The 111,947-nt window shown below is 40.0% G+C and overlaps 4 protein-coding genes and 1 pseudogene across 8 annotated transcripts; 3 read left to right on the top strand and 2 right to left on the bottom strand.

Moving 5' to 3' along the window:
* The first annotated feature begins 26,330 nt into the window (after window positions 1-26,330).
* On the top strand, window positions 26,331-44,257 carry LOC117550190 (SH3 and cysteine-rich domain-containing protein-like). Its single transcript, XM_034222547.1, has 7 exons — window positions 26,331-26,348; window positions 26,723-26,804; window positions 27,578-27,645; window positions 30,157-30,254; window positions 39,137-39,188; window positions 39,735-39,872; window positions 43,041-44,257. The coding sequence occupies exons 4-7, from the start codon at window positions 30,250-30,252 to the stop codon at window positions 43,137-43,139; spliced, it is 294 nt and encodes a 97-aa protein (XP_034078438.1). The 5' UTR covers window positions 26,331-26,348; window positions 26,723-26,804; window positions 27,578-27,645; window positions 30,157-30,249; the 3' UTR covers window positions 43,140-44,257.
* Window positions 44,258-52,926: 8,669 nt separating this feature from the next.
* Window positions 52,927-54,895, top strand: LOC117550168 (annotated as a pseudogene).
* A 578-nt stretch (window positions 54,896-55,473) lies between these two features.
* Window positions 55,474-75,462, bottom strand: tonsl (tonsoku-like, DNA repair protein). 3 transcript variants are annotated; one of them, XM_034221885.1, is made up of 28 exons: window positions 75,158-75,462; window positions 74,959-75,054; window positions 74,281-74,423; window positions 73,911-74,094; window positions 73,675-73,804; window positions 73,411-73,582; window positions 73,205-73,319; window positions 72,954-73,105; window positions 72,678-72,830; window positions 71,869-71,994; window positions 70,293-70,491; window positions 70,149-70,204; window positions 69,957-70,046; window positions 68,889-68,961; window positions 68,631-68,794; window positions 66,793-66,916; window positions 66,449-66,708; window positions 65,204-65,681; window positions 64,163-64,371; window positions 63,588-63,694; window positions 63,311-63,467; window positions 61,227-61,305; window positions 60,830-61,137; window positions 60,030-60,201; window positions 59,554-59,729; window positions 59,336-59,409; window positions 58,944-59,077; window positions 55,474-56,001 (listed from the first exon to the last, which is right to left on the bottom strand). In XM_034221885.1, the coding sequence occupies exons 1-28, from the start codon at window positions 75,180-75,182 to the stop codon at window positions 55,802-55,804; spliced, it is 4,356 nt and encodes a 1,451-aa protein (XP_034077776.1). In that variant the 5' UTR covers window positions 75,183-75,462; the 3' UTR covers window positions 55,474-55,801. The 3 variants fall into 3 exon arrangements, with proteins under 3 accessions (XP_034077776.1, XP_034077777.1, XP_034077778.1); XM_034221886.1 differs by having other exon boundaries at window positions 66,449-66,612; XM_034221887.1 differs by lacking the exons at window positions 63,311-63,467; window positions 63,588-63,694.
* Window positions 75,463-75,769: 307 nt separating this feature from the next.
* LOC117549947 (gamma-aminobutyric acid receptor subunit rho-1-like) lies at window positions 75,770-92,815 on the top strand. 3 transcript variants are annotated; one of them, XM_034222137.1, is made up of 12 exons: window positions 75,770-75,822; window positions 75,931-76,028; window positions 78,492-78,709; window positions 82,965-83,006; window positions 83,139-83,245; window positions 84,045-84,112; window positions 84,567-84,790; window positions 87,591-87,673; window positions 88,267-88,407; window positions 88,803-88,955; window positions 90,328-90,524; window positions 92,513-92,815. In XM_034222137.1, the coding sequence occupies exons 3-12, from the start codon at window positions 78,600-78,602 to the stop codon at window positions 92,813-92,815; spliced, it is 1,428 nt and encodes a 475-aa protein (XP_034078028.1). In that variant the 5' UTR covers window positions 75,770-75,822; window positions 75,931-76,028; window positions 78,492-78,599. The 3 variants fall into 3 exon arrangements, with proteins under 3 accessions (XP_034078028.1, XP_034078027.1, XP_034078026.1); XM_034222136.1 differs by having other exon boundaries at window positions 78,079-78,709; XM_034222135.1 differs by having other exon boundaries at window positions 75,931-78,709.
* Window positions 92,816-93,279: 464 nt separating this feature from the next.
* On the bottom strand, window positions 93,280-102,687 carry LOC117549948 (peptidase M20 domain-containing protein 2-like). Its single transcript, XM_034222138.1, has 7 exons — window positions 102,234-102,687; window positions 97,565-97,713; window positions 97,321-97,463; window positions 96,636-96,790; window positions 96,159-96,285; window positions 95,898-96,005; window positions 93,280-95,782 (listed from the first exon to the last, which is right to left on the bottom strand). The coding sequence occupies exons 1-7, from the start codon at window positions 102,624-102,626 to the stop codon at window positions 95,607-95,609; spliced, it is 1,251 nt and encodes a 416-aa protein (XP_034078029.1). The 5' UTR covers window positions 102,627-102,687; the 3' UTR covers window positions 93,280-95,606.
* Between the last annotated feature and the right edge of the window lie 9,260 nt (window positions 102,688-111,947).

The following is a 111,947-nucleotide window of genomic DNA, read 5'->3' as shown; positions in this document are numbered from 1 at the left end:
AGCGCCACTAGAAAAGAGTAGTGGTGTCGCATGAGGATAAGCTAGTTATCGCTCTTGGACGGCTTTCAGGCACCGATCTATGACTTGTATACAAGGGTGGGGCGTGAGTCAAGGCGCCCCACTAGAGATAATTCTCCACCCCCTCTGAGACCTCTTAATTCGGACTAAATTGAGCTGGATGAGCTTTGCTGTCACGCTGGTGTTTATTACGAGTTCATGTTTTGTTTGTCTGATTGTTTGTATGGGGGGTCTATATTGGTTTGTCCCGCCGTCTTGTGTATGTTTTGTAACAACTAATAATGAATCAGTCCATAAACAGGGTAAAATGAACTAAACTTTAGTTATCTCACCAAAAGTAAATGACTTGAGAAAAATAAATAATATAAAGATGTAAAGCAAAATTCTGGTAGTATAAATGTGCTGCAAAATGAAAATAAATAGCAAAAGAGTGTTTTTTTATGTCCTGCATCTGAGTGTGCTGGGGAAAATGTAAACAAGAAGCCCACTGTTCAGGGTGTGCGCTAGCTGTAAGAAGAAAAGAAGATTATATTGCTTTAAGAATCCATTCTTAAATGGTATTGCTGGTATGTTAAGATAGGTTTGTGACCCCGTCCTGCGCCCCGAGACCCTCAGAGACCTGCCTGAGGAGATCAGGGTTGCAAAAATCTGTTTTTGTAGGTCAATGTTGTATTATTTGTTTCATTAATTGTTGTTGAAACCTTTTGTGCTGTTGCTGCTAAATGGAAACTTTGTTGATTATCTGTTCCAACTGGCCCCTGGAGTCAGATAATTAATATAAGTTTAAGTTCAATTACAGTTTTAAAAATAGTTTAACATTCTTTATTAAACTGCTTCAAATTATTTCTCGTATCAACCAATTGGTCTCCATAGACATTACTAAAATTAAAATAGTTGTTTAACTACTGACAAGTTTTCTGAAACCGAGCTTATGAACAACAGAGTAAAGGTCGCTGGTTAAGCCAGGATCAATATATTTGTTGAAGTTTTTTTATTGTGTGCATAATAAAATGTGTTGAATTAATTGAGCAATTCTTTAAAAAGTATAATGTTGCAATCTCTTTAAAATAAGTAATTACAGTTAAAAAAAATAGATGTTGTTTTCCAAGGACCTCTCTTTCACAGGCCCACACTTTGAATCATCACACTTCCAAGTCCTACAGAGATCAGTATCACTTTGTGTTGCAAGCCAAATCCAGGGGTTCTACTCGAGCCCAATTTTAAATTCCATAAAGAAAAGTATTGAACCCAGCTCCAGCTAAATGTCAAATGTATTTAATTAATGTGCAAGTGTTTTGATTTATTTAAAATGTTCCAGTCTAGCTTCCTTCGAGTTTAGTGTAAACAACATATTGGTTCTCATAACATTCTCACTGCTGTGCTGTCCCAAATGTTTTGTCCTTGGGCAGACAAGCACACACACACACCAACACACCTCACACCACCACACACACACACACACACCACACACACACACACACACCCACACAACACACACACACACACACACACCCACACACACACACACACACCACACACCACACACACACACCACACACTTTGGATGAGTATTCACTTTATCCAAATTGTAAATTGTGCCTTCTTTAAAGTTATTAGTAATTCAAGATTAATTATTAAATTAAATGTGGTACATAACATAGAATAAACAAAATAACTTTGACTTGATAATTTTGTTCACAACATTAGACCTTGTCCTCTAATCTCTACTAGAATAAGATAAGTGTGCATGTTTGGGTATTTTAACACTCCTATAATGTACCTAATCTTGTTATCCTTTTCATTACAGAGCTGGGAAAATGGTGTATTGCTTAGATTCTGATCCGTGCAAGTCCAATTTTGACTGACTTTTAGTTCTAATGTTAATGTTAATTTGATTTCAACCCATAAGTAATTATTTAGATTAACTCAACATTTCACAATGATGGATTAGTGATCCCCACATTTATTTTCCCCACTCATTTGTTGTGCAATTAGGCCAATGGTTAAAGAGAGACATTGATGACCTTGTGTTCCTTTTGTTAGTAACGTGGTTCCATTTTGTCTATGGCCTTGGACGGCTTCACTAAGAGTCACCCCGTTCTACCCTGCTACAGTCCAGGCTGAGTGCAGTCACAGAGATGCTATGGCTGCTCTACATGAAATGACATTAATGGTCTGGTCCGAGAATGGCCACATTCCCTGCCTCCCAGAGAGAATGACGCTCCTCAAAACTGAACATTACAGCCATTGATACTGTCTCACGTGGGTCTGCTCCCCCCCACCGAGCCATTGAACTAAAAGCTTGACATCTGCTTTGAACACCTGGAAGCCTCCCCGCCACACCAGCACCAACCCCTTGGGTCAGTCAGATGAGACTAACGGCTTCACTTGGGGCATTTGGGTCAGACACATGACTCTCGTTACCGCAGAGTGGGTTGTTTTTTTTAAGGCTATTCATAATGCTATGCAGAGGATGCCTGTAGGTTGGCAAGCTGTTAAAAGCCCCTACTATTTTTAAAATAGGCCTAATGCCAGGGGCCTCTTAGTTCTACATGTATTCACATTATATGGACCATGTTTCCACCTAGTAAAACTAGAGGCTGCACGGTACTGCAGGCTACAATACTGACCATTCTGTTCTGCTCTAACGATTCAATTGATAGATTCTACATCAAAACAATTAGCTTTTATTGTTTCCAATGATAACGTCACTTTACAGTGGAGGAATGCAAACCTGTTTTCAACTGTCAGGTTTTGAATGTGTTTGACATTTCTCAGTAGTGACAACCCTCAGACACCCAATATCATTTATGCTATGCCTTCAGTGATAACACAGATGTTAAGGGGTATGACGTTTTTACTCCCAATCAGATATGCTTTGTTCTTCAACAAAAGTATCCATTTCCTGCATAATCTATGTTTCTCACAATAGTTTTTGTAAGCTGCACACAGGTGATACTGAGTCTTCTCGATTAATAGATTATAAACTACACCATGCTTAAATAGACTCCTAAGTTATTATTTCATATGTGACATATTGTAAGAAAGGGAGGGAATAGTCAATTATATTGAGTAATTGATTTTATATTGGAACATTTATTTCTCAAACCTGTTTTATGGAAGAGGAAAATATTTCTGATAAACTAATATGTTATCAAAACGGTAAATGGTGAATTAATATAACATTTAGAATCATTGAGAAGGGGTGATATCCACAGGGACTAGCTCACCTTTAACTTAAAATAACATTTCTCTGCTTTGGACTGATGAGTATATGATTCTTGCATGTTAAATGACTAACACAAACCTTACATTTATGCATGTGCATGTGTCAGGAAGGCTCCCAAATAATTCTGAGGGCCTGTCCTATTTTTGTAATTAAATGATAATGTGCTAATCCATTACTTTGAGTTGTCTGCACTCAGGAAAACATCCCTATCAAGTGTTAACCCAATACTAGGACAGCTCTGAAGGCCAAGGGTCAGAGAGAGAGGGTCACACTCTCCGGCTGCAGAGGGCACCCCCAGCACGGGCAAGGAGGCACGAGGTCGTTCGAGATGAGAGGATTCTAATCTTCAACTATCTGAGGGAGATGGGATGCTTCTTCACCATTCTGTGCGGTGGGCTACAGGCAGACAACCCTGCGGGACGAGCGAGGACTTCAGAGGCTTCATACAAGGTTCCTTGTTTCTGGGAGGAGCAGATGTCTTCCTAACCTCTCCCATCACGGGGGGAGACCTGGATGCGCCACTTGGAATATGCAGTTTTGTCTGCACTGCTCTCAAGCAGATAGCAGAAGGAATGCAGGCAGATGAGCCTCCGTTTCACTGGGGGGATCAACTACAGTGCTCACTGAATGAGCCACAAAAGCAGAGCAATTGGGGGGTTGAAATATGGCGGCTCTGATGACGAAGAGTTTGAGCCAATCAGCACCTCAGTGCTAATCCACAGTATTAGGATGCCTTTACACACACCAGACACTCTTTGTCATAAAGAGAGGAGGAGAACGAGTCAGAAAGACTGAAGGACACGTTCTTCCAGCTCTCGTACAAAGATGAACTTTACATTGATTGTATATCTTGGATGTTTACAGATGTACAATTAATGACTGTCTTTATATTTCCAATGACCAGACATGTGTTGAATAGTGGTGATTAATATATTTTTGCCGGATCAGATTACACTTTCGCACTAAACAAAATTAATTAATTAATATTTTCAGATTGAATAATAAGATATTTCTACTATTATCACAGATAATGTTAATATCCTTAATCGTCCAGCAATCAGGCTTAACAACACTACTCTTTAATGTATTATCCATGCATAGAAAGACCTACAATGATGTTTCAAGTACTGGATTAATTTCAGTTTTGGCCCAAAACAAATATTTATAATATTTCATATAACAATTATGTAGCATATTTGATCCTCAAATTAGAGAAGTATAATTTAAAGAAATTGATATTATACATTCAACATTAGATAAACACAGAAGAATCCTTTCCAAGTACCATAAGTAGATGCTCAGGTAAGTATGGCTAATAGGAATAATTGATAGACTTAATTTGGTACAAATCAGTGTTAGCATTCACAAATGTAATAATTCAAGTTTTAAGAATGTTTAATCCTTCCTTTCCAGGTTTTTACAAAAGTCTTTGAATATTTGCCTAACTTTTCCTTTTCAGATTTTGAACAATGTACTTGACTAAAATGAATGTATTGATTTGACTAAGTGCCTTACTCTTGACTAAAGCATATTTAAGTAACGTAAAAGTAATCCTAAATTGAGGACACTGCAATTTTGCAGATTACAGATTGATCAAATCACCATTGTGAATTTTATACCCTAACTGTGAATTTTTAGCTGGATCTCTTACGATCCTAAGTTATAAAATGCTTTTGACTAGTGATTGCCTTGAAGTAAATCTTTAAAGCGGCAAGCTGGTTTTGATTTATAGTTGATGAGTTGAATTAACTAATGGTAAATGATAAAATATATTAGTTTAAAACAAATATTTATCTATTATGGCATCTGTGTTTTATGTGTGTTCATTATTGTGCTTTTGACGAAAGATGATCAAACACTGATGAGAGATGATTTTTCCTATTATGATTGGCTTGTATCAATCATTGTGATTGAATGTTTCAATCTTATTCTACTTTGTGATGTAATTAATGTAAGTGAGACACACACTCAATCTGGAGACGCCTATTGAGTTAATTATTGACCAAATTATTATTAGGACTAATGTTTTTAGGTTATCATAAATGATAAAAAGAGAAGACTGTTAGGGAAATTATTGACCTAGTACGCCTAGATATTGACGTACAGGACCCAACCCTGACGTCTGTTTATCTCCTTAAGGACATAGGCTTGCTCAGCCATAATGTTATTGTTCCCATTCTGTGACCGGTCAACACGAGGTCACAGATGGTCTGGTTGTTGTGGGTGCACTGGGACACTTCATTCTTTGTTGTTTGTGGACTCCAAGGTATGACATCTTCAAGGCCATAAATGACGGACGCAAGTACTCAGTGTGCTCAACTGTTTAAACTATCTTATCAAAATATGTTGATTACTCTCTGTGAAACCAGTTAAATGGGCTAAGAGAGAGAGGCGCTCCAGAATTGACGTGGCAATCCACCCGTTGCAGTCAGACCGTGACTGCTGTGATTTGTGATGTGAACTCTCCGGCCGAAACTCCAAATAAATCATCAGTGTTTGACATCAAAAGCTCCTGCTCCACCGTGTCTCCTTCCTGCGTCGGTGACTCCCACTGCATTGCTACACAGAAGTTTCCTCTACAATACCAAGGACCACTCACCAATAAAAAAACACTCGCGGACCACCTAACTCCACAAATATCCAAAAACACATCGTTTTTACAAATCGCCTGAAAATGAATACAAACAAGTGGCTACATGTGTGATGAAGGTGTTGTGCTGGGCTATATCATGCAATCGAAAGTGAAACTTAAGGCTCGCTCCATTGCGGAGATATTCCTGCGAGAGTGCGGGAAAACTTAAATATATATTATTTATTTCAAATGGGAAATGTTACCAATATACTCACGGACCACTAGGGGGCGCTCACGGACCACCAGTGGTCCGCGGACCACACTTTGAGAAGCACTGACCTATGACAACACTCCTTGAAACATGCGCGCTACGGGAGAATCTGCCTTGGTACAAAGTAGCAGTGAAAACATGGTACGGAGTTTCATTGATTTGGGCATTCTCTCAATAAGCAAGTGGAATGGATTTGATAGTGAAGCACTGACACAGAGCGCTCTACAAAGTGCGGCGAGTGGATAGACGGATTCACGGACTTTCCACATGGTAGAAGTAGGGGGGTCTAAACTAATCATTTGAAAAAGTGGGGGGGACTTGTCCCACCCTCATATAATGGCTGCGACGCCCATGCCTATTACTCTCCTTATTTCTTAGTGATACCAAGCTATTGGGTGTTTCTCAATGTCGAGGAAGGCTGCTCCACAGCCTCTATTTCAAGGGATGCCTAACCTCATCGAGTTCCCGCCGAAGGACTGTTCCAATGTCCAGGATGCTTGGAATTATACCGAAGCCGGCGTCGTTGTGGGAAATTTCGAGGCTGCACATGTGTATCCTCCGCGGTCTTAAAATCCCCACAATGCTTTGCGCACAGGACCAATTTCCAAATCTCTGGCGGGAAATCACGCTCCATTTAAGGCGGGGCCTCGCATATGACGCCACACCTGTTAGCCTGTTCCACCATTCTTCGATTTCCGAGGCTAGGATCCGGATTCTTGCCTCACTTCTGAAGGACCTGACTCGGAGGGACATGTCCTACCAAGGAAGCGTCCTTGACATTGAGACACACCCATTGTGTTTGTGGAAAAAAAAAGAAAAAAGATTGATTTGGAGATATTTTATCCTGCAGTTATTTCATGACCTTGGCGTTTCCTGTTTTATTTGTAAAAATCACTAACCTTGTTCCACAAACTTCCTGTTTATGTGGTTTCCCACTTTATGTGATTGTTGGCCTCGTCCTGATTGGATCCACCTGTGTGTGTGATCACCCTGCTGCTCCTGTGTTTTAGCCTGCATATAGCAGCTGTGTCTTGTTGTGGTGATTAGTTCTGAGTGCATCTATACCTGTCTGTTTTCAACTGTTCTCCTTCAGTGCGTCGTTAATGTTCCCTGGTGTGGTTCGCCACAGTGCTCGGCATTACTTTAATCCTCTTATACCCCGTTGATGTTTTCCCTGTTTTTTCTAAGTTTAGTTTATTCTTGCTTTTGTTTTTGTAAGCTCCCTTTTTTTGTTATCTTTACCTGCTTGCCTACCTGTGACATGTTATTGTTGTTTTACTTTTATGTCATTTTCTTTAAAGCTACAGTAAAGACAGACCTCTTATTTAAAGTTTTGTGTTAGGGCCCACTGTTTTCCACAACAGGACTATTTGGGCTGTCACAGTCTTACAGGTGGTTTGGTACAGTGTGGAGATGTTTTATTTGTATTTCATGCTTTTTCGCTGTTTTAGCTCCGGTGTGCTTCTGTCTTGCAGTATGAGTGTCGGCTTTCTACATGATATTTGTGCTGGTTTTAGAGCCTTCCCGATATTTTACTCCGACTCCGGGTTTCCTGGACATGCTCTCCTGTACTGGTAGGCCTGTTTTTGTCCCCCTATTTGTGGATAAGACTTGGTAACAGTAAGTGAGCTTTAGTTTGCATTGATCTAACGAGTAAAGACCAACAGTTTGTTGTGGACATTCTCGACACAATGCCACTGAAAACCTTTCTTTGAAATCGGACAACAAACTAAGAAACCACAGAAAACCAGCAGATACAGGTTTGAACATTTATGTTCTCACGGTTATGCTGCAATGATTTAGTTAGTAGGCCTCGTTGCAGGAGGAGAACAACACAGATCTAGTTAGGCCATTAATTACCTTGTTTCTCATATAACATTATATATTATAAACTCACATGTTTTGTTTTGAAAGAACTTTGATGAAAGGATTCGACTGATTATTACATTATTCTGAAAAGGAATCTAGCTTCGATACAACAATTGTTAATACCTAGGCCGTCTCCGATACCGAACTCCGGTGCTGATAAGGCTCCGGTGAACGGCCGTCCAATCTTTTTAGGACTTCAAACCCCCCCCACAATCTACACGCAAGATCAACGTAATCTGCTTAGGGGGGAGTTTACAACGTGGCCTCTAACACCACGCTGCCCGTCGTATCCCTATTTTAGGCACTCCAGCCTCGGATGTCCGACCCCTAGGATAGCAAAACGGTGTGTATGGTGTAGTAGGTGTTGGTGGGCTGGTAGAACCCCAGAGCAGTATCAAAACTGCCCCTGGAGGAGAATCCCTCTGTTAATGGGAGACTCCCTGATAATTAGGGCAGCTTCAGAACCCACAGACCCCTAACCCCACCCTCTCTTGATCCCCAAATATATCAATCAAAAAAATACAAATGTAATATCAAACACAGCCAGAGTCAAACATCAATGTCACAGCAGTGACATCACCAGCCAGAGTCAAATATTCAATATCACAGCAGTGATATTACCACATCAGCAGAGCATATGTCATATTCCCCTTAAACAATTTAAATCCAAATTATCAACTAATGTCAGCCTTTTCCAAGGAAGGGTGTTCTTACCTCACTCTAAGACCAAGCAGATACCTTCACGATAGAGACCAGGAGTTTGGGTCGAAGTGTACAAAGTACAAACCGGATTTATTAAGGTTTTAACAAAAATTGAGGATTAAAAAGAATCCTTTTAAAAATGATAAAGACAACAAGTCAAAATACAATAGCAACAGGTTCACAAGTCAAATGTTCTCCAGCCGCCTAAAAGAGCCCAAGCCCAGGCCCGGGGCTTGGGCCTCAGAAAACTTCCCCCAAGAAGCCTCCAAGAAGCCTCCAAGAAACCCCCAAGACCTCCTTGTTTCTTCTTCTCCACTCTTCTTTATAGTCTTCTTCCTCCTTTCTCTCTTCCAGTCAGGAGGAGGTCACAACTGTTCAACTTCTAATTATTGAACATTAAAAAATGTAAGGTTTAAAAATTAAACAAATACAAACTTATAGTACTGATATGTAGTTTTAAAGAGAGGGAATATGAAAATGTTTCATGAAAGCAGAACACATTGTCAATGTCATGACTTTAGAATCAAATTATTTTCTTTAAACATTTCAATTTCAAATATGCAAACTTTAAACTTTAATTCATTAACAGAGACTTCATTTATTAACAGAGACAAATATGGGCAGCTTGTCTCTACGATTCGTTGGCCCAGGAAGTTGATTCGACCCTTTGCGTAGGCCGTCTGCATCCTGTGCCTCATTGTCTTCATACCCGCTGTAACCGCTCTCAAGGTGTCAAAAACCACAAGCGCCTTCTCTGAATGCTAGCTGGAACTTTTATTGCACCATCTAAAATGTTTTAGTGTGTATAGGTCAAAAGTTGAGAATGTTCTATCTAGTTTCACATGCCTGGTTTCATATGCCTGAAACAACAAAGAAGGAAACATACATCCTTTCCATTCACAAGGCAAGGCAAGGCAAGGCAAGTTTATTTATATAGCACTTTTCAACACAAGGCAATTCAAAGTGCTTTACAAAAAATGAAAGAGATTAAGAAAATGGCATTTAAAATCAGTCATTAAAAAGAAAAGCTAATAAAAGAAACATTAAAAGAAAAAATACATGGATAAAAGTTACAGTGCAGTTTAAGATATGAATAGTTCAATTAAAAGCAGCGACAAAAAGAAAAGTCTTCAGCCTGGATTTAAAAGTAGTCAGAGTTGCAGCGGACCTGCAGGTTTCTGGGAGTTTGTTCCAGATATTTGGAGCATAATAACTGAATGCTGCTTTACCATGTTTAGTTCTGACTCTGGGGACAGAAAGCTGACCAGTCCCTGAAGACCTGAGAGACCTGGATGGTTCATAATTTAGCAGGAGGTCAGAAATGTATTTTGGGCCTAAACCATTCAGTGCTTTATAAACCAGCAGCAGTATTTTGAAATCTATTCTTTGACACACAGGAAGCCAGTGTAAAGACTTCAGAACAGGAGTGATGTGATCCACTTTCTTAGTGTTAGTGAGGACTCGAGCAGCAGCGTTCTGAATTAGCTGCAGCTTTCTAATAGATTTTTTAGTGAGACCTGTGAAGACACCATTGCAGTAGTCGAGTCTACTGAAGATAAAAGCATGGACAAGTTTTTCCAAATCCTGCTGTGACATTAGTCTTTTAATCCTAGATATATTCTTTAGGTGATAGTAGGCTGATTTAGTAATTGTTTTAATGTGACTGTTGAAACTCAGGTCAGAGTCCATGACTACACCTAGATTTCTGGCTTTATCTGTTGTTTTGAACATTGCACACTGAAGCTCAGTGCTAACTTTTATACGTTCTGACTTGGCTCCAAAAACCATTACCTCAGTTTTATCTTTGTTTAATTGGAGAAAGTTCTGACACATCCAGTCATTGATTTGTTCAATGCACTTACTCAGTGTTTGAATTGGAGCATAGTCTCCTGGTGAAATTGTTACGTAAATTTGTGTGTCATCTGCATAGCTATGGTAACTTATTTTGTTGTTCATTATCTGAGCCAGTGGTAGCATGTAGATGTTAAAGAGAAGAGGCCCCAAGATGGAGCCTTGAGGAACCCCACATGTCATATTTGTCAACTCAGATGTGTATTTACCTATAGAAACAAAGTTGTTTCTGTCCTTTAAGTAGGATTCAAACCAATTCAGAACTGTTTCCGAAAGTCCCACCCAGTTTTCCAGTCGGTCTAGTAATATGCTGTGGTCAACAGTGTCAAACGCAGCACTGAGATCTAATAATACTAACACTGAAGTTCTGCCACTGTCTGTGTTTAAGTGGATGTCATTAAAGACCTTTACAAGAGCAGTCTCAGTGCTGTGGTTTGGACGAAAGCCTGATTGGAACACATCGAAACAGTTATTTAAATGCAAGAAATTACTCAACTGTTGAAAAACAACTTTTTCAATGATTTTACCTAGAAATGGGAGGTTTGATATGGGCCTGTAATTGTTCATTACTGAAGCATCTAGATTATTCTTTTTTAAGAGCGGTTTAATGACTGCAGTTTTCAGGGCCTGTGGAAAAATACCTGAGTGAAGAGATTTGTTTACTATATGAAGTAGATCTGAGGCCATGCAAGGCAAAACATCTTTGAAAAATCCTGTTGGAATAATATCAAGGCAGCAGGAGGAGGATTTCAGAAGTTGAATAATGTCCTCTAGGTTTTTATCATTAATCTGATGGAATTGTGTCATGGTGTTTGAATTGATGTTAAGTGGACACAGAGACAACACATTTGCTGTTCCTGATGCAGAGGCACTGACTGCTTGTCTGATTTTCTGAATTTTGTCAGTGAAAAAGGAGGCAAAATCATTGCACGCCCTGGTGGATAGAAATTCAGAGGCTACTGACACTGGGGGGTTAGTTAGTCTGTCGACGGTAGCAAACAAGGCACGTGCGTTGTTTTTGTTTTTGGTAATGATGTCAGAGAAGAACGATTGTCGTGCGTTTTTCAATTCCAAATTATAAAGGCCAAGTCTCTCTTTATGGATTTCAAAGTGAACCTGGAGATTTGTTTTTCGCCACCTGCGTTCAGCTTTTCGACATTCTCTTTTTTCTGTTTTCACGGTCATGGCCTTTCTCCATGGAGATATTTTCTTGCCAGACACTTCCTTTACCTTAGTTGGAGCAATGGCATCTATAACATTTTTAATTTTTGAATTAAAATGATCTACTAGCTCATTTACTGAGATGTTAGCAGGGGCAAGTGTGGAAGAGAAATTCTGAGTAAACATTTCCCTAGTATTTTCAGTTAAATATCGCTTTGTGGTTACCTCTTTTTGAACATTTTTGTGAACAGAAATAGAGCTCTCAAAGAAAACACAGGAATGATCAGAGAGTGCAACATCAGTCACCACAACCTTAGAGATATTCACACCCTTTGAGATAATTAAGTCCAGAGTGTGCCCCTTATTGTGCGTGGGCTCCGTCACATGCTGAGTCAGTCCATAGCTATCAAGAACACAAAACAGTTCTTTAGCCCCTCTGTCCTGGGGGTTGTCAACATGGATGTTAAAATCACCAACAATGACTAGACGGTCAAAGTCAATACACACTATAGACAGCAGTTCAGTAAAGTCATCAAAAAAGCTTGCACAGTATTTGGGTGGTCTATAGATATTTAGTAACAGAGCTCGAGAGGAGCATTTCAGCCGAAGGGCCACATATTCAAAAGAATCAAAGTTTCCATACGATGTCTTCCTGCATTGAAGGGAATCATTGAACAGAATAGCAACTCCACCCCCTTTCTTATGCATTCTTTCCTGACTCATAAAACTAAAGTTGGGAGGGGTTGATTCGATAAGAACAGCTGCACTGTTATTTTGTTCAATCCAAGTTTCTGTTAAAAACATAAAATCGAGATTGTGCTCAGTGATAAAATCATTGATTAAAAATGTTTTTCCTACCAAAGACCTGACATTTAATAAAGCTAGTTTAAGTTTGTTAAACACACTATCAGTCATGTTTTTTGTAACAAGCTGTGGCTGACATGGAATCACTGCTAAATTAGATACACTCACACAAACGTTTGAGCGCTTCCTGTATCTAAGATGATTCACCGCTCTTAATCTATTACCTATCAACACAGATCTCGGCAAAGCTACTGGCAGGCAGGGCCCCGACATGTCCTGGAAAGAGTTGAGAGTGCCATACGCCCTTGAGCCTGGACCCATCACATATCAGTAAGAGTTTGTTGTGTTTTGTACACACACATCCTTATCAGGCTTCGGAGACTGCAGATGCCCCCTCGAAGGGAGGGGAGGTGGTCGACGTAGGCACGGTGATGGAGACGGGCGAGATGGTGCGGGGGTAGAGGACATGCTGCCAGGGGGGGGGAGGTGGTTGACGTAGGCGCGGTGATGAGGACGGGGGAGATGGTGCGCGTCTCCGCGGTGATTTTGGTGGGCGTCGTTGAGGAGCGGGGGTAAAGGACATGGTGCCAGCCCTGCGTATCGCCTTCGTTTGGTCTTTGAACTCCAGGAAGGAATCGGTGCCAACCCTCTGTATCTCCTTTGTGTGTTCATCGATCTCCAGGAGGGTGGGCGAGGGTGAAAGGGTGAACGGAGTATCCTCAAAGGCGTTGACAGGGGGGGGGGGGGGTGACGGGTAGTGGAGACTCCTCCATTTGTCTCATAGGTCTCCCATAATCAGAACATTCCTCAGGCGGGTGCAGTGATAATTCTTCAGGGTTTTCTGTGTGATGTGTTGTGTCTTTCTCCTGTTTTGATTCCTCTTGCCGCTTGTCCTTGGCAGAGGGAACAGATTGATGACGCAGGCAGTTGAATATGTTAGAGATAAACAATTTCACTCCTGACTTGTTCAGGCAAACTCCATTTGCCTTGAAAAGATGTCTGCGATCCCAGAAAAAGTTAAAATTGTCAATAAAATGAACAGAATGGTCAGTACAGGCCGTTGAAAGCCAGGTGTTCAGTGCAAACAATCTGCTGAATCTCTCCACTCCTCTTCTGACTGGCGGTAGAGGGCCACTGATGAACACCTCTGCATTTAGAGAGCTGGCAGTTTCCAACAAACATTTAAAGTCTTCTTTCAGCACTTCTGACTGTTGTTTCACAACATCATTTGTTCCAATGTGCAGTACCACATTCTTCACAGTCGGATGTTCAGCCCCAATATGCAGGATCTTCTCAGCCAAGTCAGAGACCACATCCTTGGGAAAACAGAGTACTTTGGTGTTGTTCTTATTACACAGACCTTTTACATCTCTTACAGCAGAGTCACCCACAATTAGAGTTTCAGGCCCAGTCGTTAGCTTTCCCTCTAGCCTTTTACTTTTAGAGTAGCTATTGGTCCTTACCCTGCTGCGTGAAGAGGACAGGTTATCCAGGTCATCAGATCTCCGGTTCTCGGTCAGCGGAGCGTATCTGCTCTGGATTGGCACACTTGGTGGTTTAGGAGGATTGTTTGTAATTCTCCCTTTAGCAGCTGTCCACTGCTGTTTCCTAGTATGAATAGGGATTGAAGAGGCGCTCTTCCTGGGTGATAACAATGCAGGCCAGCCGGTCGCATCACAGATTTCGGAGCTCTGGGCTCTGCCTGTTATCCGTCCTCCCAAATCCCATGGAAATGATTTACTCTTAGGCTTTGCACCCAGAGAGTTCCAGGGAGGACTACCACTTGTAGATTTATTACCCGGTACACAGCCCTCCTGTTCCTTGGAATCCTTGTAGCTGCTAACTAGCTGTGAGTTAGCATACCCTTCTCCATTATTTTTGCAACACTGGTAAAGTCGTGTCATTCCCACGACATAGTCCATTCACTTCCACGTTAACTTCCAACCGTTGCATTTTCATTTCCAACACAGCCATCTTCTGTATAAGTTTCTGGAAGTCATCTGTAGAGAACGGAGGCATTTTGCTACCGACTAGCTAAATAGCAGTAGCCTACCAGGCTTTAGCTGTTGCTAGGCCACGCTATTGTAAGACTGACGTCGTCGTAAAAATATTGAAATATGGCTGAAACCCTCCGTCTATTTACGAAGATGAACTGTCCCAGTGATAAGTTAATGTCCAGGAGCCGCTGCTCGAAGTTTTCAGAGAATAAGAATAGGAAAATCAGCATAAAAAGTAAGCAGAGGCAAGAGCAAGCAGAAAAGCGTCTGCACTGTAAGAAAGATAAGCAAGATTCACAGCCAATTTAGCATATTTGTATCAATGGTAAGCTTAATAGAGGTAGGTGAGGCAAATGTCAGGTCTGACACGGCCACTTACACAGCAGAACTGTCAACAATTCATTAAACACATCTGACTACAGTATTCACTGTTTTTCTCACCACAAATCCATATTCAATACACTACCAACACATGTAATATTTGATAAACATATTGCAAGCTGTTGCTCTCATTATAACATCATTCTACTCAGTAGAGAAGGCCTGTGTTGGACCACAGAGCTGCAGAGTTTCTCTGCTTTTTAACCGTTAGTGGGCGCCACTCAAGTAAATAATTGGACAGCCTTCTGGGGAAAACCTGGTCTGATTAAGAGAGACGGCATTCATCCTACTTTGGATGGTGCAGATCTCATTTCGGCAAACATTTCAGGGCTTTGTGGACTTAATCCATGACAAACTGGAGTTGAGACCAGGAGGCGGAGTCGCAGTCTTACACGCTTCTCTGCGCTCTCTCCTAGGCAGTCATCCATAGGAATCCCGAACCCAATAAAATACCCAATATTAACGGTGTGTGTCTGCCCAAGGACAATTTAAGGTAAAACCTAATAGAGGTGTCATACATAATAACCTAATAAAAGTAAATGTAACAACTACTACAGTGCAACAAAACAGGAAGATTAAATGTGGTCTCTTAAACATAAGATCTATAGCATCTAAAGCAATATTGGTAAATGATTTAATATCAGATTATAATATTGATATATGCTGTCTCACTGAAACTTGGTTGAAAACTTATACAAAATGTACACCACCCCAAATTGATCATGTTGTTGATAGTGCTACAGATGCGCTGCGAATAAAATTAGACTCTGTTGCTCCTTTGAAAAAGAAGAAAATAAAACAACATAGATTAGCTCCATGGCATAATGCCGAAACCCGCAAAATAAAGCAAAAGTTGAGACAACTTGAAAGGATATGGCGTTCCACTAAACTTGAAGAATCTCATTTAATTTGGCATATTACTCTCAATGAATATAAGAAAGCACTGTGTAAAGCGAGAGCAGCCTACTACTCTTCCTTAATAGATGAGAATAAGAATAATGCAAGATTTCTTTTCAGCACTATAGCCAGGCTGACAGAGAGCCATAGCTCGATTGAGCCTTCTATTCCCATAGCACTCAGCAGTAATGATTTGATGTGCTTTTTTAACGATAAAATTGTTACTCTTAGAAACAAAATGAATGACCTCTTGCCTTTGACCAGTATAGTGTTATCAACAGCTCCCGGAAACGTAAGTTCTAATATTACACTAGATAGTAAACTAGAATGCTTTTCAGCCATAAACCTTGAACAATTAAATTCAATGATTCTCTCTTCTAAACCATCAACGTGCATGTTAGACCCAATTCCAACTAAGCTGTTGAAGGAAGTTTTTCCATTAATTAGCACGTCTTTATTAAATATTATGAATATGTCTTTATTATCAGGCTATGTTCCACAATCATTCAAAGTAGCAGTGATAAAACCACTTCTTAAAAAGCACAACCTCGATCCAGAGGTTTTAGCCAACTATAGACCTATTTCTAATCTTCCGTTCCTCTAAAAAATTCTTGACAAAGCGGTCGTAAAACAGCTGTGTGATTACTTAAAAAACAATGATTTATTTGAAGATGTTCAGTCTGGCTTTAGAACACATCATAGCACAGAGACAGCTCTGGTTAAAGTCACAAATGACATTATAATAGCCTCAGACAAGGGACTTGTCTCTATTCTTGTTTTGCTCGATCTCAGTGCTGCATTTGATACTATCGACCATGATATCCTATTGCAAAGACTAGAGCACTTAGTTGGCATACAGGGAACTGTTTTAGGCTGGTTTAGGATCTATCCATCTGAACGCTCTCAGTTTGTACGTGTTAACGATGAATCTTCCACGCAAACCAAAGTTAGCCATGGAGTGCCACAGGGTTCAGTGCTCGGACCTATTTTGTTCACATTATATATGCTTCCGTTAGGCAATATTATAAGGAATCATTGTGTAAACTTTCATTGTTATGCGGATGATACTCAACTATATTTATCAATCAAGCCTGATGAAATTAATCATCTAAATAAAATTCAAGACTGCCTCAAGGACTTAAAAACGTGGATGACCTTAAACTTTTTGATGTTAAAAACGACCAAAAGTTATTGTGCTTGGCCCGAAGAATCTACGAAACAAATTATATAAAGATATACTAACTATGGATGGCATTAATTTGGCCTCCAGTAAGACTGTAAGGAATCTTGGTGTTATATTTGATCAGGATTTATCCTTTAACGCCGACATAAAATCAATTTCAAGGACCGCCTACTTCCATCTACGTAACATTGCAAAAATCAGGCATATCTTGCCTCAAAACGCAACATATGTAGAGATAATGTGCAGCGAGGCGGTCATTATTGGTAAAAGAACATCCGACAGGCTGATCAGGGGCCGTTGCGTTACATTTAAAAATCCTTCATCATCTTCACATATCAAGATATCAAAGTACCACGGCAAACTGCACCAGAGACAGGACAATAACTGACAAGACGGACAAAACGGACAAAGGGAACATCACAGAGGTAGAGCATCATACATGGCATACACGATATACATGTTACGCGGTATGTAACAATTGTGAAGTAAAAACTTCTTTGCAGCAATGTTGAGCGCATCATGAAATGAGGGAAACTGGATTCACCCGTCAATACACTGATATTTATTGAGAGACAGACAATTACATACGGCCGGGGATCATCCTAGTTTCACACTGTCCTTGTGCTCCACCAAGGTAATCTCTGCCCCAAAAGACACAAAACATCTAACCAACACGAGGAGAGGCGGGCTTCCAGAAAGCCCGCGTATACCTAATTAGTAGCAGATGTGAGACAATGGTCTGCTTGTCTCAAAGAGATCCAGACAAGCCTCAACCTACACAGGGGTCTTTGCCTGACTACAAGCAGATGTTTGCAGTATCACAGATTCTATAAAACAATAAGAAACTCTATAAACAGATCAGTTGAAAATATTCTCTTACAGATTCACCCTTTTATCAATCTATTGATAACCAATTAACATTAGTCTAAGAATATTTCAGTCAATACTTAAAATCAATAGGCGTCCTCAGAGTTGGGTGGGCTCAGATACATTCATTACATTAAAAATAGAACAAGATTGAAAAACACTTCAATCACCATGATTGAACACAGTCAATCATAATAAAAATCATCTCTCTTCAGTGCTTGGCATTTTTGTCAAAAGGTACAATAATAAACACATGGGGTACAAAATATTATAGCAAAATATATGTTTCAAAAATAAGATCTTTTATCATTTATCACTCAGTTAATCTCATTCATCAAACACAGATTCTAAATCATCTTACATCTCAAAGATTTACTTTAAGGCAATTACTTATTAAAACACAATTAGAATTTAGGATTTCTAATAAATCCAATTGAGGTATAAATCAGAATCATGAGAGATCCAGCTAAGGTTCCTAGTTAAGGTATAAATTCACAGTGATGAATCGATCAATCTGTAATCTGTAAAGTTACAGTGTCCTCAATCTTTAACATTACTTTACGTTTACTTCATTACGCTTTATTCAAGAGTAAGGCATGATATTTAATTAATTACATTACTTCAACTATCAATCATTATGTCATTTCAAAATCTGAAGGGAAAGCTAAACAATTCTCAAGATGTTTAACAATCTGAAAAGGAAAAATCAAACATTTTATTGTATAACAACCTGAAAAGGAACAAATCAAAACATCTGTTCTTTATTCAGAGCATCAACTGTAATCAATATCAAAACATCTGTTCTTACCTGGTAATGATTAAGGATAGTAACATTGTCTGTTATAATATTAGAAATATCTTATTGTTCAATACCTTATAAATCTGAAAATATCAATTAATTAATTAGTTTAGTGTGAAAGTGTAATCTGATCAAATATATTTATCACCACTATTTAACACATATCTGTTCATTGGGAATACAAAAACAATCATTAATTGTACATCTGTAATCATCTGGTCATTCAATTCAAATGTTATCTTTGTACGAGAGCTAGAAGACATGTTTTCCTCCTCTCTTTATGACACAGAATGTCTGGTGTGTAAAGGCATCCTGATACTGTAGATTAGCACTGAGGTGCTGATTGGCTCAAAACTCTTCTTCATCAGAGCGCCATAACTCAATTATCTGTAGATTAGCACTGAGGTGCTGATTGGCTCAAAACTCTTCTTCATCAGAGCGCCATATCTCAATCCCCCCCAATTGCTCTGCTTTTGTGGCTCAATTCAGTGAGCGCTTTATGATCTCCCAGTGAAACAGAGGCTCATCTGCCTGCATTCCTTCTGCTATCTGCTTGAGAGCAGTGCACCTGCCTATTCCAAGTGGCACATCCAGATGCCCCCCCCGTGATGGGAGAGGTTATGAAAACATCTGCTCCTCCAATGAAACATGGAAACCTTGTATGAAGCCATCGCTCGTCCTGCGAGCGAAAATGAAGAAGCATCCCATCTCATCAGAAAGTTGAAGATTAGAATCCTCTCATCTCGAACGACCTCCTTGCCCGTGGATAAGTTGCTCTCTGCAGCCGCAGAGTGTGATCCTCTCTCTCTGACCCTTGGCCTTCAGAGCTGTCCTAGTTATTGGGTTAACACTTGATAGGGATGTTTTCCTGAGTGCAGACAACTCAAGGTAATGGATTAGCACATTATCATTCAATTACAAAAATAGGATATGCCCCCTCAGAATTATTTGGGAGCCTTCCTGAGACATGCACATTATAAATGTAAGGTTTGTGTTAGTCATTTAACATGCAATAATCATATACTCATCAGTCCAAAGCAGATAAATGTTATTTTAAGTTAAATGTGAGCTAGTCCCTGTGGAATAACCCTTTCTCAATGATTCTAGATGTTATATTAATTCACCATTTACCGTTTGATCAAGGATTAGTTTATCAGAAGTACATTTCCTCTTCCATAAAACATAGGTTTGAGAAATTAATGTTCCAATATGAAATCAATTGCTCAATTTCTCAATATAATTTGACTCTTCCCCTCTTTTCTTACATATTGTCACATATGAAATAATAACTTAGGAGTCTATCTAAGCATGGTATTGTCTATATAAGCTATTAATCGAGAAAACTCAGAGTCAGTATGCAACTCGCAAATATCTCTCCTCCTTCCTATCCCTCTTTACTCACTTTCCCATCTCTTTCTCTCTTATTTCTGTTAGATATGAAGAAAAAAAACATACAAGTCCATGTAAGCATCTGAGTTACCACCGTTACCAAACGGTGTGCCGCGGCACACTGGTGTGCCGTGGGATTTTGTGACAACCATACATTATTTTTTCAATATACAACTACACAAAAATAATCATTTATTTTTTTAATTTACTATATCAGTACTTTGTAGGTTTATGTACGTAATCTGCGCGACTTGCGCGTCCACATCTCCACGTGCAGTGCTGCATAAACATGGCTGAGTCAGCGATAACTATCGAGGGGTGGAGGTATGCCCATTATTTTTTATATCACGCAGTCTATTCTTCTTCTCTGTCTTCCGGTTGTTGCCTGTATTAAATGACAAATACACACTACCGCCATGGATTTGATATGAACGAGGCGGCAGTTAGCAGCTAGCGGCTAGCTAGTAATGATCTAGTGATATCGGTAATATTAACTCCATTTAATACAACATTTACGGTACAAGATTCAATCATACAGCCCATGTAGTATGACAATGAATTACAGCAAACATGTGCAATATATCCATTATTACAGCTCCGTGGGATGGCAGTAAGACGATATGGATCCGTTCCCATTGTGCAGATAAATGCAACTCACATTGGTTCCTCATACAGCATCTCTGTAAACTACGTGTATTCACTGAATTTCACTCTCTGCCTTTAACGCTCGTTGTAGCTCCAAAAGCTCCATCCAGAGCCTGGCTCCAGCACCCTCCCTGTGAGCACAGTGTGCTCTGATTGGTCGGGACACGTAACATGAACGTGCCGGGCTGCGCGGTCCCGTGGATTAGATGCGCGTTCATAATGCAGAGGGAAATAACTCTCAGAATAACGTTATTAGCAAATGTTTTACAACTTGAGGAACGAATGTTTTTTAATAAGGGCTATACAAGTGTTCAAACTGGGTAGTTTATTTAGTTAAAAATTATCCAACGAGTTACAGACCACTCTTTCCCCATGTAAGTCAATGGGAAAAGTGTTTTCGGGCCTGGCAACCAAACCGGAAGTGTAGTACCGCCGTTTGGCCAGCACGAATATTTTCATCTGAGTCCGGCGCACTACCTGGGGGCTTGACTACCGCCGCCTGCTGGTAAGGACAGTTATTGCCACTCACGCATGCGCAGTTTGTACGTGCTCGGCGAGGAAAGTAACGAGTAAAGTACCGAGTTACTTTATGTAGATAGTAACGAAGTAGTGTAATATATTACATTTTTTAAAGTAATACATTTATAATTTGTAGTTCCGGACCATGGACAATGCAGCTTCCTTGCATTGACAGTTGTCTGTGCTGAATTTCTGCTGAGTTTCCTTTGCCTCATTTTCTATTTTGTGACCTGTCTGGTGTAAATGAGTGTGTTGCTGCTTTGATGAAGCCTAATTTGATAAAGTTTCAAATTAATTTCGGAAATATTTCGTAATATAGTTGTCTTTGTCACATTTTATTTGGCATTAGTAAATAATTATGCACATTTACAGATACTTTACATAATATGAGTGATAACACGTGTTATAAGGGCTATCTTTTCACAATAGGTGTGCCTTGAGATTTTTACTTGTCCTTTGGTGTGCCTTGGGCACAACAAAGTTTGGGAACCACTGGCATAAATGATAGTGGGCGTCTGAGGGTGTCATTACTGAGAAATGTCAAAGAAATTCAAAACCTTACATTTTAAAACAGGTTTGCATTCCTCCACTTAAGGTGACGTTATCATTGGAAACAATAAAAACGAACTATTTTGATGTAGAATTTATAAATTGAATCGTTAGAGCAGAACAAAATGGTTGTATTGTAGCCTGAGTTCCGTGCAGCCCTAGTTTCAACAGGTGGAAACATGGTCCATATAATGTGAATACATGCAGAAGTAGACAGTAAGAGGCCCCTGACATCAGGTCTATTTGTTAAAATAGTAGGGGCTCTTCACTCTGCATAGCAGTATGAATAGCCTTAAAAAAACAAACAACCCACTCCGTGGTAACGAGAGTCATATTTCTGACCCATATGCCCTAAGTGAAGCCGTTAGTCTCATCTAACTGACCCAAGGGTTGGTGCTGGTGTGACAGTTCCAAGTGTTCCAGCTTCCAGTTCATGGCTCGGTGGGGGGGGAGCAGACCCACGTGAGACAGTGTCAATGGCTGTATTGTTCAGTGTGAGGAGCGTCATTCTCTCTGGGAGCAGGAAATGGTGTCCATTCTCGGACCAAACCATTAATGTCATGTAGAGCAGCCATAGCATCTCTGTGACTGCACTCAGCCGGACTGTAGCAGGGTAGAACTGGGTGACTCTTAGTGAAGCTGTCCAACGCCATTAGACAAAATGGAACCACGTGCTAACAAAAAGGACACAGGGTCATAAATGTCTCTCTTTACCATTGGCCTAATCTTATGGGTTGAAATCAAATTAACATTAACATTAGAACCAAAGTCAGTTAACAAATTTGACTTGCACAGATCAGTAATCAATACACCATTTTTTTTAGCTCCGTGATGAAAACGATAACAGGCAGGGATGCAAACTTGTCATCAATAAAATATAATTGGGGTATGGACAGGGTTGCTAACTTTGGGTACCTGGCTGGAGTGAGATTTTGATATCATGGGTTTAATTACACACATGCGCACGAAGCGACTGCTATCGTGTCCGTAGCGGGACCTTAGCATATACTTAGGATATATATATATATATAATATATATATACAAATACACAATATTGGACACAGACTATAAAGGGCACACAGTTTCATTAAATAATGAAAGTCAAACACATGTTTGTTTCCACTGTTTTATTGTGTGCCTGTCGCGATAAGCAACTTATTGACTTATCGGCTCCCGAGTATTTGTGTTAGATAATCTATGGTAGGGCTAACCCATACAGTGGTGGGGCTCAAATCAGTATTTGAAATGTAATTACATACACGCTATATCGCCCCCTTGTCAGTGAAACGCCACGCGTGAGGTTTAGAATATTTCCCTGTCTCAATCCAAATTGAACTGTATGAAATTAAAATAAAATAAAAACATTTGTCTTGTAGTAAATAAAAAGGCGACCTGGAGCCAATCCTGCCATTTCCTCACAAGTGAAAGAGTTCACATGCTGAAAACCCAACCCCCGCAGGGGGTCTGGGGGGATTCTCCCCCAGGAGATTTTTTTGAAATACTAACATAAAATACACATTCTCTCTTTTAGAGGAAAAAATAAATCCATCTATAACTACGCGACATATTTAAATGAAGCTGAAACTGCTGCTCCTCCCATAGGGAAGAGGCTGTGTGAATTACTTCGAATTACTTTGAAATTACCCCATTGTTCTTTGTGTCAAAATGGAAGGTTTCTGGCTAACGTTAGCTTAGGTACTCAGATCTTGTTCTTGAGTACAAGTAGAAGTACCAGAGTGTAGGAATACTAAGTTACAGTAAAAGTACTGCATTCAAAATGTTACTCAAGTAAAAGTATAAAAGTATTGTCATTAAAATATAGTGAAAATAGCGACAGTAAAAGTAGTCGTTGTGCAGATTGGTTTATTTCAGAATAATATATATGATATGTTTTATAATGATTGATCATGAAAGTGTTCTCAAAGCTGGTAAAGGTGCAGCTAGTTTAAATGACTTTGTATACTGCAGGGTAGCTGGTGGATTTACTCCAGGTGGAACTAAAATCTGATTCAACACTTGGTTATATTTCACATCATTCATCCACATCTGTGAAGTAACTAAAGGTATTAAATACATGTAGTGGAGTAAAAGTACACCATGTACCACTGAACTGTAGTGGAGTAGAAAAATAAAGCAGCAAAACATTTTAGATACTCAAATAAAGTACCAGTATCTCAAAATTGTGCCCAAGTATAGGACTTGTTAAGTTTATGAACTTAGTTACTTTACACCAGTGGCAATACAGATAGAAAGACTAAGCCTTGCACAGAGGCAAGAAAAGACATTTGAAAAATGCTCAAAAGTTCTGCCAAAAAAAAACTGACTGCTGAAATGAGATCTTCCTTTGTGCTGTGGTCATAAAACCCCCAATGGGTCGCGCCGTGATCTGCTTCAGATTATCTTCTCCTTCCAGAGGTCACGCCTGTCTCTGACCCCGTGTCTTGCGTTTTATTTTATTTTTTCTTCTTCTGCAGCACCAAGCAGAGTATAGAAAAGGAGGGGATTTTGACTAGAAATAATTTCAAACAGTTAAATAAAGAATGTTGAACTATATTTAAAACTGTAATTGAACTTCAACTCATATCCATTATCTGATTCCAGTGGCCAGTTGGAAACAGATAATGACAAAGTTTTCATTTTGCATCAATCGTGCAAAAAGGTTCAATCACCATTGTGTCTAAGTCTTGTCTTATCTGCTTTGTTTCGGAATGTGTTCAATACATTAGGTTATTTTATTTTCATTATTACCATACAATACATAGATTAAGAATAAATGAAACAAATAATACAACATTGACCTATTTGAGCAGACAGATGACCCGCAGTTATGCCTCTGAGGTTCCCGGGTGTAAAACAGAGGCTTTTTTGCTATTTATTTTCCTTTTGCGGAAATTTAGATTCATTTTACCTTGGCTGTGGACTGATTAATTTATTAGTTGTTACAAAAACATGCACAAGACGGCAGGTATACAAACAAACACGAAACAATTATACAAACAAACATGAACCCGCAACAAATATCAGGTGACAGCTAAACTCATCCAGTTTAATTTTAATCCGAATTAGGGAAACTTCAGCGGGGGTAGGGAAAATATCAGTACTTATTTTTACTTATTGTTTTTTTTTAAATTATTTTAATTTTTAATTTTTTTTAAACAAAATCCAATTCAATAATCCGTAAGTTTATTAAACACAGTGTGAATGTAATATTCTGCCACCACCCTTCCCATTTAATAGCTCAATTTAGTTCTTGAGCTTATGGTGTGATTAACAGAAAATACAAATCTGTGTTGTTAAACATTAATTCAGTTGATGAGCAATAAACGACCTTATTCTCAATCAAAACCACTATGCAAATGTAGTGGTAAAACTGCTCAACCGACCGAGAGCAGAGATATTAATTAATTTAATTAATTCTAAGAACGGAATCTGCTGAAGAGTAATAACCACATTATTCTCAATCAACAACCACTATGCTAATTTAGTGGTGCTCTGCCCTCCCCGATCCGGAGAGCAGAGACTTTTAATGAATTCAGTACCCTTTATTTTAACAACAGCCAAATTCAACAACCCCTCAGTTTATGAAACACAGCGTGACGTAATATTTCGTATCACGTTTCCCGTTAATAAGAGTTCTGTTTAGTTCCAAAACTCATAATGGTGCGATTTAAGAAGATACGACACTGTGCTTTGTTTATCCCCGTGTGTGCTGCTCCCCACAGGGGGGGGGGGGAGGGGAATTACCCACACCCTGCACCCCACAGCAGCAACAGGAACATTTCGAGGCGAGTTGATTTAACTAGTTAAACCGTTGAAATCTCCAGAATTCGGCGATTCGTTTCAGTACAAATCTTTACATTGCTTTTAAACCGAAGTTCCACATTACTGATGCCCTCTTTAAGGTCTCTCCGAATATTTGCCGTGCACACACACACAGAGGAAACCAAAAATATTGCATCTATCTGTTCCACAGGTAATTTTATACCGTCAATCACAGAGTCTGGCGAGGCAATGTCAAAATATAGATTTGAAATTACACTCACCAGCTCGACGATTTGTTGGTAACCGTTCGCGACGCCAATTGTGAAGTAAAAACTTCTTTGCAGCAATGTTGAGCGCATCATGAAATGAGGGAAACTGGATTCACCCGTCAATACACTGATATTTATTGAGAGACAGACAATTACATACGGCCGGGGATCATCCTAGTTTCACACTGTCCTTGTGCTCCACCAAGGTAATCTCTGCCCCAAAAGACACAAAACATCTAACCAACACGAGGAGAGGCGGGCTCCCAGAAAGCCCGCGTATACCTAATTAGTAGCAGATGTGAGACAATGGTCTACTTGTCTCAAAGAGATCCAGACAAGCCTCAACCTACACAGGGGTCTTTGACTGACTACAAGCAGATGTTTGCAGTATCACAGATTCTATAAAACAATAAGAAACTCTATAAACAGATCAGTTGAAAATATTCTCTTACAGGTGCAAAGGCTCATGTTACAGCTCTGAAGATGGCCGGGATGATTGTAGTGTACGGCTACACTCTCCAGCCTCCTCTCATCTCTGTAATACACAAGGAACTCTGTTTTTCATTGCTTATCACTTTTTAGTGTAAGCTAACATGTCTGGATACGTGCCTCCGTAAGATGACATCTGAAAGCTGTTGGCCATCCTGTCCTGTCCACTGCAGCTGTTAGTGAATGTGTGTGTGTGTGTGTGTGTGTGTGTGTGTGTGTGTGTGTGTGTGTGTGTGTGTGTGTGTGTGTGTGTGTGTGTGTGTGTGTGTGTGTGTGTGTGTGTGTGTGTGTGTGTGTGTGTGTGTGTAGGCTCTCAGAGACAATGTGATCTCCACAGGGGTTATGATAATAGTTTCCAAATGCGGACTAGGAAACAGTTTTCTCGCAGTTAGCGGGTTACACAGTGAAAGTGGATTCATTTTTAGCTAGTTTTCTCCTCAGAGTCTTCTGTTAATATATCTCCCTATCTCTAATCTGTTTTATCTTTTCTTTCTGCAGACCAATGACTTGGATAATGTTCCAGAGGAAGTGGTGGCTCACAGCAGCAGGCAGGAGCTGTCGAGAAAACACAGCGATGATGGTGAGTATCTGTTGCGGTACATTGATTACATCTGAATTACAGCCATGCAGTGACACAGGGTAAACACACGCTCACCCACCAAGAGAGTCTGAGAAGGTTGCGACATCAAATTGTCCTCCGTTGAACCATTAAATAAGCTTTTCTTTGCTCCTTTTGTTGTGTTTCCTAACTCTGACCCGGCTATAGAGTATCCTGTAGAAAAACATTAGGACCTCTCTTTTTCTTGGTCTGCATTGTGTGTAGCTCTTTATTTAAAAGCTGCACAATAGTCTATGCAGTGAAGGTCAAGGCACTGACCCGTTATAATCTGGAGCGTTCACTAGGCAGGGAAGGAAAGGACGACAAGGTAAATGCTCAAGCCAACCAAGGTAGTACCTACCTGGCCCTTTCCTTTAGAGATTACCACCTGACCCTACTAAAGAATACATTATGTTCTGAGCCAGGGTCACCTTTGGGCCATGACACTGCTCTGCTTTCTTGAACGTGCTTTAGTTCATTGAAAAATAAAACTATAAACTATCTTTAAATAGATAGTTTGAAAATGTGTGAACCACAGAAGAAAACACAAGGCAGACACAGTCACAATTTCTCATAATTAAACTTAATGTATAATATCTTCCATGTTTCTGGTAAGGTTTTAAACTATTCCTAGTGTGTCTTTTTGGTGTCCAACATATCATCTTTTAGACATTGCAGCCTTTACTAGCATTGTAGAATTCAATCTAACTTCTTGGATTCATTTGATTTCATTTAGTCTTTATTTTTGTATACAGTTTTCACAGTAATCGAGAACGGAAATGAGCATTACCTCCAGCCAGAGAGAAGTCCTGACGACTTGCCGGTAAGAAACACATCCATTTTAATCTTTGTACATACTGTATTACAGATTTAATGCACAATACGTGTTTAGAGGAATTGCAAGCGAAGCAGTCTGGTCATCACAGTGATTGCTATTCTGGGACTCACAGTCAGTACAGTAATGAGTATTATTGGTGCAGTCTGACAACCTCTGAGAACAGACTTTGTTACTGACCAGTGCCTGAACTCTTCATGGTCACTCTGAGAACTAATACCCAGCCAGTCGGTTCTGCCTCCAATAAGCTCGCTGCTCTTTGCCCCTCGCCTCAATCGTCACTGCTCGATTTCCCAGGACTCTGAGGGAAAACTTATCTTCCTGCTGTAACAAATCAAACCGGAGCTGACAAGAGCACTGGCCTGAACTGATAGAGAGAAGCTTTGAAGTCATGTAACGTCTCAATCTGCAGCTCTGTGTTTCTGGTATTATTTTCTACACCGTAGATGCAGTGATAATGTTGCACAATTCATGCTGGTGGTGGGAGAAAAAGGTTAAACCTCTCTGAATATCTTGGCACCTCCTGCAGGGTAACCATGAATATTTCATGGGCAGATTTCTAAGCGGCTCTTTTCCTGTCTATCTTTCAAAGTGTTTTGGAGAGGTGCTTTCAGTATCAATGTTCTTTGTGCACTTTGTGCAGCAATCTATCATGTTTACTTTTATAGTTTAACATGTTTATCTCTGTTGTCAACAATGGAAAAAGCCACACAGATATTTGGACAAACACAAAAATGAACAAATAACCATACATGGGAAATAAAACTACACATGCAGACACCTATCCTCTCTGCAATACAATATGCCATCCGTCCATTTTCGGGGAAGAGACTTGAAGTACATTGTGCTGTGTTATCAGACTGGACCGAGCACAGCTGGCAGCCGGCTGTGTGTCCGTCCGCAGACCGCTCCATTAGCTCGGGCTGGAGGACGGACAGATGGAGGCTCTGCAGGGTAATGAGCAGGGGAAAACGCTCAAACTGCCTCTCTGCCAGCGATGAAACCTCCAATTTGAGATGAGAGACACACACAGGATCCCCATCTGTTCACACTTTCCAGGTTTTGTGTTAAACTACACAAGATCTATTGACATTCAAATTGCCATGGTTCATTTTTGCGTGGATTCTTTGCTTGGGAAGTTTGCTTGTGTTGTAGGTGGAGCTTTTTCTGTTTATTTGAGGCAGCTTTTGTTCATTAAAGTGTAAAACGTTTTACCTCCAATAGCCAAACGTATCTTTACCCTTAAAGCTGTGCCTATCGATATTTTTATAAAACAATGGATCAAATAAACATCTGTAGCAACTAGTAAGTACATCATGGAGCATTTAGGTGCTATACTGTATAGCAACATGTTCGAGCAAAACAGTGCAAGATGGAGAGTAAATGTTGCTGTGTTTGCTAGACATGTAAACAGGCAGCTGTTGGCTGACATGTGCAACATAAAAAGTTTATAAGGTGATAATATGTTAAAGTTGTATCCACAGGTTGTTAAACTACACCCAATTGGCTAAAAAACAATCAGTAACTGTGGATCTAAAGAAATTCCTGCTGTTCTTCCATTTCATTGTTTTACTTTTTCCTAAATGCAGCCTTTCTGTCTATAACTCAGTTTCAAAGGAGGCTGTTATTTCAACCTGCTCAACCCGATGCACTGTTCCCGGCTCCCATAGCATCGAGAGCCTTTCAAGGCCAGTGAGCGGCTCTTATTTAGCTGTAATGGATTGCCACTACTTGACGCTGTTGTTTTCACCCAGAGGCCACAGAGGCAATTTGCCTTGTGGCTGCAGTCAACTCGACTCATCCATCACACACATTGCCAGTCCTCATGGACGATGCTCGAGGAGCCCCAAAAGACCAGGAACACTTCTCCTCATAAAAGACACAGTGCCACAAAGATGGCAAATTCTTCCACTGTCTTTCAAAAACAGCCATTAGTGTGTCTTAAAAAGTAATTCTCATTTATCTTGGCTAAGTTTCCCTGTGGAAATTATGCAGTAGCTAGTTATCATTTGGAAGGATTTCAGGGACACAGCACGCCGGATAGGTATTGGTGATGAATCAAGAAGACGCCCACCAGGAGCAGGTGTGAAGGGCACCAGTGTGGCGCCGCGTCTCCTCGCTAATTGTGCTAACACTTCTCTGACAACTTCCTCTCCACCCACAACCCTCTCCTGTTTTAACTTCCTGAGTGTTCATGGAAACGTGATCCTGCTTCTCCCACTCGTGTTGACGGTGGATTAAAGGAACAGATTGCAGAACAACATAAGCCCAGTCTATCAGTGTTCAGTAAACAAGGGCTTCTCCTGCCTATGTGAATGCCAACATACTATTTTAAGAAGCGAGAAAAGTGACAATAGAAAATATGGTGTTGCATTGTATTTTTGTGACTATGAGCTTTGTTTAACTTGTCAGCTATGTTTTCCTTTTTCTTCAGACTTCTTGACAACCAAATCTGTTTGTGTTCATGTGTTTTTCTGTGTGTGTGTCTGTGTTATTTAGTTGGAGCAGATCCACCTACAACAAGATGTCCTTAAGCTCAACACCTATGTGGCCTTGTTCAGCTTTACTCCCCAAGACAGCCATGACCTGGAGATGAGGTTAGTTTACTAAATCACTCGCTGTCAGTAGATGAAATATAGCTGACTTACTGTACTCTGACATGCTCACAGTGATATTTTTTAAAACATGTTTTGCTCTTCAAAATGTCCTTAACTAAGGAGAAAACAAAGTATACAGAAAGGCTGAGACATTTCCTGTGTTATCAAATCATACATTTGATGAAACCTTCTGAAGGAGAAAGATTAAATCTACCTCCGTTTCATTCATACACACGCGTATATCCTGATGATTCATTAGGATGTACAACACTACAAGATTAAGCTCCTCATTTCACCTTTAAGCAAACACATCTGTGCAAATTACAAAATATAGATATAATGTAATCTTGTATATATCTTTTTCGATTTTACAACAGTATAACCATATTTTATTATGTGTATGTATGCCATACTGTATACACACTTCATCAATGAAAGAGATCTCTTTCAGATTGATTTATTGACTACTGTTGCCTTTTGTATGTTGAGAAACATAATTGTGGCACACATACTGCCATGTGAGTCTGCAAAACAAACAAAAAACAGTGACATGCAATCGTAGCGTACGGTATGCCTGAGGGCAGTCGTACAGTGCAAGGACTTGGCACACGATCACAAACACAAAGTACACTGTTGTCTGCTGCATGTCAATATTCATCAGTCTTTTCATGCCAGGACATTCAATGTTCTGTCTATTAGTGTGTCTGTGTTTCTTCCCTGTATCTTATATAATCACTCCATTGAGAACAATATGAGTGAAAAAACACAAGAATAGATTTAGAAAATAAACTGATTAGCTTCCTTTTTGAAGGTAAGGATCCTCAAAGATTTCTTTCTCTGGAGTGGCCTCATTAATAAAACATGTGTTTTTGCCATGAGGGTCTATTAATATCAGTCAATCTCATGTCTTCATGGATTTATCCTGAGAGTCTTTTGAAATGTCATTTTTATTATATTATACACCAAGAAGTTCACCCAGATTTTCCCCAGAACTGTAGTTCAAACCGGAGAGACGTGATGTAAGAATTACATATTTATTGTTTACACGTCATATGAATGAAATGATTGCCATGATAATACAACAGGAGAATGTAATGGTGTTTGGCGATTAGGCCCCGGTTTGCAGGATAATCATTCAGGAGGGAAAGCACCGCTCCGATGAAATCCCCGGGGTCTAGACACTGGTGGTGGTGATGAGTAGGTGAGACCGGTCTGAAGGAGGAAGGTTTAGCTTTGTCCTGAAGGAGACAGGAGGCGAGAGGGGTGGAGGCGGGTTGCGTGTGATCATCTGCAATGACAACTGACAGGGAGGAAGAGCAGGCATTTAAGGCATTTAGCATGTGCAGCGATTGGCTGCTGAGGGGTGACGCCCTCGTATTTAATGAGGGGGGAAGGGAGCCATAGAGTGACGTGTGAGTGACTCGAGTTAGGTCTTCCTTATTGAACTTGCGCTAAAGCTTTCATTAGTCAAAACCAATACTATTAGTTGAAATCAGTCCTATTCCATACCAAGGTAAAACACAGAAAAACAAATATATGATTTGAAAGAAATGCTTTGGTAATTTCATTTTTGTATTATAAGCTGTTTTACATTGCTGTGAAAACATATATTTTAAACATCTTTATTTTCAGTATGATCTACTTTACCATGACTTGTTCATGACATACTACACTATCACTTGTTGTTACATCATAATTTGTTCCTCAATTCTCAAGACAAATATTGAATCATATATTTACATTTTAAATTTTTGAATTTTTATTGATTGCAGTAACAGATTAAATAAAAACACTAGGGTCAAATAAAACCCATATCAATGTTACAGGGCTGACGCATACTAAAACATTAACATTCACAAGGACAAGGACAATTTCACATCACCAATTGTTTTTTTTTGCATAATCATTATATAGCGGGAGTAAACCGGAGTACCCGGAGAAAACCCTGGTTGCACAGGCTGAAGTATTTAAAGGTCATCCTGCACACTTGGTGGTTGTTTCTGAAGACTGCTGATTTTATGTGACCCCAATATCAGTCTCACCATTCTCAGATGGGTCGCTGAGAGGATCACACATTGCACCTGAAAGATCCAGGGTGCAGATGTCCATCATCTCAAATGCCTCTGATGCATGAGGGTTAGAATACATGTTATCTTCTAGGTGAACCATTGTTACAAAACTGTGTTCTAGGGCTTGTCCGGGCGTAATCCTAGTCTGACCATCCAGATTGAACAACGCATTTAAGAGGTCTGAGAATGCCATCTTGTCTTCACGCATAACCTCTGACAATGTAATCTTGTCTTCAAACGTATCATAGTCATGTTCCTCTGGCTTCTCCATTACTGCACCTGTCAAATTTTTAACATCATCAAAATACCAACTTGGAAATTCTGGCTGGACACCAGACACCATCTTGTACTGAGATGGCGTCATTAGCTCCCATCCTGGAGTCAAGCCCCTTCCCTTGATAAAATACTGCCCTGTGTTTATCCCAGCATCTAGCAGGTGTTTTTTTGGCTGACCAAGGAGCTGGCAAATAGCTCTCATCTGGTCGTATGTAGATTCTCCAGGGAAAAACCAGATTCCAAAATACAATGAACCCAGGAGACATCCCAATGACCACATGTCGATGGCTTCAGTTATAGGGAGACCCAAGGTCACCTCTGGAGCGCTATAAGAAATAGGTTGCATTTCCATACCAACCACTGCTTCGGAAGCTGGGAGGGCCAAACCGAAGTCAATTAATTTAATCCTGAAGGGCTGAGACTTGTGGTTTACAAGCATGACATTGTCCGGTTTCAGGTCTGTATGAATAATGCCAATTCCCTTCAGGGCTTCAAAAGCTACAAGTAGCTGTTGTGTGATAGGGCGGATTTCGTTCAGGGAAAATGGTTCCTGCTTTTGCAAATAAAGGTCCCAAATGCTCATGTCCAGCATTTCAAAGGCTAGGCAATACTTGTTTTGGAACATGAAATTATCCATGTATCTCACTAAGTTATTCTTATCTGGGTCAAGTCCCTTGATTTTTAGAAGCATTCTCAATTCATTATTTGCATCTCTTCCGTCTTCGAGGATCTTGATTGCCGTAGTTTCAGATGTTTTCAAATTAACACACTTGGCAACTTTTCCAAAACACCCTTCTCCTACAAAGTCCAATAAAATGAAGCGTGTGGAACTGCTGTAAAGTATTGTGGGATTTTGTGCCTGAAGTGGTGCGGGTGCTGACTCGTTGTTGTGGGGTTCAGGATTGCAGGGGTCTGCCTGAGAGGTTGTGTCATTGGTAGGTCTCTCAGTGTTTGAATTGGCAGCACATCGAGAACTCTCAGGGGGTGAGTCACCGTCAGTTGCCTTCATGTCAGTTTCAGGGTCGCTGAGAGGATCACACATTGCATCTGAAAGATCCAGGGTGCAGATGTCCATCATCTCAAAGGCCTCTGATGCATGAGGGTTAGAATACATGTTATCTTCTAGGTGAACCATTGTTACAAAACTGTGTTCTAGGGCTTGTCCGGGCGTAATCCTAGTCTGACCATCCAGATTGAACAACGCATTTAAGAGGTCTGAGAATGCCATCTTGTCTTCACGCATAACCTCTGACAATGTAATCTTGTCTTCAGACGTATCATAGTTATGTTCCTCTGGCTTCTCCATTACTGCACCTGTCAAATCTTTAAAATCATCAAAATACCAACTTGGAAATTCTGGCTGGACACCAGACACCATCTTGTACTGAGATGGCGTCATTAGCTCCCATCCTGGAGTCAAGCCCCTTCCCTTGATAAAATACTGCCAAGTGTTTATCCCAGCATCTAGCAGGTGTTTTTTTGGCTGACCAAGGAGCTGGCAAATAGCTCTCATCTGGTCGTATGTAGATTCTCCAGGGAAAAAGTTGGTATTAAAATACAATGAACCCAGGAGACATCCCAATGACCACATGTCGATGGCTTCAGTTATAGGGAGACCCAAGGTCACCTCTGGAGCTCTATAAGAAATAGGTTGCATTTCCATACCAACCACTGCTTCGGAAGCTGGGAGGGCCAAACCGAAGTCAATTAATTTAATCCTGAAGGGCTGAGACTTGTGGTTTACAAGCATGACATTGTCCGGTTTCAGGTCTGTATGAATAATGCCAATTCCCTTCAGGGCTTCAAAAGCTACAAGTAGCTGTTGTGTGATAGGGCGGATTTCGTTCAGGGAAAATGGTTCCTGCTTTTGCAAATAAAGGTCCCAAATGCTCATGTCCAGCATTTCAAAGGCTAAGCAATACTTGTTTTGGAACATGAAATTATCCATGTATCTCACTAAGTTATTCTTATCTGGGTCAAGTCCCTTGATTTGTAGAAGCATTCTCAATTCATTATTTGCATCTCTTCCGTCTTCGAGGATCTTGATTGCCGTTGTTTCAGATGTTTTCAAATTAACACACTTGGCAACTTTTCCAAAACACCCTTCTCCTACAAAGTCCAATAAAATGAAGCGTGTGGAACTGCTGTGGAGTATTGTGGGATCAGGCCCATCCTTATCTGATTTTGAGCAACTCATTTTTCCTGTAAGATGTCCTAGCAGAGCAGATTTAAAGTTGGACTGTCTTCTTCCTGAGGTTATAACGATATGAAAGTGTCTGAATCCCTGAGTTCTTACTAAGGTTTGATGATGTCATCTTCAAAGCGAATGATGACATCATACAGTTCAATAATCGAGTCACAAGTTGATGGTGTCATCATGCTTTGCTGATGTCATCATTCTAAATTCTAAATTCTAAATCGTTCACTTGTTTTTGCTCCAAGCTTTTGGTTTTTTCCATTCATCTCTTTCACTGTGATGTTATCAATGACTAATTCTGATATCTGCTTGTTCGACTTCCTATGGCGCTAGCAACTTATTAACCAATTAGCTTCATGACAGTCCATACTATAACGTTATGACTAGGGTTGGGAACCGAAACTCGGTTCCAGAGGAGAACCGATAAGAAAATGCCGGGTACATACAAAATACACAATTTCGGTTCTGCTTAACGGTTCCTAAACGCGGTAGACCCTGTATTCCACCGGGTCAGTCTGCACCGCGGCGCTGCGGTGACCCGGTGGAATACATAGCGGACTGGCCATCTGTGTGTTCTGGAGAATCACAGAACGGCCGGTCGTCAGCGGGCCGTTGACGGCCGGCTCGGTACGCTGACGGCCGGCACCGCCCTTAATGGCATCATGTTGCGCTGACAGGCGACAGAGGTCCACAGTTGCCCCGCAGCGAGGCTCCCCCGCCCTCCCGTATACAGTTCACGAGCTCAGTCACTTCATAACACCAAAGATGGGTCGCGGTAAACGCTCTGAAGTGAGGCTCCACTACACTAAAAAATAAAAAGACAAGGCACAGTGTAATGCCTGTTAATAGCTTGCCAAAGGCATAGCTCAGTTAAAATAAAGCACAGCTATTGTGCAATACATTTGTATTGCATGTATATTTTTGTATTTGTAAAAATGTCAGTTAAAGCTTAAAAGAGTAAAGATATTTTTGTTATCTAAACTTTTGACCTCTTTCTTTTACAATTTTTCATGAATTTCATGATATATGCCTATGACATTCTTTACTATGAAATTGTTATTGTGACATACAATGACAATTTGTATGACATCATATTACTTGTTACACTATATGGCTTTTTATATAAGATACTATGCTGTGGTGTTTTTTTTAATAAAATATTATACTATGAGGTTTTTTATAACAAACTATGCCCTTTTATGCCTTTGTACTTTAGTATGAAGTTTGCCATATGCTCTGACATTTTTTACGACATACTGATATACTGTATGGTTCGTCATATTATGGTATGCCATGAAAGAAACCTTATCAAAATGAAAAAGCATATGTTAAGGAAAGTTTCACAACCTGCGATGCACGTCCACGGTCTAATGTTGCAGATCAGCCTTACATCTCTCTCTCGTCACAACAAAACAAACACAAGATAATGAACCGAGAATTTGGAAAATCGTTACACCGCACGAACAATATTTGATCTTGTACAAGGACTTAATTTATTCCATTATAGTACGTATACACATACTAGTGCGTATTTCAATTCATACTATTGCAATATTTACATTCATATTAATGCAAGTAAGTACTCAAGTAAGCACAATTACATTTATTCATTAATTTCACTCATATTCACACAGAAGAACCCATGTGTGTGCAATGACAATAAAGGCTTTCAGTTTTCTTCAAAAATGATGACATTTGAAATGGCCAAAATGTATAATTTAACACATATATTGGAGAGAAAACAACACAAATTGCTTTTCAGACAAACCAATGAAAAGGATAGACCTTTCAAATAAAAATGTTGAATTTCATCAACCAGGCTCCTGAGAGCCACTGACCTGCATGTAATATCTCCCGACTATAACACACCTGATTGGAATGACCTGCTCGTTATCAAGCAGCTGAAGCTTGTCAAGGTGTTTGATAATGAGCAGATCATTCATATCAGGTTTGCTTCATGATCACAGTTTGTGTCCACTTTACAAGTAGACAGCTAATCAAAAAAATACAGCTGGCAAAATGGCTGCAAACCTCTCTGGCACATCACTGGCAGTTACATTTAATATCATGAGCTATATACACGCTAATTTCGACTATTTAGTAGTCTGGTGTCCAGAGAAATATTGCATACACTTTGTTTGTAGCATGAACTTGGGAAACTGTCAAAAAGTTGATGTGTGTTCCAACATTTAACCACATTTAACTGCTGAACACACCATTAGGAGCGTTTATAACAGCAGACATTATAACTTGTGACAGTAGGAAAAGCACAGGTGTTAGGAACAATACTGACAATGCCCCTGCTTTGTTCACGTCGCAGTGAAAGTTGAGTCAAAGCAGCTAAGTTTAGCCTTCAATTGCATTATTCACAGTTGTGAATTATTCTACTGTGACAAGTCAAAATGTCTGCTGGCCTATTTAAAAGTCACATTGGGTGTTTTGGTTGGCAGTTAATTGAAAACACCTGATCATTGTCAGTGAAGTGTTTTAAGCTGTTGAAAGCTGTGCAGCTGCAGTTCTCCATCCTCCGTGATTCAGTCGAATTACTCTGAATGACAATAACATCAAATCATAAATGTGAAAGGAGTCGCTCATAGTGACAAACCTACACAGAATTATAAGCTGGATCTGCAGCTGCTCTTGGCTTTACAGAGCTTTATAGTGACTTTTTAACTTGTTGTTTAACTCTCCGCTCCTCAACTTAACTTTTTGTCCACAAACTCACAACCATTATGTGAACATAAACATGACTCCAAAATAAATTAAAATGTTGCTCTGAAACTGCGGGATGTGTAAATTAAAAACCTTGCTAACAATTTAGTCGTAACTTGTTTTCATTGCCCACGAGTGGCTAAGGAACTGTTGATGCAGGTTTAAAGTAGAAACAGCTGAATACCGGTATGTGGCGTCTGTCTAATTATCTCGAATACAATCTGAAACGCAGGCTCCAGATTGTATCTCATTTCTTAACCATGATTGATAGGGCCTCGTCAGTGACATACTTTGTAAAGACCCTCAGGAAGAGAGCATTTATCATGAGCAGTCCTTCAGCCTAAGTATCCATTTGCTCTTGATCCCCACAGGTATTCTGTTAGGATTCAAGAGGTGCACTTGTTCTCTCTCACACACGTTGAGAAAATACTTCAATCAATACTTCAATTCAAAAAATTCATTGGAAATAAAATGATCTTGCACTCCCTGTCCCCCATTGGCAAGCTTTGCTTTGAATGTATTCTCTTATGAGAGCCTATTTCTCCTCTGGGTTTTGCTGCAGACAGTAATCAATACATAAAAGTTCAAATGGAGGAAAAAGTGGAATATTTTAAGTGAGAAAATCAGGTTTGTGACTATTTTCAGTTGGCCCCACATGCTCTGATTACATGATTACCTTCCACTGTGTGGTGATTGTAATCATGAACATTTATACATTGCTAGAATACAGAATTAGATAACCCACTCGTCAGTCTTTATATTATTTAAAGGACAATGATCTCAGCAAACCTTTATTTTAAGTGGTTTTGAAGCACAGCACTCAAAAGAGATGCTCACAAGGTATTTCCTGTTATTCTTTAAGAAACAACAGGTGTACTTTGTTTTCACCCTAGAAGGTTTAATAACACCGGGTGCTATGCTGTTTCTCACCTGCAATAAACTGTGTTTTTCTGAGTCATGGCGAGCATTACAGAGCACAGCCAGTGTTGTAACCGAACCACAAAGAGAAGAAAATGGGGAAATTACGTAAGCCAACATTTGGCTCAACTGCGCTGGCCCTTTTGATTTTTATTGATCAAATTTAGCCAACGGCTTGGAACAGATGTTTGTAATTATGGCACATGCGGTAAAATGATTCATGTGTTTACTGGACAAAGAACAATTACTTAAAGCAAACAGGATCTAAGGTGCATCCGGAAAAACCCCACAAACACCTTCATCTGCTTGGCTATACAAGAGGGCCTGTCAGAGAGATCAAGTGAAGAGGTGCAGCTTCTCTTATTGTTGACAGATACAATAACTTGTAGGTGCTATCTGATTCACCCTGTTGCACTGTACAGCAGATATGAAGTGTGCCATGACAACAGTGGAAGATTCACTTCTAAACAATCACAAAACTTATTATACAAAGAGTCAACAATTTCTCATAGAAATCAAATAGAACAGGATTCTCGTTTCTAGCCAATGAACTTTTATACTGTTAGCTAAATGACTACTGATGTGGTTATTATTACTTACTTTGTAAAGGGGATTTCTGTCACTATACATAGATTCATCAAACCATGAAGATAAGAGGAGGAAAACGTTCCCTTTTTCAGTATCTTTGTCTTTTGTGCTCTATATTGCAGCGCAGGAGACAGAATCTTAGTGGCTGACGACTCGAATGATGACTGGTGGAAGGTAGGTTCAAAACCAACTCATAACACCATTATGAATAGTGACAAGTCATCTTAAACATTTTCTGTTTATATTATAATTAACCTTCAAAGATGAAAAGTTACAAGATAACGGAAGCAGTTTTGAACGGTTTACATGAAATGTGGATTTTCCACAAAGCACCAAAATGCCCAAATAAGAAGTGGAGCTCTAAATTATATGAGCGAGGCAACAGGCTGACACAACTGCACGACAGATACATTGGGTAGACAAAAGGGTGAAAACGTGACTGTCCAGAGGCAGCCTGCTACCACCAGACCATGAAGAAACTCATCACGCATTTTAACACTGCTGCTGTTTTCTACCGGCTGTAGATAAACAGAGACATCTGGTCAGTTTGATATGGATACTGTTGTTACACATGCACAGTACAATGTTTAGGTACTGAAGGTGAGCGTAGCGTATCCTCTTTATATCTATGAACCAGGTGTATAGGTAGAAAGTAATGTACTGTACTGTGTTTTAAGGATTTTATCTAACCACTGGTTTATTTTCCATATATTTCTTCAGGGGGTTTTTGAGGACAGGATCGGTTACTTCCCGGCGGCCTATGTTCATCAGGCTGGGATTGAGGACCAAGTGTTCAGGTGTAACAGGACATTCATCGGCTGTAAGGAACAAGGACAGATCACCTTAAAGGAGGGACAGGTACTGTACACACCTACTGTATAAACCTTATGATGATGATGATGAGTATAGGCTGATGATAGGCTGATTATCGACATGTTAAGTGTAAAGTCTTAACATAAATACAGGCTGTAGGATGTCCCTTCTAAAATAGTGTTTATTTATATCCTTCATTATCCTGCCCTGTAATTATGGCCTGCTTTATCTTCTGCATCTGCAACTCTCCGTGTTATATTTCTTCTGTTTTCCTGTTCTGGGTTTTGACATAGTAGTAGATAGTGCTTCACGACAGCAAAATACAACAAAATGCAAGTATGATAGTAAAAATATGATAATTATAAATAAACATCTTGCAAAAGGAATAAGATAATAAATGAATAGCATTGATTATAAGCCAAACACAAATGTTTTATTATGTAGAGGTACATTCTTAAAACTGCCAGATAAATACCCATCAATCAAACGTATAACAGGCTAGATAGCTCAGTTTATGTGTATTTTTTTGGGGAAAAAACCCATTTACAAACTGTAACAGTGGGATTGTTGTTAAAGTCAATTGCCTGCCTTTAGAGCCACAACAACACAAAACACATTATTAATTAACGAAACATCAGCAGTCTTGTCGGATACAAGCGGCCGAGATGGGTTTTCTCCGCAGGGTGGCTGGTGTCTCCCTTAGGGATAAGGTGAGAAGTTCGGTCATCAGGGAGGGACTCGGAGTTGAGCCGCTCCTCCTTCGCGTCGAAAGGAGCCAGTTGAGGTGGTTCGGGCACCTAGTTAGGATGCCACCTGGGCGCCTCCCTAGGGAGGTATTCCAGGCACGTCCAGCTGGGAACAGACCAAGGGGTAGACCTAGGACCAGGTGGAGGGATTATATCTCTTCGCTGGCCTGGGAGCGCCTTGGGATCCCCCAGTCAGAGCTGGTTGATGTCGCCAGGGAAAAGAAAGTTTGGGGCTCTCTGCTGGAACTGCTACCCCCGCGACCCGACCACGGATAAGCGGGAGAAGATGGATGGATGGATCAGCAGTCTTGATCACATGAACGTCCTTGTCATTATGGGTTAGGGGAGCAATGACCTTCAGAGTGAATATTTAAACTTCCACATTCTACCTGGGTGTAATTCATGATCACACTCTTGTCATTAGAGCTCATCAGATTCACATCATCCAGCAGCTCTTTAGCCATCTTATTACCCTCCTGCAGCCCCCACGTTGCCCCTTACTCTTCCCTCGCATTCACCTATAACCTGAAAAGATTGACTGGAGTTTGCTGAAAGGATCCTTCGCCGGAGTAACCATTAGATTACCATTTTGGTATAATGGCTCTACTTAGGTCATGCCCCTTTTTTCCCACAATGCTTTCCAGGACATGTTGGGATTTTAAGTAAAGAACCCCCAGTGGAGATGAAACCGCTGATAAAACGAACCGCTGCCTGTCTTTTCCGTTGACACAAAACCCAGGGGAAGGTTTTGGAGCGTACTAAAAGCCAGTATGCAGATACAATGTGTTCTAATCTATCAAGAGGGTCATTCAGGGCATCTAATAATCATAGCAATATTATAAACAAGCACAACTACATCATCATCATCATCTTTAAAAATAGGTTGCGTTTGTAAATTGTCCCTTTGAGCTGGACCATAAAAACAGAGATGAGAGAGACAAAGATAACATTTAAATTGAAGTTTTGTTGATTATGTTTAGACTAGACGACATGTGGGCGCTTTATAGTTCATACATACAAATCTTTATTGACTATTAGATTTGCAAAATACCATAAAGCATGTAGTTGTAGAACAGTTCAACATGAAAACTGACAGGTTATCAAAGTAGATGCATGCCTAATAGGGGTGTAACGGTTCACAGAAGTCACGGTTTGGTTCATACCTCGGTTTGGGGGTCACGGTTCAGTACGGGTTCGGTACAACAAGGAAAAGCAAAAAAAGTCCCAAATGCATAATTTTTTTTTGCTGTTATTTATTTTCACCAGTAGTGCAAGTTTTGGTATGAAAATAAGGAACTCTAATATTTGGAATCATTAACTGTATTACACAGTCAGCTAACAACAAACCACAAACAGTAACACACACACTCAGATCATGGCCATATTATTTATATTGGCTGATGTCAAACAAAAAGGTTAAATAAGCTGTACAACTAAAAAGAATGTCTTGAAAATATTTAAATAAATAATAAAGTGTTTCAATCACAATCAATAAAAGGCAATACAGAACTGTATAACATCTCCTGATGTCTAAATATAAAATAAATACAATGATAAATAAAACACTAAATAAAATCTGTACCTTTAGGAGCAATGTCTAACATGTGTAATTAACTTGTGAATGTGTGAGGCCATTATGCCTAAATAAAGGTACTCAAGCTTTACTCTATTTTCAAGTTGTTCTTCAAAAAGATGAGTTTGTCTACGTTGTCAGTAGTGAGGGCAGATCTGTTGGCGGTAACTATGTCACCTGCCGTCGAGAAAACCCTCTCGCTGGGGACTGAGACTGACTCGGATGTGATTGAGCATGTTTGACGTGTTACCACTAGCTGTCGAACAACGCCGACACACCGTCCTCGTCCGATCCACCGCTCGCACCCCATCATTGTTGTAGTCCACAGGGAACCCGAAATGTTCCCACACACCTGATTTAAAAGAAGCAGGTGGGTCTTCTAGCTCCTGTGTGTTGTGTGAACTCGCCATAGCTACTAACTGTTCTTCTTAATGTATTGTGTTCGTTTTGTTGTGTTTTGTTCTTGTTCTTCATTTGTTATTTACGGCCGGCTGGCTTTTAGGCGCAATACCGCCCCCTGGATTATATATAGTATATATAGTATATATATACTGTATATATACTGCCCTGAGTGACAGACTTTTTTCCCACTCGTAAAAAAAGGCGTATTCGCCGTGTGACTGCATGTGCCGAACCGTGACGTCCGAACCGTGACGGTACGGGACGAATACGGATACAGTTACACCCCTAATGCCTAACCTAAAACATGAGAAACAGCCTAGGAGCCAAAAAAGACAACAGGGCTACTTTAAAGTATATATATCGACCTCACATCAGTATCAGATATTGTGTCCTTCCATCTGTTACTAACATTGATCAAATGTTTTATTGTATGTTTGACTGCACTGGTTATTTTCAATTTCTATTAAAGTACATTTTCATTATTTGCCTCAGATCTGTGTGAGCAGTGAGGGCGAACACAGCGGCTTCATCAGAGTGGCGAGTGGAAAGAAGAGAGGCTTCGTGCCCTGCGATGTTCTGGAAATCATATGAGACAAGCACTCAGAGACAGAAAGAGAGAGACTGAGACAACCAAGAGGAGGAGGAAACTAAAACTGCAAAATGGCTCAGAGAAACCAGGGAGAGACTTTGCCTCGTCAGAAGTGTTGATGTTAAAGTGATACTGGTTTTGTGAATGAAGACTCTGCTTTGTTGTGGGTCCGAGTCTCCGTACCTTCTTCCCTCTAACACAGGGCTAAATGCTAAAGTAGACATTATAGTGTGTTTGCTAAACAGAAGCCCTCTGTTTAACTGGATTTGATTGAATTTATAAAGCTGATCTAAGTGTTTCTGTTCCCCTTAGTTTGATTTAGCCACAAACTGTTTGTTTTTAAAAATGGAAACTCTCGTCTGGCTGTTTAAACTAAAGAAAAGGAAACAAACACAAAGCACATCCAATGCCATTCCTCTTACAAATAGTTTAGTTTCTCATGCTTTGACATCATGTTGCCGGCAAAAGTGTAGCTTTTAATCCAAGGATTTGAAGTTTGGAATAAATGGGTGATTATTTTGGATGACAAAATGCCAGATCTCAGAAGGCAATGGAAAATTGTATCACAGTAAACCTACTTTCTAGTTAGAACATTTTTTTAAACTTGCCATAACTTCCAAACTACAGTGACAGTCCTAAAGTAGAAGGTGATTCACAACAAAGAGATTTGAGGGAGTATTTTCAGAGGAATTTTTCACAATCAAAGACTTCAGAAATGCTCAGTGGTCTTTTCAAAATATCGCCCTCATATTCCCCAGATTTCAAATCTGACTCATTGCATTTCCTGAATTACTCAATGGTGACGGTAATATGCATTTTTCTTTATCGTTAAAATCAGAACCCTTATTTAAAATCTGTGTTCCACTAGAAAACAAACTTGTTATTTACGAATGTTTACCTTTTAAATTGTTTCCATGCTTTGGGATCCATTTGACTGATCTTTTAAGGTTTGTCTTTAATTAAATTATTTCTCTTTTTGGTGATTCTGAGAGGTTTTACATCATAGTAGATATAGTATATCTCTTAAAGGTTGTTCTGCACTAAAACGTGGCTTTATTGAATGTCCTGTAAATACTGTACATACAAAATAAAAAAATATTCTTTATCACAACAAACCTGATAATGTTGTGGTGTCTTACACGTATGACTTATTTCTGTACCCAAGAGTTGTTACATTGAATTCCCTATAAAAACATAAGCCTAATATTTAAAAAAATTCCGTCATGCTTCAAATATCTCTCTTGTCCATGAATAAGAATCGGTAAAAGGCTAATTTGCTCAAGTGGGCCCAAAGAAATTATGCAGCATGCAAATATGTATTTTATGATGTGATCTTTGTCAGTGAAAACAACTGGATTGTGACTCAGTTATTCACAGAGTGCAAAGAACCAAATTCATTTTCACAGCGCGAGAAGCAGTAGACTAGATTATTAAAAATCGTTTAATTCTAACTAATAACTTTCATGCCAACATTGATGAAAAGTCAACCGTGTTAGTCATAGTAATATGTTTTATATTTTTCTATTTATATTTTTCTATATTTGTATTGGTTAAGTTCAATTGTGAGTCCACATTTCAAAGAAAAAAATTATATAACAATTCTAATTCCCTCCGCTGCTAAATAGTGTGATAAGGCTACAAGTGATACAAAAAGAAGTAGATATTTAGAGATTGTTTGGCCACTATATTTAAGCTGTATACACAGGAAATATTGGTGAGTATTTTTTCCAGAGTAATTACTATTTTGCTCTGAAATAGTGATATTTAATCATTTTGGAGTGTATTTATTACTCATAGCTTCTAGAGTGCGATCAAAAGAGTCAATTCTATTGGAGTCAGTTTGTGTTCGGGCGGCAGACACCCTATCCGTTTTTAAGAGTGCGCTTAAGACCTTCCTTTTTGATAAAGCTTATAGTTAGGGCTGATTAGATTCAGCCCCTAGTTTTGCTGATATAGGCTTAGTTTGTCGGGGGACATCTTACTTCTTCCTTCTCTCTGTCTATACCTGTGTACTCTCATGTTCCGATTAACCCAGCTTCCCCACATTTCTTTCTTTTTGGTGTCTATATACGCTGGGATCCGGAGTCATGGATGATCCTGCGGTCCTGTGTCCTGCATCGCGAGCCCTGGATCTTGAGTCGTGGCTGTGGTCCTGGATCATAGGTCCTGGATGGATATCCTCGTGGATTCATCTTCCTATTATACACACATGCATTTCCAAACATTTGGACTACCTATGTTGCAAATGTACTATCTTTTCAATTTACACACGGCATCTATTGCACGTCTGTCCGTCCTGGGAGAGGGATCCCTCCTCTGTTGCTCTCCCTGAGGTTTCTCCCATTTTTCCCTTTAAACTGTGGGTTTTCTTCGGAAGTTTTTCCTTGTACGATGTGAGGGTCTAAGGACATAGGGTGTCGTATTGTCATACTGATATTTTGTACAAACTGTAAAGTCCACTGAGACAAATGTAACATTTGTGATATTGGGCTATATAAATAAACATTGATTGATTGATTGATTGATTGATTGATTGAGTCAAACCATGACCACGCTGTAACGGAGGTGATCTCTGGGGGCGTAGATCTCGGTGTCTTATATTATATAGCTTAATTTTTGGCGAAGTATATTACTTTGTTCCACGCTAAAACATTGCACAGGAAGCATGTGAATCTATGTCATTTATGCATCTATTTGTCACGATCTGTCTATGTTTTAGTTTGTCTGTCTCTGTTTCCTGTTGTAGTTTGAAAAGTGTTCCCCCTCCCGTCTTGTCTGTTGCTGGTGATTCTGTTCACCTGGTGCCCCTGTGTTTTCTCCTCCCTCCTCACCTGTGTTTTGTTGGTTTGATTAGTCCTGTGTGTATTTAGGTTCTGTTTTCCTGTTAGTGTGTGTGAGGTCCTTGTTGCTGGTGACTGTGTTCATGTGAGACAGTCATATTGAGGCTGTGTATCATGAACCACAGCGATGAATAAATGCCCACACCGGGTTGTATTTTAACTCTCTGCCTGCTTGCTTGGTCGGGCCGCTCAATGGTCAGCATCACACACGCCCACTCGTGTTACTTAAGCACTTTGGTTTATTGAACTTTTTTATTATAAAGATCATTATGGTTCATTTATTCTATTCTGAGTAAAATTACCTTCTATTGGGAGTAAAATTACCTTCTATTGGGAGTAAAATTACCTTCTATTTGGAGTAACATTACCTTCTATTGGGAGTAAAATTACCTTCTATTGGGAGTAAAATTACCTTCTATTGGGAGTAAAATTACCTTCTAGTTGGAGTAAAATTACCTTCTATTGGGAGTAAAATTACCTTCTATTTGGAGTAAAATTACCTTCTATTTGGAGTGAAATGACGTTCGATTGGGAGTAAAATGGCAGTAGAGTTGTTTTTAATATACACTACATAGAGTAAATAACCATTAAGCAGAGTCAAATCTAAGCACATAATAGAGTAAAATGAACTCTAAAAATGCAACTCTGAACAAAGAGTACATTTTACTCTATATAGGTTGGGACCAAATGTAATATTTTTAGAGTAACATTTTCTTCAATTTGAGTCAATTTTACTCAGAGAAATTTACTGTGTAGTTGCAGCTCATTGTAAGAGTGTCACAGTGGGCTATGCAGTGAAAACAGAGTATTTGGCTTAGTTTTTTTACTTCATTAAGTAAAATATGTATTACTAACACACCTTAACTGTAAACTGATGTTTCATTTGATCATGATTTATCCCCATTTGATGTGCCGGACCATCTGACCAGACCATCTGCACAGTCCACCATGAGGGACTGCTTCAGACGTCAGACCTCAGAGGCTTCAGCAGCTCCATTTAGCATCTGCCTGCATGTTTAAATTGTCTCTGGAAGCCTAAGTATAGAAGTGGAGACACTCACAGACACTTAATGACTGCCCATTTTCCTGTAGTGTGTCTGTGTGATGACACACAACCAGCGTCACTGCAGGATACCGACGAGACTCTAGCTCCACCTGTTGGTTTGTTAGAGTAGCAGCAACATCCACCAACTGGGTGGAACTGACTGAGCTGTATTCACACTGTGTCTCAAATGAGTGGCACACTTTTACCTTGGTCCACCATTCATATTAAGCTCTCTTACAAAAAACTAATCAGAAAATGCTCAACTTAAAGCTGTACTATGTTAATGTTTTGAGCAATGGTTTAAATTAATATGTTTGAGTGTAAGAACATTATGATTGTTTGTTACAAATTGATTATTATCACACAACGCACTTTCGCTCGGCTCTACAGAGCTTTATGGCATCACTTTGTTTTGTTTTTTTGCTACCGTTTGGTTCACTTTCTCAACTCTTGTGTCATTTTGAGATGCAGGAAAGAACAGATTTCAGTAAAAAAAAAAAAAAACCCTGTACCCTACAATACCTGCTCATCACCAAACACCAGAAAGACACAGTTAACAACTAGCTGGTACCTTCAGGAGTAGGAGAGACCAGAGCAAGAGTCCAATGTTGCCCTGGATGCACAACTCAATTTACATTAAAGCACATCAAAAATCAATAAATGCCAAATTAAGTAACATGATGAAGGAACTTTGGGGGTTTATACGTTTTTAAGGTACATGGTTTACATTAAAGAAAGACTCACAGTACATATCTATCCACCTATTCAAACAATCAGGTCCTACTTTCTTTTTTTACATTTTTCATGTTGTGCGTGCAAAGGAGTTAGAAGATGAACTGCGGGTGTTAAATATGGTCTCAGTAGTTGAAGCAGGAAGGGGATAGTGCTCGATTCAGTCTCACAATAAGAAAGGTGTAAAAACAGGTCACGTATTATTGGAAGGATTAACACTCATTCAACATTGTGTTCTTTATATTGCAGCTTCTTGGGTTTTTCAATAATAACCAAACACAGTTACATTGGAATTTGATGAATGTCGTTTTTTTTCTCAAATAAGTGTCATAGTGTTTTCCATAAGGCTGCTTTTAACACTATGACACACTTTTGCCAGTAAGGGAAGTCTTTATGTCAAGGAAAAAACAACTACTAATATGTGAAAACAAGAAGGGGAAAATAAATATTGAGTCATTAAAGTTGAAGCCCATTGCATGTTCATTATGCAATAAATCTTCAGTATCTTCAATCTTTTTTAAATCTCTCTAAAAGGGGAACAATAAAAACAATATATTTGAAACAAATATAACTTGATGAATTTATCGATATATTAAATGGTAAATAAATAAATGGACAAGAGGTCACTTTCTATAAACTTGTTGTCTACATATCCCTAAAAAAGCTGCCAGGCCCCTGCAGCAATTACATACATATTAGGACTAAACTAAATACATTAAGTTAATAAATGTTTGTCTGTAGGTTAACTGGTTTATTGTGTTGTAAAATAAAACACATCTGCGCTTGTTTCTTTTAAGAAGTACATTTGAAATACTTTCACGTGTTTTGTAAGACATTCTTTTTAAATTCAGTGTCTGACTTTAGCAGGGGAAATGCCACGTGCGGTGCTAATATGTGCGTTTGAGAGGCATGCAAATTATAAAAAGCCACAGAAGGTGAAGCTGATGATACATCAATGACTCATCAGCAATCAGCAATGTGCATCTCATGCTCGTAAGAATGCAACATACATTTTCCCTTTTTGTTTTAAATATTTACGAGACACATTTCATTTCAGCGGTTGTTTAACTTGTGTACGTTTCTGGACCTCCAGACTGAGGAGGAGGATTTCCATTCTAGTTCAAATAAGAGTTGAGGCGACACACACACAACACACACACACACACACACACACACACACACACACACACACACACACACACACACACACACACACACACACACACACACACACACACACACACACACACACAACACACACACACACACACACAACACACACACACACACACACACACACACACACACACACACACACACACACACACACACACACACACACACACACCACACACACACACACACACACACACACACACACACACACACACACACACACACACACACACACACACACACACACACACACACACACACACACACACACACACACACACACACACACACACACACACACACACACACAGAAACGCTGTATTACCATGCCATTGTTTTACTGACTGTTATCTATCTTATTTGGTAATAAGTAACACACCTCTCTTTTATTTTATTTGTAAGAGACCATGTAACATATTAAACTTAAATGTTACCATTTATTGTAATGTAGCATTTAGCTTGGAAGGAATTTCCATCTACAGTCCATTGGGTGGTCACACGTTTAAAGAGGCCCTATTAGGCTTTTTAGTGTTTCTCCTTTCTTGTTGTGTGTTATAGGTTTTAGTGCATGTAAATGGTCAGCAAAGTTTAAAACCACCAAATTCCCTCCAGCTGGAGTTTCTCTTCCACACCCCTGCCTGAAACGCCTCAATTGGATGTCTTTGTATAGTTCAGTATCATAATGACATCACTATGTAACGCTTGCTCTATTGGCTAGGCAAGGAGAGTTTATTTATACAGCTCCTTTCAACACAAGGCAATTCATAGTGTTTTACAAAAATGAACAACATTAAGAGCATTAAGAAATAGTGCTAGTGCTCCAACACCTTGTATGCGATAGGCTAAGGGGCGGGACATCTCTAAGCGGTTGACCACTCACAACAGAGCCAGCTAACCAATCAGAGCAGACTGGGCTCTGGTTTCAGACAGAGGGTGAAAAGAGGCAGCATGAGAAAAATAGACCTTTTTGAACAATAAAGCATGGAGACATGTCACAGTAGAGACACAAAATACAAATATGAACCTGAAAATGGGCTGGAATAAAAAAAGTCCTCTTTTAACCTGTTAAACCCCGAGCCTGTTTTTCAGGTTTCAGCCTCGAAAATGACATTCCCAGAACAAATGACTATAACTTCACTTCTAAAAGGTTTATATGAATAATTGTTGTTATCAAAAGCAAGGTTACATCTGTGAGTTGGATGTAGAAGTGTCAAAATCAATATAGATTTTTCTGTGTCAGAGTAAATTCAGATGGAACATAGCAAAACAATTTAAATTCTTGTCTCCGCCTAAAGAAAACCCATTACTTATAGTGAAGACCAACTGTTACGTGCCGTAGTGTTTGTGTGGTCGTGTGTGTGTTTTTCTCTCTCTCCCTCTGACTCCCCAGGTGCAGCCTGATTGTCCCCAGGTGCAGCCTCTCCCCAGGTGCTCCCAATCCTCAATCAGGGCCTCCATATAGGACAGGAGGAAGGTTGCTGTCTCTCTCTCCCCGGGCTGGATGTGTGCAGCGTGGTGTCCATGTCTCCAGTATATAGTTTTGTTGCTAGAGTTGTTTTGCAAGTTGGCTGGTGAGCCGTGTTCATGTTTTGTTCATTAAACGACTGGTTCGTTACTCAGAGATCGGTTTTCTCTCCTTTTTGTCATCCTGGTGTGTTGTTACTTCCCTTTGTACCCCCTAGATTTAGAAGGGAACGTAACACCAACCTTGAATGATGGGTTAGTAGCCTAAAAGCTTTAGGAATCCAAAGTATAACATAATAAGTACCCTGTATCAAGATTGAGGCAAAACAAGTGACATTTGACCTTTTTCAGGTACCAGACTATAAAAATCATTGTATTACATTGAATCATCACTATAGGTATTCAGTCCAGTGTACAGATCAGTTCGATAAAGTCATGCCAAAACAGCGACATTTTACACGATAAATACGGGTTTAAATAGCAGCATTTGCCACGAAAGGCGAGTGGCAGCTACCGTAAACCTTCTCTTACTCTGGCATCTTGTGGCAACTCCCGTTGAGCAGCGGCAGATGCCTCGGCAAGTTGTGGCATCTGTGGCATATGCCGGAAGAACTTGCCACAGCTACCACAGAGTAGCGACCTCTGTGGCATATGCCGGAAAGACTTGCCACGAAAATGCGCTTGCTGTCTCTCCACTGTGATGCAGTTCCACCAAACACAAAAGTAATATATAAAAAGGATAATATTGGACTATAAATGAATAATATTACACCAAATAAATAAGTAAACACATATATTCATTCACTGGCCATTCATTTAGAAAATGTAACTCCAAAAAGACAAGTAACACTATTTAGCATTTTGGCTAATCATTCCTGTTGGCCAAGCTAACACTGTGATGCAGTTCCACCAAACACAAAAGTAATATATAAAAAGGATAATATTGGACTATAAATGAATAATATTACACCAAATAAATAAGTAAACACATATATATATATATATATATTCATTCACTGGCCATTCATTTAGAAAATGTAACTCCAAAAAGACAAGTAACACTATTTAGCATTTTGCCTAATCATTCCTGTAGCTTCTTGGCTAAGCTAGCACTGTGACGCAGTTCCACCAAACACATAAGTAATATATAAAAACAGAGAGATTACATACCTTTCCCGTGCTGGAAGTTCAACATCTGAGTCACTACTGTCTGGATCCAGGTCTGGCTGGAGGAGATCTTCATCATCCGACGAAGAGTCATCTGGTATGATCATAGCCCCGCTATCGTCAGCTAGCATCTCTAGCACCTGCTCGGTGGTGAAGCTCTCCCTTCTGGCTGCGTAATACGTAATGGAGCCGGAGCGGGCGTAGTTTATACTACGCAAGATCATATCTTTGGAACCCATTGGTCGATTTGGGTGATTGACACATTTTCTGAACCGTTAGAGCCAATATAATCGAGTGACAGTTAGTAAATCCCGCTAAACACTTACGTCAAGTAGAGAGAGGTTTGCGTAAACAGCACGTGAGACAGCATTAGCTCGGGACTGCGAAACTGTATACCTACTCTGCTGCCATGAATGTAATGATAGATGATCAGGAACAATTCTAAAGTGACTAAGAGACATTGGATTAACCTTAAACAGCGTTTTTATTCCCTTTAACAAGAGCTTTGATCACAAAACAGCAACGGTAAGACATAATTATTGTTATGGTTTTCAAAACTGTTGTTTTTTTTCTTCTCTGTTCTGGCTGCTAGCTCAGTGAGTTTGTGTCCTACAGTGATGATACTTATAACAAGATAATCTGTGGCGTATCAGCTTTCAGATGATATGTAGTTTGTGCAGAAAATATTAAGTTTTAAAGATCGTAGTTAGCACCGGAAGTAGCATCTGCCCGTTTTAGCTAAGGGCTAACGCTTCTTGTGAGACTTGTGTTTTGTTTCGGTAAAAATGGTTCGTATCGTCAGTTAGCTGAGATTGTTCTCGTTAATCTGATATAACACATTAATAGGTTTTTAAATATTAAGATGCCCTGCTGAGACACAGTGTCGTGAAAAAAAAAACAGGGTCCCCGCCGGTGGGGACTTTCGGGCTTAATAGGTTATAAATAAAATAAAAACGGAAATAAAAATCAAATAAAAATAAAAACGGAAAAGATCCAAATATCCTTGTCTTTTTTACAACCAAATAATTCAAGGCTTCAAGCTCAACATCACCTTTCTGCATTGAGGGCAGCACGCATGAACTGCTCAGTGATTATTGGCTCAATTTGAAAGATAAAAAACGTTGATCTTCACACAGATGACACATTTAATGTCGGTCTTTTTTGTCTTCGGGGTGCGAGTGAGTAGTGAGTAGTGAGTGCATTACCTGGAAACTCTGCGTCTCGATGAGTGGGAGGTGTGAAAATGTTTTTTTTGTGATGGTGGTCTCAACAAAACCACCACCTCATGGGACCAGCCTTGTTGTGGTTTAAATGTCCTTCTGTGGGGGTGCTGTTAAAAGTATAAAAGACACACACAGAGATCTGCACTCACTGGCAGCCATGGACACCTCTTCGATCCTCATTGTGTGCATTCTGGTGACATGTTCAGGTGTGCTGATGTTTATTTGATTTTGTAACGTTGTCTTTATCATCATGTCCACTGCTTTTCAACATGTTTTTTATTATCTCTTCAGTATGGACAATCCACGGCAGAAGCATTGAGGTCAACATTGATGATCAGGAGCCGGGGGGAAATGGAAATCTCTGTGGAGGCTGGAAAGGTAAGATGACTGCTTTACAAACCTTCTGCTAGTCAACAATTAATCTACTATTATCAGAGGACAAAATGTTAGATAATGTACAAAGGCTCAAATACCCACCTGCTGTGTCTCTGTAGATTATGTAGCTCTAAATTTCACTTTAACCCTGATTTTATATTGTAGCCTACTCAAGCCTGAATAAAGTTAGGATTATCATTAGAGTGGGGGAGGATAATCTAAACAAGTACAAATACAGAATTACCTAAAGTATAAAAACTAAAGGTACTCCTGCATAACAAAATACCCCCTGTGACTCCCATATTATTATATATCACAGCATAGGATATGGTTAATACTGATGCATCACTGTGTAAGTAATATACAACCGTTGTGAAAATTAAACAGTTAATGGGGTTTGCACAATTTCCTGAAGACCTTTTTTATAATTACAATGATTTCATATTATATTGACTGCATGTTAAAGTGACCAACTCCACTTATAAACATTATAATGCTTCAATGCATCCGTGCATCTACGGGTTCTTGATAAAAGACCGCTCTTTTAAAAAAATTCCATTCACTAAATTCTGTTTTAAGCACTCATTCCTTTGCTTAGTATTACAACAATGTGTCATTTTTACCTCCAGCTTCCAGGTGTGTGCTGGGCGTGCAAGTGGGCTTTAAATAAGGTGAAGAAAGTGGTCGGACGTAACGCCACAGCAGAGGTAAAACACTAAAACACTGACAGCTTGGTGATGATTTAGTCGGTGCATGGAAGGTATGAGTATTAATGATAATCTGCATTCTTCTAGAAACTGAAGTCAAAGCTGACGGCCGTCTGCAACGAGATTGGCCTCTTAAAATCGTTGTGCCGCAAATTTGTCAAGTCACACCTCTCAGATTTAATCGAGGAGCTCACGACCACGGATGATGTGCGGACCATCTGTGTCAACACCAAAGCCTGCAAGTGAGTTTCCAGCCCGCCATTATACAATATTTATTTTTCAGATATTATAACAACTCTTTAAGGATCAATTGTATTTCTGTCAAAACTCATTCACAGTCATGTAGGTCACTATAGATACAAATGTTAGGAAGTAAAGAGGACAACACTGCTCAGTATAAATTGGCATAAATAAAACACTGAAATATGTTCAGTATTTTATTAACTTTATACTGAGCAGTGTTGTCCTCTTTACTTCCCAACATTTGTCTGAGAGCTTCAGTATAGAACTCTCTTGAGATTTGAGACACAAAATATAATACGTTTATCGAACATGATATTAAACTGCTTACATGTAACAAAGTAACACATTGTTTATAATGAGTGCTTTTGATAAATACATTTGAATGCAGGGCTTTTAGCTGTAATGGAGAGTTTTTACAATATTGTATTGTGTTTTTGCTAATTATTTAATATTTGTTCATGTTTTCTTGTCTTGCTCTCTTTAGGCCAAAGGAGTTGTTGCACCAAGTTTATCAAAGTGACGATGGGGGTGTTCAAATACAAATTAATGAATATCCCGAGGGTCGCATGCATGGATGAATAAAACAATATAAACCAGAAGTGCTTGTGGTAGTGACCCAATCACCACACAGTGCATTAAGAATATGATTAATTAGCTTTCAGCTTTATTTCTCTCCCTGCATTTACTTTCTCTTGTACCTTTACTTCTTCTTTGAAATGCCTGTAATGTGATTTTCAATTTCTGTATCTGTGCACAAATTATCCAAATAAATGTTTGCATTTCAAATGTTATGAATATTCATTCTTAAACCTTGTTGAAAACGTGATAACCTTCACCTCTATGGTTTGAGAAATGTCACCAAAAAAAGCGCTTTTTTATCCTGAAAAAATGTCTTAAAAGTGAGACGGTGATAGTATGGAAACAATATCAGGAGTGTGGCTCCACCACTGACACCATCAGGTTTTTGACGAGTCAAATCAAGCATATGAAATTCTTGTTGCGGTAAAGCTTCTCAGAAACCGGTGATCATTACTACTATAGCAACTATAAATGGATTCAGCACTTCTAGAGAAATATATTGCATTTAATATTTATATGCACAAAACAAAAACAGGGGTAAATTGAAACAGCCCGTTGAGACATCTAGTTTGTGGGTCTAGCATTTACTGATAGACAGCTGTCATAAAGAAAGAAGCCCCGCCCACAGTGGAGATGTTAAACAGTGTTTTCTCACAGCACCATCAACAGGTCAAAATGTTTCCTTTCTCCTTCAGGTTACTTTGTGCGCATACGGTACAGCCAGTTTTATCTGCATTTGATTTGTATTAACTTCTTAGAGATGAAAAATGTGCTGCTGAAAGACCAAGGCAAAAAGAGTCACTTTAATTGTTTTTATATTAAAATCATTCAATCATCCAGTTGATGCGTCATGACACAAACACAGTGCTTACATAACAAATTGAAGACTTTTACAGATACACATAAATAAGGCGTACAAAAGACATGAAACATAGGACAATAACACAAAATATCCTTGTATGTCACTGTTCTTGTTCATTGCATCCCCGCTAACTGAAGGAAATCTTCATATAGCACCCTCAGTATAACTGTTTTGTGTTTATGAGTTCCCATGACTCCGTGTCAGTGATGAAGATGTGCCATTTCCTCTGAAGCACATTTCAGTTTCCCCCTTCAGGACGAGGCTGGAGTGGAGAGCAGACACCTACTGTTCCGGTCGATGAAGCGCCCCGGGGAGCGGCTGCTGTCCCAGCTCTGCTTTAGGGCCTGCCGGTCCAGCTTGTTGAGTCCCTGAGAGCAAAGACGCAGATCCTGGACCAGCTCTGACAAACCGTCCAGACCGGCAGTGTCCCAGGGGCCACACACCTCACAGCCTGCGGGGGAGCAACAAGCAGCTTATCTTTATTTTGTATTGCAAGAATCCATTATATTACATTACATGTTATGCTGCGTTCACACCGGACGCAATGCGATGTTTGGGGGCGGCGCGATTACATGTAAAGTCAATGCTGCAGAGACGCGGACCGACGGCGAGCATGAAGCGGTGGACAAGGCGCGAATCACGCGATTAAACGGTGCGTCAAACGCGAGAGTTCAATTTTTTCAACTTGAGCGTCAAATTCACGTGACGCGTTCTCGCGGAAGCCAATCAGCGGTGAGGATCTCAGCCTGCCGTCACTGACGTTCAACCAGAAAACATCAGCTGTTAGCAGTTCAAACCGGAGAGACGTGATGTAAGAATTACATATTTATTGTTTACACGTCATATGAATGAAATGATTGCCATGATAATACAACAGGAGAATGTAATGGTGTTTGGCGATTAGGCCCCGGTTTGCAAGATAATCATTCAGGAGGGAAAGCACCGCTCCGATGAAATCTCCGGGGTCTAGACACTGGTGGTGGTGCTGAGTAGGTGAGACCGGTCTGAAGAAGGAAGGTTTAGCTTTGTCCTGGAGGAGACTGGAGGCGAGAGGGGTGGAGGCGGGTTGCGGTCATCTGCAAATGACAACTGACAGGGAGGAAGAGCAGGCATTTAAGGCATTTAGCATGTGCAGCTATTGGCTGCTGAGGGGTGACGCCCTCATATTTAATGAGGGGGGAAGGGAGCCATAGAGTGACGTGTAAGAGACTCGTGTTAGGTCTTCCTTATTGAACTTGCGCTAAAGCTTTCATTTAGCACACAGATCACAGCTCCTCATATTAATTCATGGTTTTTACTAACCGGTATCAGTATGTTGTTCCTTCGGCATCATTTAGAGACATGTATTAAAATGTAATCATGGTCAAATATGTTCATTTTGTTGTAGTTGTAGCTCTCGAGCCAGCACATCTTGTTTGAATGATGCGAGTAAACACAGCTGGCAACCGCGGTGAAACTAGAGCGTTTAGAGCGATGCGATAGGAGCGATTAGAGCGAAGCGAATATTCGCATCGCGTCCGGTGTGAACGCATCATTAGACGCTTTTATCCAAAGCGACTTACATACTCAATACTGTGGGCAATCCCCACAGGAGCAATTTGGAGTGAAGTGTCTCAGGGACACAACGACATGCTGACTGCATTGGGGTTTGAACCTGTGACCCCCTGATCCCAACACCAAGGCTCTATCCACTGCGACACACGCCTCCCTATTACATATTACACAATGCCTACTAGGCACAGTGTAGACGTTTAACTAACTACTAGGGGTGTAACGGTTCACAAACATTTCGGTTCGGTACGTACCTCGGTTTTTAGGTCACGGTTTTGGTTCGGTACGTTTTCGGTACAGCAGAAAAAATTATCACAAAACATAACATTTTTTTTTTTAAATTATTATTAAACTGTGAATAATGTATTCACTCAAATAAATACAAAATATAATAAAATAAACATTAAGGTGCAGTATTTCGATTAACTGAAATAATCTGTATTTGAACTTTACTGTACTAGTAGGCTACTCACAAAAACAAAACTATTAGTTTTGGGTTTTTAATTATTATTAAACTATGAATATTCACTAAAATAAATACAAAATATAATAAAATAAACACTAAGGTGCAGCTTTTCGATTAACTGAAATAATCTGTATTTGAACTGTACTGTACTAGTACCTAAGCAGCCAGTTTGACATTAGGACTTGCTTGTCATTGTATTTTCATGTTTTTTTAAAGAAAAATTAACTTGTCCACATTGCTTGCCGAAAGGGCAGATCTGCTGGCTCTAACAATGTCTCCTGCTGTGGAGAACACCCTCTCGCTAGGGACAGAGGTAGTAGCAGATACAGCCAGGTAGCGCTTTGCTACCATGGCAACATAAAGATATTTGGCGTTTGTAATAGCTTTGGCTCGGTCTGAACTATTTGCGAGTGGTGGAGGCTAACATGCTAGTGGGAGTTGGGTTTGCACTTCAGTCTTTTGGTACCGGTGATATTCACGTTCGGGTGATGCCTTTTCAAATGAGTGTGCAAGTTTGATGTATTGCCAGCCGCGTAACCAATTTTAGTTGAACAATGCCGACAAACAGCTTTGGTTCGGTCCACCTGTGTTTGTCCTTCATCCTTGAACGTAACTGCGAAACCAAAATGTTCCCAAACCGGAGACTTCAATGATGCTGGAGGATTTTCGAGCTCAACTTTATCTGCGTTCGCCATTTCGACAGTTCCTCAAATTACTGACTAAATTTGAACGCATCCCTCTGACCAGCTCTCATGTATGCCTCTCGTCCAATGAAATGACTTTCTCGCTCTATGACGCGTTGAACACAATGTGAGCAAATTACTCTGAATGCTGCGACGCAGCACCTGAGATTACTTCCAAGAAGTTGTTCACGTTCTCAATTTTTTACGTTTAACGTTATATTCGTTCGGTACACTTCGGTACACACGTGTACCGAACCGAAGGGCCCGTACCGAATAATTTCGGTACGGGTACGTGTACCGTTACACCCCTACTAACTACCTTATGCATCAGTTCATGTTGGTTAAAATGTGGTTTATGTGAATCCGTTTTCATAAAATGAATTCTGTTATCCATTTAAACTTAAATAGTTTTATCAATTAGTTATTTTCCTCCTCCTGCTCAATGCTATGGAAATATATTCAGAAATGGCTAAATCTAGAACACATTTTTAAACAATAGTTGTCACAAATCATGATATTAAAGGACAATCAAAACTAAAAATAAATATTTACAGTCCTTCATGTTCAACCAACCCTTTTGTAGCTTCCAGTTCCAATATTGTGTGTTAATGTAGCACGTTACTTTAACAAATTGTGTTAATGATACTGAATATATTTCACAATTGTAATGTTTAAGCGTGTTTAAAGACGCACCTTGAAGGTTTAGAAGGTTCAAAGGTCGGCAGGCCTCTCTGAGAGAGATGAGGATGTTGTTCAGTCCTGCTGAAGTAACAGATGGATTTCCAGATAAGTTCAGGTTCACCAGAGTTGGACATGAAGGCAGGCATCTGGAAGAGAATTACAAATAAAGTTACTCAAAAGTCTAGATAGACCCAACCAGAGAAATCCTTTTGACTCCTCTTCCTGGTTCTTTGTTAATTAATCCAATAAGTCAAAATAAGGTTAGTCTGAACGTCATTTCTTATCATTGTAAACCTGTGTTGACAGACTGTTGGCAGCATGCTTCAAGGACATTATTACACAATAATGATGGTTTGTTGGTTATTATATTTCAGATGAACACACACACACACACACACACTCACCTGGCCAAAGTGGCTACACTGCTGTCTGTCAACCCGTTTGCTGCCAGACTCAGGTGGGTCAGGGAACACTCCTCCTACGAGGAAAGACAAACGCTTTGATTTGTTTGTACTGTACTCAAATATAGAGTTGCACTGGAGCTTTTAAATAATATCAGTTCTGAAAGATATTTCTTTACTAGATTCTGTGTGTGTACAGAACATGATTTATGTGTGTGTACCTGCGACAGGATTTTAGCGAGGGGTTCCAGCGCCGGGGAATCTGCCGGACCCCTGCGGACGGCTGACAGGTCCAAGTGTGTGAGAGAGTGGAGAGGCAGAGTCTTCAACACCAGCTCAAAGCCAGTGGAGCCCAGTGCATTGTGGGAAAGACACACGGATTTCAGGTGGCCCGTTCCTAAAAAGAAAACCATACATAATCATTTTTAAATGATTTTCAGGTAAACAAAAATCTTGTTTTAGAAATATTTTCTTCTTGGTTGCTCTTAGCTTGGAGATAACTATTCTACCCTTTGTCTCAATTTCTAGAAAATAAAAACATGACTGTTTATGGAAGTTGAACCTCTGGGAAAATACAAGGGTTTTTTAGATCTTTGAGACCGTTCTTGAAGCTGCTTATCATTGATCACTATCAGCTCAATCACAATCACGACTTATTAACTAATGCATCTGAACATCCAGAGGCCATTTGAGTCACCTGACAGAGCGTTGGCCAGCAGCAGGCGGTGCTGCTGGAGGAAGCGCGCGGTGAGGCCGCAGCCCTGCAGAGACAGCCTGGCTAACAGAGGACAGCAGGACAGCAGGCAGGACAGAGACTCGGACACCCCGTCCCCCAGCTGGTTCAGACTGAGGTCCAGCTCCTCCAGGCACTGCGACAGGAAACAACCACATACAGAACTTTCATAAGAGAGACTTCTCTTTCAAGCCTCATTTATAATAAACTGATTCATCTCAGTTGTGGTGAAACCTGTGCACGACGGTTTGCTTCCAGCCTGCTGTTTGTGGCAAATCCCAACCCCTCCCACAGGGGGGGAAGGCACAAGTGATTTCCTTGTGAATCATTAACCAAGTGTGATGTGACGCACTGATATATGCAAAGAAAAATAATAAAGACATATCTTTTGGAATTGGTCATCGAAACCAAAATTCATTAGTGCCACACGTTAGTCACCCAAATAGCAATACAAAAAATGTACCCGCCACTTCGGTTACAAACTGAAGTAATTTTCCTAAGAACCCTGCTGCAATGAAATTAAGCAGACTAGTATTTTGTTTGTGGTACTTTATTCAATACCAATATATCTTTTTAATATTTTTCTAAAATGTCAGTGCTATGATGGAGGCAATATTTCTGCACATATTTTTTTGTGATTTAGGGTAAGTGTACTATAATATTGTATAATTTAAAGTAAAAATATCACCACTATCCAAATAGTGACAGATATGAAAATAATGCTCATAACAAGGAAACACTGACAAATGAAACCAGCTGTTTACCGGAAACGCAGGATGACACTGTCCCTTTAAAGCATTCACCGCCTTCTCCAGCCCTTCCCCTGTAATGCCATTTGCAGAAATGTCCAGCAGGCGAAGGCGAGGCATGGTGATTGTTGTGGCAACCAGCTCAGGAAGAAGGTTGTCATGGAGACGGTTGCCGGAAATGCGCAGCTCTGTGAGGGTGGCCTGCAGTTTGAGGGCGCGGAGCAGCGGTTTGAGGGAGGAAGGGGCCAGGCTGAGGCCGCACACCGACACAGAGGAGCTCCCATCCTGCACCTCACACAGCCGGGTCACACGCCTGTTCTCCTCTGCAGGGAGAAGGAGGGAGGCTCCAGTTTGGGTTTTCAAAATGTCTACAGTATATCTGTGTTTGTGTGCTTTAGTGTGTGTTGCTCACCCACTGCCAGGCTGTTGCAGGCCTTCTTGTAGCGCTCGGGGAGAGGAGGAAGATCCCAGGAGCAAACTTCAGCTAGAACCTAAAACAGAACACACCATGTTCATTATTTGCTCCTAGAAAAAATAAGTAAAAAGGAAATTCTTTTGGCTTTTAGTTTTTTGAGTGTGTTATTGAATGTGGAATCATTTTGGCAAGGGTTTTAAAGGTCCCATGTCATGCTTTACGGTTATTAACTGTCCCCTTGTGTCTTATGTAGCTTTTTATGCATGTAAACGGTCTGCAGAGTCACAAACCCTCAAAGTACACCCTGTAGCGAGTAAAACTCTAACACAGAAAATACCTGTCTATGCTGCCCCAGAACGCCTCGTTGGAGATTTTTATTTTTCCATTGTTTTCTTCTTATAATGTAGAAAGTACAGTGATGTATTGGCTATAGTGATGTAACGTATCTCACACACACACACACACTCAATCTTTTCTCAGCTGCAGCTCCGCGGATTTCTCAGCCTGAACTCAGCCTGAGACGGCGAGACGCGGCTCGGCCTGGGCTCGTTCTGAGCACACACGCAGACTCACAGCCAGGCTGCAGGTGTGTGTGTGTGCTCGGGCTGGGTTCAGCCTGGGTTTAGCTGTGTCTCGCAGATCCCCCCCAACAACCAGGAAACGACACCAGTAAGCCAGTTCACACTGTCCGCTCCAGCAGCGAGCCCCGCAACGTCCTGCCAACACAGCACCCAGACCCCACGCAGCATTCTCATCTGTTTGTCATTACTGGTGTCATTTTCTGGTTGCTAACAAACGCCATTGTAACACATGAACACTGATGTTCCGCTGTAACGCTGGTGGACTCATCAGAACAGAGTGGGCGAGCTGACCAATCAGAGCACACTGGGCTCATAGGGAGGGGGCAGGAGCTCCAACAAGCCGCTGAGGACAGAGAGTGAATACACATACTATGAGATGCTGTATGAGAAACCAATGTGAGTTTGGAAAATTGCACAATGTAAATCTATTCTAGTAGACCTCAACAATGGAATTATGATCAGTAGAAATGTCCATGACATGGGAACTTTAATAATACATGATAATAATATTACATGTTATTTATATAGCGCTTTTCCTGGTGCTCAAAGCGCTATACAACCAAGTTAAGAAAAGTTGTGCTTTTAGATTTTTTTCAGACCCTTAAAAGACAAAAATCAGTCCGCAATGCAACCCCAATAAAAATAAAAATCTGTGATACCAAGGACATTACAGCATAACATAATGCAATTATGTCAAATCAGACTTTCAATATAGAACGCTGGTTTCAAAATGTTAGTTTTTAATGTCTTACACCAGATTGAGACATTTTCTCATGTTTGCCCCATGCCATTTCCCCTTTTTCTACTAGGGTTATTATTGCTGTATTATTATTATTATTATTATTATTATGGGATGATTACAAATAAAAATTATTCATCAGACATATTCCAGACAGTAAAAAAAAAAGGTATTCTCTCTAGCATTTCGTATGCAGATTAAGTATATTATTTTCCATCAAAATATTTAAATATATTTGAAGGTGGGGTAGGTAAGTTTGAGAAACCGGCTCGAGATACACTTTTAGTTATATTCTATGGAATGCTCTTAACATCCCGATAGCAATGAATATCTGAAGTGCTTTGACAAAAAATCCATTAAAACATTTCATCTGTGGAAGCCGTAGTACTGTAAAAAGCACGACCAATCATTTTAGCCGGCCCGGCTAAAATAACTGGATGGCCTACCTGCCTGTCAGCCTTCCATCTGTGCACAAACTTATCTCGTGCCCTCATTGGTCATGTGCGCGTTCGTGTGTGTTGGAGGAGGGGCTCTGTAAGGAAGTGGCAGATTTTTTCCGGTTGTGTATTTTCAAATTCTAGCGCACTCGAGCTGGTTTCTCCAAAATTACCTACCCCACCTTTAAGATTGAATTGAGAAAATAAATATTTTACTCAGTGAACATTTTAATGCAAATATAAAATACTTTTTACTTTACATGTATGTCCTTCTAAGGAGCTTCTTCTTTAAAGTGCTGCACCAGGGTTGCTGCTTGGACTCACCTCCTCGTTGGTGTGCAGGACGGCCAGCAGCAGGTCCTGAGGGCAGAGCAGGGCGCCTTCCTTCTGCAGCGAGAGGCGAGGCAGGAGGCCACACTTCTGGTAGTAACGCTGAGCGGCCTGCTCACACAGCCAGGACACGGTGCACGAATCCGCCTCACTGGGGAATGTGAAACGAGGATATGGAGGGATGTTCTTTAATGTTAAATCCCAAACGTTTAACCTAAGACATCCTTACACTGCAGTCATTCATGTGTATGAAAGTGACGTGTACACAAACCTTTGTGGAACTGGGATGAGGAAAACATCTTCCTGAACTCTGACCCTCATTCTGATTGGTGGAGGCATTGATGTAGGCATGGGGGCAGCTAAAGTGTGAGTTGGAGGCTGAAATAAATTGATAATAAAAAACATACACATAAGCAAAACATATCGATGTCTTTGAAAAGGGGGAACCCCACCAAATTCTGAATTATATCAGGACTAAGACCAACACATTCTGAAAACACAGTGGGTCCAAGGTAGATCTGAAGGTATTAAAGCTGCCTCAGTGTCTTAAAATGGCACCACCTCCTTCATCATCTCCCATCACCAGCACATTCATTACTGTCTTAAGTTAATCAAGAATAAAGACAGATCCTGACAAAAGATCTTCTACTTATGTCCCAGAGTGTCGCTGAAACATTAATTATTATCGAGTTGCAGTCAACGTCATATTGATTAAGTAATGAAAAATCTCTTTCTGAACCTTCACTCTTCTGAACTTGTAATTTAAATAATATGTATGTGCATTTAATAGCCTTGCTTCCCTCTGTAACTCATCAGAATGAAGGGCAGGATACAGATAGTTCTCACCTGCATGTGCATGTGTATGTATGGAGGTGGTGGTGTCTCAGGTCTCATATCCTCCTCGTCTGTCACTGTGGGGCTGTGTGACCTGTTGACCTCTCGTCGGCCCAAACGCACCATCCCCGGCATCTGAGTCATCTTCACCTGCTGAGGCTTCTGAGAGCCGTTCCTTTTCAGAGAGAGACCCCTGCTGGAGGACGAAGGAACTGAATAATCTGAAAGAGAACAGGAGCAATATGAAGGTAAATTATAATATAAAGGCTGAAGACTTTCCTCTTTATTACAGCGTACAGTTAGGACTGGTTTTAAACTCCCTTTATGGACCCTTCATTTTATGGAATTTTAATTATTGTGTTCTAACTGTATTTGTGTCATTGTGTTTTGTACCCATTCATTGGTATTTTCACATGTATCTTGTAATTTTACTATATTCTCAGATATATTTGTTGTTTTTACATTATCATTCATGTTTGCTGATTTGTGAAGCCCTCTGAGACAAATGTGTTTTGTGATATTGGGCTATATACAGGGCTGCAGAACTGCGAGTTGCGAGAACTGGTAAGATGGCAGGGTTTCCCACACATAGACTTTACTTGGGCGGGCCGCCCAGGTATATTAACGGCCGCCAAAGTATAATTCGCGAGCCATTTAGGTTTAATTTTTTTAATCCGTCCGTGAGCACGATGGCATCTGCAATCCCCCGCTCTACCCCTCGCTATCGCGTGCAGGGTCTGCTTTATACGCTCCGCACAGTAACCCTGCTGCGAGGCATACAGTGAACAGCGAACAGTTCATGAGCGTGCTCACTAGCTCACTAGCTCACTAGCGCACCCCCCCCCGTTCATAAAGTCAAGTACCCCTCAAAAGGTCCGGTTTATTTCATTTTAAGGATGCGCACCAAGCGACATCTCCAGGTGCTCCTTTGAGAACCAGGGCAAAAAAGTGATGTGCACCCCTGGCTATATAAATACATTTGAATTGAATTGAATTAAATCAAGCAAAGAAACAGAGAGTACAATAAATGGGTCAAAATTATAAAAGCATTACCTCTGTAGGAATCAGAGTTAAAGAGCCTCTTTTGACTTCTTGACGTTGAAGACAAGACGCTGTCCTCTCCTCTCGCCCCACTTTGCTGGAACCTCCTCTTCTTCTTCGGCTGGAGCTCCCCCAGATCATCCTCCAGCCACTCATCAGCGAGATACTCCTCTTCAGGAACCAGGGCTGATTTGCTGCTGGAGGAAACAGCTGGCGTGCTGGAGAACTGAGGCTGCGACAGACCTTGGAGGAGAGTTTTGGAGCTGCCAAGGCCTCTGATGGCACTGTGGTACTCATCTCGCTGAAAAACAAACGGCGCGGGAGCCTCTCTGACAGTTTCTCGGCCCGAGATGGGGATCGGGTTGGCTTCCTTGTTTGCGGGGACTTCCTTTTGACTCGGGGCTGCTGGGAAACTGTGTCGAGGGCGGACGCCACGGAGAGGACTTACCGCGCGTTCAGAGTCGCTGTCGTCTGAGGAGCTGAAGTTATTCTGTTGGAAACATATAAAGTATATAAATTAACTTAAATAATCAAAAGAAAAAAACCGCACTTCAGAATTGTACTTATGCAGCAGCATAATATATGATATTGCTTGTTTGAAGTAAATATGTCAGCACTGTTGTTGTTGTTGTCCTTAGTTTGAATCTTTATGGTTATTGCACTTATTGTAAGTCGCTTTGGATAAAAGCGTCAGCTAAATGCTAGGTAATGTAAAGTAACTTCACTATAGCCTATATACAAATCACATTCGGTAATTGTACATCCAAAGAATTCAATTTCGGTGACAGGGTTTCTGCAGGGGCAAATTCAAGACTTTTTCAGACCTAACTAGCATCACATGGTATGACATTTAATACCTGTTTCACTGTATGAAGGGATGATGGAAACCAAAAGGTATTATACTGTATGGTCAAGAAGGATTTCTTATTACTTCACATTATGTTCAGTACATTATTGCTGTATACATAGTACTTTAATAACGAGATAAAGAGCCATATAAGCAGCATACAAATGTACGGAAAGATTTACCTGCATTTAAAAATTATTTCACATTTGGGATTTTATTGAAATCAATCCATTAATTTTGAGCTTCCTAGCTACTGCGGCTAGGAGTAGCATCAGTGTTGGCCTCAAGATTAAAAGGCCTCCTGCAACTGTTGCAACTTTTAGTTAATAGGTGTATAAGTCTCCCGGCAGCTCACAATCAGAAACAAAAACAGGATTAATTATTTGAATCTACAAATAAATGAGCATTACCCCATACAGAACAGCAGCCTCTGTTCCTCTGGCTCTGTGGCGCCGGGTTGAGCCATTGCTCTGCCACCGTTTGGGGCTAGCAGGTGCTGCCGTCACCTCAGAGTTCCTGTTTGTTCTGGGCCGGCTTTGGCTGGAAGGACCCCCCCCTCCAGAGGGACAGCCTCCTGCAGAGGAGGACAGCGGTTCTGAGTTCTCAGCATCAAACAGCTGGCTGTCCTGCAGGGCATCGAAAGGCTTGGCTGGGGCCGGAGCAGCAGCCACTGTGTGAGGCAGATAATTGATGTGTGAAAGGATACTTAAAAGGCAAAGCGAGGATAAACTGTGGCGAGATGTAAAGGCCTCACCTCTGCCTGAAAGAGCCTTCCTCAGCAGTCTCTCTGTCGCCATGCACTCCTGCTTGGTGTCCTGGTCCAACTCCCTGCTGTACGTCCTCTGCCAGTGACGCAGGGTGTCCATGGGGGAGTCGCCCTGACAAAGGATAGAGAAAGCATGATTATGATAATGAAGCGATCCCATGGACCTCCATGGGACCTTATTTTGGAAAAATCATGTATTGAAGTCAATGGAGCAACGAATTACACATATGATGTTTGTCAATTTCAAAGATAATTTTGCAAGTCAAAAAAAAAAAAATGTGTCGTAAAACTGTGAAGTAACACATTTGTTTGTGTGAAGCGCTCAATGAACTACATCTCTGGTCTTGCATACGTCACCAAGACCAAGATGGCCGTCACGTTAGCACATTTCACCTCTTTCTTTCAGAATGAAGCGAAAAGTATTAAAGGAGGTGAAAATCACTACAAGTGTTGTGTACATACACAAAAGGGGAGTTAGTCGGTTCCGTTAGAGCCAGCATGCGGGACCGGCTTTACAAGGTTTCAGTGAGTAACACGAGTGTAATGTGTAACGTTAATGTACGCGACTCTGGGATTTGTAGTCTTTCTAGTTGCGTATTTTTCATAGTCTTATATTTCAACAGTTTTAAGACAAACTGTGACTTTTTTTACATGGAAATGATTTTTTAAGATTGACAAACATCATATGTGTAATTCGTGGCACAATTCAAACGGGATCGAAAGATAATCTTTCTCTCCCCATTGACTTCAATACATAATTTTTCAGAAATAAGGTCCCATAGGGCGGAAGTAGATGGGCGTGACTTCGCCACTCTATAGTGAGATCTAGTCTGACATTTTTCTTGCATCACAACAGCTCCATTTGCATCATCAACAAAGACCAAAATGTAAGACTGGTAACAAGGATCAAACAGCCTCTTATTTTTGACGAAGAATTTGTATTACTTGAACAGAAATGTTGTTTATGTAGGATACATATTTAGTTTTTATGGATATTATTAAACGTATAACTGAATTATGGGTATTTAAAGGTGGGGTAGGTAATTTTGGAGAAACCAGCTCGAGTGCGCTAGAATTTGAAAATACACAGCCGGAAAAAATCTGCCACTTCCTTACAGAGCCCCTCCTCCAACACACACACGAACGCGCACATGACCAATGAGGGCACGATATAAGTTTGTGCACAGATGGAAGGCTGACAGGCAGGTAGGCCATCCAGTTATTTTAGCCGGGCCGGCTCAGATGATTGGTCGTGCTTTTTACAGTACTACGGCTTCCACAGATGACTTTTATTATGGATTTTTTGTCAAAGCACTTCAGATATTCATTGCTATCGGGATGTTAAGAGCATTCCATGGAATATAACAAAAAGTGTATCTCGAGCCGGTTTCTCAAACTTACCTACCCCACCTTTAAATCATGTCCATGAATGAAAAAAAAAAGGAAATGTAATTTAAGTTAAAGGGACTTATATGGATGAAAGAAAAAATGTATTAATTGTGAAAAAGAAACAGGAAACATGAAATTGAAACATATTCATTTCATCCATGAAATGCCCAATACCCAAATACCCAAATGTGTATTGCCATTTTATTTAAACTAAATAACACACATTGCATTTAAAATCCAGATTTGTGTGAGTTTCATCAGCCGGTGTATTTAAAAGAGTTTCAGAAAGCGGACCTATTTAACATTCAGAAGCATATATTAAGGGTTGTTTGAAACTGTTAAATAACATGTTGATAGTACTAATACAAGTATGAAATTGCGTCTATTACTGAACCAGATCTTGTAATGAATAAAAGGCTAAAATGCCACACACACACCTTGGAGTTGCGCTGGGTGACAGAAGCCCCTCGCTCCACCAACAGTCTTCCAACTCTTAGACTTCCACAAGCGAGCGCATCATGGAGAGGGGTCACCCCCTCACATAGGGGTCCGCCAGGATCATTCACGTTAGCGCCGTGCTCCAGAAGCAAGGCTACAATGTCTGCATGAGAGAAAGAAGACTAACGTTTATTTTTCCTACTTTTACAAAAACAACTTTTAACCAAGGTCGAACACAGTTAAATAAGATCAGTTACCATAGTGACCGTGGTTGGAGGCCTCATGAAGGGGAGTCCAGCCACAATAGTCTCTGGGGTTCACCGGGTGACCCTGACATAACGAAAAACAAAACATTGTAAATTATTAAAAATCCAGGTTTTTTTTTTTTTTTTTATTCGGCTACATTAACATCACTTCTTATAAATAATTAAAGCAGAGAAAGTGAGAATATGTGTTTTTGTGTCGTATATATTTAAAAATCTTAGTATCAAACAGATATTTTAATGTTAACAAGTGGATTTTATTTCTCAATCATTTTTTCTTAATTGTTTTCTTTTTTGGCCACATTAAATTACTTAAAACTAGGGCTGCTCGATTATGGCAAAAATCATAATCTCGATTATTTGGGTCAATAATTGATATCAGGATTATTAAAAACGATTATCCATTTACTTTGAAAACATCCGTTTATTGAAAAAAAAATGTTTGAACAGTATGTTTTTAGCAGTTGATTACCCTGAACCTTAAAGGTGGGGTAGGTAAGTTTGAGAAACCGGCTCGAGATACACTTTTTGTTATATTCCATGGAATGCTCTTAACATCCCGATAGCAATGAATATCTTAAGTGCTTTGACAAAAAATCCATTAAAAAACGTCATCTGTGGAAGCTGTAGTATTGTAAAAAGCATGACCAATAATTTTAGCCGGCCCGGCTAAAATAACTGGATGGCCTACCTGCCTGTCAGCTTTCCATCTGTGCACAAACTTATCTTGTGCCCTCATTGGTAATGTGCGCGTTTGAGTGTGTTGGAGGAGGGGCTCTGTAAGGAAGTCTGAAGGAAGTAGCAGATTTTTCCGGCTGTGTATTTTCTAATTCTAGCGCACTCGAGCTGGTTTCTCCAAAATTACCTACCCCACCTTTAAGTATAATTCAACTGAAAAACCAATACAAAAAATAAATTAAAATTAAAAATAAATAAATAATCATTTTAATTAGATTATGTTGTTTTCATAATCGTTGCAAGCCAAAATCGTAATTGCGATTAAAATACGATTAATTGAGCAGCCTTACTTAAAACACATTTTATAAATGTTGTTTTCCCCACCTGTTCCATCAGATACTGGGCCTGCTTCAGGTTACCGTCTATACACGCTCTGTGCAGAGACGTCTCGCCCTTTTCGTTCCTCTTGTTCCACTAAAATAAATATGAAGCAAAGCTGAACGTAAGACACTGAAGACACAAAATAAAAAGATTAGATTATTGCTTTTGTAGAGAGACAAATGATACACAACTCACCCTTCCTGCCTTTCTCCTTCCTGACACCATCTTGTCATATCCCTCCAAATCATCATCTAGATCGTAATATAAGACAAACATAAAATAACTTGGATTAAAATCCATTTGTCTAGAAATGTCAGGGACGCAGGATGCTAGTGTTACCTGATTCTGAGAGATTGACATCGCTGTCCTCCAGTGGCTCACTGTTGTCCATCTCCTCCTCTTCATCCTCCTCACCATCACTCCCATCTGGGCTCCAGCCCTCCGCAGCACAGAGCTCCTGCAGCCTGGCCTCAGTGTCCTCAGCCTGAGAGGAGCCGCATCGCCTGTGGGACGCCAGCCAGAGCCTCAACACACGTTTCTACAGAGAGCAAAAATCAGTGATCATACACAGAATCTGCCTTTAGACTCTTCACAGTTAAAGTATTATTCTTAATGTGGATCTATCATGCTATATTTGAATAATATATTGTAGGGCCATACCTATATAAAGTATATAAATATAGTTTTTTTTTCAAAATACCAAACAGATCCTGCATTTTAGCCATGCCTCATTTCGCTCTATTTGCTCTTTCCAGCCCTGTTTTTGCAGGGGGCTGATTCTGTGAGCTGCAGCTGACCACGCCACCCTGCAGGAGAGGGGAGTGTGCTTTGAGATCAGCTGCTGGGCTCTCAGAAGAGGGGGAGAAAAAGAGATCTCCGTCCTCCGTGTTTTATTCTTATATGATTATATAGAGTCGTTATTCATTTGTTTTAAAGCTCAATAAATAACAAAGAAGACCTTTGACCGGCACTTTTCTAATTTTGTCTGGAAGATTTAAACTTTAACGGACATGTTGACCGGCAAAAAAAAAATCTAACTCTGCCACACGGTCCCCTCGTTCCTTGGAAGAGGCGGAGAGGTGGGTGTTTGTCATCTGCTGGTGGCAAACCAGAGAGAATTACAGCGCTTGCCTCGACGGGGAGGGATTGCATTGAATTAGAGGAGCAGGAGGCGCAAACGCTTGCCTCGGGGAGGGAGAAAAAGAGCCACAGCGGAGAATAAACAGAAGGGCAACCATGAAAACCATGCGCGGGAAGTCTTCTTCGCTGCTTTTGCGGCAGACTACAGCGCCACTTACAGGCCTGGCATATGTACTACAGTGTCTCCAGCGCTTTCGAGCGGCAATGGCCGGCCGTGGCCCAACCTCTCATTCCCCTGATAGGTGGAGAGTTGGCCATATAGGCGGAGCTCCTCGTTCCTGACGTCAGAGAATTTTCAAATCTGTATCAGATCCGTTGCAGCCCCGTTTTTAGAGATTTGGGTATGGAGGAAAAGAGAGAGGGTTGTGTTTTCTGACACTTGGTGAGTTCCCTGACACACCGGGGACACATATTCATGTATAAAAGACGTACAAAAGTGCATTTTGCATGATAGGTCCCCTTTAAGCAAAGTACAAGGATTTGCAGCTATTTGAAGAAGTGGGTTATGTATGATGGATAGATAGATGTGCTGTGTTGTTTAAAAATTGGGAAATTATTTTTGTTATAGCAGCAGCAGGTTATCAAGACGTTGCACATGAGTTAATACATTAAATAAAACAATTAAATATATAAATATTAATACAAAATAATGAATATATAATAAGGAAATATGTATATCTATACAGTATGTACAAAATACACAGTATAACATAGAAAGAAATAAGTGAGAATACACTAGATTAAATGAGTACTGCTAAAGTATATTCCCGCTCACCTGCAGTCTGGCCTGAGCAGACTGGTCAGCGAGGCGTGAGGCTGAACTGTAGCTGCTGTCCGTTTCCTCCGACGCACAGCCGCTCTCCTCCTGAGCCGCAGCGATGTTCAGCCAAGTGCTACACTCCTGAGTCAGAAACAAACATGTGATTAAAATACATGCAAGATTCAATTACATACAAGATTTATATTTTCCATTATGTCAAATCGTTTGACAGTCTAAAGTAATACTTCAAATCAATTATTAAGAAGGTCTTCTCCAACAATCTTGTAGGTGATTCAGCTGGTAAAAATACTATATATTATACACAATATTTATGCATGACTTACCTGTTTCCATAGACCAAAATACAGGGGTTGTACAGCTTTTTAAGGGTGATTTTTCAATATGTAATAAAACGTCATTTTCCACCCCCTTCACATCTAAATTATTATTTAAAAAGGTCCTTTTGAAAAGAATAGTTGACATAATTACATCATACACACAGCAATCAATGTATATTGACACTACGTTTTTCTAACCAGATGTTCTTATTAACTTTGATAGTAATTTTAGTAAGCGCTTAGCTAGCGAAGAGACACTGGAAGGCTGCGAATCGTTATGACGACAGGAAGTTTTTATTCTAAATATTCAATGAGTAAAATAAAGCAAAGCATATTTCCTAACCTGAAAACAATATGGTTAAAATTAAGCATTTTCAAGCATGCAAGACTTTGTATTAACCCTGCAGATTATATCATAAGGACCATAGAATGGCCCTTTTAAAAAAAGAGGATAAAGTAAAGTAAGATATATGTAGTGTACAGTACCTCAGTGGGGCTGCCCTGCCGTAGAGCCAGCTCCCTCCTGTAGTGCTCCACCGCCCGGCTGTGCTGTCTCAGGTCAGTGCAGGTCGCAGCCAGAGACACGTGGATCACAGCCAGCTCCCTGGCAGGCTTTCCCAACGCCTCAGCACCCTTTAGCTGCACCACACAGACAACAACGATGACATCAATAATTGTGTCATGTGAAAAAACTCAAACTGGAGAGGAGTTTAAAACGTGGCAAATATTGGGTGCTGAAGTGAACATTAAAACCTTCTTAACCTGAGCTTGATATGCATCCAGAGCTTTGCTGTAGCAGCCAACCTTGCAGTAAAGGTCCCCCAGCTGCTCTGCCAGCCCCACGGCCTGATGGGAGCTGAGTTTGTTGCCCTGATCCTCCCCCAACTCTTCCTCCAGTTTACAGCCCTGGTCCGCTAGAAATTGGGAACAAATTACACCATCAACTCAGAGATCATTTCAACTTAAGTTAAAAAAAAATAAGCCATGTTGATTAAATAAAGTAGCACCATTACCATATTTGAACGCTTTCTTCACCGCCAGCCTGTCCAGTGGCTGCTGAGAACCCAGAAGGAGAGCTTTCTTCAGAGATCGTCGAGCTGCTACAAAATCACCCAGAGACAGCTGCACCTGTGGATTCATGTCATGGAGAGGCACTCAATACAATATGCACAGCAACAAAGTAAATTACATTTTACTATTCTCAAGAATAAGTCTGTACCTTGCCGATGCAGTTAAAGCACTCGCTCTCACTAAACTTGTCCTTGATCTTCCTGGCGCACTCTTTGGCCTGTTCAAGGCAGCGCACAGAATTAGAGTGTTGACCGTGACGGAAGTAAATGTTGCCCAGGTTGAAGTTGGCACGGTAGAGATCCTCCAGCAGCTGACTCTTCCTGTACAGGACGAAAAGGGAGATAGCAACATGACCAACATTTTATGATAATATTTGATATACAACGCACATTTGCCTACTCTGTGTTCTTACTCTGCAATGAAGACACTTCGTCGGATAAACTCGCTGCAACGTTTGGGCTCCCCTAGATGATCACAGACCAGTCCAAGATTGAGGAAGAGACGTGCCTTCATCTCACTAATCTCTCGCTGTGGCACAGTCCCTGGAGGTAAGAAATAAGGAAAATGTAAGAACAAACAAACAAAATAAAAACGATATTAATTAATAAAATGCTGCATGAATACAGTGAGGATACAAACGGTGCCTACCTTCTAGACGGTCGTCCACAATGGACAGGCTCTTCCTGAAAGCCTCCTCTGCCTGCTCCAAACTGCCCCTCGATTGGTCCGATTCATAACGGAAGAGGTAGGTTCGACCAATAGTGGCCAGCGCCCTCTGCTCCTCAGCATGATCTCTGACAGAGCGAGCCAGGTCCAGGTGACATCGCTGGTGCTGAAGAAGAATATACATACATCTCCTTTACATGTTTTACTAACCCTGAATAGTTTTAATATGAGTCTGAATTATGTCTGCTACATTTGGATCATTTTGGTACTGAATAAAAGGGTTTCAATGGGTTTTAATGGCCACAGAAGTATTTTATCAGTCATTTTGAACAAAGCAGATCACTTTACTCACTTTCAAAGCAGCCTCAATGTTTCCCATCTCAGCGTAGCACTCTCCTATCTTGCGATTGGCCACAGCTCGTCCAATCACATCGTTCACCACCTCAGAGAGGGATAACTCCTGCTGGTGCTCGCTAATAGCAGCCTCATAATCACCTGAGATATACAAAAAATAGGAAGAAGAATAGATAAGTGAATTTAAAATATGAGACAGTTATCAAGAAACATTATTAGAAATCAAAAGACTTTTTTGTGATAATTGCAAAGAGACAAAAAGATCTGTAGTCTTGCAGGAACAAGGACTATTAAGGAAGAGAGCGGGAGTCCTTTTTTTGAAGGACAATTTGATTGATTAATCAATGTTACATTAAAAAGGGGTGTAATCAATGATAAGGCAGTCACAGAAAATAAAACGTTGCTTCTAATGAATGCAGAGATGGTGGCTCCATATATTTTTACGTTTCAAAGTGTACAAGTATGAGTAATTCTGTATAATCTGCATTCTATACCATGTACATTAAGTGCATTTACCATTTATACAGTACACTGCTATCAATTCTATTGGAAAACCTCTGATCTGTTGTCTTCTATACGTCTATGTTATTTCCTTATGTCATATGATAAAAGCAATCTGCACACAATCCTTTTACAAGCAGTCTATTCAATATTGTTAATAGTATGAACCACTTACCATTTCTGGACAGCAGTTCTCCCAGCTGATTGCAGATGTTTGCTTCCTCTCTAATGTTGTTGCTGTTTTGCACTTTGCTTTTGGCTTTCTGCAGCTCTGCATTGGGATCGCACATATCAACATTGTAAACAATCATAACAAACTTAGTTAACACACTCATTTCAACGTACAAACAGCGTATGAATGAATAGATCCTTACGTTTTATCTCCCGCAAAGAGCTCATCTTGATCCAGCCCTGAGGTAGAAGCTAAGTTAGCTCAAATACAGCTGTAAGTAAATGACAACACAGCGCGCTTCACTTTAGCTTAGCGCTAAACACATCTGCCAGACTATAAATAAACTAAACAAACCACTTTATAACTTGATGTTCACCAATACGCCTCTGTGCTTGTCTACTAATGTCCTCGTCGTCATTTACGTATCCGATCCTGTTTAATATATCGCCAATTAGTGGTACAAAGCAGTCATTTCAGTAAACATATTCTGCTCTAGTTTTCAGTAACTTCTTTACATTGCCCCGCCAGTACTGCGCCAGCCAATCACCTCACTGCATCCAGTAAAGTAAATTTACCCTGATTCAAGCCTTTCAGGCACAAATCCCGTCTCACTCACTGGGATTCAAAAATCGTGTGTCCCGCCCTGCCCTCAACCCTGATCATTTTCTGAAATCGAAGATTTAAACCCAATGGATGCAATTTGTTGACGTTTCCTTAGACGATTTATAGCATGAGAACAGTGTGCCTGCCTCCTGTCTGAAAGACGATACTCAGGGCAAAAAGTAAAATCACCACCGTGCATTGGCTGACCAGAGGGTGACGATGTTCTACAAACTGACAGGGTGGTTTAAGAGAAACCTTGTGCAGGTTTGCTACTTTTGTACTGCTAGCGATTGTTTATGCACCCAAATCATACACACATGCTATAGTACAACTATTTAACATCTTGTGTTTGTCTTTTGAATGTAATAACAGATGCAGAAACTGAAAAACAACGCATTTTTTGTTGGTGATGGATGCATCTCCACTACAGTATGTGGGCCAAGTCAAGTCAGGTCAACAAGGTAGAAAAGGTAAGAGCACTTTACAGGAGCAGAAAAACATCTATGGGTAAGAGTCATGTGACATTGACATGTTGAGGAATATTTTTACTTGTGTTGGTTTCCGTTGTTTTTTTGAAAAAAATGTAAAGGTAATAGGGAAAAGTAGGTACCCAAATCCTGCCAGGGTAATACAAAGAAAACGTTTTAAATAATTGAACATAGCATTAACTACCTTATATTAAAAATAATAGGATAAGTATACAGATAACGTAGTATCTTATGTCACAAATCAATTAAATAAGAGCCAATATTATTGCCATATTTTAGTTTAACACGTGTTTATACGTCTATAAATCTGTATGTAAGATTTATACATTTATAAATATACAGCACATATTTTCTAAGCAGAAACAGCAAAGCAAAGACAAGTTAATTTCTTAAAATGTCCGTCTTAGTGTAAAGTCACTACAGCTGGACTAATTTAAGGGATCAATATTAAAAAAGATGATGTATAGATTCACACACCACTGCTTCTATCAAATGTCATGCACACTTGCTAATAAGAAAGTATATATATATGAAACACTGCAGCTGCACGCTGTGTCTTCTGCTGAACTATTACTTATTATTTGGTGAATATTATTTTTGCAACTAGTATTATTAACTGCTGATGTCAAAGTATTGGTTGTTTATGTTAAAAATATATATATGGGCCGATATGTCGTTGTTAGATTGTTTTAGGCCAAAGACTCTGCAGACTTCTGCTAATCTGGTTAACGCTGCCAACTAGCGGTGACAGCTTGCTCTCCCTCTCCCCCTGTGTAGTGTGTTACTACATCAACACAGATTGTGGTCAGAAAGACAAAAAGCCCACCCCTCTCCAAGGGATGTATACCAATAATTCCAAAAAGGCCAGTGAGGCTTCTACAATCAAGTGTAGATTTACCCTTTAAAAGTCAGATATCAGTCGATCCTTATAACTTGGATTTAGTTAATCAAACACATGCTCATATTATGTAGTAAGTTAGATGTAATGCGTTTATTATGAGGTTGTTTGTCAAAATGATGTTGTATGTTATACTAATAAGATATTCACAAGAAGTGTAATTTAAATTATTTCTCTTCATTTCACTTGCCTCTAGCATGACTCTTATTTATATCTAACTCATTGGAACACCACTAAGCTCACTGTAATTCCAGTACAAAAACTAAAAGATCATTGTTTAAATCATAGATAGTTTGGTAGCTGTTTTATTTGCTGCCAGGTCAGCAGGACTAGTGTACAGAACGATGCACAAATCTGAAACACAAACAATCCCTAACATTACTTACACCAATTTTCAGATTGACGTCCATGGATCTAACCCAAATTCATGGTTTTATAATCCAACTGTTCAGTCTGCTGAAACAAAAAAAGAGGGTTGGCAAATGGCTGGTGACGTCTGGGCTGTGATGATCTTTGATTGGCTTATTCAGACGGACAGCGCGCCTTGACAGACAAAAAGTAGTGCAGCCTCAAATGTGTTGCTAAAATGAAAAATCACTATAATCACCTATTTTGTGTGTGATGATCAGACTGACTGTGTATTTTATGCATTAACTGACAAAACTGTGGAACATTATTGTTGAAAAATACTTCAAATATTAAGAAAGTGAGTTTTGTAAATATCACATAAATTATTTCTGATTTTCAAAAAAAATTGACAGGTGTGCGATCAGAATTAATGTATTATTTATTTTTTTGCATTATCTGACAAAACTGTGGACCAAATCATTGTTGAAAAATACTTAAGAAAGTCCGTTATGTTGGCTAAATATTATATTTTGCATATTCGATTAACTATGTCGATTTCTAGGTCAATAGTCTATAAAACTTTGTTGGCCTTATTTCTCCTGGAATCGTCAACACATCCACCTGTGTTATTATTATTTGGAGCATCTAAAAATATTCCCAAGTGTGAGTCCCCTGAGAGAAAACGGGAACAGACAGCAGGAAAACAACTCGTATCATAAAAGCCCTCCAACTGTATTCCTGCAAACAACAACAAACAGATATGCATATATGTTCCCTTTTTGGCAGAGATTGTTGAAATGCCAGACATGAGACTCCTGCATCAAAAGGAGCTGAGGAGCCTTTCACATCACACACACAGAGCTCCCTCTCTGCATCTCTAAACCGGTGACCTTACAAATGAGCGCGCCGCATCATTGTGAGAATTGGTGTTTCTGGGCGGTGCAAAGTGGAGTAGAGCACATCAGAGTGCAGGATATCTGAGCATAGCAGAGCACAGAGAGGCAGGCACATCCGCTGCTGGAGGGATCAAATATGTACCATCTGACGCTCAAGGATTTATGGGTTTAGTCAAAATTGCTTTTCCCACTGTGGAGATTAAGCACCGTAGGATGTTTTCCACTCAGGCCGTAGAATAGCTGAGCGTAGCTGCTGCTGCTGCTGTTGCTGCTGCTGTTCCTCCCTCTTCTCCCTCTTATCAGCTCCGGCGCTGGAGAAGGGAATGTCTCAGCAAGGCAGAGTGCTCCGAACCCTTGAGGGGAAAATATTCTGACTGACAGGAGAGGTGAGTCCTCTGGGGAATGTGAACCATGCAGGTGGATGCTGTTCTTGTGCTCTTCTGTGTTTGGCTCGCCGGTGGTGCCTCTGGGAGGATGACCCAGTCGAGGGGTCACAAGCTGGAGACCTACACACAGAGCAGGTAATGTCAAAGGATGCACCAAGACAAACACTGGAACGCATGTTTTTATTCTCTCAACAGCATGTATGAGTGTTTGAAATAGGCTTTTCCTGCAAGTGTTGGTTATTTATTTTTCCTGCGAGGGCTTTATTATGTTCTTTTAGGTGCTTTTATATGTTTACACCATGTTGTCCCGAGTTTCCCGTGTCACCTGTGTTGCTCCCTCCCCCTCAGAAAACATACTTATTCAGACAGCAGATTGGAGAGGAGAGAGAGGGGGAGAGAGGGAGACCTAAATCCCCACATCTATTTATGCCCTGCTACTGAGTGCTATGTTCTTTTGCCCCACAACTGCTGCAGGCCAGTTCATATCCCCACTGGCAGCAGTTGTAGCCAATGTCACATCCAGGTTGTTATGTAGGCTAATTGTTCCCGTCTTAATGCATCCCATGGATCAGATGTTTTAGTTGGACACCAAACTAGACCAGGGGGCCGTTCGAGCACCCTTACTTCTCCATATTATTGATTGAAATGGTTTTAACATTTGACGGATTCATGTAGAAAGGTTGATATTGTGTGTTTTTTGAACGTTTTATCTGCTGTTAAGTGCAGGGAGCAGTATGTGACGGGCAGTCGGACATACCTGTGATGGAAGAAAAGTCAAATTTACACCAAAAAAAACAAACTTGTGGCATCTGAGTCTTTGTGACCCACATTAGACATTTTTATCATTTGATGCTGATATAAAGATTTGTAATACAACATTTTGGGCACATAATCAAACATCAAGATAATGATGGACAGATGTATTTGTTTGTGTAAATTGGTATTTAGAAAGCTAAATGCTTAATACATATCAAAATTGGCATTAATATTAGAATTTTGAATGATTATAATATTCAATACTGCCGTTTACAAAGTAGGTTCGCAAGAAACAATTACTTTTCAAATTTGATTAATTGGTTGAACATTTTTTTAAACAATCATATACAAACAAAAATATGCCCTTCACATGTTCCCAAAGTGAACGTCTTGTTAAATCAAAAACCCAAATATATTCAGTTCACTATCAAAAAAGACCAGAAACCGCGCATGTCCACATTTAAGAAGTAAGAACTGAATTCGTAATTTTTCTTAAGAAGGACCCGAAATATTTATTCGACCTTGATTTATTGAATTTGAAAATAGCTCCACTCTCACAGCTGCTGGTTGAAGGGAACAACATGTACGGATGCTTCCTTACTCAGTGAAGAAAATGTGATTTTAGACTACAAAACAAAACAATAAGCATCAGAGTCTTTGATGTTCATTAGAAATGCAAATTAGATCATTATTTCAGCGAGTCAGTTACATGTGCAGAACATTTCGAAGCATAATCAAACATCTGCAAGGTCTTTAAAAAGATAACTGTTTGCACGCACAGCAAAAACGCCACAAGGCATTTTAACTTCATCCTCAGAAGGCTTTGAACACCTGTCGAGTGCTGTGAGCAGAGACATAACTCACACATTTAAGGTCATTTTCATTATTTAGGAATCACATTTTAGTTTGGTTGATGAAATGTCCAAGTTGATGTCTCGTTTATCTCATCAACAGTCAGTGCACTGTCACAAAGGACAAACATACATACAAAATAAGGAAAAAAGTAAACATGTTGCATCCACAAATCCCCATAAAACAGAATGATTGGACTCTTTTCCAGCATCTACGTCTACAAATTCAAATGTTCTCTCTGAAAAATCAGCTCAACTATATCCTGAGGTCCTCCAGTGAGAAACTGTCCCTGCATTAATCTCTGGTGAAGATTTTCCCAAGCAGGCGAATTACAGCAGTAATGCTATCAGCGTTGAATGATTTGCATCCACTTAATATATTCATCAAACCCTGTCGAATCATTAATCCCTCTGCCTTCAGATACAGTATCATTTTTAATGCTGTAACTGTTGTTATTTATAGATCACAGGCGACGTCTAACGGCAGTCTGCTATTAGGAGTCTCATCCATTTAGAGAAATAAAGCGGTTTGACACCTGCTGGTTCTTTTAGAATCAAAAACGGTCAGAGCACATAATACTGAATATGTTATTTAACAGCTCTCTTTAAATCTAAACACTCCTCCAAAGTGTCATTTAAAGTGTTTATCTCAGCCCTGATGTGATTAAGATGAGCATTGAGGAGCACATCGTAATCATCTGTGGAAAATCTTCAAAAGACGGAGAGCGGCTCAAAGTTGCAATCTCTAAACACCAGTTTTGCCTTGTTTTTCCCCCTAGTTAAAAGTCCTCTCACATCATGACTTCTCTCTGCTGACACACAGTCGGTGAATACAGATCAAATGTAAATCTGTCATTCCTCTTTCAGCATGGGAGGGAACATCTCATATGCAGAAGAAGAGGAACCTTTCTTCTCCTTGTTTTTCATCGCTGCACTCCTCCTCTCTTGGAGTGTGAAATTGAGAAAGCGGCTTTGATGCTGCTGGCGTGCGTTGTGGGAGTTTTCCCCACATTACTTACATTTTCTTTTCACTCGCAGCCTTGAAGAGGAACCAGAGAGAGGGATAAGTGTAGGACAGCAGAGTCCCACACATCAAATATCTGAAGAGAAAATGCTCATGAGTTTTAAAGATACATTAGAACGGTCGTTGGATGACTTTAAAAAAAAATGACTCATGCTCCTATTTTCCATTTTCATTCTTAGTTTTGTATTTTACACACCTCCAAGTAAACATGGGTTGTCAAAGTGCCAATTCAGAGAGCCAGCCTATCAAGACACACAGCCACTTTCACCCAGCAGTCCTTAACAAAGGCACGACTCTTTACGCATAGCAATTTGGTGAGACACCACAAAACTGTTTCAGCTTGTGTGACAGTCAGTGTGAGCACTGACTGTCACACAGAAACACCTGAAGAAACTGTGCAAGCTTACATGTGTGCTTCTCACCCATAAAACTGCCCAAGGATGTTGCAATCGTTAAAGATGCATTTTTCCTGAAACCTTATTTTCTGCTTTTTTCTCCTTCTCACCTCCACTACTGACTTTCCCACTAAAATGAATTGCTCCTGACGTGCCATGTAACCATTTGCTTTCTAGAAGTTGTCCTTTCCAACCTGAAATATGTCTGTATTGGGCACAGTATTGCAGAACGGGAATGGACCGCGGATTATTCAAATGTTATGCGTGTCACGTTCAGGGGTCACAAAATGTCTTGCTGTTAGCCTCCGGGCAGCACTTTGAGCGACTCTGATGTAGAGCATAGCAATAAACTCATCTACATTTCAAAGCTGTAACTTGCTAGCTACATATTTATCAAAAAATACAAAAACAGGCTTTTCCAAATGTTACCCAATTCCCTTGATCTACAGTGTAGTTGTGGATCTCCTTTTAGACGTATTCACATATTCAATTAAATAATCAATACCTCCTGTTTCTACCCTGTTAGGGTTTAAACATGCATTTCCTTTTGGTCAACTTAAGGTTTTCTGCAGTTTCTACTCTTTGTATACATGCATGTGTCCAAGATGACCTCTGCAGGAATGTGGCCCATTGACCCAGATGCAGCGGTGCATGCATGCAGGTCTCTTGCTGCAGAGCAGGAACCGTGTGCAGACGGCAGCCCGCTGTGTGGGCAGGCAGAGGGGGGGGGGCGGCCTTTATGCCAAGAGGATTAGAAACCAGCTGCTGGACGCATACGAGGAGCACCCACTGCCCACTGAGCTCTGCGGCTAGCCAGAAACCCCCTCTTCCTTGGTTTGGTTTGTCTGTTTTTCTCGTTGTCCCTTCATCTCTCCCTCCTCTTTCTCTCTTTCTATGGTTTTTCCTTTATGCACGTCTGTGGTTGTCATAGGGATTTGTCCCTCTCTGTCACAGCTTGCTCTACTCTAATAATCAATTTTAGTGTTTTTGGAAATGTTTTTTGCTCCTTCTCTCTCTGCCTGACTAAAACACAATAACGCATACACATACAGGCAGCCTCTTGAACAGTAGAAGAGCTGGCTTACTCTTTACCAGATGTGATGAGAAAAGGTGGACTGGAGTAAAGATTCAAAACCAACAACAAATGTATACATCATTGTACCCTACTCTGAAACAATGAATTTATGTGTGTTGACTAATGCGGCTGAGCTTCTTACCTATTACAACTGCAAATGAAAAACCTTGTAAAATAAAGGTACAACTGGATTTAAATAAAATATATCAACAACTCCAACTTGTTCTAATGTTTTGCTGCTGCCATATGTTACAGATGTTTATCATTTATGTTGTTGTTAACGCATTAGGTCGCGAAGAGAGACCAGGATGGACAGTCAAAAAACCGGAAAGTGAGTTTTCTAAACCTCTGATGAAAAAATTACCACAGTCCAATTTATTCTTTGGATTTTCCATTTGGACATATAAGCACCACACAATATATCCCTAAAGCTCAATGACATGTGTTACCTTCTTTTTCACAGTCCCATTTACAAACGGAGTGCAGACATGACAAAAACTCTGATGACAAAATCCGAGCAGCTCCTGAGAATAGACGACCACGATTTCACCATGAGGCCAGCCTTTGGAGGTCAGAAAGGAAATGAAATGTTAATTCCAATTGAAAAGCTTTTAAATAAAAGGGTTGTATTTGTATAGCTCAGACATAATGTGTGCACAGTGTAGAGGCTGCATGTTAAGCTGGATGAGATCCGTGCAGTAACAATCCCATAAGCTCCTGGAGATCTTAATGACACCATGCAAGCTGCCCCTGACATTCAACTGCAGGTCACTTCTGTACATCACATGGTTAATCCACGTCTTTTGCATCATTAGTGTATATAACAGTGTTTTAATGTAAGTAAAGCTCACAGGCTTTTGTTTTTACTAGAATATGGTAATGACATTTATATTTATAATCCTTTTAGCCATCGTTATCTTTTTATTCGTCATTGGCTTGGAAAAGAGAAACATGTGCTGTTTTTATCAGACCACTCCTACTTTTAATTACACCACAATCTGCCGCTGATAACTTTCCAAGTGACCTCTCGCAGGATCTTTTTTGCTCAGCTGCAAGTTAAAAGGAGAGCTGGATTTTATCAACTGCGACATCTACTTTGATCCCTTGTTTTGGTGGATGAGGATGTAGAGTACTAAGGCTATACAGGGTCAAAAGTAAAATCCCAGCTAGGCTGACACAGATGTGGTGCAAGCAGATGCTCTACATTGTTTCTGTTGTTTGTTTGTTTTGGGAGCAAATATTTAAACAAGCTCTGTTTTAGTTGCCTTATATGTTTAACACACTGTCACAGCCATTAAACGCTCAACAAGCGTCTATGCAGAGAAATAACACGTGTTATGCAATCCTGACATGAGTCCTTTTATTTCAGGTCCTCCAATTCCAGTTGGAGTGGATGTTCAGGTTGAAAGTCTGGACACAATCTCTGAGGTCGATATGGTGAGTAATAAAGGGCCTGGGGGTATACAGCTGATGTTAGATAGCACAGGAGAGAGTTAGTTACTGTAGCAATCACACCAAAGGTTTCATATGGTTTCATATGATCTAATATTGAAGGAAAAGTACACATTTAAGAGGAAAGACAAAAAAAAATTGCATTTCATTTCCTTTCCGTTAATCATCTCGCAATCCGACCTTTTCATATTGAGACCCTTTAGAGAGGTATGACCCCTAGGTTTGGACTCTTAACAACCCGAGCTTATAAAAAGTTGATAAACTATCTCCTCCTTGCAACCGTTACCTTATTTATTGACATTAGCTGATAATACTGTATTTTTATTTAATTAAGATTTTGAATGCAGGACCTTTACTTGCCATGAAGTATTTTTATTGTATTGGTTCTTGTAGCCTAATTAATGAAAGCATTTGAGAACCAGCTTCTTGCTTCCTGTAGGACTTCACCATGACTCTGTACCTGCGTCACTACTGGAAGGACGAGCGGCTGTCCTTCCCGAGCACCAACAACCAGAGCATGACCTTCGACAGCCGCCTGGTGAAGAAGATCTGGGTCCCCGACATGTTCTTCGTCCACTCCAAGCGATCTTTCATCCACGACACCACGACCGATAACGTCATGCTGAGGGTTTACCCCGACGGAAACGTCCTCTACAGTCTCAGGTAAACATATCTAGGGTGCATGAACCTATAGCCGAGGAGCCAACTGAACCTAAAATAAACAATATATCAAATATATCCTACAGAAAGATATTATTCAGTAGGAAAGGTCTGTATATTTAAAACATGACATTTGAGATAATGACTTTGATACCAGTTTTTTTAACAATAAAAGGCCAAAGAGAAAAGCGTATTTCTCTGTAGTCTAAACAAAAAAACATCCCAATAAAAAAGCTTTAAAAAATAAATTAAAAAAAAGCAATGCCAACATACTGCAATTATTACCAAAATTGGCAAATGAGAAGATCGCATAGTCATTTTAACTTTTAAAGGTCACCTCTGATTCCTTTCAGATAGTTTCACAGCAGGGGAAGCATCTTGTGGAATAAAATGTATGAGTCATTTTGATGTTACCAGAGGAAAATGCCAAATGCTGTGTGACATTTGTCAGCTGATTGCAGGGACTTTTTAAATATCAATTGGTTTAATATTTACAGAGATAGTAGTGAAGTAGGCCAGCGGCGCCGGATTCATTTCAGAAGTGGGGGGGGGGGCAAAAAGTGCGTGTGTATGTGACATACTTGCCAACCCTCCCGATTTTCGCGGGAGACTGCCGTTTTCCTCCCGGGGTCATATTTATCCCGCATTCTCCCGATTTCTGACTAAATCTGATTTGTTTCATTCTAACATAACGCACCAAATGTTAGGCTACTGTTTCCACACGGACTTCAATACAGCTACACCATTGTTTAGTTTCCATGGTAACGTGTCTCTTTAGTAGCGCGAGCAAATGAAAGTCTGAGAGGGTCTTCAGGAGGAAGATAGTCAGAGAAAACAGAACAAGAATGGACAACTCAACCCTCTGCTCACTCCTTTCCTGTAAATTAAACTATACAGACCAGCCCACACATATGACAGCGCAGTTGCTCATTCCATCTCTTCTTTTTTCCTGCTACGCTCTTGTTTGACAAGCTGAATGTTGACTGGTGTTTGACTGAAGTAAGCTCTGTGAAAAGTTCCAGTTATTAACTCGGTATTTAAAAAGCTGTCATCTCCACATTTGGAGAAAGTTACAAGCCGTTTGACAGCAGCACATCTGCATATTTCACAGAAGGCTCGTTTAGTGGTTTTGCAAAGAATGAACCACTCTCTGTTTTTGTACCATTCTGCATTGAAGTACCTTCTCTTTGCCCAAATAAGCTTTTATTTGCCCGTCACAATGTCCCGACAACAAACCTCCATGCAGTCGGAACCAGCCTGTTTCGGTTCAACGATGCCGGCGGCGGCGGTTTTGACAGCCTCTGCGGCCGCAGAGCTGCTGCTGGGGTTCATCTGGCTGCGCTGGTTCTATGGTTAAAGGACCAGGCTCCGGAGTTGTGGATGTCAGGGATGTGACATTCAAGTTGTTGAATTTCAGCTTAGTTTGACTGTATTTTGTTTTCTTATGCGCCGGTTCTTCTGACATGTTTGCAAGTTTATCTATCTAGGTTAACGGCTGACACACACTGAACAACGTAACACATAACGTAAACAACGTAACAAATAAACACATCTAAGCTTTGTTATTGGTTGTAATGTAGGCCTACATGGATACATTTGAATGGTGTGACAATGTCCTATTTGATTGGATTAAAATGTACATATTCTTCCTGTTATGTCTGCCTGCTGTATTTTACCCAATGCAAAGTGACCTGCTCCATCGAAATCAGTCGCATTGATCCGAAGACACATTTTGAGTTGTATACACTGTTGGAAAGAGGAGATTCCTAGCTTTCTAATGATATCAGGATTGTTTTTGTACTATATTAAGCAACATATGTCACATTATATAATGACTGTCACCGAGTCATCATTTTGAGAAAAAGGCCTTTAAAGTTTCCTCTTCTCTGGATCGATCTGATTGATTATTAGCGGAGCAAATGATCAAAGTAGTACGGAGGGAAGATATTTTCGTTTGGATTACTGGTCTGGGGGGAGCTCGCGAGTGTGTGTGTGTATACGTGTGTGTGTTTGTGTATTTTTGCGTTTGTTTCCAGGGGAAAACCCTCACGAGAAACACCGGCTGTTGTTATGCTTGCAGTGACGTTAAGTTACTCCGTTCTCTGCTTGTAATTATGCCGTTAAAAGCTTCAAAGCTGTATTTATCATCTGAATTTGCCGAAACAAGTTTAATATTCTGAAAGCCAAGACTTTGTTTATTTGAAATCAGATGAAAACAAACTGTAACGGACCCTGCGGTGTTATCTATGATTACTATGCCTTACATTCATAATGTCAGCGGAGGGAAGGGAAGCGGCGCTGTGGAAGAGCAGAGTGGCGAGTGAGAGGCGAGCTGTGTTCTTCCCTTTACAAGCTTCAAAAATGCCTGTAGCTAATGAGATTGAATATAACAAAAATAACAAAATATACACAGCTAGATCAGATGGCGTTCTTTTTAGATGCGACTTTAGAGTAGAGGGGAATTATTGAAACGGGATGTGTACAGTGTTCCGCGGCATCCGCTGCTGCGAAAATGTGGGGCAGGGCCGTAAAGTGGGGGGGCCAATGGCCCCCTCGCTTCCGGCGCCCTTGAAGTAGGCCCCTTGATGGGAAAATGGTGGAAGAGGAAGGGAAGAGGGGAAAAGAGACTTATAATACAGGAAGAGAATACATAGTTAAAAAAAGAAACGTTTATAAAAACACATATCCTTATTTTCTTGGTTTCAGTCAGCTAAAAACACAGCCTATGTACACACAGTAGTCATTTTACCCGTCATCCTTGCTGGTACTCATTTTCTTTGGTTCTCTGCTGGTCTTCCTGCAGAGTCACTGTCACTGCCATGTGCAACATGGACCTCAGCCGCTTCCCTCTGGACACCCAGACCTGCTCGCTGGAGATCGAGAGCTGTGAGTACATTTATAAAAATAGATCGAGCAATATTTTAGAAAGACAGCAATATGTCAATTAAATGATCAGGTATCAAAGTTTCCTACACGACAAAGTATCGGAAGAACGTAATGTGTTCTCCCATGTTTATGTTTTCCAGATAACTATCTCACTGACCTTTTTGTAGTGCCATTAATATGACAAACATCTCCCTGATATTCAAGAAATGGCTATATTTACTGAGGACATTGCCACCTCTTTTACAATTTCCTTGCAAAATGTTGCTTTTGCACTCTCCTCAGGCCAAAATGTCAAGTTTGCTCACCAGATATCTCGTGAAATCTGTGATATATGATTATATGTGATGCCAAAACCTCGCCTCTAGCATCACCCTCTCAGCTCCTCTGCTAATAAGGCTCTAAAACTGTCAGAATCACACGGTGCGATGAACATTGAAGTCTCTAGGGACTGCTAGAGGTGCTTTAGAATTGTGAAAACTCTTTTTAAATCTTCGCACATTTTGTTCACATTAAAACCGAGCAAATGTGAAACTAAATCTGTCCTGATTTGGTTTGTCACAGATGTACTCACTTCTCCTTCTTCTCCCCTCCAGATGCGTACACAGATGACGACCTGATGTTGTACTGGAAGAAGGGCAACGAATCCCTGAACACGGACGAAAGAATATCTCTGTCCCAGTTCCTCATCCAGAAATTTCACACCACCACTAAGCTGGCTTTCTACAGCAGCACAGGTATCCACAACAAGCACTTCTAAGACATACAGTATACCCAACTGATTATGCAAATGTCTGCTTTGTGCATGAAAAACGAAATCACAATTGAAACTTACAATGAGTCCTATTTGACTTTTAAAGCCTTTTCCAACTAAAGGATCAAGTCTTCCTGACATGTATTTTGAATGACACACCAGGAAGTATACGCTGAAATGTAATCCTTGCCAAACAAAATAAATCAAACTCCTGTCAAACATTGTAGTGCTGCTGTGAAAGCCCTGCAGCTTCCTTAAAACCACATGTCACTCTCTAGCTTCTATCCCTCCCTGCAACAGCTTGAAACCGCCGCTTTGAGTATTTGTGCTGTGTAACGGCAGATCAAATACCACAATGTTATTATTTCTTCTTCCCAGGCTGGTACAATCGCTTGTACATCCACTTCACCCTGCGGCGCCACATCTTCTTCTTCCTGCTGCAGACCTACTTCCCGGCCACTCTGATGGTCATGTTGTCCTGGGTGTCTTTCTGGATCGACCGCAGGGCCGTCCCCGCCAGGGTGCCGCTCGGTAGGAAGGAGCTCCTCTCACAGGGCGACGTATCAGCAGAAAAACTTAGCTCAAAGAGAATATTAAGTGTGGAGAAGTGGCTTATTCCCAGCAAAAAAATGGGGTAGCTGGATAAGATAAGATGTACTTTTTCGATTTTTTTTCCGTTATAGCAGCAAGGCATTTCACATAATTAGAAATGAAAAAGAGTCGAAAATAAACAATTATAAAATAGAAACATCTCAAAATAGAAAATAAAACGCAACTAAAAAAGTAAAATATATACAAGTTGACCGTGAAGATAAAACATCTGTAAACTATCTCACAAATAAAACGCTATTGAAGGGCCAAGTTACAGTTTACACAATATACACTGTTGCCCACTGTGATTTAATTTTCACTGTGACATGTTTGGAAGAGATTGATCAATCACCTTTTGAGAAGATATACACTTTATCTATCAAGAGTAAATCACATTGTCACAAATTAATCGTTTCATCAGAAGAGGTAGCAAATATTTTATTCCAACTTTATGGGCAACAGTGTGAAAGTAGGATAGGATTTACATAGGGGAGAATAGTGAAACACATTTTGGGCATAATCATTTTTATTAAGAAATATGGTTAAGAGCTAATCAACGTGACTTAACATTGACAGTTAAATAACACAATACAAACATAATAACATAATTAAAGCATAACGTTTAAACTCCAAAAACATAGCATTTGAGAGACAAACCCCCAAAAGAAGACGAGATTTAAGAGAGTTGTTTTTTTAAGGCTCTTATTAAAGAACTTATCAGAATTAGCCCACCCTGAATATTTATGAATCTTGTCTAGCTTCAGAAAGGACAAGATACCATCGAGCACTGGAGGGAGCTTTAGAAGACTCCCAGTGAGAGGATGCCACCAGGAAGGAAGTGAAAGGCATTTCTTAGAGACCAAATAAGGGAATACAAGGAGACATTTAAAATGGTTGGAAGTATTTTTGAAATAGTGTCAAAGTAGTTCTGCCAGTTGCAAATTAATGTTGGGCCAGAAAAGTTTTTAAGGGTTGGATGGAAGCATGACATGTGTCTCAACTATCGGGAATACATCGTGAAAATCAAGCTTTGGAAAAATGGACCCTAGCACTGTGTCAGTGGGAAATGAGTGGGGATTTGGTTAAGAGCAGCAACTCACAACCAACCCTCCTGATTTATGCTCAGTTTTTTCTCTGCAGAGAGCTTTACAGAGCGTTTCGACACTGATAGTTAAAATACTAGATCAGAAGGCAGGGCAATATGGAAAAACGGTTATATAATGTAGCCCTTTCTATGGTATTTATCATTCTTTTTCAGCTTCCCAGCCCAGTGTAAATCAGCGCTTTGATGTGTTTGTGTGTTTTACTCCAGGCATCACCACAGTGCTAACCATGTCCACCATCATCACCGGGGTCAACGCCTCCATGCCCCGCGTCTCCTACATCAAGGCGGTGGACATTTACCTCTGGGTCAGTTTTGTCTTTGTGTTCCTGTCGGTGATAGAGTACGCGGCGGTCAACTACCTGTCCACCGTGCAGGAGAGGAAAGAGAGGAAACTGAGGGAGAGAGTAAGTATTCTTTTTGTGAATTTTTAACTGAAGTTAAAAACACAGTTAACCAATGAAATGTTTGTCTTTTATGATTCACGTACACAGTTTAACATTACCAAACCAGAGCAATATTAACTCTGCTTTACTACATTACAAACAGTACTTAAAAAAACATTAAAATAACTCAATTATTGGGCACATTTTCTTAAGACTAAACGAATAAGAGTAAAAACTGCTTGTGAGGAAATCACGTCATACAGGGTGTAAATAATAAACGTGTAACTGACTCAATCTTTCCTTAAAATAAGGAAGCAACAGAAAGCTCTGATGTTTTTTTAATTAATTATTAAGTAACATTATCATATTTTATAATGCTGAAATGTCCTTCACACAGCGTATACAGTTGTAGTTAAACCCTTTAACAACCATGCTATATGTTTAAAGGGGACAAATTATGATGACTCTATTGTTGAGTGCTTCATAAACATCTGCATATCTGGAGTGCATACAGTACCAACCCAAAAAAAAAAAAAAAAGAGTAACTATTCTGTTTATTTTTTGATGCCTTTATCAGAAAACATGAGATTCAGTATGAGAACAATTATGTGTTGCTAGTAGAAACCAGAAATACAAGTAGGAGCCTTAATTAAGCATAATATGTCCTCTTTGGTGGTGAACATGGAATAAATATACTTTATAGGCTACTAAAAAAATCGAATCCAACCATTTTAAATCATTTTACGGACTGATTTGAATAACCCAAGTGTTAAACGGTCTACTGATGAAAGCTGAGTTGCTGTAATAGCTTCAGATAAGAAAGATGTTCTCATGAAAAGCCAGCAAAGAGACAGCTGAGGTTAAAATGCAACATCTCCAGACTCCGCCCATCCCTTTCTCAATCAAACACTGAAGTCCTGGTCAATGCATTTGTCACGTCCCGCATCGACTACTGTAACGCCATCCTCTCAGGCATTCCCACCAAACTCATCAATAAACTTCAAATCATACAGAACTCTGCAGCCCGGATCATCACCAGCACCAAGGCCTCAGAACACATCACCCCCATCCTCATCCAACTCCACTGGCTCCCCATTCAAATCCCGTATCAACTTCAAAAACCTACTGTTCACTTACAAAGCCCTACATAACCTGCCCCCCCCCCCCCCCCCCTATCTGGCTGACCTTCTTCAGGAGCACACCCCCTCTCGCTCCCTCCGCTCCTCCTCTGCTGGTCTGCTGGTCTGCTGACCGTCCTCACCCCACGCCTCGTCACCATGGGTGCTCGGGCTTTTAGCTGCACTGCTCCCAGACTCTGGAACTCCCTCCCCCCGCACATCTGACAGTCAGACACAATCACCATATTCAAATCCCAATTAAAAACCCACCTGTTCAAATCTGCCTACTCACTGTAGTGCTCCCCATTATATGTTTCATTTGTGTCCACTTGATTGTCTCCTCCATGATTTCGTGTTTGTGTTTTTATCATGTTCTGTTGCCTATTAGTGTTTTATTTTGTAACAAATTGTACGATGTCCTTGGGTGTCATGAAAGGCGCCTAAAATAAAATGTATTATTATTAAGCTCTCTCTAAGTCAAAACAGCACTTGGCTGACCTGATTTTATATCCAAATGTTTTATACATTGAATTATTTCAAAACCGGTGGAAGCATGAATACTTCATGGGCATTTGAAATAAACAGATACATATTTTCTAAATTGGCTCAGTTTAAGCTTCTCTCGGCTTCTCTTACAGCTCCTGTGTTACTGTTCTTCATCTGCCAAATGCCACAGCATCTGGAGCCAAATTGCCCACGTACCCCGAGGAACATTTCCAGCAAACATCCTTCGTTCTATAAATGTTTCAAGCCAAAGTGATTTAAAGTCACTCAGTGTGTAGAAAAATAACATTTAACAAACTAATGGATTTATATTCTTTGTTTCAGTTTATGACTTTACAATGAGCAGATTTCAGTGTCAAAATGACTTTGTTCCTTTTCCTCCTCCAGCTGCCGTGTACATGCGGCATTGGTAACCCTGACGACATGATGAACGACCCCCAGATCACTGGCTACGGGTCCATGGATGTCAACAACACGGGGAATTATGGGATGCCGGTGAACGGCGGTCGCCAGGACAGAATGTTGGCCCAGGTGTCTCTGAATGACCCGCAGATCACAGGCCAGGTGAAGGCCTCCAGAGGCTACGTGAACGTTTGGATAGACACCCACGCTATAGACAAGTACTCCAGGGTTATGTTTCCTGGAGCGTACATCCTCTTTAACATCATCTATTGGTCCATCTACTCATAACCCGGGGATGCAGAAGATGATGATGAGACTCCAGGAGCAGGAGGAGGAACACGTGATGCTTTTCAGACATGATGATGCATGGGGACCACTGACAGATTGGTGACCATTGCCTTCTCGAGCCAGCCACTTAAAACTGGAGAATTTCAAATCAGCTACAGACGGACAGGATGGTCGACATAGCTGTTTTTATCACTCCGTCAAATCTGTGTGGTTTCATGTTGTAATTATAGACGTTTGGATATCGTTGTGTCCTGAAAACGTACTTCACAGAGAGACTCACACACATGGACCTGTGTTTCTGTGCAGCTCAACTCACTTCAGTTATCAATGCAGTGACTCTTTACAACTCTTTAATTAAAATATGAACTGGAAGCGGATTACAGACACATTCCTTCTCTTTTGTATATGAACTAGACGTGACAATCAATGGCAAACTGAAAATATTCAAGGTTGGTTTGTCGTTATTATATTCTAGATATCATTCTTCGTCGTAAAAATCTCAGCTCTTGGATGAGAAAAAAAAAGAATTTTCTTCTAAAAACCTGATAATGTGATTATTTTAAAGTGTTTCCTTTGCAGCACGTTAGTTTGATTCAGAATGTGTTAAATGTTCTGGTGATCTTGCAATTATTTTGCTGTCAAGTTACTTACTGTCGTGCATTTTTGTAATTCGACATAGTTCAATATAAAGAAAAAGAGCAACAAATGCAGTCAATAAAAACACAAATGTTAATATTTATGTTAAGTAAATCCCAAACATGAATTATGGTATTGACTTGATAAATGTACTAATTTCATATTTCAATATTTTATACAACTGAAGCTCATCTCCTCTGTTTGATGTTGTGAGGCTTTGAGGTTACAGTGACCTGTTAGTTGCTAGTGTTATCGTCTTTTTCAGCTATAAACTCAATTATGTTTTGGTGGTTAATGACAATTTTATGACAAGAAAATCTGATATTATAGCAAACGCTGGTAAAAAATGTATCAATGGGAAACATGTTTGATAATGAGCTTACAGGTGCTGAAGAACACAATCACAATACTGTACATTTTAAATCTCCTCAGTGTAATACATGTACAGATGTAAATGGATGTTGCTGCATGGCTGAATATCGCTTCTTTCTGAATGTTGCTTCTGAAGACATCAATTAAAATCTGCTCAAAACAGTTAAAGCTTTTGGCTACATTTTTCTGGTACAACCTCTAGAGTCTCACAATTTAATCCAATTATCCTGTTCTCCTTTACAGTATATTTAAACAGCGCTGCAGGACAAGCTTTCAGTGATTAGACTTTGCCTCTCCTCTCTCTACAGCACAGGTCTGATATTGCTGATTAGCTTCATACCAAATCATATATATCTATAAATCCCTTATTTCACATGTGAGCAGTTAATGGTATTACAGAATATAAATATATATCCTCTGAAGTAGAGAAGTATCAATGAAACTTGGCTTTAATACATTAAGCCCATTTTCTGATTTCTTACAGACAAAAGAGTATAGGTTTTCTTTCTTTTTTGTACTTGTCTTTTTTGTTCAAGTAACATCACCAAGGGCAAGCTGACAATTCAAACTGAATCCCTGCAGCAGAAAGAAATGAAAAGAATAAAGCATCCAAAAAGATGTCCAGAACTGGATTTTCCACCACATCTGTGACCACTCCAAGGCGCTCAAGGGAAGCAAACGTTTGAATCGACCTGTGTGCTGCTGGTGAAAACATGCTGAGAAATCTGAAGGAGTAAAAAGACCAATGGCAGAACTCAAAGCAATATCCTTTCTGTTGAGTTCATGTATGAGATACGTTCATTCTTACATTCTCTACAAAAACTGTTCGTACAATTATGAACAGTGTATCAAATCACCAGTACAAAAGATTGTGACGTTTTAGGCTTATCTGAATTGTGGTTCTGGATGTATAGATAGTAGAGAGTCCACAGAACTAAGTCGGCAGCCCTGATAGCAATCTGTTTTGGTTTTGGCACAGAGTGCTTGGAGCTAAACCTCAACACATCTTAGTTTAGGTTTAGCATAATAACATTTGTTAATTAGCGCTAAATGCAAAAACAATTAGACGGATGGCAAATTATTATCTTTATAATATTTTTTAGATTTCAAAAGGTCACTTTTTCCAGGTCCTGGCCCTGAAAGAAAAGGTACCCATGCTGGTTTCGAACCTCGACAAGCATCAGATCTAGTCGGAATAAACCTAATAAAAGGTGGTATTTCAGTTGTAGTTTGCAAGCATTTTTCATGTGGGTGCAGTTTCCTAATTTTTATTTTGGAATCTGCTTATGTATTGCTAAGTATTACTAGTTTTCAGTACTCTATTTGAATGTATTTCTTCTATATTATTTAATTGTATTTATGCCACACCTTCTCTTTGTGGTGTCCTTAATACAATTATTATTAGTATTATTCATATATTTCTTTAAGCTCTTTCCTTCAAAAGTAACCATACTATGTATAGGAATCTACTCAATCAATCAATGTTTATTTATATAGCCCAATATCACAAATGTTATATTTGTCTCAGTGGACTTCACAGTTTGTACAAAATATCAGTATGACAATACGACACCCTCTGTCCTTTGACCCTCACATCGTACAAGGAGAAACCTCAGGGAGAGCAACAGAGGAGGGATCCCTCTCCCAGGACGGACAGACGTGCAATAGATGCCGTGTGTAAATCGAAAAGATAATATGTTTACAACATAGGTAGACCTAGACTTAAAAGCCCAACACAACCCTGAACAACTATTTTCTATAACTGTTATTCATATTATTGTATTTATGGAGCTGTCAAAGATGTATCCGTGCCTCCCAGGTGTTTCCCCTGTTTCAGTTTGGCTTGGCTGAAGTCCTCTCTCACTTTCCGCAGCAGATCGGGGGAGCATACTACATCCACAGCTGTCATAGCCAGGGCTTTGGCAGTCCTCAGGGTGTACAACTGGGCCTTTTCAGCTCCTGGCACATAGAAAAAAGTAAATAGAAACTAAAGAGACAAACCAAGTGACCTGGAAAACCGTCTGATTGAATCAAAGAGAGAACATCTGCTCACAATATACACATGCTGCCTTACCTGCTGCCACAGCGTACTCCTCAGTGTGGTTTAGCGCATCAGTGCAGATGTAGAAGAAAGGATGGATACCGGGGACTACGTATGATACGTTGCCAAAGTCTGTAGAACCTGCCAGATAATTATAAATACCCTTCAATAATTATTCTTTGTTCATTAAATTCAATAGAAAGCTGTACACCTACGGTATTTAAAGTTTTCCTGCACAAACCAGGATAAAAAGCAATAATTATGTATGATTCATGTTTTTTTTGCTTCACATACCAGAAAAATTGTTTGGCTGCTCTGGAAACTGAATCCCCAAAGCTTCTCCGTTATTTGTATACAGGTTTGCTAGCGTGGCAATAGGCAGAATGTTATAGTAGGAATCGTATGGGTAGATTATCTCCACCTGAAGAAAACACAAGTATTCTTTCATTTAAAAAATATGACATTTAACAATAGAGATTACTCTCATACATCAACAAATATGGCACTCCGTGCATGCTCTCTAATCTCAGCTTAACTTCCCTGAAGCAAGTGCAGACGTAGGAGAAAAGCCGCCTGAAGATAACGGTGAATTATGTAAGAGTCAAACAAAACTTGGGAGTATTAAAACAGGAATATGTTAAAAAGGGCAATATTATATAACAGCAGTCAACTCCAACGTTGCATTCCTAAGATTTGTTAAAACACACTGTTTGTGCTTACATCTGCGCCCGAGGGAAGCTAGAGGAAGTCGAATTTTTTAGGTAAGCTTACTTGGCAGCCGGTGGCAACAGCAGCTGCCCTGAAGCAAGCCTCAGCCTTGGCCTTCAGGTCAAAAAGATCCTTCACCAGCGGCGTGCGCAGATAATACTCCAACTCGGTGTAGGCAGGGATAATGTTGGGCTTCTCCCCTCCATGTTTGATGATGCCTGGAGAAAAAATTACATGAGGAAGCATAAGATGGGATGCATCCGTCACACCTGCAGTATTTGTTTATCACAGTAATTATTTTAAGCACTTTCTATTTTGTTGCTGATATATTGAGTTTATTTTATTTGAAGATATGTGGGCTAGCTCTTGACAAAATGGAGGCATTATGGAAGGCGTGATTTGACAAATTTGTGTCATGACACCATCTGAGAATATTGCTGAAACATTTTTAAATACTTGGAAAATTGCCTCACATAGATACACTCTGGTTGCTATATTTACATTAAATGTCTGTGCAACTTCACTGTCATATGAAGACAACACACAGCGGCATAAGTTTGCAAAGGTTCATTTATAACAAGTAATTCAATCACGTCACTGACCTCATCATGCAATTTTGTTGATACATTTTATCTTTCTTACCACATGAAGAACTTCTCATGTAAATGGTAGTAAAATGACTTTGAGGGGAGACTGTTTTTAATAAACTTTAAAGCCCAGCTGATCACAGATTCTGCCTGTTTCTCACCGTGAAGCCTCCACTCTGGTTTGAGTTGCTGTCTGAGTGCAGAGAGGTTGCTGTAGGCCAGCACAGCAGCATCCAGGGCGTTCACTCCCTCCCAAGGGTACGCAGAAGCATGAGACGCTTTCCCATAGTACTTCACTATCACCCTGTGTCACATCAATAAAGTGCTTTAATGGATATCTGAAATATACAACAGAGGTTAACATCCACAGAGCAGGTTGTGAACTTATAAAAGCTGTGAACTCACTCATCGAGAGCGACACCGGGCAGGAATGGAGCATCTTGCTGAGCGGGGTGAGCCATGAAGACCAGGTCCATGTCAGCGAACGCACCTGCCTTGATCAAGTCAATCTTTCCTCCTATAGCCTCCTCCGCAGGAGTTCCCAATACTGTTATCTGGGTAAAAGGTTTTTTGTTCAGTCTATTGACATCATCATATAAACACTTTTTACAAATAAAAAGTATTATGATGCTTAGTTGTCATATATCTCTCTATTATCTGAATTTTCTTGTGTGCTATGTTAAAGTGAAAATGTTGATTTCTTTTTAGATTTTATGGAATTGTTGTGGAATTTATAGATATGTCATTGGGGGTGTTGAAGCACTAGGTCAAGAAATGTGGCCCTTGTTAAGTCTCAGATGTTGGAATAAAGCCTATCCCCTTGCTATATTTGGCAAAAGACCAACAGTTCTTTACTTCTGAAAATGTGAAGAGCAGTTGACTCATAGAACTGTGGAGACAGGGCTGGCCCTTGGCACTGGCTAACTAGGCGGTCGCCTAGAGCGCCAGATCTGGAGGGGCGCTGCGCTGGGAGAAAAATAATTATAATAAATGTTTTTTTTATTTTTATTATTCTGCTTGATACTGCCCTTGATGTAATACATTTTCATTAATAATTTAATAAAGTAAACACCCTTTGCACCCCGGGCCGGGAACGTTTTGCATTTGCCCTGTACGATGGGCGCTGTAAGTGATGAAAGTGGGGGATGTTGACTTATCAGGCGCCCGCAGCTCACAGCCAAAGTGCGAGGGAGCCTCCGAGCGAGCAAGAGAGAGAGAGAGAGAGAGAGGGCGCGTATCGGTACCGCGGATTGTTGTTGGATTGAGGCTGATAACTACAGCTCAACGAGTGTTCAACTTTAGATAGTTCACTTTAGTCTAAGTTCAGTGATTCCCGCAGAAATGAAATATACTTTGGGGGAACGACTCGGGGTGGGGGGGGGGGGGGGGGGGGGGGGGTGCGTGAAAAAAAATCTCCTCAGAAATCTCTCAAAAATTTAGGAGCGGGGCTAGTCCTGGTGGGCTACCCAGGCTGAGTGACAAGGTGGCATCCAGGAAACTGAAATTTGCAGGTCACTGCCATCGACACCAGGAACTTCCAGCTGGCAAGTTAGTACTCTGGGAGCCAACACACGGGCACCGACCAAGAGGGCGCCCCACGCCAACATACGTGGAGGTGCTGAGGAAGGATGTGGGGGTGGAAAGCTCCACAGAGCTGGCCGGGTGTATGGAGGACCGTGAGGATTGGCGAACCCGTTGGCAAACTCGTCTAAGGACGACCTAGTAGTAGTAGTCCTTGATTGGCTCAAGTTCACACCTTTTTAGGGGCGGGGCTAGTGATGTTGTCCCGGGGATGCTTAGGAGTTGATAAAGGAGATAATCCCACTAACGTCATCATTTGATTCCAAAAGTGGGTCTGGACTCGCGCCCATAGAGGCTGTTTACCAATATAATGGCTCCCCCCAAAGTATAATTTATGGGTGGCTCCCCCCAAAGTATAATTTATGGTTTTTTAAGTTTTTTTTACTCACTGAGCACTCATTGCCACCAATGCAAATGCAAATGAGTGCTCACTGAGTAAAAAAAAATAAAAGAACACACAAATTATACTTTGGGGGGAGCCATTATACTTTGGGGGCCCCCCAAAGTATTAACATGCTGTGGGAATCACTGAAGTTATCTCAGTGGGTCTCAAACGGTTTGGTCACAATTTAAACAAATATTTCCAAGGCACACCTTTATAATTATTAGGATAAATAAAAACAGGTTTGAAATCATTCCAATGTATAGGACAGTAACCAAACATATCGTTTAAAACTGGAGATATTAAACAATGTGCATTACTAAATGTTAACTAGGTAAAATAAGATATGAATGAACAACAAAAATAAAATACGTTACATTTATTTATTATTGGCTATGGGTTATTGGTTATGTTCACATACTTATTTGATTATTAAAATGTAAACCGATTTTCATATGGGTGTTTTAGAGTTGTACCCCCTAGATCTAGTCTCTAGTAATTGTGTGCTTAAAGTGCACCAGATTGAAGCATTTTACTTTAAAATGTTGAAAAAAATCTTTCCGGGGGAGCATATCCCTGGCCCCCCCTAGAGGATGTGACGTCCACCCGCCAATTAAAACATGTTCATTCAATAATGAATACATTTGAAACCTTCTTCATGTATATAACCAACATGTCAAAACGTTTCAGTTTTTGTAGTGTATTGGTCTTTTGTAGAGATTTTTCATTTATTCTTTATATATTCTATTGTGTATTGCTTGGAGGGGGGGGGCACCAAATCATCATCGCCTAGGGCAGTGGTTCCCAACCTTTTTTGTCTTGTGTACCCCCTGAGCCTTTTGTCATACCATGAGTACCCCCTCACTCATACGTGCTGATGATCCTTCACAAGTAGAACGTAACTGATTATTGAATGAAAATAACTTTATTTCATCTCCTTAATTTGAACATCTAATTCTCAGGCATTTTCTTAATTTTAACTTAAATCACTCAATAAAAATGAATATGTTGCCTTGAAAATAAATAATATAATCAAATAAATACATATGAAATCAAAATAATCAACTTATCTTTGCTATATATATCTTGTAACATTTAGGCTTAAACCATGGAGCCCCTTTGAATAAGTCCCCTTTAAACAGGCATTTAAACTTTAATTCAGGAACAAAACACTTAGCAAAATAATATCCAGAATCAGTATGGCCTAGCAGTTTCTTTTCACCAGTCATTTACAACTTTTTTTTGGGATGGGGGGGGGTTAAGCACAGTTAGTATATGTTTATAAAACGGACAAGTCAAATCAAGCAATCTGATGTTTCTTAGCCGTGATATAATGAGCGTAGGCCTATATCCAGGGAATAGTTGTTGTTACTTTTCACAAATCAGTATCCCTCCGCGTCTGAGAACAGTTATAAAATCCTAAACTAAACTTTATATAATAAACTAACTAACTAACTAACTAAGCTTAAGATGGAAACATTTAAGGTTAACTTCGACCTCCGGGGTGGGCTTACTATGGAGGAGTGGATTGAGAAGTGCCTATCTCCAGAAAAAAAAGCACCTAAACGACGACATTCGCTATCTGTTATTGTTGTTGCATAGCAACATGTGCAGAAGGCAACGGAGGGACGATTTTATTTTATTCCCGGGCTGATTTTTAGTCCCAGTTCGCCACTGAACGTAGCTATTATGTAAGGTAGTTGTAAATCAAACAAGTGCAGTACATGCTATGTTATAAAGCCGTGGAGGGCGGGAGTTTATAAACCAAAGAGTAACCGCCCTTACGGGACGCTGTAATAAGTAAAGCGAACGCACCCGCAAGGACACCTGGCCTCCTATTGGTTGAGGGATTTTGACAGGATTGTTGCACAAAAGTTTCGAGCGCGCACAGAATACATCTGAGAGCAGAACAAATCTGTAAACAGCAATATATCTGAGTGCAAGCGTACAGTTTGAGCAGAAGCAGAGCTAATCTAAGTGCAAGCAGGCACTATTGGAGTGCGAGGACAGGGTTTGAGGAAAATAAATACATAAAGTATGCTCTCAAATTTAAATACCACGCTCTTGAATAAAGATAGGGAATAACCTCCATAGTTTATGTCCGACGCATCTTTGTAACGCACGAAGGACAGGAGCTGCGCTTCTCCACTCACATCTGTCATTTCATCCAGCTGCAAAGCGAACTGACCGGCTAGTTTTATTTTGTTCACCACTTGTCCAATTATATTCACAGACATATCATTGATCCGATTCCGACGGGATACGGTGTTATTCGACAGGGGAACTTTCTTGAGTGCTTCGGCTGCTTTCTTGTCTATCATAATTTCGGCCAACGCAGTCGCTGCAGGGAGAATGAGCTCAACAATAGAGTGAGGTTTTTTTTATTTAGCCACAAGCAGGGACACGGCGTAAGATGCCTCGAGTGCTTTCATTGACACATTCGTGGCTTTCATCATTACTGTCTGGCTCGACTTAAATTCAGACAGCTTTCGTCTGTAAAATTATTCACTTTTATCGACACTTCCCGAGTGTTTGGTGCTCTGGTGTCTCTGTAAATGCGCTGGCTTCATCGCACTATTAGCCAGGACTTCACCGCAAAAGAAGCACTGAGGCTGCGGTGGGTCCGCAGAAGTATAAATGAATCCAAATAATATATATGTTTCACTGTACTGCCTTGGTTTCAGTTTGGCCTCTTTCTTACGTTTCTCGGCGGGCTCCTCTGAACTCTGGCCTGAATCCAGAGCAAGCGGACGTTTCAGCCATTTATCCATAGCGCAGATCTACCAGTATTTTTCTGGCTGCAGGTAAACAGCTGTTTTCATTGTGGGATTTTGGCGCGGTTGTGCGTGCCACAGACTATTGTTTCCCTAGGGAAACAAATCGCGCACTATCATTTTTGACGGGATTATTATTTGTTTTACTTGTCACCTTGGAATTCCACGTACCCCCTACAGTTCCCTCGCGTACCACTAGGGGTACGCGTACCCCCGGTTGGGAAACACTGGCCTAGGGCACCAAAATGTCTAGGGGCCCTGTGTGGAGAGTCAAAGTTATCAAAACAGTGAGCTGTCATAGTTTGCCTTCTTATTTGAACCTAACCTGAATGGTTACCTTAACTGGTTGAAGGAGTTCACTCTGGTTCTCTAAAGCAGCTTTCAGCCCCAGAGCGGCTGCAGCTCCCACCTCCGCTATCAGGTTGTGCCCGCAAGCGTGTCCGATACCCGGAAGCGCGTCGTACTCGCAGAGGAAGCCCACGTTCAGTGCTCCCTCGCGGCCACCGACCAGATCCCAGACGGCCCGGAATGCGGTGGGTAGTTTGTAGTGACTGTCGACCGTCCATGTTTTGTCCCGAGAGAAGAAGCGGACCAGCCTGTCGTGCGCCTGTGTCTCGTTTCCGCTGAGCTCGGGGTTGCTCCAAATGTCCCGACTTAAACTGTGCAGCTCGTCTTTCTGTGCATCAATGCACTGCTGCAGCGCGTGCTTCATCTGCTGCTGCGAAGCCATTTGTACGGACAGTCACGACGCACAGTCCCAGCACAGTCAGCAAGCAATACATTAATAACCTGACCCGTAGGCCTAAGTGATTTTGTTCCGGGTCATTCTAAATTCACCCTGCCTGTGAGTCTGGAGTTATACAGCTAGAATTAGACATTCTAAGAATTATGTTCAAAGTTCAACATCATTAACTAAACCTTGCCCACACTAATGCAGTCTAAACTAGTTCTACAGTCAGCAATGAAACAAGTATTCAGTTCCTTAATATGGAGCAATACACATTTTAAATGGCATTGCTTCTTAACATTAATTATTGCATCATAACCTAAGTGTCACTATGTTGCAGCTGGTTAACCTTGAGCAAATATAGGTTTAATTGACAACCTAATATAACAAATTAAAGTAACACTACAGAGGGTACCAACAATGGAAATAATATTTAAAAAATGGGTCAAAATTACCCATCTGTTAAAGTTGGTTGTTATGCTAATGGATGAATTTGAAAGTTGGGTCAGTGCTGGATTGACCCAGTTGCCTACTCGGTCCCGCGATTAACCCACATTATAAATACTTTTTTGTGTGTAACATTACTCTTTATTGAGTTTGGCTATAGCCATTTTCATTATTTTTGAATCTGTGAAATGTTATAACAATAGCCTACATGATATGTGGTTTTGTATCTTATCTTTTTAAAGGAAATGTAAGGCTATCATTTCTCTAAATAAAATATATGATTATGCAAGGGAGGTTTGTTTTTGAGTACACAACTTTCTCATCCATCGTCCTGGGTGAGTAGAATAAACTTAACAAAATCGTATTTTTCTCCTTTCCCAGATAAAGAAAATTCTTATAGCTGGGCTCACCTTACACAAAGCGCTTCCAACCTGCTGATAGTGATCAGTGATGATCCCAGGTAATATACTGTATGTTCAGGTACAGTATATGAGATTGGTTCTGTAGATTTTATAAATAGAAATAAAAACTTGTCCTGTGCTTTCTTCAATCTTCATCTCATGCAATACCACCTTCTACCTCTTTAATGCAGTTATGTGGACATAACGTAACCAGAAATAGGGAGTATGTTGTATGTAAGCACTTTGAATTGCCTTGTGTTGAAAAGTGCTATATAAATAAACTTGCCTTGCCTTGCCTTGCCTTATGTTGCCTTCTCTTTTATTAACATCTAAATGAGTCTCTTTGAATGTTGCTTGCTATCTGCTGGCCAACATTTCACTCAGTCCATTCTTTTTTCTATTTTTTCTATTTCACTGTTTGAAAGTGTGGCTTATTATCGCTTCCATAAAACAGTCTCTAAATATGAAATGCTGTTTAATTTAAAACAGTAATCTTGGGTAGGGAATTGGGGAGACAATCAAATCATATTCAAAAAAATGTATTGCCAGCTCCAAAAACATAACCTTAAACACACTAATACATAATTTTGCACGCCAATCATATGTTATTTATTCAAGATTTAACACAAACCCTCTATCAGGCCTATGTTCCTTGTTGTACTGAATGCCATGGAGGCTTAAAATCCTCCTCCCATCTGTCTGTTACCACACTAGAGGGACCCAGAGTGACATACTTAGAAGTAAAAAGCTCCATCTCCACATGGTCCTGCATTTAATAAGCTGAGAAAACCATCAGTATTTTTTCTCAATTCAGGTTTTACCTTGAACATCGGCATAGATTGGTAATTGATAGAAAAACCTTCACATGTTCTATTTATATTCTATAGGTATTTTATTTATCTATTTATTTATTAACTGATTGCCTGTAGCTATATAACCGTACACATGCAGCAGGCAAACAATGCCTTCCCTTGCTCAAGACGGGCCCTGTAGAACAAGGTCAATTAGCGCTGAATGAATAAAGACAATGCTCCACAGCTGTCACACACCCAGCGAGGGTGAGTGTGTCTGAGTTTGGGAGAGAGCAGGTGTACTTGTATGTGTTTCCTGTCTGTTTTGGAGTTTGAGGTTAATTGGGGTGGGTTGTCAGTCAGGAGGAGACATGTTGAACAGCGCTCTGAAAGCTGACATGTGACATGGCCTGTCTGTCAGCTTACTCAACGCCCCGCCGGTGATGACCGCACTCTCCATTGTGTATCAATTAAGTGACATCGAAGAGAGGCATCCATGTGTCACTCCATTGTGTTATTCAGGGATTGCCCCCAAAAGCATGTGTTAAGTTTCACATGATTATACGTGTTTTTGGCATCACGTATTGGATCGTTTATTCTCAAATCATTGAAGCTTTTGAATGTTGAATTTTGAGTATTTTTATTTTTGTAGAAGATAATTGTTTCAAAAAGGAAATATTACACTGATAAACCCACATCAGCTCAGAGGAGAAAGAAAATCAACTTCATCAAAGAGTAAAAGCTAATGCAACCACTGAATGATGCAGCTCTCATGTCACTCATGATACATGTGTTAACAAGCGTTCAATATTTCAAGCAACATAGATATTTTAGGATGAGCCACTAGTTATCACACCAAGCCAGAATGATGCATGAGTTGTGATATATGCGTCACAACAGCAGGATGCCCCAAAGGAAGGCTGTTTTGACAGCCGCAATGAATGGATGTGCTCCCGATGACAGCATGTCACCAACAACAGACTTTGCTTGGGTGTGTGTTTGTGCATCTGTGGACACAGTACAAAATGTGATCCACATACTAATGTGTTTGTGCCTCTAGACTCAACCAGCAAAACAGTTTTTTATGATAAAAGAAAAAATGTAAATGGTACAAAATCGTATTTTTTGTGAAGAGATTGAGGCTGACACATGATCTATTTGTTGAGCAGTTTCAACTTCAGGTTGATATCATGGCATAACAAACCTCAATTAAAATTGTGACAACACAGTAATCTTTTGTTTTCTAACGATGTTGTTGCCATTGGCCATGAAAAGACAAAACAAAGGTAACACCAAAAGTGTCTTAAAAAAGTAAGCTTAACTTTGTGTGTTTTTTTTAATGTCTTCTTATTCATATTCTACATCATAAATCGCCCCTCTGACTCATCTCAGGCCCCTGTAGGGCTCATAAAACCCAGAGTGGAAGCAACCTTTGTATACAATTGACCATACATCCTGTATACTTTAGATCACAGATAACAGGTTTGCAAACCATGTTGCTGTGTTTTTGTTAGTATTTAATATTTTGTGTTGCATATGATTGACAGATTCAAAATGTATTTATAATAGATGACATCTCACGTAGTAATTTAAAATATTGACACAACACGAGTGTTTTAAATTGACAGTGTCCTCCTTTTTCTCTTGTCAGTTTCCTGGCAGAAATCATCTTCCATATTAGCCTCAACTATATCGATTCATTTTCTAGCCAACAGACAAATATTCACCCTGACAGGTCGTTGATGAGCTTGATTTAAACATGAGGTTCCAGCTGACTGAAGGGAACCGACAGCGTGTCAGTCGTGCTTGCTGTGTCCTGTCAGCATCACTATCAAACAAAATGCACCCTAAGAGGAGTCCCCCGGAAATCCAGCCTGCAATGTTCGATCTCGCCCAGCAAGCTGCTTGGTGGTTGGAAAACATCACCCCAGGGCATCAAGAATACGAGTGTTCATGTGTGTGTGGTTTCATGTGCAACATGACATTCCTGTTTCTGTCATTAATGTCACATCAGTGCACACAGTGTGCCTCTGCAGTCTCTGAGCTGGAATACATTAACACCTCGGTTTACCAAGTCTTCCTGCATCCTCAGGCAGTGGAGTGGGGGTGGCACTACAGCATTTGTTCTTGTTTTTGTGATGCTTTGAGAAGGCTTCAGCCTCTAAACAAGGTAAACCCACCAAAAAACAACTATTTGTTAAACTGTCATGGCTTATGAATACTATTTTGATTAAACAGCCCCCAGAGAGCCATAATCAAAATTTTCTTTGAATCACTGATTACAATTATACACTTTGTCACTTCTTCCAGTAATTACCAGCAAATAGAAGCGTTCACATTTGCTGTTCCTAACACATCTTGTAAAAATTCCCCTGGCACACGGATAGTGAGACATTTTATCATCTTGGTTGTGGTTGCTACAGACAGGACGTGATTTGTTTGTAATGGATTAAAAAAAAACAGGCAGGGAAAGCCATTACTGCTATGCAAAATAAGTAGGGAGCAGAATACACAACAAATGATTTGGCAAAATAGATGTCGTATCCACACATTGCAAAAACGTCACTGGGAAATTGTCTTACCTAGAAACTTAGATTGCTGTTTGAACAAAAAACCCTAGTACTGTCTCAGACTGAATCAAATATGTTCTCGTCTGTCTGCCTTTGCTGCCCTGGTTGCTCCTGCCGTAGCGTTGGCCTTTTCTTTGTTTGACAGCGCTGAAAAGGCTGCTGTCTGCCCCCCTAACATCTCCCTTTGTGGGCAGTGTGTTGAACAGTGGGAGTACGAGTACTCAGCAGGGCGTGTGCAAAGCGGAGCTGAAGTGCTGATTTGAACTCTCACTGAGTTGTTGTGCTGGCTGGTCTTTTGATGGCATACAGCACATACATCAGTGTATGCTAACAAAAGGTAGCTTTGGTGAGAAAGATGAAAGGCTTAAATCCTCATATATTACACGCAATGTTTGGAACAATAATAAAGCTGATAAAACTATACAAAAGTTTTCTTGGGGCTTGCATCTATTGTTACCAGAATCTCATAGGAAGCATTAGTTGAAAAGGAGTAGACTTGTTGAAAACAAAAGCTAAGCCCGTAGACAGTCACCACATTGAAAGTGCAAAGCAGACCACAGCTTAGCCTCATTTTCATATGACCCACATGTATTGCACTCAAAGGTTGGTACTCTCCTTGGTACATTGGAAGCTTAATTTGCTGTCTTCAAAATTCACTCAATGTTCCTGAGGGCGCAGGATTCATTTCAGTTTTCTGCTCCAGAGGAGGGGAGAAACACCTCCTTCTCTTTGGAGGATCACCACATCTGATAATTGCCAACAGCAGAAACTGTTTAAATAAAACATAAACTGGTTGGATACCAGACAGCTGGGTGACAGAATGTCTGCAGAGAAGACCCAGGGATCAATTAGGCATCAGTGTTTGTCTCTAATTATTAAAAGGTCTGTGAAAAACACAAGAGAAATATAAGAAAATTGTTATTTAAACCCTTTTAGAGGGGCAATACACAAGCTGCTAGGGAGCTTTCACTAGAGGCAGTTTGTTTACGGGAATGAAACAAGAGTATACGTACTTAAAGTCAAATTTCACTGCACATACCATGATCAAAATAACTAAACAAGGTTTGATTAGGTCTAATTTCTAATATTGTTCACAAATATAACGTTACATCAATTGTCTGTTTTATCTTGTAAGTAAAAAAGAATGTAACACAAAGAGCCCTGCTAGTAGAGATGTAATGTAGGTAATTTGCACCTTTTTATTTGAGAGGGTGAACATGCTAACATTTGCTAATTAGTGCTTAACACATATTTTTTATAAACCAAAGTGTTGGACAATTTATATTTTCACCTAATGAGGGCACTAGACTAAAAGTTGAGGTCTCACCAAAATAAACATATTTATATTCAATAACATTGAATTCATTACATTCATGTGTGTATAAAACTGAATGGCATATAGTTCTAACTTCAAACCACAAATGCTCACCTGATGGTGGTGTTATGAAACAAAAAAGTAAACCAGAAATAAGTACAAATAAATTAAGGGTTCTTCCTCTGGGCAGAATCCATTTAATAGGTTGTTTTTTTCAAATTTCCATGTCTATAGAATTCTTTGTTAGTTCAAGGAAAAGATTCAGAGTGTCTTCTTCTGCATTCATGTTGTACCTAAAGACCATAACTGTCACTGGGTACATATTTATCCCTGCCTGTCCTTGCTCTCTGCACATTCTCCATCCAGCCGTCACGTTAGAGAGAAAGCTTGAGTGTTAATTGGACGCTCTCCCATGGGAACTCGTAGGCGTCTTCCTTGTCCTCTCTGTTTATCGGCTAATGTGATTGTTACGGCTTTCTCGAATTCATAGCGACTCCTGAATAATGAACATGCTTAGTATTCCTTTCAGACTCTTGTGACCTGTTGTGAGTGAATGATACTTGAGCCTTCAAAAAATTAAACCCCAGCTCACACAACTGGATTTATTGTAATACAAAAGACACAGTGGCATGTTGTCTTTCTGATGGTTGCTCTGTTGCAGGGATAAATGAAACCAGCTTTAATGCATGTCCTCTTCTGACACTAGCAGTGTATGAGTGTTTCCAAAAATCCTTGGGGATAATCTCACACATTAGTGGGTTAAAGGAATCATTTGACATTTTGGTCACACACTTACACTCACACTTACTTTCGCTCTTGAGTAAAGATCTATTCCTACACAATTATATCCAAGCGTATTTCCCCAAATGTTTTGCGATTCCTTCAAATGTGAAATGGCTGATCCTTATAATATTTTCATAGCGGAAAGCACAAGATTAGGATATGATACTGAACTCACTTCGACAGTTGTTGGTTATTTGACCTGAATCTCATCAATCAAGGTCCTCTGGCTCAGTGGTTTGATTTGTATTTGACCGAGTGTAACAGCTGGAAATTGTATTAATTTCACTCTACATAGATTTAGTTTAACTTAATTTATAATACATCCTGTTTCTACAATGCTGCCCAGAGGCCATATTTTTGGAAATAGTTAAATCTTTGCAATTATGAGTTTCAGCAAGTAGATAAAGTGAGATAGTATTCGCTCATGAAATTGCTTTTGTCTAATTTGATTTTCTAGAAGATAGTCTCACAAGAAGCAAATCCTCCTCACAAGATTTCCATTTGTTTTGGTATCATGTTTGATGGAGATTAAACACACCCTAATGTGTGTGTAATATTGTGTCGCAGCTTAAAAACTAATCTTACTATTATTCTTCAGCCTGTTGTTTATTCAAACAACGTGAATCATCAGATATACTCTCTACACCACTGGTATTCAGTTTTCACTTGATATAATTACTCATCAACTGAATATATCCAGTATATTGTGACTGTTATGTTTTACATGGTTCATAATGCTGTTTCAATATGTGACAGTGTGATGAAGATAAATACAGTTATAAATATAAATCACTGCAGTGGTGATTTACACAAAGACTCGCTCAGCAGCCTCTTTATTACAGTCATGGACTCAGTACTTAACTATCAGACAATCATCAAACAGGATGTGAGGACAGCGGCACTCTCCACAGGACGCCGTTCACAGCCTGATTAAAAAGGGAAGTAGCAGTGTCAGATATTGTGAAAAATGGTTCCCGCTTGTGGTTAATCACTGATAATCCCTCCAAAAAAAAGAGTAATGACAGCTTGATTTAAAATTAAATAAATTAGCACGCACACAAAATGTGTCCAGTGAAATCCCTCGGCTTTGCATCTATTTTCTATTTCGTGGGTAGTTTTTCATACAGTTTCATTTTATTTATTTAGTGTGTCTGTTTTGTACTTTTTTATAGCAGTTTTCCTTTATAAAACATGAAAGGATGCAATGCCATGACATTTTATGCAAGACCGTGCTGTGATGTTTGTTGGTATATCGATTTTTCCATTAACCATTACATTTTTTATTAAAAGTAATTGTCTTAAAATCACATTCATTATAACTGTGGTCATGTTATTGTTTTCAACAGTAGTGGTTCTAGAACATTTTACATGGGGTGGCAAAGGGGGGGGCAAGAGGTCATGCCAGGGTGGCATGGGAGGGCGGACAGTACGTGGTATTTTATACTGTATATAACCTATTTAATGTTAAATCATGCCCTAACACAAGTGTTCTTCATGCACGAGAAACAAGGTGTTCAAACAAACTAAAATATAGTATAAAACAGGAGAAAATACTCATGATATCCTAGAATTCAGTAAAAGTACTTTTTTTTACATTACCCATCTCTTAAGAGAGCTAAAGGTGACCTGTGCAGCAACACATTTCAATAAATATTTGTCAATACTAAGAGCCGCTAGATTGTGCTGCTGTAGTAGAATATGTATGCAAGGAGAATAAGAACATACCATGTGGTCCAGCTGGAGTCTCATCTGCCTCCTGATCCCTGCCTCTGGCCCTCTTTCTGACACTTCCTCTTTATTCCTAACATACATTTCTTCTTCTTCACTAATGTCTTCATCTCCTCCTCTTCCTCCTGCTCTGACCCTCCTGGTCTCTTCGGTGTACTCTCTTTTCCTTTTCCTCTTGCTGTTCATCCTGATCACTTCAGATATGTCTTTTTGTTGTTGTTGAATCACTCCAGCTACTCTGGTGTGCAAGAGTCTACTTGTGAAAAGCACTGGTACAAATGCGAGTATAACTTTACACGTTAGGGCCATGTAGCTAATAAATAGTATAATACATATAAAATAAGAAAGTATTTATCAAGCGCACACAGGCAGCTGCGTTTAGATCCAGTTTGACGGTAAAGGATGTATCCTGGTTTAATATATCTGGCCTCATTGCTGTGATGTGTCATTTACGTGGATGTAATAGTACCGCATAGTTTAGCAAATAAAGTGATCGATTTCCCAGCTTCCGTTGTCTACGTAGTATTTTGTAAAGTATTTTGTAACTTGATTTTTGTTCTTGTTTTTTGGTGCACAAAGTTTAAACTTGTGACAAATGTCAACATGAATCACGTTCCGAGGATATAAACATTGTACATTTCTGACACTACATTACCTTTACCTTATTAAGATAAGATAAGATGGACCTTTAATAATACAATGAATTCAGTAGTAGTAGTTAAACAGCAACAGGGTAAAGATTAAAAAAATTCAAGAAAAATAAAAATGATATACAGGTATATTGCTATCCTTAGTACAACTCCAACTTGCATTTCATTTATGGAAGATTAGGTTTTTATATGTCAATGATCCTTCAGTCGAGCACCGCCCAAATCATGGTCTTTGTATTCTGGTGTGGAATGAATAGCATGTGTGGCTTGTTTTTTTCACATTTTCTCCTTTTTAAGAGGCTGTCTCGCATTTCTTGTTTTGCTTTCAGGCTTCAAGGTAAAACAATTTACAAAACAAACGAGAAAGGAACAGAACAAAACACTAATGCTTTCATTCAACCACTACATCCGACCTCCTGCCCCTGCTTCCATCTCCCCTTATTTATCTCTTTTCAACACCACTGAGGCTATTTTTCAGGACTGAAATTTCCACTTTTTGGAGGTCATGTTGTCGGCATCTCTGTCGGTTTGTATTTTTGCCAACCCAAATCTCTGTTGAAAATGAATTAAAAGTAATTTTGATAAAAATAGAAGCTTGTTGATGTTAGCGAAAGTGAAAATCACAAAGACATGGATAAA

The sequence above is a fragment of the Gymnodraco acuticeps genome, unplaced genomic scaffold (genome assembly GCF_902827175.1).
Source record: "Gymnodraco acuticeps unplaced genomic scaffold, fGymAcu1.1, whole genome shotgun sequence".
Classification (NCBI taxonomy): domain Eukaryota; kingdom Metazoa; phylum Chordata; class Actinopteri; order Perciformes; family Bathydraconidae; genus Gymnodraco; species Gymnodraco acuticeps.
Note: the sequence above shows the minus strand (reverse complement) of the source record. Positions and strands in the feature narration are given on the sequence as shown.

Excerpts from the sequence above, each read along its gene's own strand:
- tonsl (XM_034221885.1), bottom strand. The coding sequence starts at position 75,182 with ATGAGCTCTTTGCGGGAGATAAAAC. Across the intron at positions 73,583-73,674 it reads CGAAGTGTCTTCATTGCAGA|GAAGAGTCAGCTGCTGGAGG; the intron begins GTAAGAACACAG and ends CGTCCTGTACAG. Across the intron at positions 61,306-63,310 it reads TCCTGCACACCAACGAGGAG|GTTCTAGCTGAAGTTTGCTC; the intron begins GTGAGTCCAAGC and ends GTTCTGTTTTAG.
- LOC117549948 (XM_034222138.1), bottom strand. The coding sequence starts at position 102,626 with ATGGCTTCGCAGCAGCAGATGAAGCACGCGCTGCAGCAGTGCATTGAT. Across the intron at positions 96,791-97,320 it reads ACCAGAGTGGAGGCTTCACG|GCATCATCAAACATGGAGGG; the intron begins GTGAGAAACAGG and ends TTTTTTCTCCAG. Across the intron at positions 96,006-96,158 it reads GCAGCCAAACAATTTTTCTG|GTTCTACAGACTTTGGCAAC; the intron begins GTATGTGAAGCA and ends ATTATCTGGCAG.
- LOC117549947 (XM_034222137.1), top strand. The coding sequence starts at position 78,600 with ATGCAGGTGGATGCTGTTCTTGTGCTCTTCTGTGTTTGGCTCGCCGGT. Across the intron at positions 83,246-84,044 it reads CATGAGGCCAGCCTTTGGAG|GTCCTCCAATTCCAGTTGGA; the intron begins GTCAGAAAGGAA and ends CTTTTATTTCAG. Across the intron at positions 84,113-84,566 it reads CAATCTCTGAGGTCGATATG|GACTTCACCATGACTCTGTA; the intron begins GTGAGTAATAAA and ends TGCTTCCTGTAG.
- LOC117550190 (XM_034222547.1), top strand. Across the intron at positions 39,189-39,734 it reads CGAATGATGACTGGTGGAAG|GGGGTTTTTGAGGACAGGAT; the intron begins GTAGGTTCAAAA and ends ATATTTCTTCAG. Across the intron at positions 39,873-43,040 it reads TCACCTTAAAGGAGGGACAG|ATCTGTGTGAGCAGTGAGGG; the intron begins GTACTGTACACA and ends TATTTGCCTCAG.